Source organism: Scyliorhinus canicula, chromosome 16 (assembly GCF_902713615.1).
Source record: "Scyliorhinus canicula chromosome 16, sScyCan1.1, whole genome shotgun sequence".
In the NCBI taxonomy this organism is placed as follows: Eukaryota; Metazoa; Chordata; class Chondrichthyes; order Carcharhiniformes; family Scyliorhinidae; genus Scyliorhinus; species Scyliorhinus canicula.
The window spans coordinates 88,720,131-88,864,309 of record NC_052161.1 but is presented as its reverse complement, the minus strand read 5'-3'; the positions used below and the strand labels follow the sequence as shown (position 1 = coordinate 88,864,309).

The 144,179-nt window shown below is 49.9% G+C and overlaps 1 protein-coding gene across 2 annotated transcripts; it reads left to right on the top strand.

Moving 5' to 3' along the window:
• The first annotated feature begins 33,948 nt into the window (after window positions 1–33,948).
• Window positions 33,949–131,943, top strand: LOC119979520 (rap1 GTPase-activating protein 1-like). 2 transcript variants are annotated; one of them, XM_038821854.1, is made up of 19 exons: window positions 33,949–34,174; window positions 40,481–40,547; window positions 43,718–43,753; window positions 44,454–44,501; window positions 49,783–49,821; window positions 50,290–50,475; window positions 73,712–73,815; window positions 76,473–76,551; window positions 76,965–77,018; window positions 77,746–77,829; window positions 78,544–78,644; window positions 79,363–79,492; window positions 79,658–79,813; window positions 80,338–80,409; window positions 82,891–82,977; window positions 83,832–83,966; window positions 128,681–128,800; window positions 130,640–130,727; window positions 131,841–131,943. In XM_038821854.1, the coding sequence occupies exons 1-18, from the start codon at window positions 34,068–34,070 to the stop codon at window positions 130,712–130,714; spliced, it is 1,680 nt and encodes a 559-aa protein (XP_038677782.1). In that variant the 5' UTR covers window positions 33,949–34,067; the 3' UTR covers window positions 130,715–130,727; window positions 131,841–131,943. The 2 variants fall into 2 exon arrangements, with proteins under 2 accessions (XP_038677782.1, XP_038677783.1); XM_038821855.1 differs by having other exon boundaries at window positions 34,040–34,426.
• Window positions 131,944–144,179: the final 12,236 nt, after the last annotated feature.

Genomic DNA, 144,179 nt, shown 5'->3' with positions numbered 1-144,179 from the left:
TCTTCATGGTGTTATGGGAATGGCGTTTTCAGAACCCCAAAACGTATCATGGAGTTCAACCAGCTTCTCCCTTTAATGGATTGTTGCTTTTGAAGCCGACGGCTTGTTCCCCAGGTGTGGTAGTACAATTATGGACACATGGGTTTTTAAACACAAAACAATGTTTATTCCATGAACTCAAATTAACCTTTTAAAATAAACATTGGATCTCTCAACAACCCTTACTTCAAAGATAACCCCGAAAATAATACAACACTAAATAATCCCTCAAAATGTTCCATCAAACATCCAAAAGGCATAAAACCTTTAAACAGAGACACATCAGGTTAAAGACATTACTTTTATGAGTTTAAATCATCGAAATGATTCAGAGAGAGTCTTTTCTGGCAGAGATCACCGCAGATCCAGCTTACTGCAAAAACACAGACACACCCAAGCTCTTTTTCTCCATGCAGCTCTCAGCAAACCAGCCAGGTACGTTTCAGCTACTCTCCCAAACTGAAACTAAACACTGCAAAATGGCTGAGATAAAAACCCAGCTCCACCCACACTCTGACATCATTTCAATCATATGAGCTGCTTAATTTCTTAAAGTTCCATTGCTTAAATATCCATTTATTAAAGGTACTCTCACATGACACCTCCCCCCAAGAAAAAAAAATCAAACTTCAAGATGGTTTCATTTTTCATTTTTGCACCACCACTAAGAAATGTACACAGTAAATATACTTTTTTGTTTCACAAAAAAAAGCAACACACATAAACAGGCATGATAATAAAGTCCATCTTTCCCGTTCTTCTTCCTCCAACCAAAATCCTTCTCGATTGACAGTCTCTTTGAACAAGAAAGTCAATGCACGATCCATCCATTCCTCTACGCCTCGACAATTCTCTTTACAGTTAGATACTTAATCAGTTCAATCTGATCACAGAGTCCCTTGCAATACAGGAGCATCGGTTATCACAGCTTTCAGGCAGTCACATGCCTGTTGAAAGTCCACTGTCCATTGAAATTTTTGACGTTTCTTTATCAAGTCCATCAGTGGAGTAATCACGCCACAAAACGTTTGCACAAAGGTTCAATCAAATCCACTCATGCTAAGAAATCGCATTATTTCCCTTCATCTTGAGGGTATTGGAAACTCCTCAAGGAAAGTGATTCAAGCTTCTCCAAATTCACTTTTGGCTAGGTTCATCATCAAACCCGCCTCCTGAAGTCGATCGAAGAACTCCATACGATGTTTTAAATGTTCTTTCCATGTCTGGAACTTGAAATAAAAGCAGATTGTCCCATTTGCTCAATGCAATCCTTCAAATGTGGGATAGGGTAAGAGTCCGTTCTTGTAACTGCATTCACCTTTCGATAGACGACACATAACCGTTGGGTACCGTCTGGTTTTGTACCATCACTATGGGTAAGCTCCTTTGTCTGCAACCCACTTCAATTATGCCATTTTTCAGCATACTCTCAATCTCTCTGTTAACCTGTGCCAATTTTAAAGCATTAAGTCTCTATCGATGTTGTTTGATGGGAACAGCATTTCCCACATCTACATCATGTATAGCCATTTTAGTACTTCCCAATTTATCTCTACAAACTTGCCCATGTGATATCAATAACTCTTTCAGGTCAGTTTGTTTTTCCTCTGGAAGGTAATTTAACAATTAATCCCAATTTTTAAGAACATCCTAATTTTCCAATGTAATTTGAGCGATGTCAAATTCACAGTCATCTGGATTTGGTTTGTCACTTTGAGTTAGAATCATTAAAACTTCCTTTTTCTCTCCTTCCCTTTCAAAGTACCTTTTAAGCATATTCACATGACACACTCGGTGAGTCTTCCTTCTATCTGGTGTTTTTACCACACAATTCACCTCACTTAATTTCCTTTCAATCTGATATGGTCCACAAAACCTAGCTTAAAAGACTCACCTCCAACTGATAACAACACTGAAACTTTATCCCCACTGACGAAACTACAAACTTTGGATTTCTTGTCCGATACCCGTTTCATCACATTTTGTGTAACTTTCAAATGTTGTCAGGCCAATTCACCTGCTCTATTTAATCGTTCCCTAAAATTTGACACGTAATCCAATAGTGTAATTTCCGATTTCTCACCCACCAATTTTTCCTTAATCAATTTAAGTGTTCCTCTTACCTCATGACCAAAAATTAGTTCAAAAGGACTAAATTTTTTAGACTCACTAGGTGCATCCCTAATTGCAAACAATACAAATGGGATTCCTTTACCCCAATCCTCTGGATAATCTTGACAATATGCCCTCAACATTGTCTTTAATGTCTGATGCCACCTTTCTAACGGTCCCTGCGATTCTGGATGATACGCAGTTGATTTAAATTGTTCTATTCCGAAGCAATCCATAACTTCTTTGAATAGCTTTGAAGTAAAATTTGATCCTTGATCCAATTGAATTTCTGTGGGTAGTCCATATCTAGTAAAGAATTTAAGTAACTCCTCCACAATTCTTTTAGCTGTAATATTACGTACTGGAATGGCCTCTGGAAACCTAGTAGACACATCCATTATAGTCAAAAGATATTGATTCCCACTTTTTGTTTTAGGAAGCGGTCCTACACAATCAATTAGGACCCTCGTAAAAGGTTCCTCAAATGCTAGAATCGGTATTAAGGGTTTTATCACTGCTTGAGGTTTCCCTATCACTTGACATGTGTGACATAATTGACAAAATTTAACTACATCTTTATGTAGTCCAGGCCATTAAAAATGTTTCTGTATTTTAGCTTGAGTTTTCCTTATTCCCAAATGACCTCCCACTGGTACCTCATGTGCAACTCTCAACACCTCCTTTCTGTACCCTACCGGCAATACTACTTAGAACATAGAACATAGAACAGTACAGCACAGAACAGGCCCTTCGGCCCTCGATGTTGTGCCGAACAATGATCACCCCACGTAACCCGTATACCCGTAACCCAACAATCCCCCCATTAACCTTACACTACGGGCAATTTATCATGGCCAATCCACCTAACCTGCACATCTTTGGACTGTGGGAGGAAACCGGAGCACCCGGAGGAAACCCACGCACACACGGGGAGGACGTGCAGACTCCACACAGACAGTGACCCAGCCGGGAATCGAACCTGGGACCCTGGAGCTGTGAAGCATTGATGCTAACCACCATGCTACCGTGAGGCCCCTAGATGAACTTCTGCCCACTTTTCATCTGCCTGCATATGTACAGGTCTCCATTTTCTCATCAAGACATCACTTTTACTGTAATAACACTCTGGTATATTCTCAGATTCCTGTTCCGGATATGCTTTCCGATATATCCATTTTATTTCTACATCTTTCTGTTGTAACTCCGCAAATTTTCCGGAACTAAAAATATCCGCCTCATCCTCCACCTGTTCTTGTTCCTTTTCAACCATCTGATCAAAAATCGTTTCTGATAATTGCACTTCTACTTCATCTTCACTCTTTGATTTCTCCTCTTGTATTAACCTGTGACTTTGCGACCGGGTTACTACACAATCCGGAAACATCCCAGGATATTCGTCCTTCAACACTTCAGTTATCTGATTTTCCACTGGCTTATCAACCACAGTAGGCATCACTCCCACCTGCAATCGCTATATCATTACCCAAGATAAACTGTATTCCTGGACAAGATAGTTTATCTATTACTCCTACTACCGCTTCTCCACTCTTCACTGGACTTTCCTACCTTACCTTATATAATGGAACGCTACTCCTCTCACCCTGAATTCCACATATCACCACCTTGTCTGGCAACATCCTTCCCAAACTACATAATTCCTCATCTCTTTCCATTAAAGATTGACTAGTCCCTGTATCTCTTAAAATTGTGACTTCTTTACCTGCTCCTCCTGATACACATGAGTAAACTTTACCCACACGAGTAAATTCTTGAAAGACATCTGGCACCTTCTGAACAATTACTTCTTGAACAGGCTGTACAATAGTTTGCACCTCCTTCGCTTCCCTTGGGCTTTCCTTCACCACTCCAACAAATCCCACTGTCTTATCCTGTTTTACCATATCAGCCTTCCCAGTGCTTTTCTTCAACCACCAACACTGTGACTTTACATGGCCTAGTTTATTACAGTGAAAACATTTGAAACTTTTCATCTCTTTTCCATCCTCCTGGATTTCTTTTTTAATCTGAGGTACACTCTCTTTATTGTCCCCCATCAGATCACCTTTACCTTTACCACTTGAGTATTTCTCATGTCCCCAGTTTCTATCCCTCACCGGCTGAAACTGATTTCGGAAACCAATCTTTGATTTATGAACTAATTCATAATCATCTGCCATTGCTGCTGCTAATCTCGCAGTTTTAACCCTCTGCTCTTCCACATGAGTTCTCACTACATTGGGAATTGAGTTTTTGAACTCCTCCAGAAGTATAATTTCTCTGAGAGCTTCATACGTTTGGTCTATTTTCAAAGCCCTTATCCACCTATCAAAATTACTCTGTTTGAGCCTTTCAAACTCCATGTATGTTTGACCAAATTCTTTCCTTAAATTGCTAAACCTTTGTGAGCTTCACGCACTAGCTCATATGCACTTAAGATGGATTTCTTCTCCTCCTCATATGTTCCAGATACCTCCTCCGGTAGTGACGCAAACACTTCACAAGTTCTAGCTATCAGCTTTGTTTGAATCAGTAACATCCACATATCCTGTGGCCATTTCATTTGTTTAGCTACCTTCTCAAATGAAATGAAAAAGGCTTCCACTTCCTTCTCATCAAACTTTGGCAATGCTTGGACATATTTAAATAGATTTCCACCAAGCTTTCGACTATGACGCTCTTTCTCACTATCCTCATCACTATCATCGAACTATACGTTTCCCTTTATGTCTGCCAATTTTAATTGACATTCATGTTTCATGGCCATTTTCTGAAGTTCAAACTCCCTCTCTTTATCTTTTTCCCTGATCTGTATCTCCCTTTCTTTTTCTTTTTGTTCTGCTAGGGCTATTCTTTCTTTTCTCCTTTCTTCTCTCTCCTTTTCTTTTTCCTCTCTCTCGCTTTCGCTTTCTTTTTCCTCTCTATCTCTCTCTCTCCCTTTCTTTTTCCTCTCTCTCTCTCGTATTTAAGCCGCTTTAATTCTTTCTCATGTTCCATTTGTTTAATTTGCAACTGAATTTTTGTCATTTCCAATGAGTCAGACTCTATCTCAGGCCACTTTAAATGCTTAACCACCGCCATAATTACCTCACCGTTTCGCATTTTGTCAGGTAATGAGAACTGCAATGTTTTTGCCAAATCTAACAGTCTACGTTTCGTCTCTGTCCATAAGGTACTGCGTGTGACATTCTACACCCCCAAAAACTTCTGAGCCTCTGAAAGAGCCATTGTCCACAACACACTTAAACTCAAATACCACACCGGAAAAGCAACAATCCTTCACTGTCTTTAAGTTCACAAAAGCCAATCCAATAGATAAACTTTTAACCCCTTCGAACCCCCAGTTGTTATGGGAATGCCATTTTCAGAACCCCAAAACGTATCATGGAGTTCAACCAGCCTCTCCCTTTAATGGATTGTTGCTTTTGAAGCCGACGGCTTGTTCCCCAGGTGTGGTAGTACAATTATGGACACGTGGTTTTTTAAACCCAAAACAATGTTTATTCCATGAACTCAAATTAACCTTTTAAAATAAACATTGGATCTCTTAAAACCCCTTACTTCAAAGATAACCCTGAAAATAATACAACACTAAATCATCCCTCAAAATGTTCCTTCAAGCCTCCAAAAGACTTAACACCTTTAAACAGAAACACATCAGGTTAAAGATATTCCTTTTATTTGTTTAAATCACCCAAATGATTCAGACATATTCTTTTCTGGCAGAGATCACTGCAGATCCAGCTCACTGCAAACACAGACACACCCAAGCTCCTTTTCTCCATGCAGCTCTCAGCAAACCAGCCAGGCACTTTTCAGCTACTCTCCCAAACTGAAACTAAACACTGCAAAATGGCTGAGCTAAAAACCCAGCTCCACCCACATTCTGACATCAGTAAGAAGTCTTACAACACCAGGTTAAAGTCCAACATGTTTGTTTCAAACACTAGCTTTCGGAACTCTGCTCTATCCTAAGGTGAATGAAGAGATATGTTCCAGAAACATATATATAGACAAATTCAAAGATGCCAGACAATGCTTAGAATGCGAGCATTTGCAGGTAATCAAGTCTTTACTCTGACATCACTTCAGTAATATGAGCTGCTGAATTTCTTAAAGGTACATTGCTTAAACCTCCATTTCTGTGGAGATTTTTGTTTCCCTGTCCGGGTTAAAAAATGCTGGTATCCGAGCAGTGGTGAGCTTTGCTTTGAGCTCGAGCCACTCTGCTTAATGTATGGGTAGCCACTGGAATGCAGTGGACTTCTTCACCAGATGCCTGAGAGCTGTGGTGTGTGAGGCCATGTTGGGAATGAATTTTCCAAAAAAGGTCACCATTCAGAGGAAGTGTAGTACCGCCTCCTTGTCTTCCGGGGTCTTCATGGAGTTAATGGTCTTGACCTTGTCCGAATCTGGTCGCACACGCTGCTGGGATATCTGGTCACCCAAGAACTTAACGTTTGACATGCCAAAGAAGCTCTTGGCCTTGTTCAGCTTGAGGTCGTTTGCATGGACACGTCGAAAGTCTTGTTTGAGACGAGATATGTGTTCCTCGGAGGTCGTGGACCATACAATTACATCATCTACGTAGACACGCACACCCTCAATGCCCTCCATTATCTGCTCCATGATCCTGTGGAAGATTTCAGAGGCTGAGACAATGCCGAACGGCATGCGGTTATAACAGTACCTGCCAAATGGTGTGTTGAACGTGCAGAGATTCCTGCTGGACTCATCCAGTTGTATCTGCCAGAAACCACGCAATGCATCTAGCTTCGTGAAGAATTTGGCGTGTGCCATCTCACTGGCCAGTTCCTCCCACTTCGGGATCGGGTAGTGATCCCGCATTATGTTCTGGTAAAGATCTTTGGGATCTATGCATATCCACAACTCTCCTGAGGGCTTCTTCACACAGAACATCGAGCTGACCCAGTCAGTCGGTTCTGTCACTTTGGAGATGATGCCCTGGTCTTGGAGCTCCTGTAGCTGTGCCTTTAAACATTCCTTCAGAGGGGCCGGCACCCGGCGTGGTGCATGGATCACAGGCGTGGCATCAGGCCTGAGTAGGATCTTGTAGCAGTATGGCAGAGTGCCCATTCCATCAAACACATCCGGATATTGAGCAAGGATGTCATCAATGTCAGCCTGAAGATCCACATTGGAAGAAGACATGGCATGGACTCGCTGTACGAGATTGAATAGCTTTCATACATGAGCAGGGATGCCTTATCAGGCTTGACGATTTTGAATCGCAGTGTGACATTGATGGTCTTGTTGGAGACGAGTAGATGACAAGATCCTAGTGCAGTTAAGGCATTGCCATTATAATCGAGGAGCTGGCAGGCTGGCGGAAGAATTTTGGGTTGCTTTTTAACGCAGTCAAAATCAGCTTGAGAGATGAGATTGGCAAAAGCACCAGTGTCCAGCTTGAACTGGATGCTGCACTGATTTACTTGTATGACAGTACACCATTCGTCCGTGGAATCCACATTGAGGATAGATAGGAGTCTTGCTGAATTTGAGGAGGCATACTCACAGGTAGTTATGATGCCCACACGATAGGGAGACTCCAGGCAGCCGTCCTCTGGATCCGTAGTGCGACCAGGATCAGAATCCTGTCAACCTTGCTGTACACATCGAACACACTTGCGTTGGAATTCGGATCGCTGGCCTTTGACTGGTGGTGCGGACCCCCACAAGGCTGCGTAATGTCCAGGTTTCCCACAATTTAAGCATCGCTTGCCTTTTGCAGGGCATTGCCGCTTTAAGTGGGCGGGGCCACAGTTCGGGCACATCATGACGTTGACGTTGTTACACTCCGTGCGTCGTCGCACATGCGCAGTGCGGTCACACAATATACGCACAAGTATATGATGGTGCACAGACAGGCATTGATTGACACACAGGATAACCAATAAACACACAGAAGACAGCAGCCAATCACCAGACAGGACACGACCACTATAAAGCCAGAAGGCACTAGTTTTCCCGCTCTCTTGGGATCCAGCCTCTGAGACAGTCAGAGCCCGTGAGCAACAACAAGAGCATACACCATGTGGTAGTAAGATAGTCTGGTCAGGTTAGCCTCAGGTCTCCAGTCAACTCAGCAGAGTGTCAACCCCCAGTTAAAGTATGTATGATAGTTAAGAGTTCAATAAAATAGAGTTGCATTTCTTCACATGTTGGAAGCCTGTCTCTCTCACTGCTGCAGTAAACGCAGTCCTCTCAGACCCAGCTTAAACAACACATCACGGTCAGCCAGCGGCCTGCGCAGTTTTGTTTTCGGCCGCTTCATTCTCCCGTTCGTGTTGCGCATGCGTGGGACCCTGGAAAAAGCACGCGAAATGGCAGCTTCCATCGAGACTGAGGCGCTGCATCCGGGCGATGGCCTGTACAATCTCTGCCTCGTGGGAGGCAAGTTTTTTGTATTCTGCCGATTTGAAACGGGAGTACTGATTTCTCACATGCTCATGCACTATACACGTCTCGATTGCAACTGGCAGGGTCATGTGCTTAATTCTGAGGAGTTGCACCCACAAGGAATCAGAGTGCACCCCAAACACAATTTGATCCCTGATCATGGAATCAGTGGTTGCACCATAATTGCAGGACTGCGCTAATATACGGAGGTGAGTTCGAAAGGATTGGAAAGGTCCATCCTCGCCCTGAAGGTTTTGCTGGAAGATATAGCGCTCAAAGCTCTTGTTTGTTTCGACGTCACAGTGACTGTCAAACTTCTCGAAAACAGTCTTGAATTTGGTCTTGTCTTGGCCGTCGGTAAAATTAAGCGAGTTGAAAAACTGGATGGCTTGGTCCCCCGCAGTTGATAGGAGCAGTGCAATTTTTCTGGCATCGGACGCATCCTCAAGGTCTGAGGCCTCAATGTAGAGAAGGAACCTTTGCTTGAAAACCCGGCAGTTGGCACCGAGATTGCCAGAGATCCGTAGCTGTGGAGGGGCCTGGATCTTCTCCATGCCGCTGGAAGGCACTTGCTGGTCGTCATGGAATCACTCGAAGTAAACCACAGAGAGATAGTAGACTACTGGTTCCATGTTATGTTAATCACCCTGGGGTAACACGGACTGCAACTGGATGCAGTTGTACTTGAAAGTAGATTCGAAACTTTGATGTTAGTTCAATACGCTTTATTGAACTTGTGAAGCAGTGCACACAGTTCACTGTGGGTTTGACACTCTACTAATCTAAGCGTGCTTGCTGTAACTAACTGGACCAGACTAGCTCTGAGCCACGTGTAGAAGATGCTAACTGAGAAATACACCCTGACTGTCACTACAGTTGTCACCAGTGGAAAGAGGCAGAGTTTTGATGCCTTGTGTGTTTTATAGTGGGAGACTACCTTCTAGTGTTCTGCCTGGTGATTGGTTATGTTCTGTCCTGTGTGTTGATTGGCTGTACTGGGTGTCTGTCACTGCCTGTCAGTATCTCATTATGTGCATGAGTGCATATCATGACACCCTCATTCCGCATTACTGCCTCTCCATCGCTCTCAATCTCTCTTGCTATTTGAGACTCTCTCTCCTTCTGGCCCAGTCACTCTCTTTCTCTCGCTCCTTCTCCCTCACTCACTGACTCTCTCTCGCTACCTGAGACTCTCTCTCCTTCAGAGCAACTCTCTCCCACCCCCTCTCTCTCAATAACTCTGTCTCGATATCTGATACTCTCTCTCTCTTTCTGGCCCAGCCACTCTCTTTCTGTCTCTCCATCTATCTCGCTCTCACTATTTAAAAATAATAATAATCGCTTATTGTCACAAGTAGGCTTCAATTAAGTTTCTGTGAAAAGCCCCGAGTCGCCACATTCCTGTTTGGGGAGGCTGGTACGGGAATTGAACCCGCACTGCTGCCTTGTTCCGCATTAAAAGCCTGGTTTTAGCCCACTGTGCTAAACCAACCCCTATTTGAGACACTCTCTCCTTCTGGCCAAGTTTCTCTCTCCCTCTCTCTTTCTCATTAACTCTTTCTCTCTATCTGAGATTCTCTCTCTCTCTCTCTCCCTCTCCCCCTCTTACTGACTGCCTCTCCTGATTTGAGACTCTGCCTCCTTCTGGCCAAGTCTCTCTCTCCCTCTTCTTCCAGTAATTCTCTCTCACTACCTCTCTCTCACTAACTCTCTCACTGACTCTCTCTCACTATCTGAGACTCTCTCCTTCCCACCAGTTGCTGCACCTGGATCTGTTCTGGGAGGGTTTACTATACTAAATTGAAGCGATTAGGGTTGAATCCACTGGAATTTAGAAGACAAGATGTGATTTGATTTGTGGGCAGCACGGTAGCACAAGTGGATAGCACTGTGGCTTCACAGCGCCAGGGTCGCAGGTTCGATTCCCTGCTGGGTCACTGTCTGTGCGGAGTCTGCACGTTCTCCCCATGTCTGCGTGGGTTTCCTCCGGGTGCTCCGGTTTCCTCCCACAGTCCAAAGACATGCAGGTTAGGTGGATTGGTCATGATAAATTGCCCTTAGTGACCAAAGAGTTAAGGAGGGGTTATTGAGTTACGAGGATAGGGTGGAAGTGAGGATTTAAGTGAATCAGTGTAGACTCGATGGGCTGAATGGCCTCCTTCTGCACTGTCTGTTCTGTGAAACATAAGAGGCTGGATTCTCTGCAGTCCTGCGCCGAACGGGTTGAAGAATCCAATTTCACGCCAAAACCGGGCCCAGCGATTCTCCGAGACCCGAGAATCTGCGTGATCGCGGAGTACTCTGCCGTCTGGCGGCCCGTTGCCAGAGGCCAGCCCAGCGATTCTCCGCTCCTAACTGGCCGAGTTCCCTACGGCGTGGAACTAACCTGCTATTGCCGGTTGGGATGCTTGCGTGGTGGCTGCGGACTCAGTCCGCGGCTGCCCTCGTGGGGGGCTGGGGGAATCAGACACCCGGGGGGATAGGCGTCCGGGGGACAGATCAGCGCGGTCAGATCTTTGGGCACGTAGCCAATTGGAGGGCTCTAATTTCTCCGAATTCGCCATGGCGCTCGACGCGGCTGCTGGAGGCTGTCGCCATGCGCATCCGTGGACTCAAAACCCGAAGTGCGGGGGCCCAATTCCACAGCTAAAATGGCGTGAACTACCCTGGGTCCCTGCTAGCCCCCTGCAGGTCATTGAATCAGCTCCACTTTTTCCCAGGAATCTTCAGAGTAAAACGGCAGCATTTTACGCCGGCGTGGAGACATAGTCCCATTTGGAATAATCCAGCCCAAGGGCTGGATTCTGTGGTCTCCAAGCCGTGTGTTCCTCGGTAGCGCGTTATTCGTTGGTGACAGGATTCTCTACTTCCGCCGCTTGTCAATGAGACTTTCCTTTGAAGCCATCCCACACCTCTGGGAAACCCGTGGCGGGGTTGTGCTGCTGGCAGGGAAAGAGAATCCCAACAGCTGCAGAATTCCAGCCAAGATACTGAGGGGTATTGACATGTGGATGTGGGGAGGATGTTTCTTCTTGTTGGACAATCTAGAACTAGGTTTCAAGATTAATGATGGAAATGAGGAGAAATTATTTCTCTCAGAGTACCGTGAGCCTCTGGGACTCTCTTCAGAATCTGGGATAGATGCCATCTGGCCCCGGGAATTTGTCTACCTTAATGCTATTTAACACACCATCACTTCCTCCCTCGTAATAACGACCTGTTCTGAAGTGTTTACACATCCATCTGAGACACTACCAATCAGCATGTCCCTCTCCTTTGTGAATATCGATGCAAAATACTCATTAAGGACCTCACTTACTTCCTCTGCTTCTGCACATAATTTCCCTCCTTTGTCCTTGAGTGGGTGAACTCTTTCTCTAGCTACCCTCTTATTCTAATGTACATATAAAATGCCTTGGGATTCTCCTTAATTCTGTCTGCTAAGGATATTTTGTGACCCCCTTTTTGCCCCCCTAACTCCTTGCTTGATTTCTTTTCTACTTTCTTTGTATTCCTCAAGTGCTTTATCTGTTTTTAGTTGTCTGTACCTCACATATGCATCTTTTTTCTTTTTGACAATATTCTCAATTTCCCTGGTCATCTATGGTTCCCGAATCCCGCTTTTCCTGTCCTTCCTTTTTACCGGCACATGCCTGTCCTGGACTCCCATCAACTGCTCCTTAAAAGACTCCCACAAGCCAAATGTGGATTTACCCTCAAACACCCTCTCCCAAACAACAGCCTCCAAATCCTGCCTAATCTGGTTGTAGTTAGCCTTCCCCCAATTTAGCACCTTAACCCTAGGACAACACTCGGTCCTTTTCCCTGAGTGAAGTTGAGGTTACAATCAGATCAGCCATGGTCTTATTGAATGGCAGAGCAGGTTTGAGGGACTGAGTGGCCTACTCCTGCTCCTAATTTACATATTCTTATCAATAAAGTGGCTTCCTTCAGCTATTATGCATGAATCACAATCCTTTTAATTAACATCACAAGTAGACCTTTCAAACTCTCTAACTTTACTGTGATCGTTACGACTGAGCAAATCTTTTTTAAAAACGTATCTTCATTGATTTTCATTTGTATTTATAACAAAAAAGAAGGGTTTTGGTATGGTTGCATTCTTGAAGTTAGAGAAAATGAAATATGCATTCAGAATTGGAGGGGGGGGGGTTCTTTGTGAGATGGAAACTCTTTCTATCCCTGTTTAAAGAAATTTTTGTCGCCAAAGATAGCAGTCGAAGAGGGAAATAAGGGGTTATTTTGGGCAGGGGGAGAAAAGGGGAATTATTTTTTCAAACTGTTTGTAACTTGTTGCATGTTGATTACTGTTTGTGAATGCAATTGTATGTTTGAAATAAAATATATTAAAAAAGAAAAGATAAGAAAACACAGGAAACATATACAGAAACACGAGGCATATTAACAGTAAATCCAAATGGTTGGTTACAACAACCATACTATTAACTATGGGCGAGATTCTCCGGACTCACGACGGTTCGGAGAATAGCGGGCGTCGGAAATTTTTACGGCGACGCTGTTCCGACGCCCTCCCGCTATTCTCCGAACCCCGCAAAATGTCGGAGTCGCCATTCCCGACAAACGCCTCCTTCCCGCCCCTGACACGACCAGAATCGCCACTGATAGCCCCCCCCGCTATTCACCGGCCCGGATGGGCCGAAGTCCCGACGTCATGGCGCCCTGTTTGCACGTCGTGAAACACACCTGCTTTTTAAATTCGTCAACCAGTCGGCCTGGCTGACGACTGCTTGGAGGAGGTCAGGGCACCACTCTGCGCACCGCTCAGCGCACCGCTCAGCGCACCGCTCGAGTCTGGCCACAACGGGGAAGGCATCCCTGAGAACGGGAGGGGGTCCAGAGCGGGGGGAGTGTGGGGCGACGGGGGAGGCAGTGGGGGAGACGGAGGAGGCAGTGGGGGAGACGGGGGAGGCAGTGGGGGGAGACGGGGGAGGCAGTGGGGGAGACGGGGGAGGCAGTGGGGGAGACGGGGGAGGCAGTGGGGGAGACGGGGGAGGCAGTCGGGGGAGACGGGGGAGGCAGTGGGGGGCGACGGGGGAGGCAGTGGGGGAGACGGGGGAGGCAGTGGGGGAGACGGGGGAGGCAGTGGGGGAGACGGGGGAGGCAGTGGGGGAGACGGGGGAGGCAGTGGGGGAGACGGAGGAGGCAGTGGGGGAGACGGGGGAGGCAGTGGGGGGAGACGGGGAGGCAGTGGGGGCGACGGGGAGGCAGTGGGGGAGACGGGGGAGGCAGTGGGGGGAGACGGGGAGGCAGTGGGGGGCGACGGGGGAGGCCGTGGGGGGCGAAGGGGGAGGCAGTGGGGGAGACGGGGGAGGCAGTGGGGGAGACGGGGGAGGCAGTGGGGGGAGACGGGGGAGGCAGTGGGGGGAGACGGGGAGGCAGTGGGGGGCGACGGGGGAGGCCGTGGGGGGCGAAGGGGGAGGCAGTGGGGGAGACGGGGGAGGCAGTGGGGGGCGACGGGGGAGGCAGTGGGGGGCGACGGAGGGGGGGGGGGGTTAGGTAGAGAGTGAGCCGTCCAACCCCGTAACAAAATGTCTGCCACCATGCCATGGTGTGCCGGTCACGAGGACACGGCCGATGGTTCCCCTGTGGCTTCCGGACACAGGCCACTGACGCACCCGTGAGGAGGCCATAGTTTACTGGCCGTTGGATGCAGAAAGTGACCAGGGGTTAGGCTGCCCGCGTGTCAGCAGCGCGACCAGGCCACCGGGACACACAGGTATCCCGTGGCTGGCGGCTGCCGAGGTGTCGACTAACCTCCGTCTAACATGTCCCGTTTCTCTGCCCCCCACCACCCTTCTGTAGGTTAGCACAATGTATGGGAACAGAACTGCTATGTTCTGCGCAGTGGTTGGGGCCGCTCTACTGGATTTGGAGATGCAGCAGCATCCACACCCACAACCCGCAGTGGCTGCAGGGCCAGCTGCAGCAGCAGAGGGAAGGGCCGAGGAGTTGCCAGTCGTCGAGCAGCATGGCGGGGGGGAGGAGGAGGAGGAAGAGGAAGAGGAGAGAGTGAGGGTGCAGCTACGGCGCCAGAGGCGACGACCAAAGCCGAGGGTGTACCGTGTCCGGGTCTCTTTCCTAACAATGCCGGACATCACCTGCAGGAGAAGACTCCGGCTGAGTAGGCAGACGGTGATACATATCTGCGAACTCCTGTCGCACCTCGCCCCACGTGGAACGGGGGGAGGACACGCGATCCCGGTAGCCATCAAGGTGACGGTCGCTCTGAACTTCTATGCTACCTGCTCCTTCCAGTCTCCGAGCGGGGACGTCTCCGGGATCTCCCAGTCATCGGTGCACAGGTGCATCCGGGATGTGACCGACGCCCTCTATGCCATCGCGGACCGCTACATCACCTTTCCCGAGGACCAAGCAAGTCAAGACTCACGAGCCCGTGGATTTGCCAGTGTGGCCGGGATACCGAGGGTTCAGGGGTCAATCGACTGTGTTCACGTCCCCATGCGCCCGCCTGCTGTGGACAAGGAAGTGTTCACAAACAGGAGGGGGACATACTCCATTAATGTCCAGGTGGTATGCGACCCCCACATGAGGTTCATGAACGTCTCTGCAAGGTTCCCAGGAAGTGTGCATGACTCATACGAGCGCAGTCGTTCATCCCTGCGATGTTTGAGGGACGTCCCCCCCCGGCTGAGGGGCTGGTTGCTAGGTGACAGGGGTTATCCGCTGAGGTCTTGGCTGATGACGCCTATACGGAGGCCTCAGACCAATGCGGAAACACGATACAACGAGGCCCATGCAGCAACCAGGGGTGTGGTGGAGCGCTGCCTTGGCCTCCTGAAGATGAGATTCAGGTGCCTGGACCGTTCCGGAGGGGCCCTGCAGTACCAGGCCGACAGGGTCGCTCGCATTGTAGTGGTCTGCTGTGCGCTGCACAACATCGCGATGCAGAGGGGAGATGACCTGTTGCAGGAGGCGGAGGGAGAAGCTAGTGGCAGTGGTGCCAGCACAGAGGAGGAGGAGGAGGAGGAGGAGGAGGCTGGCGGAGTGGCGGGCGCATAACGCAGACACGACCCAGGTGCTGGTGATGTCCAGGAGGCGGCACGACGGACCCGGCAAGGATGGCGGGCACGCGACGCCCTGGTGGCAGCACGGTTCACGCATCGCATGTGACGTCCCCGATGAACACCAAACCACCACCTGCATCGCTAGTCATGCAGAGGGTCACCACACAACTGCCACCACCACAACCCCCCCCCCTCAGTGTACACTGCTCCACTTCGACATGACGCTTATCACTGGGTACAGACGGAATGGCACAACATTGATGGCTGTGTCAGCGGGTGTGATCAGTGCCATGTGGAATGATGACAGCCCGCTCTGCGAAGAGCTGTGAGCTCAGAATCGTTAGAGAGAGTCTGACCCATGGCAATAGCTGAACCATCCACCTTGGTGGCCGCTGAGTTCGTCACTGACACTCCATCACGTGCCCGCGTGGGCTAGCTGTGGGAGGGGGTAGGGGCAGGGACTGCACACCCGGCACCGAGGTTTCACCACCCGTCACCCCCAGCGACACTCGGTCACCATCACGATTCCTGTGGCTGTGGAACAATCACACGGTATTACAAGTAAGGTGGAACAGTGCGTTTAATATTAACAATTATTTACAGGTGCCCTAGCCCCTACAACTAAACTGTGCCCTTCACCCGTGTCAACTTACTCAGTGTCTATCTTAATTGCCTTATGGGCCCTACCACTACGTCTAAGTGATTCCCCAGATGATACAGCAGGAGTGGAGGAGGATTGCTGCGAATCGCCCCCCTCGACTCGTTTCTCCTTGGCTATGCGTTTCCTGGGGCGACCCGGCCTTGATGGGCCAGGCTGCTCTGCGGGCGTCTCGGGTGACATTGTGCCACCCTGCTCTGCCTGCTGCCCACCCGATGCACCAGGGATGGGACGGGGGGAGGCCGAGAATTCCGGGACGTCCCGTGATGGAGTTAATGGGACGGGCCCCGAAACCTCCTCCTCCCTCGGGGAGCCCGGTGGCCCCCGGGCCTCACTTTGGGACAGAGGTGCGAGCGGGGAGGTTCCCCGTCGCACCACCGACACCTGGCGCTGCCAGTCCTGGAGGCCTGCAACGGTATCCACCAGGATCCGAAGGTTTGCAGAGACGGAGTCCAGGGAGTTAGACATTCCCGCCAGGGACTGTGCGATCTCAACCTGTGTGTGCACGACGCCATCCAGCACATGTGTCAGGCGGTTGATGGTCTCCACGACCGACTGCTGCGACTGTGCTATCGACTGCTGGGACTGTGCCATGGCCCGCAGGGCGCCGGCAATGTCGTTTTGGCTCTGGCACATTGCTGCCTGTGAGAGGGCAACCCTGTCCAGGGCCGAGGATGACGCGTGCACATTAACCCCAACGTCTTGCATAACCTGACCCATTGCCTCCACCGCGGATGCCACCCGTGCGGTGTCGGACTGGGTCTCTGCCATGAGCGGCACCACTCCCTGCTCTTGGACGCGGTTCGACTCCTCTAACAGCGTCTGCAGAGCCAGGAAGGCTGCCCTCCTCCCGCCATTGTTTCCCTGGGTTTCCTGAGGCATCGGCTGTGCGGGTGGGTTGATAAACTCCAGGAACTCAGAAAACGTCTGGGAGCCAGCTGCATCCTGGGCCTGGTCTGGCCTCCGCGTGTCCGGGCCCTCTGTTGCTCCGACCTCCACCTGCTGTACCTGCTCAGTTGTGATGTGCCAACCAGACTGTGCCCCAGGAGACTCATCACTAAATAGGCCCGCCGGGGTGTGTGTCTCTGGGATGATGGATGTGGTGGGAGAAAGCAGTGCCGCAAGCCCGACGCTCTCAATGTTTAGGGCCTCGTCCATGGTGTGGGGCTGCTCAGCGACAGGAGGGTTGTCCCTGGCCATTTCTGGTGGTGGTGGTGGACTTCAAACCCTCTGTGCGTCCTGGTCCGCAGATTGGGTTGGGGCGGATAGGGCTGCCCGCTGATCGGGCACCCTCTGTTGTGAGGCCCCGGGTGAGGTGGCGGCAGATTCCTGTCTCCGTCTGGAGGCACACGGCCCTGGTCGTTCGGCATCACGTCCTCGGGAAGAGAATGAGACGGGTTATTTCGATTTGCTCGGCAGGCCGCTGGACGGTCCCAGTGGGCAGGGTTTGTGAAGGGACAGAGGATGGGGGAGGTGTCCCAGTGGGCAGGGTTTGTGAAGGGACAGAGGATGGGGGAGGTGTCCCAGTGGGCAGGGTTTGTGAAGGGACAGAGGATGGGGGAGGTGTCCCGGTGGGCAGGGTGTGTGAAGGGACAGAGGATGGGGGAGGTGTCCCAGTGGGCAGGGTTTGTGAAGGGACAGAGGATGGGGGAGGTGTCCCAGTGGGCAGGGTGTGTGAAGGGACAGAGGATGGGGGAGGTGTCCCAGTGGGCAGGGTGTGTGAAGGGACAGAGGATGGGTGAGGGGTGAGTGTTCCGCCAACCTCGCATTGCGCGATATCGCGGGTGGCAGACCCCCCAACAAGGTCCAGTGCCCTCTGTTCAAAGGTGCTGAGGGGGTGCAGGTTGGGCGAACCCCCTCCAGTCTTGTGCCGCTCACGGTGGTTATGAGCGGCCTTGGCCTGTTGGGGGAGGGAACATAGGTAGATCATTACAAAACGGTAGGTATCAGCAGTCCGTTCAGATACTGGCACAGTTTGGGGGGGGCAAGTTGTCATAAGACGATTGCATCTCTCCTCGGGGCCAGAGCGCTGGGTCTGCGACAACTTTGTGAACCACCCTCAAATAACTCTGCCCCAATCCCTCTCCCCCCCTCCCCCTCCCGTGCCCGGGGGGGGGGGTTGCTTAAGTTAAGGGGGAGGGATGGTTGTGACTAGGGGGCACCCTCATGGCACTTACCCTGGCAGACCTGGTGAGGTTGTGTAGCTTCTTCCTACATTGCTCTGCTGAGCGAGGGGTCTGCCCCACAGCACTGACGGCAGCAGCCACGTCACGCCAGGCCTGGCGTACCGCGCTGGCAGGTTGGCGATGCCCTCTCCGCGGGCGGATGATGCCCCTCCTCTGCTCCACGGCATCGAGCAGCGCCTCGACGTCAGCATCTACAAAGCGAGGAGCAGCTCTCCTCGGCTCCGACCTCCTGCCCGACAGATTCTGTGGTCGCCCGCGCCTTTTTACGGCGTCGGGCGGCGTCACATGGGCGTGTTCGTGTCGTCGTCGCTTTCCGTCGTCATCACGCACGTAATTGACGCGGCCGCGCTACTAGCCCATTTCCAGGAAGTGAATCCGTCGGGAAATGAAGCCTTCGCGACCGTCGTAAAACGGTCCCGATTTTTACGACGGTTTTGCGACTTTCCGCGGGTGCGGAGAATTTCGCCCTATATACATGCTACCCCATGGTATTAAAACATATCAGAGGTGTGTTTGAGGCAACAAAGGTGTAACCTATTAGTTACAGTGGCAGCGTTAATGTTATTTTTCCACCCTCAGTCCGCTTTGGTCAATCTGTATTTGCTTCCCCTGCACTCTGGTGTTGCCTCCCCTTCTCTCTCCCCCCCCCCCCCCCCCCCCCCCCACCTCCCTGTCACCATTCACCACCCCACCCACCCCACCCCCATCCCCCAGTTAGTTAGGTCAGAAATAGGTCCTTGAAGATTGGTGATGTATTGTGGAAGCCTTCTTCCAACCCTTGGATGGCAAATTTTATTTTCTCCATTTTGAGGATTTTGTCAGGTCAGACAGCCAATCTGCGGCCTTTTGTGACCCTGCTGATCTCCAGCCGAGCAGGGGGCTCCGGCAGGTGATCAGGGAGGCAAAGGCTATGGCGTCTGTTCCTCTTCCCCCATAAAGAGCTCTTGTTGTTCTGACACTTCAAAGACTGCCACCATTGGGCATGGCTCCAACCTCACTTCCACAACCCTGGGCAAAAAAGGTGGTGCAGTACCTGACAAATTTGAGCCAGGCCCAGAACACGTGGGTGTGGTTGGTCAGGCCTCCCTGGCACCATTCACATTTGTCCCCCACCTCTGGGAAGAACCCGCTCATGCGTGGCCTGATCAGGTGCACCCTATGCGTTTCCTGTAGCTGCGTTAGGCTCAGCCCTGGGTATGAGGAGGTGGATTTCTCCTTATTCAGTCTTTTATTAAACTCCTGTATCATCTTTTATTGCACTTCTGTGTTTTGATATACTACGGAGTGTAATATGTGTTACTCAAACCTTGGTTGCTGATGAGCTTTTCTGAATCTCGCTGAAGACTCGAACTCCTCCAGTAGTAACAGAAGGTTTATTGAGTAACGATAAAAATAATTGCGTGAGTTCTTTACTTTACATTGATACTAGTGATAAGGTGTAGTGAATGTATAACCTATAAATCCACATTGTATATTACTGTGTCCCTGGGGGATTCATCTGTGAGCCGTTGTGCGGCTGTGCCCACAGGGGGAGATGAGGAGCATGTACAGGGCTCCGGCCTTGGCTCTGCCCCCAGCAGGAAGTATAAAGTGCTGCGGTCTTACAAGTCCGCCCTCAGTTCAGTTTAGTCGCAGGCAGGCTCAGTTGTAAGCCGATTAAAGCCACAGTTTACTTCACTCGTGTCTTTGAATGAATTGATGGTCGCATCAATTTAATCGACTTAAAAACTACTATGGAATCAGTCCTCAAACCTGACCAACTGGAACTCAATCCACAGGCCGCAGAAGCAAAATAATTTTTTTTGCATTGGCTTCAGTGCTTCATGGCCTACCTGGCTGCGTCGACTACCTCCTCTGTTACAGAAGAACAGAAACTCAGTCTTCTCCACGCACAGGTGAGCCATCGTATTTCAACTCAACTTGATGTAACTGACTCTTATACTGAGGCTCTCGCTAATCTCGACCGCCTGTATGTGTGGCCCGTGAATGAAGTCTACGCGCAGCACATCTTTACAACTCGCCGCCAGTGCCCTGCAGAGGCGCTAGAAGACTACCTGCCAACCTTAAAGCTCTTGCACGAGAATGTAACTTCCAGACCGTGACAGCCTCCCAGCACATGGAACTCGCCGTCCGAGACGTGTATGTTGCAGGGGTCCGAACCAATTATGTGCAGCAGTGTCTCCTTGAGAAAGAGGCCCAGGACCTGGAGGGCACGGTAAAAGTACTCTAATGAGGTCACTTTCCAAAGTTTAAATGCGTTCCCGGCCGATCACGCGACCCCATCGTGGGCCCCCGACCAGGGACTGCCCCAGGCCTGCGCCGCGCGGCCACACGCCCACCACGGAGGGCTATCGTGCCACTTTTGCGGCCAGCCCCAACACTCCCGGCAGCACTGCCTGGCCCGCAACGTGACCTGCAGCAGTGAAGTAAACTGTGGGCGGAAAGGGCACTTTGCGAAGGTCTGCCTGGCCAAAACTAAAAACTCCAACTCGAACGCTAACCAGAACACTCGCCCCTCCAACCCACAGGCCCGCAGACCCCGCAATGTGGCAGCCTGTCTGCCGACTCCGCCTCCGCACAACATGTGCGACTCATGGGGGCCACCATCTTGGCAATCCTCCCCCACGCGGCCGGCCATGTGCGATTCATGGGGGGGCGCCATCTTCCTCACTGCCCGCCACGTGCGATCTACAGGGGCGGCCATCTTGGATGCCATCTTCCTCGCCACCTGCCACGTGCGATCAACGGGGTCCGCCTCCTTGGACATCACCCGATATGCCACTCGACGACTATGACCTCCGTGGGCAGTCATCACAGGGCCGCTCCAGCACCGCTGACCATGCCACCGACTACCCGCAGCTCAGTGCAGTCACTTTGGACCAGTCGCGGCCAAAGCACCTCAAGAGCTCCATGATGTCCGCCCAAATCAACGGATACGAGACATCGTGCCTCTTCGACTCCAGGAGCACCGAGAGCTTCGTTCACCCAGATATGGTAAGGCGCTGCTCGCTTCCGATATTTCCGACACAGCAAACTATCTCCCTCGCCTCGGGGTCACACTCCGTCCAGATACAAGGGCACCCTATTGCGACGCTAATAGTACAGGGTGCCAACTACACCAACTTCCAACTGTATGTACTCCCAGACCTCTGCGCCCCCCCCTCCTCTAGGACTGAATTTCCAGTGCAACCTCAGGAGCCTAACACTCAGCTTCGGCGGATCCATTCCCCCTCTCACTATATGCAGTTTAGCAACACTAAAAATCGACCCCACTCCACTCTTCACTAATCTCACCGCCAACTGCAAACCAGTGGCCACTCGCAGCAGGAGGTATAGCCTGCAGGACAGGGTGTTTATTAGATCCGAAGTCCAGCGTCTCTTAGGTGAGGGAGTCATAGAGGCCAGTAATAGCCCCTGGAGAGCTCAGGTGTGGTCGTCAAGAACGGGGAAAAGTTCCGGATGGTGATTGATTACAGCCAGACCATTAATCAGTTCACGCACCTCGATGCGTACCTCCTCCCCCGGATTGCAGACATGGTAAATCTGATCGCCCAGTACCGCATATTCTCCACAGTGGATCTGAAGTCTGCGTATCAGCAGCTCCCAATCCGCCCGGAGGACCGCCACTACACTGCGTTCGAGGCAGACGGCCACCTCTTCCATTTCCTCCGGGTTCTCTTCGGCGTCACGAACGGGGTTTCGGTGTTCCAAGGAGCAATGGACCGAATGGTGGACCAGTACGGGCTGCGGGCCACGTTTCCGTACTTGGATAACGTCACCATCTGCGGCCATGACCAGCAGGACCACGATGCCAACGTCCACCGATTTCTCCAAACCGCCCAAAAACACAACCTCACCTATAATACGGAGAAATGCGTTTTCCGCACAGCCAGACTAGCCATCCTCGGCTATGTCGTGGAAAACGGGGTCCTAGGACCCAACCCTGACCGTATGCGCCCCTCTCCCTCACTGTTCCAGGGCCCTCAAGAGGTGCCTCGGATTTTTCTCATACTACGCCCAGTGGGTCCCCCAGTATGCGGACAAAGCCCGCCCACTATTTAAGGCTACACTCTTCCCACTGTCAGCCAAGGCCCACCAGGCCTTCAACTGCATCAAGGAGGACATCGTCAAAGCCGCCATGCAGGCGGTGGATGAATCCGTCCCATTTCAGGTGGAGAGCGACGCCTCAGAGGTCACTCTCGCTGCCACTCTGAACAAGGCAGGGAGGCCAGTAGCGTTCTTTTCCTGAACCCTCTCCGCTTCGGAACTTCAACACTTCTGTCGAAAAAGAAGCCCAAGCCATTGTGGAAGCCGTACGGTACTGGAGGCACTACCTAGCTGGTAGGATGTTTACCCTCATCACTGACCAGGTTGCCTTTATGTTTGATAACTCGCAGCGGAGCAAGATCAAGAATGACAAAATCTTGCGGTGGAGGATCGAACTCTCCACCTATAATTATGATATCATATACCGTCTGGGGAAGCTCAACGAGCCCCCAGATGTCCTGCCAGCGCGCAAGACGACCGACTACAGGCTATCCACAATGACCTCTGCCACCCGGGGGTCACCTGGCTCGCCCACTACATCAAGGCCCGCAATCTGCCTTTCTCCACCGAGGAGGTTAAAGCTATCACCAGGAATTGCCCAATCTGCGCGGAGTGCAAACCGCACTTCTATAGACCAGACAAGACCCACCTCGTAAAGGCATCCCAGCCCTTTGAACAACTGAGTCTTGATTCAAAGGGCCCCTCCCCTCGACCAACCATAACATCTATTTTCTCAATGTTATAGATGAATTCACCCGCTTCCCGTTTGCCATCCAATGCCCCGATATGACCTCCCATACGGTCATCAGAGCCCTGCACAGTGTCTTCACCCTGTTCGGTTTCCCCAGCTACGTCCACAGTGACAGGGGTTCGTCCTTCATGAGTGACGAGCTGCGTCAGTACCTGCTCGGCAAGGGCATCGCCTTGAGCAGGACTACCAGCTATAACCCCAGGGGGAACGGGCAGGTGGAGAGAGAGAGAACGCGATGGTCTGGAAGACCATCCTACTGACCCTACGGTCCAGGAATCTCCCGATCTCCCACTGGCAGGAGGTCCTCCCCGACACGCTCCATGCAATCAGGTCCCTCCTTGTACGGCCACAAATCAGACTCCTCACGATCGATTATTTGTCTTCCCTAGGGGCACTACCACGGGGGCCTCGCTTCCATCCTGGTTGAAGACACCAGGCCCTGTCCTCCTTCGGAAGCACGTCCAGACACATAAGACAGACCCCTGGTAGAGAGGGTCCTGCTCCTACACTCAAACCCCCACTACGTGTTTGTCGAACACCCCAATGGCCGACAGGACAGCGTTTCCCTCCGGGACCTGGCACCTGCAGGATCTACCACTGCTACTACCACTACTGCCGAGGTACCCCCCCACACTACACCCCACCCGACCTCCCACGCCCTGCACCCCTGCACATACTGGCTTCCTGCTCCCCCTTTCACCTGTCCGCAGGAACAAAGCTCTGGAAGAACCACCCCCGGAGTCCATCCTCGGATTCGCACCGAACATCTGTCCACAGCCATCCGAAGTGGCTGCATCTCTAGTGCTCCATCGGTCTCAACGCACGATTCGAGCGCCGGACCGACTGAACTTATAGACCCGTCACCCCCTCCGGATTTGATTTTTTAACAGGGAGTGAATATGGTGAATGTATAACCTATAAATTCACACTGTATATTACTGTGTCCCTGTGGGCTCCATCTGTGAGACGTTGCACGGCTCTGCCCACAGGGGGAGAAGAGGAGCATGTACAGGGCTCCGCCCTTGGCTCCACCCCCAGCAGGAAGTATAAAGTGCTGCGGTCTTACGAGTCCACCCTCACTTCAGTTTAGTCGCAGGCAGGCTCAGTTGTAAGCCGATTAAAACCACAGTTTACTTCACTCGTGTCTTTGAATGAATTGACGGTCGCATCATAAGGTCAACAAGATCTAACTACAGTAACTATGCTTAACTACATTAACCATCTGAACTAATCTTATACTGCTGCTCTGGTCACAGTCCACCCGAAAGAGAGAGAGAGAGGCACAATGCGGTTGCTTTTATACCCCTGTTGGTCCGGCCCGCTCATGATCATCTGGTGCTACTGATTACACATTACCCCCTTATGTACATGCGAGATCACTGCAAGTGCTTTGATCCAGAATCCTCCCCCTATCTCCATGCCCAGCTCTTCCTCCCATCTTTCCCGTGTCTCATCCAGCGGGGCCCTTACCTCCTCTAGCAATCGTCAGTACATGTTGGCACAGTTACCGTCCCCTATCTCGTCTTTTTACCTCTTCCACTAGACTCAGCATATTCACTTATGGATCTGTGTCCAGTCGTGTGCTAGCTGGATCCTCAGGTATCAGAATTTGGATTGAGCCAGCTTGAATGGCAGTGTCCCCAGCTTTGATTCTCCCCACTGGGGGTTCATGGGGAAGATTTCGCTCTTGCTCAGCTTAAGTGTATAACCTGAGAAAGCTCCCAACTCCCTTAGGAATTCCATTAATTCACCCATTCTGGATAGGGGATTTGAGACGTAGAGGAGTAGGCCATCCACATAGAGTGAGACTCTGTGCTCTCTGTTTTCCCTTTGGATGCCCTTCCACCCCTTCGACGACCTGAGGGCAATAGTCAGTGGTTCAATTGCCAGGGCAAATAGCAGTCGGGACAATGGACATCCTTGTCTCATACCTCTGTAGCCGGAAGTATTCAGAGCTGGTGGCATTCGTCCGTAGGCTCACCATGGAAGTGCTGTGCAGTAGTTTCACCCACGAGGGAAACCCTGGCCTCAACTGAGACCGTTCCAGCACATCCATGAAGTACCTCCGTTTGACTCTGTCGAAGGCCTTCTCTGTGTCTAGGGAGATGATCACTTTGGTGTCTCCGCATTGGGTGGGGTTGTAATATTGTTCAACATGTGTCTGATATTCACCATTAGCTGTCTGCCTTGACAAACCCGGTCTGATCTTCTGAGACTACCTCTGGCACACAATTCACCAGGGCCTTAACCAGGAGTGAGTTAGGTCTGTGTGACCTGCACTCCAATGGGATCAGCAATAGCGTGGCCTATGCCAGTGTGGGTGGCAGCACCCCTCTTGACAGCAAATCATTGCACATCTCTCCCAGGTGCGCGGCCAGTGCTGCCCCAAACGTTTGATAGAAGTCCACCGGGAATCCGTCTGGACCCGATGCTTTCCCCGACTGCATGGAGTTGATGCTCTCCATGACCTCCTAGTGGTGCTTCCGGTCCCTGTTTCCTTTCCTTTCCCGCAACTAGTATGTGCAGCCCCTCGAACCGTTTCATCTTCGTGTCCCTCTCCTGGGGCTCGGAGGTGTATAGTTCCCTGTAGAAGGCCGCAAATGCCTCTTGATCTTATTTGGCACTGTGACCAGCATACTGTTCCCGTCCCTCACCTATGCTATCTGCCTCATGGCTGCCTGCTTTCTCAGCTGGTGTGCCAGTATATGGCTGGCCTTGTCTGCATGTTCATAAAAAGTCTTCCGTATCTGGCGGAACTGGTTCACTGCTTTCCCAGTAGTGAGAAGGTCAAATTCCATTTGTAGCTTTTCCCTCTCTGCCAGCAGCTCCACGGTAGGGTCTGTGGAATACTGCCGATCCACTTCCAATATGGAGTCGATAAGCCGTTTCCTGGCCACTCTTTCCTTCCTGCCCTTGGCAGGAACTTCTGTAAGCTATTATTTCTATAAGCTATTATTTCCCCCCTTATCACTGCCTTCAGTGCCTCCCAGAATGTGGAGGGTGAGACCTCCCTATTTTGGCTGCAGGTCACATACCTGACGATGGTTTATGAAAGTTTTTCGCAAGACGCCATGATGGCAAGGAGGGCTGTGTCCAGCCTCCATGGGGGCCGCTGGGCCTGGCCCGTCCCCAACCTCAGAACCACACAGTATGTTGCTTTGTCCAAGAATAGTATTGCAAAATACTTTGCCCCAACTACCCCTGGAAGCACCGATTTACCCATTATAAAGAAGCCACTACGGGAGTAGATTTTGTGAACTTGGAAAAAGACGAACTCCATCTCCCTTGGATGGTTGAACCTCCACGGGTCTACTCCTCATCTTCTTCGTGTTCAGATTTTCAGTTCCTTTGCTATTCCAGATTTTTTTCCCTGATCTGGGGGCTGCACATGTTTGTCATTGGCTCCTACACACAATTGAAGTCTGGCCCCCATGACGAGCTGGTGGGAATCGAGCTCAGCGATCTTGTTTTTTTATCCCAATTAGGGGTGTATATACTTACAAGCACCACTGGTGTCCCTTCCAGAACACTGTTAACCATCACGTACCATTCCCCTTGGGTCCGTCACCGTGTTCGTTGCTGTGAAGGCTGTCCTTTTATTAAACAGTATGGCCACGCGCATAATCCTCATGTCAAAGCACACCTGATAAGTCTGTCCTATCCAGCTTTTCCATACACTCAGTCAGTCCTTCTCCATCAAGTTTGTCTCTTGAAGAAAAATTATGTTGACCCGAAGACTTTTTAGATGGGCGAAGCCTTCTGGATCTTTTCACCGGGCCATTGAGTCCCTTCACGTTCAAGATGATTATCCTGATAGGATGGTTTCTATTCCCCCCGCACTCCTGTAGGGTCAGCCATTCTTACCTTGTAGATGTGCTCCTGCACTCCATGCTTCCCTTTGTCTGTGGACCTCCAAGATGGTCACCACTACTTTCCTTTTTCCAGAGGTCTCCATGTGCACCCTGTTGAAACCAGCATTATACCTTTCCCCTCCCCTCCCCCATCTAATCGTCGACCTCTCCCCCGAGTTTATCTGCCCTTGGAATCCCTTGTTCCCTTTCACCGAACCCCTATTGCCCCCCTTATCTGTCCATCTGATCACCCTCGCCCTTGCCCTCTGCTCCACCTGGATTGCTGTTTTGGCCACCCCCTACCTTTCTGCCAGCCGTTCCCTCCCTTTCGAGAGATGTGCCATGCCATCCCCACTACCCCCCCTCCACTCCACACCACACCTTTTTACTCCTATTCACTAGCCTGCTCAACAGTGTGGTGCGTGAATGCCCCCTGGAGCAGTTCTTTTTGTACCCAGTCCGCTTGGTGTGGTAAACCACTGTTTTGCACCTATATTAGGTGATGTATGGTAGCACCTGTACTACAGGTACGTTGGTAATCCCGTTTAGCCATCCTCGGCTATGTGGTCCAGAACGGGGTACTGGGGCCCGATCCAGACCGCATGCACCCCCTCATGGAGCTCCCCTCCCCCACTGCCCAAGGCCCTCAAACGCTGCCTGGGGTTCTTTTGATACACCGCCCAGTGGGCCCCAAACTATGCGGACAAGGCCCGCCCATTCATACAGTCCACCCATTTTCCCCTGACAGCCGAGGCACAACAGGCCTTCGCCCGTATCTGAGCCAATATCACCAAGGCCGGGATGCATGCACTGCCCTTTCAAGTAGAGTGCGACGCATCAGACGTCACCCTAGCCGCCACCCTCAATCAGGCAGTCAGACCCGTGGCATTCTTTTCCCGCAACCTTCATGCCTCAGAAATTCGGCACTCATCAATCGAAAAAGAGGTCTAAGCTATCGTTGAAGCTGTGCGGCATTGGAGGCATTACCTGGCCGGCAGGAGATTCACTCTCCTCACTGACCAACGGTCGATAGCCTTCATGTTCAATAACACACAGCGGGGCAAGATCAAGAATGATAAGATCCTGAGGTGGAGGATTGAGCTCTCCACCTACAATTACAAAATTTTGTATCGCCCCGACAAGCTCAACAAGCACTCAGATGCCCTATCCTGAGGTACATGTGCCAACGCACGAGTAGACCGACTCCGGGCCCTTTGTCATCCGAGAGTCACACAGTTCTACCGTTTCTAAAGGCCCGCAATCTGCCCTACTCTGTCGAGGAAGTACGGACAATCACCAGGGACTGCCAGGTCTGTGCGGAGTGTAAGCCACACTTCTACCGGCCGGACCGTGCGCGCCTGGTGAAGGCCTCCCGCCCCTTTGAACGCCTCAGCGTGGACTTCAAAGGGCTCCTCCCCTCCACCGACCGAAACACTTATATTCTCAGTGTGGTCGATGAGTACTCCAGATTCCCCTTCGCCATCCCATGCCCCGACATGACGTCTGCCACCGTCATCAAAACCCTCAACACAATCTTCGCTCTGGTCGGTTTCCCTGCTTACATCCACAGTGACAGGGGATCCTCATTCATGAGTGATGAGCTATGTCAGTTCTTGCTCAGCAGGGGTATCGCCTCCAGCAGGATGACAAGCTATAACCCCTGGGGAAACGGACAGGTAGAGAGGGAGAAAAAGACTTTATGGAGGGCCGTCCAACTGGCCCTACGATCCAGGAACCTCCTGGCCTCCTGCTGGCAGGAGGTCCTCCCTTATGTACTACACTCCATTCGGTCACTACTGTGCACCACCACTAACAATACACCCTATGAATGTCTTTTTGCCTTCCCCAGGAAGTCCACATCCGGGGTGTTGCTCCCGACTTGGCTCGCAGCTCCAGGACCCGTCCTGCTCCGTTGGCACGTCTGACTCCACAAGGCGGACCCGTTGGTGGAGAGGGTGCAATTGCTCCATGCAAACCCCCAGTATGCCTACGTGGCGTACCCCAACGGCCGCCAGGATACTGTCTCCCTCAGAGACCACGCACCAGCAGGTTCTACACACACACACCCCTCCCGCCCGGTGCCACCCTCCCCTTCCCCGGCACTCCCAGCAGCAACCCCCCTCAGGACCATCCGTCCTCCCCTTGCCCACGCCCGAGAATGAAGAGGATTTTGACACACTCCCGGAGTCACCAAAGATCAGACCAGCATCGGCATCGCCGCCACCACTGCGTTGCTCCCAACGGCACATCAAGGCCATGGACCGGTTAAACCTCTAACTGGTCCACTGGACTTCAAAAGACATTTTTCCAATATTGTAAATGTATAACTCATTTGTTGTATGTAGTTCTCCACCCCCACCCCCACCGGACTCAATTTTAACAGGGGGTGAATGTGGTAAACCATTGCTGCACTTATATTAGGTGATGTATGGTAGGACCTGTACTACAGGTACGTCGGTAGTCCCTGCCTGCTGGCTCCGCCCAGTAGGTAGAGTATAAATGTGTGTGTCTCCCATGCGGCAGCCATTTCGCCAGCTGCTGTGGGAGGCCACACATCTTAGAGCAATAAAGCCTCAGTTGTATCCAACTCTCATCTTTGTGCAATTGATCGTGCATCACTTGGCCTCCCATATCACCCTCCTCGTTTCTAGGTACCTATGCCCCCCTCCCCCTGCCACCAGCAGCCCCCCCCCCCCCCCCCGCCTTCCCCCACAGCCTTTGATCATGTAGGTTTTAAGGAACAAAAAGAAAGCCAAAGTTGAGAGTTCCTGATTGTCTCTTATTGTTGCCTTCCAAGTCCATTCTTTCAGGTGAACTTGTTTGCTTCCTCCGGCATGTCAAAATAATATTCTTTGCTGTTGAACGTGACCCATAGTTTCGCCGGATACAACATGCTAAACTCAATTTACTTTTAAATAATACTACTTTGGCCCCGTTAAACTCCACCCGATGCTTAGCCAGGTCGGCTGCGATGTCTTGGTAAATGCAGATTGTGTGTCCTTCCCACCTACACAATCACGTGTTCTGTTGAGCACGCACTTTGTCTTGAAACTTGTGCAGTTTTGCGATTATCACCCATGGTGCTTCTCCTGATTTGGGCTTTTGCGAAGTGACCCGTGGGCCCGGTCTACCTCTGGTGGTTTGGCAAAGCCTTCCTCCCTGACCAGTTTCCCGAGAATCCTTGCAACGTATTCCATCAAGTTCCTGCTTTCTGCTCCCTCTGGTAGCCCGACAATTCTCAGGTTCTGTTGAAGGAACCTGTTTTCTCGATCATCAACCTCCCTCATGAGCGCTTTCTGGGTTGTTACCAATCTTTCCACCTCAGCTTCCAGCTCGCCTTGGCCAATGCCTGTTTTCTTCAGGTCTCGCACTGTCGCTTCCTGGTTCTCTCCAAGCGTTCTCGAAGGCAGCCTTCAGGACCCCCGACAACGCAGAATCGCCGAACAGAAACTTATAGCCATGTTCTGCACACATGGCTCAACCGGGACCTTGGATTCATGTTGCATTACACTCACCCCCCCACCATCTGGCCTGGGCTTGCAAAATCCTACCAACTGTCCTGGCTTGAGACAATTCATACCTCTTTAACCTGGGATTACCCCTCACTCTGGATCTGTAAAGACTTAATTACCTGCAAATGCTCGCATTCAAAGCATTGTCTTACATCTTTGACTTTGTCTATATATACATGTTTCTGGAACCTAGCTCTTCATTCACCTGAGGAAAGAGCAGTGCTCTGAAAGCTAGTGATTTGAAACAAACCTGTTGAACTTTAACCTGGTGTTGTAAGACTTCTTACTGTGCTCTTTTATTGAGTTTCTTTGTTTCTGGAACTCAATCGAGAAAAACTCCATCAGCTGCTCCATTGATGGGTGGGCCAGCATTTGTGTTGGGTACCCTGCTCGGTCCGCAGCTGGTTTGACGACATTTTGGTCGGTTGATTATTAGTTGGGGGTGAGGCTTCAGGGATTTTGCTGTGTTTTTGTATCCCTTTCAGCGGTTAAAAGGGCCTGGTGAGAATATCCTAAGAGAGAGCCACCTTTCGTGCGACCACACAGCTCATGGCCACCATTGGAAGTCGACTGAGTGAATCTAAGTGGCATTTTAATCTAGCCTGTTCTGCACACTGCCGAGGTGCAAAACTGTTTAACATTGTTGTCTTTGGTCTTTTGTACTTTGCGAAAGGAACTCACTGAACACTTGAATTTGTCCAAACCAGAATCCTTTATTGAGTCTTGTGTGGTAAAATAGCAATCTGAGGCGAAATTCTCCGACTCCCCGCAGGGTCGGAGAATCGCCCGGGACCGGCGAAAATCCCGCCCCCGCCGTGGCCGGAATTCTCCGACACCCGGGAATTGGCGGGGGCGGAAATCGTGCTGCGCCGATCGGCGTGCCCTCCGCACCGATCAGCGAGTCCCCTGTGGCGATTCTCCAGCGGTGATGGCCCGAGCCCCCTTCGGCGATTCTACGGCGCGCGATGGGCTGAAGTCCCGCCGCTGAAAGGCCTCTCCTGCCGCCGTGGTTTCAACCACCTCTGGTGGTGGCGGGATTGGCAGTGGAGCGGGCCCCCGGGATCCTGGGGGGGACACGGGCCGATCGGACCCGGGGGGTGCCCCCACGGTGGCCAGGCCCACGATCGGGGCCCACCGATCGGCGGCCGGGCCAGTGCCCTGGGGGCACTTTTTTTCTTACGCCGCTGCCACGGCCTCCACCATGGCGGAGGCGGAAGAGACCCCCCCCTACTGCGCATGCGCCGGTGGTGACGTCAGTGGCAGCTGGCGCACCGCACATGCGCGAACCGGTGAAGGCCTTTCGGCCAGCCCTGACGCCAGCCGGCGGGTGTCAAAGGCCGTTGGCGCCGGTTTTGGCGCCAGTCGGCATGGCGCCAACCACTCCAATGCGTTCTCGCACCTTTGGGGAGGCCCGACGCCAGAGTGGTTGGCGCCACTCCGCTACACCGGGACCCCCCGCCCCACCGGGTAGGGGAAAATCCCGGCCCTGATTCAAAGCACGTTATCATGGAGTCTGCTAAGTACTCCTCTGGATCTTGCACCGAGCACTGCCCATTCACATGTATGTCTTATTAACCTCTCAATCTTCTTCTGAAGATGGCTGGATGTGTCCCGCTTTATATTGGAGTCACGGGTCACATGACCTTGGTCTAAAGACTGCACGGTGTATCTGTACTGCCACCTGGTTGGAGGTCGCACACCTTCCAACAATGATAAAGCCCATAGGCATATCACCACAAACATAGAACATAGAACAGTACAGCACAGAACAGGCCCTTCGGCCCTCAATGTTGTGCCGAGCCATGATCACCCTACTCAACCCACGTATCCACCCTATACCCGTAACCCAACAATCCCCCCCTTAACCTTACTTTTATTAGGACACTACGGGCAATTTAACATGGCCAATCCACCTAACCCGCACATCTTTGGACTGTGGGAGGAAACCGGAGCACCCGGAGGAAACCCACGCACACAGGGGGTGGACGTGCAGACTCCACACAGACAGTGACCCAGCCGGGAATCGAACCTGGGACCCTGGAGCTGTGAAGCATTTATGCTAACCAACATGCTACCCTGCTGCCCCATGGCACAATTAAATGAGTCTGCGACTGATACACTCCTTGCTAAAGTTCATTGTGATGAGTACAATTCCCCCAGACTGATCATTATCATCATTTTTAGCTTTCGAATTCTCTGCATCATGCATCACTTCCAAAACCCTGGCATTCAGCTTTGGGCAGTTCATCGTATTATGATATTTTGAGTCACACCTGAATCACCTTTTAACTCTTCCCCAGCAGTCCTGGGATTAATTTCTATGTTATTGCTCCTCCAATCCTACTTTCTTCCAAATTTGCTGAAATGTCTTCAAAGTTATAAATTTTGCCTGTAACCTTTCTGTTGTATTGATATATCTGAACAAGCTGGAAATTCAGTCTTCACCATGTCCTCCATCATTTGTGAGACTTGAAAATGTCCTATTAAGTCTGCTTGGACTAAATGCAGCCCCAGGATTTTTAAAAGCCGCAGACATCTGATCCTAAAGGGTCTCTTTTGCTGAGAACTGAAATGCCAGATAAGGTCGGGCACCTTTCCATGTGTGATACCCTAGAGCTAATCCTGGTTTTGGGATCTTGCTGTGCATGCTCTGCTTGTCCCTGATTGATGTATTGAGACTCAGCGGGGACGTTGCAAGTTGCAGGCTTTGCTGCCGGAGATCAGCAGCTCCCCTGGTTATTCGGAGAAAGGTCAGTGAAAGCCAGCAGCAGCAGGGAATTAGATTAGTATGAGTGCAGAGCAGAGAGTGAGAGACAGAGGAATAAACCAAGATACAAAGTGAAAGTTAGAGAGAAAGAGAGAGAGGCAGAGGAGGACAGGGTTAGACAGAAACAGGGGGAGAAAGAAAGACAGAGATAGGGTTAGAGAGGGGGGAAGACAGAAAGAGACAGAAGGAGAGAGGCAGAAAGATGGAGAGACAGAGCAGGAAACACTTATAGTGCAAAAGATGGACAGAAAAAGGGAGAAGGAGAGATTGGAATACATGAAGAGACAGGTAGACAGAGCGAGAAGTGGTGAGTGACTCTCATTCTGTCTCTCCCTCTTATTTTGCCTTTTGCTACTTCTGATTATCTTCTCTCTGTCTCTCCCTCTCCCTGTCTGTCTGTCTCTCCAGCTGTTTCTTTCTCGGTGCCTCTCTCTTTGTCTGTCTGTCTCTCTCTTTCTGCCTCTCGCTCTCTGTCTGTCTCTGTCTTTCTGTCCATTAATGTCTCTCTTTCTCCCTCACCCTCGCTGTGTCTCTCTCTTTTTCTGTCTCTGTCGGTCACTGTCTCTTTTTCTCTATCGCTCCCTGTCTGTCACTCTCTGCCTCTCCCTCTGTTGTTCTCTCTCTCTCTCTCCAACAGTTGAGAGGCTTCTGTTAGATCTCATGTGGAGTTGTTCTTTGAGAGGAGTGCCAGCTGAACTTCGTTCCCAGCATCAGCCTTCTGTCACCAAGCAGGGACCCTACAATTCTCTCCGCAGACCTAGAGAAAGGTACATCCGGTATGAGAGGCGGGGTTGGGGCGGTTGGAATCAGGTATACAAACAAACATAGCACTAGGAAAGCGGTGGAATTGTCATCTAAGCAGCCAAAGGGGTTTCAAAGAGATCGTGAATAGCCAGTGCGCATTTTATTGAACCAGACTCATGAACAAGAACCCTTGGCCAACCTGCAGCAATCGAAGATAATATACCAGTGACAATGTTCACCAGAAAACGCAGCTCCAACGCAGCAACATCAACTGGGTGAGTCAAAAGAACACTCACCTCAAGCAAATTGGAAAGCAGCAGTCAGACCACATGCAATCAAAGTAATGTACAGGTTGTGGGACTCGGGGAAGGTGGAAAGGGTGGGGGGCACAGTGTGGGTAATATATCCAGGGTAACTGATAACTGGGAGAGAGGCACATCGAGGAGTTCAGGGGGGTTATATCATATACAGGGTGTCAGATAACTGGAGGGGAGCACTCAAGGGGTTCAGGGGTTTATATAAAGGGTAACAGATAGCAAGGAGAGACACATGAGGGGTTCAGGGGAGTTATATTAAATACAGGGTAACAGGTAGCTGGGAGAAAGACATCGAGGGGTTTGGGGGATTATATTATATACAGAGTAACAGATAGCTGGGAGAGGCACATCAAGGGTTCAGCGGGTTATATTATATACAGGTAACAGATAGCATGGAGAGCCACATTGAGGGGTGTTGTAAACAGGGTAACAGATAGATGGGAGGGATGCATCAATGGGCCAGGGGGGTTATATTACATACAAGGTAACAGGTAGTTGGGAGAGGCATATGAAGGGTTTGGGGGATTATATTATACATAGGGTAACAGATTTCTGAGATGGAGGCACATCAAGGGGTTCAGGGGCTTTACATTATATACCAGGTAACAAATAGCTGGGAGAGGAACATCGAGGGGTTTAGTGAGGTTGTATTAAACACAGTGTTAGAGATATCTGGGAGAAACACATCAAGTGGTTCAGGGGGGTTATATTGTTTGCAAGGTAACAGACAGCTGGGAGAGAGACACATCAAGGGGTTCAAGGGGGTATACATTATATCCAGTGTAACAGAAACCTGGGAGAGACACGTTTAGTGGTTCAGGGCTTTAATATTATTTACAGTACAACAGATAGCTGGGAGGGAGAGATCAAGGGAAGGAGGGGGTTATACTATACACAGGAACATAGCTGGGAGAGTCACTTAAAGGGGGTTAGTGGGTTATATTGTACACAGGGTGACAGATAGCTGGGAGAGAGACAATAAGGGGTTCAGGGGCTATATTATATACAGGAGAGAGACATTGTATGGGAGAGAGACATTGATGGGTTCAAGGGGGTTGTATTATTCACAGATTAACACATAACTGGGAGAGACACATTGAGGAGTTCATGGGGTGTTATATTAGATACAGGGTATCAGCGAGCTGGAAGAGAGACATCAAGGGTTCAGGGATTATACTATATACAGGGTAACAGGTAGCTCGGAGAGGCACATCAGGGGCTCAGGGGATTGTATTATATACAGGGTAATAGATAACTGGGAGAGAGAGATATCAAGGATTCAGGGGGTTATATTATATACAGACTGACAGATAGCTGAGGGAGATACTTCAAGGGGTTCAGGGCTGTATTATTATATGCAGGGGCAACAGATAGCTGAGAGAGACACATCGAGGGTTAAGGTGGGTTATACAATATACAGGGTAACAGATAGCTGGGACAGAGACATTGAGAGGTTTAGGGGGAATTATATAATTTACAGTATAACAGATACCTGGGAGGGAGACATCGAGAGGATGAGGGGTTTATATTATGGACAGAGTAAAATAGCTGGGAGTGTCACATAAAGTAGGTTCAAGAGTTTATTTGTATACAGGGTAACAGATAGCTGAGAAGGATAACTCAGGGGTGCAGGGGTTATATCATACACTGGGTAACATATAGCTGGGAGAGAGACCTTGAGGGGTTCAAGGGTGGTTAGATTATTTACAGTTTAACAGATAGCTGGGAGAGGGACATCAAGGAGTTCAGGGGGGTTGTATATATACAGGGTAACAGATGGCTGGGAGAGGGACATCAAGGGGTTCAGGGGGTTTGCATTCTATACAGGGTAACAGATAGCTGGGAGAGGGACATCAAGGAGTTCAGGGGGGGTTGTATATACAGGGTAACAGATGGCTGGGAGAGGGACATCAAGGAGTTCAGGGGGGTTGTATATATACAGGGTAACAGATGGCTGGGAGAGGGACATCAAGGGGTTCAGGGGGGTTGTATTATATACAGGGTAACAGCTGGGAGAGAGACATCAAGGGGTTCAGGGGGTTTGCATTCTATACAGGGTAACAGATGGCTGGGAGAGGGACATCAAGGGGTTTACATTCTATACAGGGTAACAGATAGCTGGGAGAAGGACATCAAGGGGTTCAGGGGGTTTGCATTCTATACAGGGTAACAGATAGCTGGGAGAGGGACATCAAGAAGTTCAGGGGGTTTGCATTCTATACAGGGTAACAGATAGCTGGGAGAGGGACATCAAGGGGTTCAGGGGGTTGTATTATATACAGGGTAACAGATGGCTGCGAGAGAGACATCAAGGGGTTCAGGGGGGGTTGTGTTATATACAGGATAACAGATTGGTGCGAGAGACATCAAGGGGTTCGGGGGGGGTTGTGTTCTATACAGGGTAACAGATGGCTGGGAGAGGGACATCAAGGGGTTCGGGGGTTGTTTTATATACAGGGTAACAGATGGCTGCGAGAGAGACATCAAGGGGTTCAGGGGGGGTTGTATTCTATACAGGGTAACAGATAGCTGGGAGAGGGACATCAAGGGGTTCAGGGGGTTGTATTATATGCAGGATAACAGATAGCTGGGAGAGGGACATCAAGGGGTTCAGGGGGTTTGTATTATATACAGGGTAACAGATGGCTGGGAGAGATGCATCGAGGAGTTCAGGGGTATTATATTATATGCAGGAAAAAAGATAGGTCTGGGAGATACATTGAGGGGAGTAAGTGTAATTATATCATTTGAGTTGATTTATTGTCACATGTCCTGAAGTGCAGCGAATAGTATTTTTCTGCAACCACAGTACAAACATAGTAGACAAAAAAAATCGACAGAGTACATTGACAATTGGTACATTGACAAACAGTGATTGGTTACTGAGTAAGTCAGAAAGCTGATAAGAGATAAAAGAAAAGGGTCTGGGTAAGAGAGCTCGCAGAGAGTCGCCATGCTCCGGCGCCATCTTGAATTACAGAGAGCTGAGTGAGGGAAATTTCATAGAAGTTCATAGAATTTACAGTGCAGAAAGAGGCCATTCAGCCCATCGAGTCTGCAGCAGCGCTTACAAAGATAACCCTACTGAAGCCCACATATCTACCCTATCCCCATAACCCAGCAACCCCCACTTAACCTTTTAGGACACTAAGTGCAATTTAGCATGGCCAATCCACCTAACCCACACACCTTTGGACTGCGGGAGGAAACTGGAGCACCCGGAGGAAACCCACGCAGACACGGGAGAACGTGCAGATTCCACACAGACAGTGACCCAGCGGGAATCAAACCTGGGACCCTGGAGCTGTGAAGCAATTGTGCTAACCACTATGCTACTGTGCTGCCCTATGTTAATGAGTGGCGCCACCATGGAATATGCAAGAAAGAGAAATATCAAGGGGTTTGGCTAGGTTATATTATATCGAGGGTAACAGATAGCTGGGAGAGAGGCACATCGAGGTGTGCAGGGGTTATATTATATACAGCGTAACAGATGGCTGGGAGAGAGACATCAAGGGGTTCAGGGGGTTTATATTATATATAGAGTAACAAATATCTGAGATGGAGACAAATCAAGGGGTTCAGAGACATTATATTATATACAAGGTAACAGATAGCTGAGAGAGAGACACATCAAGGGGTTCAGGGGGTATATATTATGTAGTGTAACAGAAAGCTGGGAGAGACACATTGAGTGGTTCAGGGGGATTATATAATTTACAGTACAACAGATAGCTGGGAGGGAGACATCGAGGGAAGGAGGGGTTATATTACACACAGTAACATAGCTGGGAGAGTAATTTAAAGGGGGTGAGAGGGTTATATTGTACACAGGGTAACAGATAGCTGGGAGAGAGACATTAAGTATTCAGGGGATTATATTATATACAGGGTGACAGATAGCTGGAAGAGAGACATATAAAGGATACAGGGGGGTTATATTACATACATAGTAACAGGGAGCTAGGAGAGACATTCAGAGGTTCGGGGGGGTGTATTAAATACAGGGTAACAGATAGCTGGGACGGACACATTGAGGGGTTTGGGGGTTACATTATACACAGGGTAACAGATAGCTGGGAGAGAGACATTGAGGGGTTCAGGGGCAATATTATATTCAGGGTAACAGATAGCTAGGAGAGAGACATATCAAGTATTATGGGGGGGTTATATTATATACAGAGTGATAGATTGCTGGAAGAGATACATATCAAGGATTCAGGTGGGATTATATTACATACATAGTAACAGAGAGCTGGAAGAGAGACATCAAGGGGTTCAGAGGTTTAATATACAGGGGAACAGATAGCTGAGAGAGACACACCAGGGGTTCAGTGGGCTATATTATGTAGAGGTTATATTGTATACAGAGTAACATATTTCTGCGAGGCACGTCAGGGGTTCAGGGGCTTATATGCAGGAGTAATAGATAGCTGGGAGGGACACATTGAGGGTTAAGATGGGTTATACCAGGGGTGGGCAAACTTTTCCGTGCAAGGGCCACATTCAGAAATTCACAATTTTAAAGGGCTGCATAGTATATTAAGTAAAATAATTAATATTTAAAATAGCAAAAATAAAAGGTCTTTAAAGAAAAAAAAGCACATTTATTTGAAAAACAAAGTAACTCAGTAAGTAACAGAACAATGTCAATGAGAATGATGCATCTGACTGCAGTCATTTACCAGTTTGTTGAAATCAGGTGTCAAGTTGCTTGTGCTGATCCTTAACACTGACAGAAGCACAGCCTGGCCGAGTCAACGATAAAAACGTGCGTAGTGGGGTGGATGAGTGGGGCTGCCTTATTGGTCGGTTTAGTTGGGTGTGCGACCAATAGGAGTCCAGGTTACAAACAATAATAAGGCTTATTGTTTGTAACCTGGACTCCTATTGGTCGCACAACCAACTAAACCGACCAATGAGACAGCCCCACTCATCCACCCCACTACGCGCGTTTTTATGCGGCCCGCCAATGAGGTGCCCGGAATCATAACCGGCATTTTTGAAAAGCTGCCGGGGAAAAGCCGCTGAAGTAAATGCGCTTATTGAATAAGCGCATTTACTTCAGCGGCTTTTCCCCAGCGGCTTTTCAAAAATGCCGGTTATGATTCCGGGCAACTCATTGGCGGGCCGCATAAAAACCTTTGTCGGGCCGCATGCGGCCCGCGGGCCGTAGTTTGCCCACCCCTGGGTTATACTATATACAGGGTAACAGAGAGCTGGGATAGAGACACATTGAAGGGTTCAGGGGGGTTATATTATATGCAGGATAAAAAATATCAGTGAGAGAGGCATCAATGTGTTCAGGCAGGTTATATTATATATAAAGTAACAGATAGCTGGAGAGAGACATCGAGGGGTTCAGGGGCGTTATATACAGGGTAACATCTAGCTGGGAAAGACACATCGAGGAGGTTGTACACAGGGTAACAGATGGCTGGGAGAGAAACATCAAAGGGTTCAGGGGGCTTTATTATATACAGGATGAGATAGCTGGGAGAGAGACATATCAAGGATTCAGGGGGGTTACATTACATACATGGTAACAGAGAGCTAAGAGAGACATTGAGGGGTTCAGTGGGTTATATTCTATACAGGGTAACATAGCTGGGAGAGATACACTGAGAGGTTCAGCGGGGTGATGTTATACACAGGGTAACGGAGCTGGGAGGGACACAGAGGTTCAGCGGGGTGATGTTATACACAGGGTAACAGATAGCTGGGAGAGACACACTGAGAGGTTCAGCGGGGTGATGTTATATACAGGGTAACAGGGAGCTGGAATAGAGACACACTGAGGGGGTTCAGGTTTTTTAAAATTAAATACAGGGTAACAGATAACTGGGACTGACACATCAAGGGGTTCAGGGGGTGTTATATATATGTAGGGCAACAGATAACTAGGGAAAGAGACATATCGAGGTCTTGTAATAAAACCTGCAGAGTAATGTCTATTTCACTACCTGTTTAACACAAGATGCAACATTAAATGTTTGATTCTTACTAATACAGATACTTACAATCAGTGGAGACTGGAACTAAATTTGCATCAACACAGAGTCCGTCCTGTACACAGAAGGTGAGATATCTTAACAGTACGCGCTCACGAACATAATGAACAAACCAACACTCTTTAACTCACTGAATCACCTCACATCCCTCACTGTGACACTCTTATATATCCCATAACACTCAGTGACACATTGATATATCTTACACTCCTCACTGTCACACTGTGATAAATCCACAAACCTCACTGTAACATTCTGATATATCCGACACTACTCACTGTAACACTCTGATATGACCCACACCCTTCACTCTACCACTCTGATATATCCCACACCCCTCACTGTACACACTGATACATCCCATACCTCTCACTGTGATAATCTAATATATCCCACCCCTCAGAGTAACACTCTGATATATCTCACACCTCTCAATGTAACACTTTGAGATATCCCACACATCTCACTGTAACACCCTGATAGTCTGCACACCCCTCACTGTAAGACTGATATATCCTACACCCCTCATTGAAACACTGATTTACCCCACACCCCTCACTGTAACACTGACATATTCCACATCCCTCACTGTGATACTCTGATATATCCCACACATCTTTCTGTAACACTCCAATATACCGCACACCCCTCACTGATATATCCCAGACCCAACAGTCTGATATATTCTACACCACTCACTATAATCTGCTCTATCCAACACCCTTCACTGTAATGCTCTGTTGTATCCCAACTGCTCACTGCAACACTCTGTTATATCCCACACGCCTCACTTGAGCAATCTGATATATTCCACACCCCTCACTGTGATACTATGATATAGAAACATACAAAATAGAAATAGGGGTAGGCCAGGGCAGCACGGTCGCATTGTGGAGGGCAGCACGGTCACATTGTGGAGGGCAGCACGATAGTATTGTGGTTAGCACAATTGCTTCACAGCAATTGTGGGTCCCAGGTTCGATTCCCAGTTTGGGTCACTGTCTGTGCGGACTCTGCACTTTCTCCCCATGTCTGCGTGGGTTTCCTCGGGTGCTCCGGTTTCCTCCCACAAGTCCCAAAAGACGTACTGATTGGCAATTTAGACATTCTGAATTCTCCCTCGGCGTACCCGAACAGGCGGTAAAATGAGGTAACACAGGGATTTTCACAGTAACTTCATTGCAGTGTTAATTTAAACCTACTTGTGACAATAATAAAGATTATTATTATTATGGGCCAGGGTATAGAACACTCCAAAGTATATCATGGAGTTCACCTGACCTACAACTGTTTATCTACTTTGGTTATGATGAGCACAAGGGCCCGCCTTTCAGGTGTTACTCAACAGAGGCCTTAAGCACTTTTATCAAAAACAAGCTTTATTCTACGAATTTAGTTAACATTTTTTATAAACACACACGTTAAGCATTTTTATCAACTACAAACATACATACCCACACAGCTACAGTACTCTATGTATAACCCTTGATTAAATTTCCCCCTTTAACTGATCCAATTAAATAACAGGATCCCATAAACCAGTACCCCCTTTTCAAAGGTGTGGCCCAGCACACAGCACTCAAGACCTGGTATGGATGCTCTTATTGCCTTTCCAAAATAGCAGGTTTGAATTCCTTCCGGAAAACAATTATTTCTTTTCAAGTTATCAAGAAGTCTGGAAACATCTTTTAAAATGAAGATAGAGAGACAGGACAAAATACTCCTCTTTCTGAGTACAGCAGCCAAATGTGAAAATCCCGTGTCTGTGTGGGTTTCCTCCGGGTACTCCGGTTTCCTCCCACAGTCCAAAGATGTGCAGGTTAGCTAGATTGGTCATGCTAAATTGCTCTTAGTGTCCAAAAAAGGTTAGGTAGGGTTACTGGGTTACAAGGATAGGGTGGAGGCAGGGGCTTAAGTAGGGTGCCCTTTCCAAGTGTCGGCGTAGACTTGATGGCCGACTGGTCTGCTGCACTGTAAATTCTATGATTCTATGAAAACAAAAGCAAACTTAAAACCAATTTCCAGAGCCACAGCCCAGTTCCACCCACACAATGACATTACTGAAGCCAAGTGATAAGACAAAAACCTTTCTTAAAGGGACTCTCCCATGACATTATTATCCCACACTCCTCACTGTAACACTCTGATACATCACACACCCCTCACTATAACACTCTGATATACTCCACACCCCTCACTGTAACACTCTGATATATCCCACACCCCTCACTGTAACACTCTGCTATTTCCCACATTCCTCACTGCAACACTCTGATATATCCTGTTGTGTTCTGTGAACGTGCCTTTGTAATGATTCATGCAGCACTGTTGGTGACTTAACTAGAATGAAGATTTATTGATTAACACGTGGAAAGGTAACAAACAAAATACCAGACTAAGTTACTATTTGAGTTTTGTGAACTCTCCTGGAATTATCCTATGTGCGACTGTCCTGTGGTATGCCTTACTACCAACTGGCGAAAGCTGGAAGTTACATGACCAATATCTGGCGTCACCAGCTGGTTGGAGATCGCATTGCTAACTATATACAATATTATTCACCGGCATATCACCACATATCCCAGATATATCAACAGCCTGATATAGAGCACAACCCTCACTGTAATACTGTGTTATATCCCACACCCCTCACTGTACTACTCTGATATTCCTCAAACCGCTCGCTGTAACATTCTGATATACCCAACATGCCTCAATGTAACACTCAGATATAGAACATAGAACAGTACAGCACAGAACAGGCCCTTCGGCCCTCAATGTTGTGCCGAACAATGATCACCCTACTCAAACCCACGTATCCACCCTATACCCGTAACCCAACAACCCCCCCCCCCCCCCCCCCCCCCCCCCCACACACACTAACATTTACTTTTTAGGACACTACGGGCAATTTAGCATAGCCAATCCACCTAACCCGCACATCTTTGGACTGTGGGAGGAAACCGGAGCACCCGGAGGAAACCCACGCACACACGGGGAGGACGTGCAGACTCCGCACAGACAGTGACCCAGCCGGGAATCGAACCTGGGACCCTGGAGCTGTGAAGCATTTATGCTAATTTCCAGAGCCACAGCCCAGTTCCACCCACACAATGACATTACTGAAGCCATGTGATAAGACAAAAACCTTTCTTAAAGGGACTCTCCCATGACATTATTATCCCACACCTCTCACTGTAACACGCTGACTGATATATCTTCATTTTTCTTTTCACAGACTGAAGACTTGTTTGAATTCATTGAGAAGATGCAGGTAATCCACCCGCATGCTCCCATTTGCTCTGTCAGATCCTTAGCTAGGGGGTCACTGGACAGGGAGCAGGAGCAGGATCCTGGGCTGAATCTCCCCTCTCTCTAACACAGTGGTCACTTGACTGGAATCAGGAGCAAGAACCTGTGCTGATTCAGCTCTTTCCCAATCCCAGGGATCAGTGTCCAGGGGTCAGGAGCAGGAATCCGGGCTGATTCAACCAACCTCCCTCCCCCTAACCCGGGGGTGACTGGACAGGGATCAGCAGCAAGAACCCAGAGTAAATTAACCCCAGTCCACAACCCAGGAATCAGTCTATGCAGATCTGGAGCATGAATCCAGGCTACTTCACCCCTCCCTAACCCAGGGGTTTCTAGACAGGGATCAGGAGCAGGGAGGCTGTCTGTTTTGTGTCACAATTGAGAAGGGTGATGCTGAAGGGATGAACGGCTGAAAAATCCCCTCTAGATTTGTTAATGGGGTTTGACAATGAGAGCCAGGGATATATTAGATCAGTGAGAGCTTGAGGAAGAGAATCATTGAGTTGTGTGTGTTCGGGAAGGGAGTGGATAAATGTGTGGTTGATAAGGTTTGTCAGGTAGGTGGAGTTGGCAGGTTTAGAATGTAGCAATGGCACACACAGCGCTAACCTCCTGCTCGGAAACCGTTGATGATAGTCTTGGCTTTTTGATCTATTTCTCAGGGCACTCGATTGGAGGAGCAAAGATGTTCACTGCCGCAACTTCAGAAGGTACAATTGAAATTCCTTCTCCTTTTCATGACCCCAGTCTCCCATTCGCCAATTTCCTATTGTCTCCTCCCATCCTCAACCCATCTTTCTCTACCTCTACTCTGACCCCAGTCAATCGCTAAAAATCCTCCCCAAAATTACATTTATACAAAGAAACATAGAAAACAGAAAAAATAGGAGCAGGAGGAGGCCATTGGGCCCTTCAAGCCCATTCAGTAATTCATTATGATCATGGCTGATCATCCAACTCAATAGCCTAATCCCGCTTTCCCTCAATAGAAACATACAAAAAATACAGATGAATGTCTGAATTAGGAGCAGGAGTAGGTCATTCGGCCCATCAAGCCTGCACTTCCAATCAATTAGATCATAGCTGATCTGGGTGTTGCCTCAACTCCACTTTCCGTCTGTCCCCAATAATCCTTCACTCCCTTGTTGTCCAAAACTCTGTCTAGCTCAGTATTAAATTACCCAGCCTCCATTGCTCTCTGGGGGAGAGAGTTCCACAGACTAATATCCCAATGAGTATAGCCTCAAATATCCATCAATTCTGTGCAAGAAAATTCCATCGACTCATGACCCTCTGAGAAAAAAAATCTCCTCATCTCTGGCTCACAGGGAGGCCCCCTACTTTTAAACTGTGTCCCATCATTCTAGATTTCATATTCCCATCCCCACGATGGGGAAACGTCTGTCTTGTTATGCTCTAAGTGTAGCATAAGTGGCTTCCTTGTGGTGCACTGGCGCTGGCGCTTCTCTTACCGTTTTCTGCTGGTTGGAGTGTGTTTTCCTCACAGTATTTACCGAATTTGTCCAGGACTGCATGGAAGTTGCTCCTGTTTTGCCTTTTAGAGAACTTGAACGTTTTAAAGATTTCTTCTGCTCTGGCACCGGCGATGGTGAGCAGAAGCTCTGTCTTTTCAGCATCGGCCACGTCTTGTAGGTTGGCTGCTACCAGGAAGATCTCAAACCTTTGCTGGAATGCCCGGCAGTTTTCGCGGAGATGGCCGTGGCACTGGAGCCGCTGCGGAACCGGGATCTCGATCATCTTGCCTGGGTATTGTTGCTGGTTGTCACTGTATGCTGAGGTATGGCTATATGGATTGAAACAGTTCACTCTGGGACCATGTCTTGTTATGCTCTAAGCGTAGCATAAGCGGCTTCCTTGTGGTGCACTTGACAAAGGAAGGTTCAGATGTGGAGATAACTTCAACACGTTCATTAAACTATTTATACTTCTCCTACTTGGGTTCGCCACTACTGTTAATCCTTCTATAGCTACTCAGACTGACTAACCAGTCTGCTACAATCCACGTGGTGGGAGTGATATTGAATCAACCCTGTGTCTCTACTCACTGACTGTCTCCACTGGAAAGAGGAAGATCATGTGTGTTGTGTCCTTTATATATGGGTTGGTGCAATGCCCTCCTGTGGTCGTGTCACCTCTGTGTGTATAGTGAATGCCCATTGGTTGTGTCCTATCTAACTGTTCTATTGGTTGAGTGTCTGTGTGTCATGTCTCTGGTGCTCCCTCTAGTGTCTAGCTAGTCTACATGTATTTACATTAACCCCTTGTGTATTTACAGTGATGCACATCACCACAACGTCCTCTCAGCATTCACCCTGTCAGCTCTCCTCAGGAACCTTACATATTTTTTGTGAGGGCCACGAAGAATCCAGCACGAGTTTTCAGGATACAAAGAAATAACATTTATTTACAATAACATACAGATACAACAGCAGCAGCAACTTCCCTTGCTGCTCACTCCTCTCTGTCCCTGGTTCCAAACTGGCCAGCTCTATTCATGCAGGGAGTCTGCTAATGATTTCTCCGACCCCTCATTTGGGAAGCTCATACTCCCACAGGATTGTGGGATTGTCATTAGTCCCCAGCCAATGGTAAGCAGGCAGGTTATAACGTTTTGGATACTTGTGGGGGGGAGGACTTACCAGGGGTAAGCCATGGGGTACGGGCCTCTGGCACGGAGTCTGTCCCTGTTGCTCAGAAGGGGAGGGGGGAAAGGGGGAAAGGAGTAGAACATTAGTAATTGTGGACTCAATAGTCAGGGGCACAGATAGGAGATTTTGTGGGAGCGAGAGAGACTCACGTTTGGTATGTTGCCTCCCAGGTGCAAGGGTACGTGATGTCTCGGATCGTGTTTTCCGGGTCCTTAAGGGGGAGGGGGAGCAGCCCCAAGTCAAGGTTCACATTGGCAATAACGACATAGGTAGGAAAGGGGACAAGGATGTCAGGCAGGCCTTTAGGGAGCTAGGATGGAAGCTCAGAGCGAGAACAAACAGAGCTGTTATCTCTGGGTTGTTGCCCGTGCCACGTGATAGTGAGACGAGGAATAGGGAGAGAGAGCAATTAAACACGTGGCTACAGGGATGGTGCAGGCAGGAGGGATTCAGATTTCTGGATAACTGGGGCTCTTTCTGGGGAAGGTGGGACCTCTATAGATAGGATGGTCTACATCTGAACCTGAGGGGCACCAATATCCTGGGGGGGAGATTTGTTAGTGCTCTTTGGGGTGGTTTAAACTAATTCAGCAGGGGCATGGGAACCTGGATTGTAGTTTTGGGGTACGGGAGATTGAGAGTATAGAGGTCAGGAGCACAGATTTGACTTCGCAGGAGGGTGCCAGTGTTCAGGTAGGTGGTTTGAAGTGTGTCTACTTCAATGCCAGGAGTATACGAAATAAGGTAGGGGAACTGGCAGCATGGGTTGGTACCTGGGACTTCGATGTTGTGGTCATTTCAGAGACATGGATAGAGCAGGGACAGGAATGGTTGTTGCAGGTTCCGGGGTTTAGGTGTTTTAGTAAGCTCAGAGAAGGGGGCAAAAGAGGGGGAGGTGTGGCGCTGCTAGTCAAGGACAGTATTACGGTGGCGGAAAGGATGCTAGATGGGGACTCTTCTTCCGAGGTAGTATGGGCTGAGGTTAGAAACAGGAAAGGAGAGGTCACCCTGTTGGGAGTTTTCTATAGGCCACCTAATAGTTCTAGGGATGTAGAGGAAAGGATGGCGAAGATGATTCTGGAAAAGAGCGAAAGTAACAGGGGAGTTGTTATGGGAGACTTTAACTTTCCAATTATTGACTGGAAAATATATAGTTCGAGTACATTAGATGGGTTGTTCTTTGTACAATGTGTGCAGGAGGGTTTCCTGACACAATATGTTGACAGGCCAACAAGAGGCGAGGCCACATTGGATTTGGTTTTGGGTAATGAACCAGGCCAGGTGTTAGATCTGGAGGTAGGTGAGCACTTTGGAGACAGTGACCACAATTCGGTGACCTTTACGTTAGTGATGGAAAGGGATAAGTATACCCCGCAGGGCAAGAGTTATAGCTGGGGGAAGGGCAATTATGATGCCATTAGACATGACTTAGGATGTGTAGGTTGGAGAAGTAGGCTGCAAGGGTTGGGCACACTGGATATGTGGAGCTTGTTCAAGGAACAGCTATTGCGTGTTCTTGATAAGTACATACCAGTCAGGCAGGGAGGAAGGGGTCGAGCGAGGGAACCGTGGTTTACCAAAGAAGTGGAATCTCTTGTTAAGAGGAAGAAGGAGGCCTATGTGAAGATGAGGCGTGAAGTTTCAGTTGGGGCGCTTGATAGTTACAAGGAAGCGAGGAAGGATCTAAAGAGAGAGCTGAGACGAGCAAGGAGGGGACATGAGACGTCTTTGGCAGGCAGGATCAAGGAAAACCCAAAAGCTTTCTATTGGTATGTCAGGAATAAAAGAATGACTAGGGTAAGAGTAGGGCCAGTCAAGGACAGTGGTGGGAAGTTGTGTGTGGAGGCTGAGGAGATATGCGAGATACTAAATTAATACTTTTCGTCAGTATTCGCTCAGGAAAAAGATAATGTTGTGGAGGAGAATGCTGAGACCCAGGCTATTAGAATAGATGGCATTGAGGTGCGTAGGGAAGAAGTGTTGGCAATTCTGGACAAGGTGAAAATAGATAAGTCCCCGGGGCCTGATGGGATTTATCCTAGGATTCTCTGGGAAGCCAGGGAAGAGATTGCTGAGCCTTTGGCTTTGATTTTTATGTCATCATTGGCTACAGGAATAGTGCCAGAGGACTGGAGGATAGCAAATGTGGTCCCTTTGTTCAAGAAGGGGAGTAGAGATAACCCCGGTAACTATAGGCCGGTGAGCCTCACGTCTGTTGTGGGTAAAGTCTTGGAGAGGATTATAAGAGATACGATTTGTAATCATCTAGATAGGAATAATATGATTAGGGATAGTCAACATGGTTTTGTGAAGGGTAGGTCATGCCTCACAAACCTTAGCGAGTTCTTTGAGAAGGTGACTGAACAGGTAGATGAGGGTAGAGCAGTTGATGTAGTGTATATGGATTTCAGTAAAGCGTTTGATAAGGTTCCCCATGGTCGGCTATTGCAGAAAATACGGAGGCTGGGGATTGAGGGTGATTTAGAGATGTGGATCAGAAATTGGCTAGTTGAAAGAAGACAGAGGCTGGTGGTTGATGGCAAATGTTCAGAATGGAGTTCAGTTACGAGTGGCGTACCATAAGGATCTGTTCTGGGGCCGTTGCTGTTTGTCATTTTTATAAATGACCTAGAGGAGGGCACAGAAGGTTGGGTGAGTAAATTTGCAGACAACACTAAAGTCGGTGGAGTTGTAGACAGTGTGGAAGGATTTTGCAGGTTACAGAGGGACACAGATAAGCTGCAGACCTGGGCTGAGAGGTGGCAAATGGAGTTTAATGTAGAGAAGTGTGAGGTGATTCACTTTGGAAAGAATAACAGGAATGCGGAATATTTGGCTAATGGTAAAATTCTTGGTAGTGTGGATGAGCAGAGGGATCTCGGTGTCCATGTACATAGATCCCTGAAAGTTGCCACCCAGGTTGATAGGGTTGTGAAGAAGGCCTATGGTGTGTTGGCCTTTATTGGTAGAGGGATTGAGTTCCGGAGCCATGAGGTCATGTTGCAGCTGTACAAAACTCTGGTACGGCCGCATTTGGAGTATTGCGTACAGTTCTGGTCGCCTCATTATAGGAAGGACGTGGATGCTTTGGAACATGTGCAGAGGAGATCCACCCTATACCCAACAACCCCCCCCCCCCCCCCCCCCAACCTTACTTTTTAGGACACTACGGGCAATTTAGCATGGCCAGTCCACCTAACCCACACATCTTTGGACTGCGTGTGTCAGAAGAGCAGGGAGAGTGTGTTAGAGAGTTTATGTGAGGAGGGGAGTGTGTGTCGGAGGGTGTGCTAAATCACTGTTAATCTTTTTTAACTTTCAGCGGGAGTTTGAGAACTTCGCACGTCCCAGTATTCAGGAGGTATGTGAATTCTCTTTCTTGAAATGAAATGAAATGAAAATTGCTTATTGTCACGAGTAGGCTTCAATTAAGTTACTGTGAAAAGCCCCTAGTCGCCACATTCCGGCGCCTGTCCGGGGAGGCTGGTACGGGAATCGAACTGTGCTGCTGGCCTGTTTGGTCTGCTTTAAAAGCCAGCGATTTAGCCCAGTGAGCTAAACCAGCCCTTGCTATTTTACTCTCTGTTTCTTGCTCTATTCTTCGCTCCCTCTGTCCCTTTCTCTCTGTCTCTTTTCCCTGCATCTCTGTCTGCCACTCTCTGGTTCTCACTCTCTCGTTTCCAAGCTCTCACTCTCTGTGCTTCTCCCCCCTCTCTGTGCCTTTCTCTCTCTCTCGCTCTCTTTCTCTGTTCCTCTGTCTCACTCCCTCTGTTTTTTGTTGATTGATTACACACTCTCGCTGACCATATCTCTGTCTCCTGTTCTGGAGGTTTTCGAATGGGGGCCTCCTTACCCTCTCATTGTCCTTCCTCTGACTGGGGGATATTGGATTGAAGGGACATGTGGTGCTGAACCCGTTAGTGTGGAGGAAGATCCCGATTCCCTGACTGACTCCAGGCTGCTGGTCGAAGGTGAACGGACTGCGACACTCTACCGGAGACACTTTCTGGGGAAGGTAAGATATTGCTTTGTGGTAACTTGAGACAGTTGTGTTGTTTAAAAGAAGGAACTGCTTTACATAAATAAATAATGAAGTTTAACAATAAGAGTAACTCAGCAGTGCTGTAGTAACAGTAATGAAAATGAAAACATCGTAAAAACAGGTCACCCACTTGCAGACTGAAAAGCCTGCCAAAACCCGCACATGCTAAGAACCTTCAACAGATGCCAGTAAAACAATTACATCAGAGAAAGGCTTAAAAGAACACTCTGTACTCAAAATAACACTGTAACAGCCCTGGTCAGCTGGAATACAGCGGCACATGGAAGGGTGGGTTTCATTGTGCCTGAGGACCATCACACCTGTGATAACCTTCATGGAGGTCACTGCATCAGGACTGTCAGATTCCCTGTGATCTCCACTGAACATGAGCTCCCCAGGTAATGAAGGATCGGGGCTTCCTCTGAACAGGTGGTTAGATCACTGGTATAAAATCCCAACCTGGGTGTAGATTGAGAAGGGAGACCCTTTGGCAAGTGGAGATCTCGTATATCGTAAATAAAGCCTAACCTATGGTTCCTACCTGCTTGGTCAATGGGTGCTGGTTTAGAAGATTCCACAAAGCCTCAGACCCCTTCCTCGCTCACCGACCAAAACAAGGGGCTAGATTTTCCCAAAATGGGGCTAAGTGTTGACGCCGTCATGAAAACCATCGGGATTCACGATGGCGTCATCGAGTCCACAGGTGGAGCGATTCAACCGCTCCCAAGGGGCTAGCACGGGCGCATCGCGAAACGCCCGACGAGCCAGCCACCAATTTGCTGGTTCCTTAATTGACGCAATGCCGTGGCCGCACTTAATAATTTACCCCTCACACACACACAGCGTCACAGGCAAGATGGCCGCCAGGAGATCAGCGGCGCGATTACGGGACGGCAAACGCGAGAGCCTCCTGGACGCCGTGGTGGAGAAGAGACTGGTGTATCCCGGGCCGGGACAGAGGTCAGCAGGCGCCATTGTTCGCCGTGCCTGGGCAGAGGTGGCAACCATCGTCAGCGCTGTCAGTGAGGTGGCCCGGACTGCAGACCAGTGCAGAAAAATGCTGCAGAACCTCCTCAGGGCAGCCAGGGTGCGTACCCAACACTGTTCCCCAGGCACTAACCCCCCCTACCCCCCACATACATGTGACCGCCCCTCTCTCCTCCAGGGGGACGGTCCCACCCCTACCCTGACCCACATGGCTGCACCCACCCATGCCAGCCGCAATGGCCGGGTGACCTGTGCACTAATACCATCAGAGACCCAACCCCTGGGCTGCATGCACCGGGCTGTCTAACACTGTTGCTGTTTGTATTTACCTCCCCCCCACTCCCAAGGAGACACCCCCTCCCCCCCCGAGAAGTCTGCGCATAACCACCGGGAGCGGGAGAAGACCAGAGGAGGACCGGAAGACCGGTGTCCCCTCACCATGATCGAGCAGAGGACACTAGACATTGTCGGCGGGCCGGAGGAGAGGGAGGTCGCCGATGCGGAGGTCGGAGGCCCGCCACCAATTGAGACCCCCTGCCTAGTTGCGGGTTCCAATGACACATGTGTGCCTACCCCAACCCCCGTCATCCTCCACCACAACCCCCCTCACCCCACACACCAACCCCCCCACACCCCAACCCCCCCCTCACCCCACACACAACAGCCCTCAGCAACTCACGCCTCACCCCCATCTGGCTGTCTTGTGTCCTACCGGACCATCTGGGGCCCTCCACCTCCGGCCAGTGCCAGGGCCAGTGCGCCCCAGAAACTCAAGCACCGACAGGGAGAGCAGCCAGAACACCAGCCCTCTGTCCGAGACAAACCAGGTGGAGTTAGGAGCAGCCGAGTGGCCGGACGGTCGGGGGGCAGCCCGGCCCCAGCAACCAACTGCCGCCCAGATGTGTCCCGGACTCCTGGAAGATCCAGTCCCACCCATAGTGCAGGTGCAGGCAGAGACCCAGGGACTAGAGGAGAAGATGATGGCCGGCTTCCAGCACCTGCAGGGGCAAGTGGAGGAGTCCATCCTGTAGCGGGATGCCCTTTTTCTAACTCCACCCAACGGGCTTATATTGGGCTTGACACCCCTTTGCCCAAGCCCCACCACTGCCCGGGTGATCCTCTCTCTCTTACCGGTGGATTCACAACCACCTCGCACCTATTCCACTTGAGCAGCGCCCCCGGGAGAGAGAAGAAAGGAAAGTCTCTGCCCACCTTTATCTGGCAGTCTTTCCTGAGTGGGCGGTTTCGAGGTGCCCAGGTTACTCCTCGGTCTTAGACACTGGAATTATGGTAAGGGAGATTTACTATTGTGACTTGGTCAGAGATCGTTGGTGAGGAATTGAAAACTCAAAACGGACACCAATTGAAAGCCAAATATAGGTATTTATTAAACGTTCAAGGTCAATATCACCAAATGCTCGAAAACACCACAAAATGCCTTATGCTTTACAAAACTATGACTATGGAAGGAATACTAAACGGGCACCACGTAAAAGCTTACTTTATACAATTTTAGCACTGTCTTAAAACTATGATAGATGCGTGCAACCCCCTTTCCCCCAAAAGCCTCATCCACTATAGTAATCTTGGGAACTTGGCAAACTTCCAGAGGATACTCACAATCCAAGTTCAAACTTAAACTGCTCAGTGGGTCTCAGGCTGCGTGCTGGAACAAATGAAAGGCAGGCACCAGGAGCATGATGATGATGAGCAGGAGCGAGGAGACAGCCGGTCTGACCATCCTTTTTATACACCAATTTTGAGTTTCCTGCCACCTCCGCTCCTTTCCCAACCAACAGTTTCGTAGTTTGCAAAGGCTGCAGCCTTATCTGCTACTGTGATCTTCAGCCCCCATTGAAGCATACGTGGGCTTAACATCGTTATCTTCGGTATTAGGTACTTGATTGCACCCTATTGTCCCTCCGGAGGTTGCTGAATGCTATCCCATTAAGGAAATGGGTTCTATCTTCCCTCTGGGCCAGGGCCATCAGCGTCTGTATTGAAACTAACCCAGGTGCATTGTTCTTCTGTTCCCTCTGGGCCAGGGCCATCAGCGTCTGTATTGAAACTAACCCAGGTGCATTGTTCTTCTGTTCCCTCTGGGCCAGGGCCATCAGCGCCTGTATTGAAACTAACCCAGGTGCATTGTTCTTCTGCCGGTCTAGTCTGGTGATGTCACAAACTCCTTTATCTTGCAGATAAACTAATCACCGGCCTGTCTGGGTTTCTGCTGCTTGTGGATTTCGAGAGTTGCCTCTCTAAACACACACACAGGGCTGAGGCTGCTGGGAAGTTTAGTCAAGGTCCTGCAGCCCCAAGCATGGCTGTTTTTTTACTGCTTTAAAGTTCAAAGTCCTTTTCCCAGCTCATAAAAGGCTCGAATCTTGCCCAGAAAACCTACAATCCGCGGGCAGGAGCAGGGTCATGCATTCCACCCAGGCCGAAACTTCACGCGTGGCATCCGCGGTGGAGGGAATGGGGGTGACAGTGTCGGACATGGGTCAGAGAATGCAAGGCTGGGGGCATTCCGTGCAGGTGGGGGCTGTTGCCCATGACAGGGCTGCCCACACACAGGCAACCATGTGCCAGAGCCAGCTGCAGATTGCAGCGGTGCTCCTCAGTGTGGCCCAGTCACAGCAGGTCATTGCGAAAAGCATCGGCCCCATTGCCCAGGTGCTGGCCGGCGTTGCACAGACCTAGAGGGAGGTGGTGCAGTCACAGACCGATGTCGCCCATTCCCTGTGCTCCATGGCCACTAACGTACAGACCCTTGTCGATACCAGAGTGGGCATCCAAGCCTGGCAGCGCCAGGTGTCGGGGGGCCTCGGGGGTTGTCTCCGCTTGCACCCCCATCCCATGGAAAAGCCCGGGGGGTATTAGGCACCCGAAGGAGGAGGAGGTGCTGGGGCCCATGCTGGTGACTTGTGCAGGGGAGGTCCCGGAACACCGCAACACCTCAGACTCCCCCTCCTGTCCCTGGTGCATCTGGTGGCCAGCGGGCAGAACATGGCGGCACCACACCACCTGGGACATTTCCCCCCCCCCCGACCGTCCCCATCACACCATCCCCAGCTATTTGACAGGACCGTGTGATGGACTGGCCAGCCCGCATGCAGGGATCACCCAGGTGGAAGGTGCTACTATGGCATGAGTCAGACATTGTCTAACGATGTGGAGCACGGAACACATCGCAGAGTGGGTTGTCATCATCCTCCATCCTATGGACCAGACCCTTTGTCACTGCCAACCCAGTGCCCCCAGCTTGTAGCACCGCAGGTATATATAATGGAGGGGGGCGTGTATGCAGTTGGTTCGGTAGTGCGGAGGTGAGGGTGGTTGGTGGTGTGGGAGGTGAGGGTGGTCGGTGGTGAAGGAGTGTAGCATTGAGGTATTTTGGTGTCAGTGCCCCTGCCGAGCAACACCCCCCCCCCCCCTTGGTGAGACGTGTGTCGGCTAAAGTGTCCCGTGCTCACTGGGGGGGGGGGGGGGGGGGGGGATCCCTTGAACATGCCAGGGATTACAGATTGTGCCAGTATGGAGGAGTCATGGACATTCCCTTGATATCGAGCGCAGACGTGCAGGATCCTCATCTGGTGGTCACAGACCACATGAATGTTAATGGAGTGGTACCCCTTAAGGTGAAATCCACCTGTGGCCATCGGGCGATGTGCATGAACTCGGGGCATCCCAACAACGAACCCCAATGCCCGGCATCCTGGTGGGCCCGGTCCACAGGGAACTGGATGCACCTGTGCGCCGGTGCCTTTGAGATGCCGGACAGGTCCACACTCGGCGACTGGAACGACCCTGTCGCAAAAAGGTTAAGGGCGACCGACACCTTAATGGCCACTGGTAGCGGGTATCCTCCCCCACTCCCACACGATGCCAGGTGTGCCATCATGTGGCATATGTGTCCGGTAGTCTCCCTGCTCATCCGCAGCCTCCGCCTTCGTGCCCGGTCCGGAAGTTCCTCAAAGGACATATGGCGCCAATACACACGGGGCCTCATCCGGTGCCTCCTTGATACCACGAGCACCTCCTCCTCCTCCTCGTCTTGTTCCTCCTCCTCGTCCTCCCGTTCCTCCTCCTCCTCATCCGTTCCTCCTCCTCCTCCACGTCCCGTTCCTCCTCCCCGTCCCGTTCCTCCTCCTACTCCTCAGCCTGTCAGGCGGGCAGCCCTCCAGCATGAGCGGCTGCCGCCTGCCCCTCTGCAGCCCACTCCTCTGCTGCAGCCTCGGCCTCCTCTCTGCACCGCCTCCGCTGACGCTGCCACAGGGCTGCATGCAGGGCAGCAGCCCCCGCCACGGCAGCAACATCGCTGGTTGGTGACCAAACATGATAATCTGCAGGGAGTGAGGGAAGTAAATGTTATCATGGCGCATACACCCGCGCACAACCAGGTACCATGGGCTACATGGTTGCCCCGGTTGGCACCGCGCGCCCCAGCCATGCATGCCCCCCACCCCCGCCCCGTTGGAGCTCCCGCTCCCGGCGCCCGTCCCTGCCGCCAGGGCCATTGCTTCATGCCCTGCCCTCACTGGGGGCTGCCGTCGGTGTGGCCCTGGGTGTTCCCCATGGGTGGATATCGCCGGTTGAGTGGAGTAGCCGGGGGGCGTGGGGGGGCGCACCCATCCATATGTCCGTTAACCATTCGTTCACCCAGCGCATAATGGGGCTCGGTGCGGGGGCACCGCCCTGTCATGTCGGTGTGTCTCGTTACCTGTGTGGTAGGTAACTCGTGCCATTCAATCCTTGATTGATGGTGAGGTCTTCTGAATCTTGATGAAGAAGAATCGAACTCGTCCAGTAACAACAAAGGTTTATTGAGTAACTATAACAATAAGTGCATGAGTTCTTTACTTTAACTTTGATACTAGTGATAAGATTAACAAAATCTAACTGCAATAACTATACGTAACTAGCCATCTGAACTAGTCTGATGTTGTCCTGGTCGCAGTGCACCCGAGAGAGAGCGAGACTGAGGGGGATACAATGTGGTTGCTTTTTATACCCCTGTTGGTCCGGCCCTCTCGTGATCATGTGGTGCTGCTGATTAACTCCTTGTGTACATGCACATACAGAGATCATTACAGGGGGCTCCCCGACAGCTCGGCTTGACCCCTTCCCCTCCCCTCTCCGCAGAAAGCACGGTCGGTGTCCGTTACGGGAGGCCATGGACCCCCACACCAACTCCTGCCTCTTTTCGCAGCCCCCTCAGCCAACACGCCGGTATCACGATTTTTATTAGGTGGTTAGAACACCGCATTGGGAAATCGGCCCATCCAGCCTGCTGAATCGCTGAGGCTCCGGAGAATCGATAGTCAAGGTAGATAATGAGATGCATACGCCCCACGGTAGGCGCCGCAATTTCATCGGGTTCGGGGGTCCGGAGAACCCAGAATCGGCGCGAACCTTGCGTCAAACCTAATTTCGGCATCGGAGCCGATTCTCCAGCGGATTGCATTTTGCGATTTCAGCGCAATGTCTCTGAGAATCCAGCCCAAGGTTTCACTGTGCCTCAAGACCATTGATTCCCCCTCTCCCAAATATAACAGGGTATCAATCACTGTGCCTCAGGACCAGGTAGCTCATTGTGCCTTCCTCGCTGTTTCACTTTCTCATTCTCTCTGGGCCACTTTTTCTCTCTCGCTCTTTCACTGTCACTGTCGCTCTCCCTTTCTGTCTCTCTGTCTCTTTCTCAACCTCCCTCTCTTTCACCATATTTCCCTCTCTCACCCTTGTCTGCCCATTAGTCTTTCTCTCAGTCTCTCTCTATCTCTACCTCTCTCCCCAATAACCCTTTCTCTCTGATGAGACCATCAATTCACAAGACATGTGGTTGGAAGTGAACAGTGGTTTTAATAGTCTTACAACTGAGCCTGCCTGCGACGAGATGAACTGGCAGCAGGCTCACAACTGCAGAGCTTTATACTTCCGGTTAGTGGGAGGAGCCTTGGGCGGAGCCAAGGGTGGAGCCCAGTACAAACTCCTCATCTCCCCCTATGGGTAGAGCCACGCAACGGCTCGTATACAGAGCCCACAAGGACACAATACATATAGAATTATAGAACAGTACAGCACAGAACAGGCCCTTCGGCCCTCGATGTTGTGCCGAGCAATGATCACCCTACTTAAACCCACGTAACCCGTATACCCGTAACCCAACAATCCCCCCATTAACCTTACACTACGGGCAATTTTAGCATGGCCAATCCACCTAACCCACACATCTTTGGACTGTGGGTGGAAACCAGAGCACCTGGAGGAAACCCACGCACACACGGGGAGGACGTGCAGACTCCACACAGACAGTGACCCAGCCGGGAATCGAACCTGGGACCCTGGAGCTGTGAAGCATTGATGCTAACCACCATGCTACCGTGAGGCCCCTAATACAACATATATAATACAACACAATGTGAATTACTAGGTTTATAATTCACCACATTCACCCGCTGTAAAAACATCAAGTCCGGCAGGGGTGATGGATCTACAAATTGAGCCGGTCCGGCAGTCGAGTCGTCCTTTGGGATCGGCGAAGCACCGGTGTTGCAGCCTCTTCTGGTGGCTGGGTGGTGACGGTCGGTGAGGGTACGATAGTGGACTCCGGGGGTGATTCGGTCCGAGCTTCGTACCCGACTGGTTCGACGGGCGACGGGGAGCGCCGGAAACCTATAGGCGCGGGGGCGCGGAGCATGGGCAGTGAACCTGTAGGTGCGGGGGCGCAGGGGGCAGAGGGTTGGGTGGGGTGTAGTGTGAGGGGTACCTCGGCGGTAGTGGTGGTGGAGTTGGATCCTACAGGCGCCAGGTCCCGGAGGGAAACAGTGTCCTGATGGCCATCAGGGTATTTGGTTAAAGCGTTTTGGGGGTTCGAGTGGAGTAGGAGCACTCTTTCTACGAGTAGGTCAGCTTTGTGTGCCCGGACGAGCTTCCGGAGGAGAACCGGGCCCGGTGTCTTCAACCATTCTGGGAGCGAAACCCCCATGGTAGTGCCCCTGGAAAAAACAAATAGCCGTTCGTGAGGGGTCTGGTTGATGGCTGTGCATAGGAGGGACCTAATAGCATGGAGCACGTTGGGGAGGACCTCCTGCTAATGAGAGGTCAGGGGATTCCTGGACGGGAGGGTCAGTAGGACGGTCTTCCAGACCGTCGCGTTCTCCCTCTCCACCTGCCCGTTCCCCCTGGGGTTGTGCTGGTAGTCCTGCTCGAGGCGATGCCCTTGTCGAGCAGGTACTGACGCAGCTCGTCGCTCATGAAGGACGAACCCCTGTCGCTGTGTACGTAGCTGGGGAACCCGAACAGGGTGAAGATACTGTGCAGAGCTCTGATGACGGTGTGGGAGGTCATATTGGGGCACGGGATAGCAAAGGGGAAGCGGGAGAACTCGTCGATGACGTTCAGGAAGTACACATTCCGATTGGTCGAGGGGAGTGGCCCTTTGAAATCGATGCTCAGGCATTCAAAGGGCCGGGATGCCTTTACCAGGTGGACTTTGTCTGGTCTATAGAAGTGCGGTTTGCACTCCGTGCAGACCGGGCAATTCCTGGTGATGGCTTTTACCTCCTCGGTGGAGAAAGGCAGATTTCAGGCTTTGATGTAGTGGGCGAGCCGGGTGACCCCCGGGTGGCAGAGGTCGTTGTGGATAGCTTTCAGGCAGTCGCTCTGCGCACTGGCATCTGGGGGCTCATTGAGCTTCCTCGGTCGATACATAATACCGTACTTGTAGGTGGAGAGTTCGATCCTCCACCGCAGGATTTTATCATTTTTAATTTTGCCCCTTTGTGAGTTGTCAAACATGAAGGCAACCGATCTTTGGTCGGTGATGAGGGTGAACCTCCTACCTGCGAGGTAGTGCCTCCAGTGTCGCATAGCTTCCACGATGGCTTGTGCTTCCTTTTCGACTGAGGAGTGTCAAAATTCCAAAGCGGAGAGGGTTCGGGAGAAAAAGGCGACTGGTCTCCCTGCCTGATTCAATGTGGCTGCGAGAGCTACCTCTGAGGCGTCGCTCTCCACCTGGAAGGGGACGGATTCATCCACCGCCCGCATGGCCGCTTTGGAGATGTCCTCCTTGATGCAGGTGAAGGCCTGGCGAGCCTCAGCTGACAGAGGAAAGAGTGTGGCCTTAAATCGTGGGCGGGCTTTGTCCGCATACTGAGGGACCCACTGGGCGTAATACAAGAAGAATCCCAGGCACCATTTGAGGGCCCTGGGACAATGAGGGAGAGGGAGTTGCAAGAGTTGCATACGGTCCGGGTCGGGACCCAGGACTCTGTTTTCCACGACATAGCCGAGGATGGCTAGTCTGGTCGTGCGGAAAACGCATTTCTCCGTGTTATACGTGAGGTTAAGTTTCTGGGCAGTTTGGAGAAATCGATGGAGGTTAGCATCGTGGTCCTGCTGATCTTGGCCGTAGATGGTGATGTTATCCAAGTACGGAAACGTGGCCCGCAGCCCGTACTGGTCCACCATTCGGTCCATTGCTCTTTGGAACACCAAGACCCCATTCGTGACGCCAAAGAGAACCCGGAGGAAATGGAAGAGCCGGCCATCTGCCTCGAATGCCGTGTAATGGCGGTCCTCCGGACGAATTGGGAGCTGGTGGTATGCAGACTTCAGATCCACCGTGGAGAAAATGCGGTACTGGGCGATCTGATTCACCATGTCTGCAATCCTGGGATGGGGGCATGCATCGAGGAGCGTGAACCGATTAATGGTTTGGCTATACTCCACTCCATTCAAAATTTTTCCCCGGTCTTGACAACCACCCACTGAGCTCTCCAGGGGCTGTTACTGGCCTCTATGACCCCCTCACGTAGGAGCCTACGGACCTCGGTACTGATAAACACCCTGTCCTGCAGGCTATACCGCCTGCTGCGAGTGGCTATGGGTTTGCAGTTCGGAGTGAGGTTAGCAAAGAGTGGAGAGGGGTCGATTTTTAGTGTCGCTAGACTGCAGATAGTGAGTGGAGGTAGGGGCCCGCCGAAGCTGAGTGTGAGGCTTTTGAGGTTGCACTGGAAGTCGAGTCCCAGTAAGAGTGAGGCGCAGAATTCGGGGAGGACATACAGTTGGAAGTTCAAGTAGCTGGCGCCCTGAATCGTTAGGGTCGCGACTGTGCGCCCTTGGAGGTGAACAGAGTGTGAGCCCAAAGTGAGGGAGATAGTTTGCCGTGCAGGGAAAACAGGGAGCGAACAGCGTCTTACCAGATCAGGGTGTACGAAGCTCTCGGTGCTCCCAGAGTCGAATAGGCACGGTGTACTGTACCCGTTGATTTTAACGGTCATCATAGAGTTGCGGAGGTGTTTCGGACGCGACTGGTCCAATGTGACCGCGCTGAGTTGCAGGTAGTCGGCGGCTTGATCAGCTGTGCTGGAGTGGACCCGTGATGACTGTCCGCTGAGGTCGTAGTCTTCAAGGTGAGTTTCAGAGGTTGAAGAGGATAGATCCCAAAATGGCCGCCCCCGTGGATCGCACGTGGCGGGCGACGAGGAAGATGGCGTCCAAGATGGCGGCCCCCATGAGTCGCACGTGGCCGGCCGCGTGGAGGAGGATTGCCAAGATGGTGGCCCCCATGAATCGCACGTGTCAGGTGGGGGCGGAGTCGGCATACAGACTGCAGCATTTCGGGGCCAACGGGCCTGCGAGTTTGGGAAGCGAGTGCTCTGGGCTGCGGGAGAGTTTGGAGTAGGAGTTTTCTTCGCCAGGCAGACCCGGGCATAGTGTCTGCAGATGCTGCAGGTCGCATTGCGGGCCGGGCAGTGCTGCCGTGGGGCTGCCCACAAAAATGGCACGCTGGAGCTACGTAGTGGGTGGGTGGCCGCGCGGCGCAGGCCTGGGGCAGTCGCTGGTCAGGGGCCCATGATGTGGTCGCTTGGTCAGCGGGGAATGAGGTGAGGCTGCGGAACAAGACCTCCATGGTTGTAGCTAACTCTACAGTGTCCTCCATGTTCTGGGCCCCTTTCTCAAGCAGCCGCTGGCGCACATAGCTGGACCTGAGCCCAGCCACGTATACATCTCGGACAGCGAGCTCCATATGTTGGGCGGCTGATACAGCTTGACAATTGCAGTCCCGAGCTAAAGCTTTTAAATCGCGCAGAAATTCGTCCAGGGACTCCGCGGGGCGCTGGCGGCGGGTCGTAAAAATGTGGCGCGCATAGACCTCGTTGATGGGCCTCACGTACATTCGATTGAGCATGGCCAGGGCCTCCGTATACGAGGTAGTACTGTTAAGTTGAGTAGAGATACGGTGGCTCACCCTTGCGTGCAGTAGGCTGAGTTTCTGCTCCTCCGTAGTTTCTGAAGTGCTTGATTCAGCCAGGTAGGCCTTGAAACATCTGAGCCAGTGTAGAAAGATTTATTTTGCCTCTGCAGCCTACGGGTCGAGTTCTAGTCGGTCAGGTTTGAGGGCTGAGTCCATAGTAGTTTTCTTCAAGTTCCCCAAGACTATTAAATTGATGAGACCATCAATTCACAAGACACGTGGTTGGAAGTGAACAGTGGTTTTAATAGTCTTACAACTGAGCCTGCCCGCGACAAGATGCGAGATGAACTGGCAGCAGGTTCACGACTGCAGAGCTTTATACTTCCGGTTAGTGGGAGGAGCCAAGGGCGGAGCCAAGGGTGGAGCCCAGTACAAACTCCTCATCTCTCCCTATGGGTAGAGCCGCGCAACGACTCGTATACAGAGCCCACAAGGACACAATACATATAATACAACACAGTGTGAATTACTAGGTTTATCATTCACCACATTCCCACATTCTCTCTATTGTTTTCTCTCTCCCCCTCTCTCTCTCTCTGTCTCTGTTTCTCCCACGCCCTCCCCTTCTCTCCCACTCCCTTTGTCAGTCTCTCTTGCTGCCTCTGCCTGTCTCTCTCTCTTTCTCTCTCACACACTGTCTCTCTATTTCTCTCTCTCCCTCGCTGTCTCTCGTTCCCCCCTCCCCCCCCCCCCATATCCCATTCTTTCTCTTTCTCTCCCTTTATCTCCCTCTCATTCTCTCTCACTCTCTCTCTTTCACTGTATCTCACTGTGTCTCTATCTCTCTTTCCCACTGTCTCTCTCACACTCTCTGTCCCTCTCCCTTGCTCAGTCATTCTCTCTCTCTGGGTGCGATCGAACGGCCTCATCGCGCCTGGCTCGATGATGTGACTAAGCCATTACAACATGCGAGAGGGCTCTCGTGAGATTTGCGACGCTCAGAACTCCTTGCAAGATCTCACGATCTAAATTTAAATGAACCATTAGGCTTATTTAAATATGTTATTGTCCACTTCTCCTGAGGCCCGGGAATGAACGCCTGTGCCTGGGAGACCTCACTATGGTCCCTTTTAGCACTGATTCACAAGCATTGAGGGTCTCCCAGGCCAAGGGAGAGCTCTGGGTGATCAGGGACAGGGCAGGATGGCACCCTTGGCCTCCTTCTGGCATCCAGGCACTACCCACTGGCACTTCTAAAATGCTCAGGTGGCACTGGCAGGATGCTAGGGTGGCACTGCCAAGGTTCACGAGTGCCAGGGTGGCACTGCCAGGGGCTGGTGCCTGAGGGGGGTAAGCCCATGAAAAGGATAACGAGGGGGGTATGAAAGGTGGGAGTGAAGGGGCCTGCAAACGTTTGTGGGTATGAAGGGTGGGAGTCCTGAATGGGGGGACCCGAAATAGCAAGTGGGGAGGCCTGAAAAAGGGAGGGCCCTCAGCGATCCCATAGCTGGGTGTCCTCATTTGGGAGGGCTGTGGGTATGTGATGATATGCATAAGCTATAATGTATATATGCAACTTCCGACCAGCAGGTGACAGTATAAATCTACCAGGTGACTCTGTACTTCAGGGAGTTGGGTTTAAGTCGCGTTGGTGGATAGATTATTTTGCAATAGCTAGTGTTAGTAGTTAGTAATATATTTATTCCAGTTATCTTTACCATGCATTTGTTTTATAATAAATGATTTTAATTAGTCAAGAACAAATGTTCTGTAGTGCATCGTTCCTATTGACCAGTGCACAAGAACATGACAGCAACTAGGGGGTTTCCACAGGAACTTCATTGCAGTGTTAATGTCAACCTACTTGTGACACTAATAAAGATTATTATTAATATTATTATGGTATCAGAGTGTTAGAGTGAGGAATGTGGGATATATCAGATTGTCTTTAATAGAAAGGCTGATAACAAAAACTTCAACAAAGTTCTAAAGCAGTTTAATCGGCATTGCTCTCCTAAAACAAATGAGACGTTCAAGCGCTACATATTTTGCACAAGCACCCAGAAAGCAGGTGAATCATTTGATAGTTTACTAACCATCTTGCGGTTGAAAATGCAGTCGTTTAATTTTAGTACGATTCAGTCGTTTATGATCCGCGATCAGATCATCTTCGGGATTTCTAACGACAAGGTACGCGAGAGGCTCCTACGAGAAAATGAGCTTCAGCTTGATGATGCTCTCAAAATATGTCATGCTAGCGAGCTTGCAGCAAAGCAGATTAGTACTTTGAATCTCAGACATTGTGGCGATACAGGAGGCAGCCGCGCCATTAGTGTAGTGGCGCACTCGAGTAAAAAAACGTGATCCCAGTGTAGGCGGCCATTTTGAGCGGCTGACCTGATCCTCCATTTCATGCCAGCGATGCGCAAATGACATTTGCCATGACAATGTCCAGCGTTTGGAAAGATGTGATCCAAATGTAACATCAAAAATCATTTTGCAACACAATAACACAATTTTTCCAGGAAAAAACGGAACAAACATAAGACATCAACACAGTTGATTAAATATGCCTCGAAGATACGTTCTTCATCGACATGATTTCTAATGAAAACACGGACTGTCAAATCATGCAAAATGACAACGCTTTCATGACAATTTGCAATAGTGAATTAAATGCAAATACTCCAAAAGACAAATAGACATTTCTATCAATGATTAATGACACATTAGTTAACTTCAAACTCGCCACAAGCGCAAGGGCCAACCTTATCAGTTTGTCAGATTTAAAAGGGCTGAGAATTAAACTGCAAGTATTAAATAAAGCAGTACTGCTGAAAGACTATAACGGAAATAAAATTACTACGCTAGAAGCATGTGACCTCAATGTAAATGTGAAAAACAGAATTCACACAGTAAAAGTTCCCATTGTAGAGGCAGAACGCAAATAGAAGCGTGTGAGGAACTCCAGCTAGTTAAGTGGGTTTACAGTGCAGACAGCACTGCAACCAGACAACATGCGTCAGTAGATTCCATACTGAAGGAATTTCCTGATAATATTTCAAGGCTTTGGCACTCTACCTTACCCATATTAAATCCAATTAAAGGAGAACACAAGACCAGTAAAACACACACCGAGATGTGTACCAGCTCCATTGAAAGACAAATTGCAGGCTGAGCTAGAAAGGATGACAGTTTTAGGTTTAATTAAACGCATAGAACATCCTATAGATTGGGTAAACACTGTGGATTGTGTCAAAAGAAAGGATGAATTGACCAAAGACACAGGGCAGGTTTCTCTGTTTCTGAGACTAAGGGTTGGATTCTCCGATTTAGAGACTAAGTGCCGACGCCGGTGTGGAAACCGTGATGTTTTACGACAGACAAACGGCACAACAGCTGCAGCGATTCAGCCACTTGAAATGAGCTGGCACCATCGGCACATGGAACGCAATCAATTCCATGGAAAATGGTGCCAGATTCGCCGGTTCCATGATTGGCGCACATGAGGCTCACACGCTGCAGCCGCCCTTAAAGGGTCCTTCTCCCCATACACACCATTCCAGCCAACAAGATGGCTGGAAGGAGAGCAGCACCACGGTTCAGGGACGCTGAGCTGGGCACCCTCCTGGATGCCATGGAAGAGAGAAGGATGACCCTGTACCCCGGCCCGGGAGGAAGGCTGCCAGGCATCGCCGATCACCGTGCCTGGGCACAGGTGACAGAGGTGGTCAACGCCGTGGGCAACGTCGTCTGGTCTGGCATGCAGTGCCGGAAGGAACTCCACAACCTCCTCAGGCTGAATTGGCTGCTCCGTGTCCCTGGCACTAAACCCCCCCCCCAACACACACACACACACACACACACACCCGTAACCCGTCCCATCCCCCCAGGGGACGGCGAACCTCCACCCTGCCTCACATGCCAGTACCCATGCCAGCCGCCACAGCCTGGTGCCCTGGCCACTGAGGCCACCATCTGCCCAACCCCTGGGCTGCATGCATCGGACCATCTAACAGTGTCGTTGTATGTGTTTCCGCACACCCCTACCCAGGAGAAGGCTCAACTAACAGAAGGGGGTGAAGATCGGAGAGGGAACCACCAGAAATGCGGCCCCTCACCATGCCATGCAGAGGGCGCTAGACATGGTTGGCGGCCCAGAGCAAAGGGAGGTCACCGGGCTGGAGTTCGGCAGCGGGTGAGGAATTGAGACCCTGCTTAGTTGCGGATCCCCATGCCACATGTGTGGACACCCTCCCCTCCCCACACTGCCTCACCGTCCTCAGCCCATACCCCCTTCACCCCTCTCCCACCATACCCCCTCACCCCCCACACTCCCTCACCCTCCTCAACCCCACCCTCCCTCCACGCACCCCCAGCCGGTGTCTAATCATACATGACGTCTAGTGTCTTACAGGACCTGCCGTAGATGGGGCCGGTCCATCCGGAGTGCCCCGCTCCCAGACAGCCGAGAACTGACAGGGAGAGCAGCCCGAACATCAGCCTTCCACCCGAGACTCAGGACACCCCGGAGCTCGGGTCGGAGGATGACACTGACTTTCCATGACAGCTGTCTCCTACACCCTCCAGCATCCCAGAGACTATCACCTTGGTTGGGCACATTAGTGAAGAGGCTACTGAGACAGTATCTGGTGCGCACCACACATTGCATCCGGTACAGCAGGTGGAGGTAGGAGCAGCCGAGTGGCTGGATGGTCAGAGGTCGGCCCCAGGAACCAACTGCCATTCAGCCGGGTCCCGGGCTCCTGGAACTTCCAGTCCCAGCCACAGTGCAGATGCAGTCAGAGACCCAGGGACCACAGGAGGGGATGACGGCCAGAATCCAGCACCTGCAGGGTCAGGTGGAGGATTCCATCGGCGTGCAGGAGCAGGGGGTGGTGCCAGTCATGCATGCCACCCAGGTCAACACTGCATGGGTGACATCCGCTGTGGAGGCATTGGGGCGACGGTTTCGGCAATGGATCAGCATGTCCATGGCCAGTGCAGGTGGGGGCCGTGGCACAGGACAGGGCTGCCCACTTACAGGCAGCCATGTGCCAGAGCCATCTGGTCATTGCAGCGGCGCTACTCTGCATGGCCCAGTTACAGTAGGCCACGGCAGTCAGTGGCATTATCCAGGCGCAGACACATAGGGAGATGGCCCAGTCACTGACTGATGTGGCACAGTCGCAGCGTGATGTGGGGCAGTCACAAATGCCGACTGTCCATGGCCGCGAGTGTGCTGACCCTTATCGAGACCAGAGCGTGCCTTCAGGACTGGCAGCGCCAGGTGGTGGGGGGGCCTCACGAGATGGCTCCGCTTGCACCCCTGTCCAATGGGGTCGCCCGGGGACCATCGGGCACCCAGAGAGAGGAGGGGGTGCTGGGGACCGTGCCGGTGGCTCCTGCAGGGTAGGTGCCGGAACACCGCAGCACCTCTGACTCTCCCCCTTCCTGTCCCTGGTGCATCTGGTGGGCAGCGGGTAGACCAGGAGGCAAGATGCCAACCGGTACACCCGAGCAGCGGCCGGTCCCATCCAGGCCGCGTCGTCCCAGGAGACGCACGTCAACGGGGAACCTTGTCGTAGGGAAGGAGTCACACTCGCCCACCTCCATCCCTGCTGTACTGTCTGGGGAACCACCTAGGCGTAGTGATCGGGCCCGTAAGGCCAGAAAGTTAGACACCAGTTAAGTTTCCACAGGTGCAGGGCACAGTTCAGTTATAGGGGCCAGGGCACAGACTGTGTATATATTTCCGCACAATAAACACCTGTTAACACTATTAAAACGCGCCTCGGTGCTCTGTCTGATGGGTGTGGAGGTGGGCTAGTCCGGACTGGCCGGGAAGGGGCACCTTTACAGGCTCTGTGGGAGGACCATTCTCCCCACCCTTGACCGTTCACAGCACCCCCACCCCGGGATTCGACGGGACAGTGCAATGGACTGGCCAGCTCGCATGCAGGGATCACCCAGGTGTCAGAATTTGTCATACGATGTGGCGCACCAGAACTCATCACAGAGCGGGTTGTCATCATCCTCCATCCCATGGACCAGACCCACTGTCAATGCCAACCCAGCTCGTAGCGCTACAGGTATGTATAACGGAGGACTGTGCAAGCTGGCGGTGCGGGAGGTGAGGGGGTGTGGGTCTGGGATGTGGTGTCCGTTATCCTGGCTAGAAGTTCTCCCCCCCCACACACTCCCTCCTTCCAAGTCGGTGAATCTGGAAACGATCAGAGCGTCCCATGCGCGTTGGCTCTGGTGATAACTTTGTGCGGCCTTCCCTGCCTGCCCGGGGCCCATGTCCTGCTCACTGTCACCCTCCCCTGGATCCTCCCCATCAGACGAATCTGCTCTTCCTCGTCATCCTCCTCCTCCTCCAGCACATCGCCCCTCTGCTATGTGATGCTGTGGAGGATGCAGCAGGCCACAACGATGCTGGCGACCCCCTCAGAATCGTAATGGAGGGCCCCTCCAGAGCGGTCCAGGCACCTGAACCGCACCGCTCGATCACAATCTTGGTTGCTAAATGGGCATCATTGTAGCGGGTCTCCACATCGGTCTGTGGCCTCCGGATAGGTGTCATCAGCCACGGCCGCAGCAGGTAACCCCTGTCGCCCAGGAGCCAACCCATCAGCCGGGGAGCGGGTGCCCCTCAAACATGCCAGGAATCACCGAGTGTGCCAGGATGAAGGAGCATTGCACACTGCCTGAAGTATCAGGTCAGAGATGCACAATGCGCAGCTGATGGTCACAGACCAGCTGGATCTTCATTGAGTGGTACCCCTGTTATGGGCCAGGGTTTAGAAAATGATAAACTGCGAAACCCACACAAACATGGGGAGAATGTGCAATCTCCACACGGAAAGTGACCCAGAGCCGGGATCGAAGCTGGGACCTCAGCGCCGTGAGGCAGCAGAGCTAACCGCCGTGCTGCCTCCGACAAAGTAGATTTGATGACAAATCTGCAAGGAGGTTTGACAACAAATCTACAAGGAGGTTTGAAGGTAAATCTGCGAGAAGACTCTAACCATTGCAACCAGATGTCACAGTCAGACTGGAAGGTTCCAAAGGGAATGCATGGTCAAAGTATGCAAAGGTACTGCGACAGGCATGTTCTAATTCGTGTCTAATCATCTCTGATGATGGCATAGTCTGAAGGAAAAACAGAAGAGCTCTGCTGAAAGTTCAGTAACCTTTTGCAATGAAACCATAAGAAGAAGTTGTGAGCAATCCTGAGACAGTTGAAGATACAGTTCATACAGAGCCACAACAACAAGAAAAAGAAACACCGATACAAGAAGAATAACAAGCAGCATCGACAATCATAGAGGAAGATGAAGTAACTTCATTGGGGCTGGTTCAGCACAGTGGGCTAAACAGCTGACTTGTAATGCAGTACAAGGTTAGCAGCGCAGGTTCAATTCCCGTACCAGCCTCCCCGAACAGGCGCCGGAATGTGGCGACTAGGGGCTTTTCACAGTAACTTCATTGAAGCCTACTCATGACAATAAGTGATTATTATTATTATTAAATTCAACCACCACTCAGGGTGATTCGAGACAAGAGGTGGCAATATTTGGAGTGTCGGAAGATCCGGGAGCCTGGGAGGGGGGGTGAGAGAGGCCGGCGTTTGCCTCCCTGGTGGCCCAGAGGCGGATTCTGTTGGGATGGCGAGACTTGGAGCCTCCAAAGTCAGGTGTTTGGGTCAGTGACATGGCAGGGTACCTTAGGTTAGAGAAAATTAGGTTTGCCATAAGGGGTTCACTACAGGGGTTCTGTCGGAGGTGACAGCCGTTCATCGACTTTTTCAAGGAAAATTGATTGTCAGCTGGGGGGGTGGGGGAAGATGGTGTGGGGGAGAGAAAGAGAGACAGAGAGGGAGAGAAGGTAGCAAGGGAGAGAGGGATCAGAGAGAGGCAGACTGAGAGAGACAGAGAGGGAGAGACAGAGGCAGGGGAGGCATGGAAGTGACGAATAAGGGTAGGAAATGTAATGTATGGGTATTTAGAGTCTATGTTTTTTTTGGGGGGGGGTTGGGTGTTTTACTGTGGGTTTTTTGTGTGTGTTGGATCTCTTTGTTTAAAATGTTAAAATTATAAATGCCTCAATAAAATATTTTCTCAAAAAAAGATCAACAAGGCAAAGACATAAACTTAAGTGACTGAATTTGTGATAGACTGTAAATAGTTAAATGTTCAAATGAATGTAAATAAATATATTTCCAAAAGAAAGGGGATGTGATGATATGCGTAAGCTATAATGTAAATAATGTTATACACGACCTCTGGCCAGCAGGTGGCAGTGTAAATCTACCAGGTGACTCTGTATCTCGGGGAGTTGAAAATAAGTAATGTTGGTGGATAGACATAGAACATAGAACATTACAGCACAGAACAGGCCCTTCGGCCCTCAATGTTGTGCCGAGCCATGATCACCCTACTCAAACCCACGTATCCACCCTATACCCGTAACCCAACAACCCCCCCCCCTTAACCTTACTTTTATTAGGACACTACGGGCAATTTAGCATGGCCAATCCACCTAACCCGCACATCTTTGGACTGTGGGAGGAAACCGGAGCACCCGGAGGAAACCCACGCACACAGGGGGAGGACGTGCAGACTCCACACAGACAGTGACCCAGCCGGGAATCGAACCTGGGACCCTGGAGCTGTGAAGCATTTATGCTAACCACCATGCTACCCTGCTGCCCCAAACTTTGCAGCAGCTCCAGAGTAATTAGTTTGTAATATATTTATTCCAGTAATGTTAACCATGCATTTGTTTTATAATAAATGATTTTAACTAGTCAAGAACTAGATATTCTGTCGTGCATCATTCCTACTGGTCAGTGCACAAGAACATGACAGGGTAATGCCCATGTGTGCATGGGGTGACATTGCCTGTGTGTACTGGATGGTGAACCATCAAGCTCAGTGAGAGATCAGGGTACCCTTTCAAAATGGCGGCCCGATCTCTGGGGCGGGATTCTCCCCTACCCGGCGTGACGGGGGTCCCGGTGTAGGGGAGTGGCGCCAACCACTCAGGGGTCGGGTCTCCCCAAAGGCGCTCCACCTTTGGGAGCTAGCCCCGCGCCGGAGCAGTTGGCACCAGAAGACTGGCGCCCCGGCAGCGGGGCTGGCTGAAAGGCTTTCGCCGGTCGGCGCATGCGCCAGCAGTGGCGTCAGCGGCCAGCTGCCACTGATGTCACCACGCATGCGCGATGTGGGTTTCTCTTCCGCTTCCGCCATGGCGGAGGCCGTGGCGGCTGCGGAAGGAGAAAGAGTGCACCCAGGGCACTGGCCCGGAGTCTGAGCGGGGGGCCCCGATCGCGGGCCAGGCCACCGTGGGGGCACCCTCCGGGGTTCGATCGCCCCCCCAGGACCCCGGGGGCCATTCGCGCCGCTGATCCCGCCGTTACAGAGGTGGTTTAAACCTCGGCGGCGGGTGAGGCCTCCCAGCGGCGGGACTTCGGCCCATCCGGGCCGGAGAATCACCGCAGGGGCCTCGCCGATCGGAGTGGCGAGATTCCCACCACCGCCACTTCCCGGGTGGTGGAGAATCTCTGCCACGGCGGGGGCGGGATTTTCGGCGGCCCCAGGCGATTCTCTGACCCTGCTGGGGGTCGGAGAATTTCGCCCCTGAGGAGCGGGTCTCAACCTATCCACCAACACGACTTATTCCCAACTCCCCGAAATACAGAGTCACCTGGTAGATTTACACTGCCACCTGCTAGTCAGAGGTCATGTATAACATTATTTACATTATAGCTTACGCATATCATCACATCCCCTTTCTTTTGGAAATGTATTTATTTACATTCATGACTTTGTTTCACAATAAGATTTGAACATTTAACTATTTACAGCGGGTCTCACCGGCGAGTTCAGCTCCCCATTGCTGAAACGGGCGCGATCCAATGCCCATGCTTCACCTGAAAAGCAGTTCTCTGTGGCACAGTGTAACCGATAAAAGCTAGTCTCACTCTAATATGCAGATTCCTGATGTACCTGAGGCTTTGGAATTCATCCCCTTTGCCTCGGAGAGTTCGGGCAAGCGCAGCTCACTACTGGTCTCCACAATTGGAGATGCAGTGGTATTTGTCAAGGTTCATCCCGAGTAGCTCTGTGACACAGGACTCTGTGCTCTACGGATTGTTTCCAGGGACACACACCGAAACAAACATCAACTGCTGCAGGAAGGTCATCAACTCGGTGAAAGACGCTCTTTGGTCTGCCCGAAACTTGCTGATCTTCCAGTGCAAAGAGTTGTCTCGACCAAGTGTTACAGACTGGCACATTCCAAGGTCCAGGACTACGTGCTGAGGGATGCACTCAAGATGGGGCAGCTGCCGCCAAGGCGCAATGGAGAAAGACCACTTACCAGCAAATACCGGCCAGAGCTCCCACGGTGGCCTCCCACCGAGGGGTGGGTAACAGTGTAAAACCCCTCGGTCTGGGTCATTAACACTCCAATGTATAAAAGAAACATTGTAATGTATAAAAGAAACAACGATGTAAATATTTAAGAAAGAATTGTAACGTAAAGAGAGATATGTATGTAATGTCATCCCAATTGAATGGAAGAAAGTCAAGAGAATGTTTAACTTTGATGGAAATGTACAGTCAAGACAATTCAAAGTGTTCTGTAATGTTTATTATAGATTTTATGAATAAAGCATATTTTTTGAAAAAAAACTGGGGCGGAATTCTCTGACCCCCGCAGGGTCGGAGAATTGCCCGGGGTCGACGTAAACCCGCCCCCGCCGTGGCCGGAATTCTCCGCCACCCAGGAATCGGCGGGAGCGGGAATCGTGCCGCGCCGATCGGCGTGCCCCCCGCGGCGATTCTCCGGCCCGCGATGGGCCGAAGTCCCGCCGCTGAGAGGCCAATCCCGCCGACGTGGTTTCAACCTCCTCTGGTGGCGGCGGGATTGGCAGCGCGAGGGGGCCCCCGAGGTCCTGCGGGGTGGAGCGAGCCGATCGGATGCCGGGGGGTGCTCCCACAGTGGCCTGGTCCGCGATCGGGGCCCACCGATCGGCGGGCGGGCGAGTGCCATGGGGGCACTCTTTGTCTTCCACCGCCGCCACGGTCTCCACCATGGCGGAGGCGGAAGAGACCCCCGCTGACGCACCGGCGCATGCGCAAACCGGCAAAAGCCTTTCGGCCAGCCCCGACGCCGGCCGGCGGGCGTCACAGGCCGTTGGCGCCGGTTTTGGCGCCAGTCAGCGTGGCGCCAAACCACTCCGGCGCGGCCCTAGCCCCTAAAGGTGCGGACAATTCCGCACCTTTGGAGAGGCCCGATGCCGGAGTGGTTGGCGCCACTCCGCTACGCCGGGACTCCCCGCCCCGCCGGGTAGGGAAGAATCCCGGCCCTGGTCTCCACAGATGGGAACCAGGCAGAATGGCATTCGGGAGGGTCCCGCAAAGGATTGGAGACCCCCAGCTGCAAGGCCTTTGGGTAATGTGGTTCCCTGGCACTGGTGGTGCCACCTGGGCAGCCTGGCACTGCCAGCCTGGGTGATAGCCTAGCACTGCCAAGGTGCCCAGGTGGTATTTTTTGTGCACGTGGGATCGGGCCTGGGGTGTCCTGTTGGGGGGAAGCGGGGACCCTCCCAAAGTGCATTCGGGCTGGGAGGGGGTGTTGGGGAATGCTTCGGGGGCCTCACTACATGCTCCCCAGTGTAGAAAATGAGACTATTTGCGGCCTCAGCTAGCAGGGGTGTGCTAATAGTGGGAAAAGTGATTCGCAATGGCTTGAAAATTCTGGCCAAAGTGTGGGTAAATGTCGGTGTGGATCTCATCCAAACTGCTGGCGAGAAACAATCCACCAAACTCGCCCAAAATTAGGCTTTTGGTTAAATCACACCTCTGTCTCTCTCTCTCAGCCTCTGTCTCTCCCTCTCTGTCTCTCTCCCTCTGCCTCTCTCTCTGCCTCTCTCTCCCTTGCTACCTTCTCTCCCTCTCTGACTCTCTTTCTCTCTTATCCCTCTGTCTCTCAGTCTTCCCTGTTTTATTCCAGGAACACTATAATTTTTATGCCATTGATGTGTCACTGGGAAAGTTGCTCCTGTCGGTCAAATGTGAGCTGTTGGAAGGTCAGGAAATATTCAGACTTCTCCTGAGGTAAGAGAGTCTGGTCCAGAGTAACCCAAAAAAACACTGAACACTAAAAACACTGAACTCTGAAAACACTGAGCTTAAAAAACACTGTACTTTAAAAACATAGAATGTCAAAAACACCAAACCCCCATAAGCACTGAATCTCCAAAACACAGAGCTCCCAAAATACTGAACCCCGAAAAACACAGAATGCCAAAAACACTGAACCCCCATAGACACTGAACCCAAAAACACTGAACCCCCATAGACACTGAACCCACAAACACTGAACACCCAAAACACTGAACACCCAAAACACTGAACCCCAAAAACACAACCCCCAAAAACACAACCCCCAAACAACAACCCCGAAAACTCTGGACACCAAAATCTCTGAACCTCAAAAGTGCATCCTGAAAAAACAAACCCCCAAAACACTGAACCCCCAAAACACTGAACCCCCTAAAACACTGAAAGTGCCAAAATCACAACACCAAAAGACACAACCCAAAAAACAGTGAACTTGCAAAATACTGAACCCAAAAACACTGAACCCGAAAAAACAACTACAAAACCACGGCGGCCCCAAAACCCAGAACGTCAAAAAACACTGGACCCCCAAAAAACAACAAAACCTGAAAAAAATTGAACCACAAAAACACCAAACTCCCAAAAACAGTGAACCCTGAAAAACACTGAATCCCCAAAACACTGAATGCCACAAACACTAAATCCCCAAAACACAGTCCCATAAAACACTGAACCCCAAAAGCACTGACTTCAAATACAAAGCCTCAAAAATACTGAACCTCAAAAACACTGAACCCCAAAGGTGCCGAACCTCAAAACACAGAATTTCAAAAACACTGAACCCCAAAACACTGAGCCCCTAACACACTGGACCTTGAAAAATACTGAACTCCATAAACACTGGACACTGAAAAACACTGAACCTCCATAGGTGCTGAAACCCAAAACACTGAATCTCAAAAACAAGGGACCTCAAAGACACCGAACTTCAAAAATACAATCCTAAATCACAGAGCTCCAAAACATTGAAGCTCAAAAACCCAGACCCAAAAACACTAAATCCCCAAAACATCAAACCCCCAAAACACTGAACACCCACAGACAATGAACATAAAAAATAACTCCCTCAGTACTGACCCAGTGCAGCACTCCCTCAGCATTGACCCTTGGAAAGTGCAGTGCTCCCTCAGTACTGACCCTCCAACAATGCGGCACTTGATCAGGACTGACCCTCTGACAGTGTGGCACACCCTCAGTACTGACACTCCAACAGTACAACACTCTCTCAGTACTGACCCTCTGACAGTGCAGCACTCCCCCTGTACTGACCCTCCGACAATGCAGCACTCCCACAATACTGACCCGCTGACAGTGTAGCATTCCCTCAGCACTGATTCTCCCCCAGTGCAGCACTACCTCGGCCCTGACACTCCGATATTGCAGCACTCCCTCGGTACTGACCCTCTGACAGTGTAGCAATCACGTGCCCTGACTCTCTGACTGCATCACACTCTCAGGACTGCCCCAGAGGGTCAGTACTAAGAGAGTGCTGCATTGTCGGACGGTCAGTTTTGAGGGAGTGCTACACTGTAACAGGGTCAATACTAAGGCAATGTGCACTCCCTCAATACTAATCCTCTTACAGCATGGCATTCCCTGAATATTGAAGCTCTGATTGTGCAGCATTCCCTCAGTACTGACCCTCCAACAATGCAGCACCCCCTCAGTACTGACCCTCCGACAGTATCGCATTCGCTCAGTCCTGACCCTACGAAAGTGCCACACACCCTCGGTACTGAACCTCCTACAGTGTAGCACTCTCTCTGTATTAACCCTCAGTACTGACCCTATTCCAGTGTAGCACTGCCTCAGTACTGACGCTCTGACGGTGAACACTCCCTCAGTTCTGAGCCTCTGACAGTGTGACACTCCCTTAGGACTGAACATCTGACAATGTGCACTCCCTCAGTACTGACACTCTGACAGTGCAGAACTCTCTTAGTATTGACCCTATTACAGTGTAGCACTCCCTCAAAACTGACCCTCTGACAGTGCCGCACTCCCTTATTACTGAACCTTCGACAATTTACACTTCCTCAGTACTGACCCTTTGACAGTGCTGCGCTCCCTCAGCACTGAACCTCAGAAATTGCATTGCCCCCTTAGTACTGACCCTTTGACAGTGCTGCGCTTCTTCAGTACAGAGCCTCCGACAGTACAGTACACCCTCAGTACTGACCCTTTGACAGTGCGGCACTTCCTTGGTACTGACCCTCTGACAGTGCAACACTGCCTCAGTACTGGCCCTTTGACTGTGCTGCGCGCCCTCAGTACTGACCCTTTGATAGCGCAGCTCTCCCTTGGTACTGACCCTCTGACAGTGCAGCACTCCCTCAGTACTGGCCCGTTGACTGTGCTGCGCGCCCTCAGTACTGACCCTTTGATAGTGCGGCACTCCCTTGGTACTGACCCTCTGACAGTGCATCATTGCCTCAGTCCTGACCCTCTGATAGTGCAGCACTCCCTCAGTGCTGACCCTCTGACAATGCCATACCCCTCTTATTCTGATGCGCAACATAGGTAAGTTAATATTTAGTGCTGCTTGAAGCAACAAACAGAATTTAAAATACCTTTGCCTCTTATTCCTCAAGGACAAAATTGCAGACACACGTTGACACAATTCCAGTCTCGTCCCTGACCGAAATTCCAAATGCTGTTCAGATGGCAAAGGTATGTCACATTTGCAGGTTATTCATTATACAGTATGGTTATGCTGCTGTGGTAATGTTGAGGGAGCTTGATGCTGGCACTGGTATAAAGTGGGGTGTTTACAGTGTCAAGGTAATGTTGAGGGAGTTCTGTATTGTATCTATCTGGGAGTGCTCGATGCTGACACTGAATATAATGTGGGGCGTTTGCACTATCCATCTGTATTGCTACTGTCTCTGGGAGTGCTCAATGCTGACACTGTATAAAGTTGTGGACGGTGGGGGGGGGGGGGGTTTACACTGTCAGGGTAATGTCGAGGGAGCTCTGTATTGTAACTGTCTCTGGGAGTGCTTGATGCTGACACTGGGTATAAAGTGAGGGTGCGTGATTGGAGAAATTAAACTTCGCCTCATATAATGTGTATTGTCTTCCAGTTGGTGAATGAAGATGTTACTGTTGAACGATTCTACCCTGTGCTATATCCTAAGGTAAGAGAGAGAAAGACAGAGAGAGTGATTCATAAATATAGGGCAGCACGGTAGCACAAGTGGATAGCACTGTGGCTTCACAGCGCCAGGATCCCAAGTTTGTTTCCACGCTGGGTCACTGTCTGTGCGGAATCTGCACGTTCTCCCCGTGTGTGCGTGGGTTTCCTCCGGTGGTCCGGTTTCCTCCCACGGTCCAAAGACGTGCAGGTTAGGTAGATTGGCCAGGCTAAATTGCCCTTGTGTCCAAAAAGGTTAGGAGGCGTTATTGGGTTACGGGAATAGGGTGGAAGCGAGGGCTCAAGTGGGTCGCTGCAGACTCGATGGGCCGAATGGCCTCCTTCTGCACTGTATGTTCTATGTTCTAAAGAGTAAAAAAGTAATGTGCAGATCAAAGATTAATAATAATAATCTTTATTATTGTCACAAGTAGGCTTACATTAACACTGCAGTAAAGTTACTGTGTAAATTGGAAACCGAGGGAAAGTCAGAAAAGGAGAGAAAGAAAGAAAAATGAGACGGAATTGAGTGAGGGTCACAGAATGAATGAAGGAGAGAAGACAGTAAACGAGATTGAGTCAGAGAGAGAAAGCCAGATACATGCAGAAAGAGGAATATTAAAGAGAAGCAGCAAGTGAGAATGTGAGATTAACAGTGGAAAAGACAAAGAGATTGTTCCACAATGACTGGCTGGCTTCACTATGATGGGACTACTGTTTCTTCCTGCCAGGCCTCTGAGCTGATTGTTGCCTTCGATGAACATGTCATCACCAACACATTCAAATTTGGATTAATCTACCAGAGACACGGGCAGGTTAGTGTGAGCACCACAAAATCATCACCCTGCATGTTGTGAAAATTTCGCCTTCATTTCATGAATATCACACCCACTGCCTCGCCATCCATCTCAACATTGATCCCAAACTGCAATTGGATAGTGCCAGGGGGATTTACTCAGCATCTAACCCCGTGCTGTACCTGTCCTGGGAGTATTTGATGGGGACAGTGTAGAGGGAACTTTACTCTGTATCTAACCCCGTGCTGTCGCTGTCCTGGGAGTGTTTGATGGGGGCAGTGTAAAAGTAGCTTTATTCTGTATCTAACCCCGTGCTGTTCATGTCCTGGGAGTGCTTGATTGGGACAGTGTAGGCAGAGCTTTATTCTGTATCTAACCCTGTGCTGTACCTGTCCTGGGGTAGTTTGATGGGGACAGTGTAGAGGGAGCTTTACTCTGTATCGAACCCCGTGCTGTTCCTGTCCTGGGAGTGCTTGATGGGGACAGTGTAGATGGAGCTTTACCTTGTATCGAACCCCGTGCTGTCCCTGTCCTGGGAGTGTTTGATGGGGACAGTGTAGAGGGAGCTTTACTCTGTATCTAACCCCGAGCTGTACCTGTCTTGGGGGTGTTTGACGGGGACAGTGTAGAGGGAGCTTTATTGATTAGATAACCTCCAATCTGTTTTTAAAGCTTTATCTCAAACCGGTTTTTGTCTCTTTTTTACTCTAACTGCTGATGTTGCCTGCACAGATGACAGAGTCGGAGCTGTTTAGTAACAACGAGGAAAGCTTCGAGTTCCAAGAATTCCTGGAAATATGCGGTGAAAAGATTCAACTTCAGGACTTCAAGGGGTCAGATGATGGGGACGAGCGGAATTTCAACCAAGGGTCACTTGATTCAGCCTCTCCCTAACCCAGGGGTCACTGGACAGGGATCAGGAGCAGGAACCCGGGCTGCTTCACCCCCTCCCTAACTCAGGGGTCACTGGACAGGTTTCAGGAGCAGGAACCTGGGCTGATTCACCCCCTCCCTAACCCAGGGGTCACTGGAAAGGGATCAGGAGCAGGAACCCGGGCTGATTCACCCCCTCCCAAACCCAGGGGTCACTGGACAGGGATCAGGAGCAGGAACCCGGGCTGATTCACCCCCTCTCTAACCCAGGGGTCACTGGGCGGGTTTCAGGAGCAGGAACCCAGGCTGATTCACCCCCTCCCTAAACCAGGGTCACTGGACGGGGATCAGGAGCAGGAACCCGAGCTAATACACCCCCTCCCTAACCCAGGGGTCACTGAACAGAGATCAGGAGCAGGAACCCGGACTGATTCACCCCCTACCTAACCCAGGGGTCACTGGACATAGATCAGAAGCAGAAACCTGGGCTGATTCATCCCCTCCCTTTCTCCCAACCACAGGGGTCACTGGAGAGGGATCAGGAGCAGGAACCCGGGCTGACTCTCCCCCTTCCTAACCCAGGAGTGTAAGCAGTGAGGACATAGTGATGATACAAGAATGGGGAGTGGGGGGGGTCAATGGGCACTTCTCCAGCACTGGCTTTTCATTTTGTTTCAGATTCCGTGGTGGTCTGGACACTAACTGTGGCCAGACAGGTTCAGAGTCCATCTACACAAGGTACCAAGGGAAGGAGATCATGTTCCATGTCTCTACCAAACTTCCGTTTACAGAGGGAGATGCACAGCAGGTTAGTGAGACAAGAACTAGGTCCAAATCTAAACCTAAACAACCTTGTTACTGGTTTATACAATCACCACTGTAGGCCAATGCTCTTTGGCTTTCTTGCAAACGTTTGTTGTTTTCTTTTCCCAGATTGTACATGTTTCAATTTGCAATTTTGACTTTGTTGCAGCTCCAACGCAAGCGACACATTGGAAATGACATAGTGGCCGTGATATTTCAGGATCAGAACACACCATTCTGCCCAGACATGGTTGCATCAAACTTCCTTCATGCGTACATCATCGTGCAGGCTGAGCAAACACAATTCGGGGAACAGTTTTACAAAGTGAGGAAATATTTAGGAAATGTTCATGGTCTCAACATCCCCTCTCTACCTCTCAGGGAGATACCTGTACCCTAGCAGATGTCTCCCAGTCCCCCCTCCCCCCTCTCTCTCCGGGAGATATCTGTTCACCGACTCGTGTTTCTCAGTTCCGCTCCCTCTCAGGGAGATTTCTGTACATTGACCGATGTCTCTCATTCACCTTTTTCTCTGAGGGTTATATCTGTACACTGACTGGTGTCTCCCAATCTTCTCTCCTTCAGGGGGATATCTGTACACACAGACTGGTGTCTCTCAATGCCCTCTCTCTCAGGGAGATATCGGTACACTGACTGATGTGTCCCAGTCTCCTCTCCTTCAGGGAGATATCTGTACACCGACTGGTGTCTCTCAGTCCCCTCTCTCTCTTAGGGAGATATCTGTACACTGACTGGTGTCTCTCAGAATCTCTCTGAGGGAGATATCTGCACATTGATTGTTATGTGTTCCATGTCGCAGGTTGTTAAAATCTTTTTCACTGCCTGCAGGTTTCTGTTACTGCTCGAGACGATGTTCCATTTTTTGGACCGCGACTACCAGCACCAGCGTTCTTTACAAAGGTAAGTCAATTCTCTTATGCACCATCCCTGGAACCATTCTTGTAAATCTTCTTGCAGTCTCTCTGAAGTGTGGTGCCAAAAACCGGATACTATACTTCAGCTGAGACATTCACTCATGCCCTACCAATAGGAGTCACTTCACATTTCTGTACATTGCCCACCCATACTACAAAAATGTTTGTAGTTTTGAAGGTCTGCACTATCAAAGAAGAACAAAGAACAAACAAAAGTACAGCACAGGAACAGGCCCTTCAGCCCTCCAAGCCTGCGCGACCATGCTGCCGGTCTAAACTAAAATCTTCTACACTTCCGGGGTCCGTACCCCTCTATTCCCATCCTATTCATGTATTTGTCAAGACGCCCCTCAAACGTCACTATCACCCCTGCTTCCACCACCTCCTCCGGCAGACAGTTCCAGGCACCCACTAGCCTCTGTGTAAACAACTTGCCTCGTACATCTCCTCTAAACCTTGCCCCTCACACCTTAAACTGGTGCCCCCTAGTAATTGACCCCTCGACCCTGGGGAAAAGCCTCTGACTATTCACTCTGTCTATGCCCCTCATAATTTTGTAAACCTCTATCAGGTCGCTCCTCAACCTCTTTCGTTCCAGTGAGAACAAACCAAGTTTATTCAACCGCTCCTCATAGCTAATGCCCTCCATACCAGGCAATATCCTGGTAAATCTCTACTGCACCCTCTCCAAAGCCTCCACATCCTTCTGGTAGTGTGGCGACCAGAATTGAACACTATACTCCAAATGTGGCCCAACTAAGGTTCTATACAGCTGCAACATGACATGCCAATTTTTATACTCCAGCCAATGAAGGCAAGCATGCCGTATGCCTTCTTGACTACCTTCTCCACCTGTGTTGCCACTTTCAGTGACCTGTGGACCTGTACACCTAGATCTCTCTGACTGTCAATACTCTTGAGGGTTCTACCATTCACTGTATATTCCCTACGTGTATTAGACCTTCCAAAATGCATTACCTCGCATTTGTCCGGATTAAACTCCATCTGCCATCTCTCTGCCCAAGTCTCCAAACTATCTAAATCCTGCTGTATCCTCTGACAGTCCTCATCGCTATCCGCAATTCCACCAACCTTTGTGTCGTCCGCAAATTTACTAATCAGACCAGTTACATTCTCCTCCAAATCATTTATATATACTACGAACAGCAAAGGTCCCAGCACTGATCCATTGTCAATGGTCCCCAGCCAACAGTTCGTAATGCTGCCAAGTTTCATCTCTTACGATCAAAGACCATACCCTAAGAGTGGCTGGGATACTGGACTGAAATCCCAATATTTTAGTTTATTTTGTAAGACTGCAGAAAGAATGATTCGCTCAAGGGGTGATTGCATGAAGAAATAGGGCTTGGTTATTTTTAGAAGATAATATTATTATGGATACATTATTAACTTTTTAACTTCACACCCAAAACAAAAAACAGCTTACACTACTCCTTATACAGGACTGCTCAATTTTCCATTAAACAAGTAAAGGAACATATAGCTCTCAATCTATCTTGCTGTGGGAGAATTGTGAACTCAGCGTCAGGCAGATCAGAATTTAACTTCACTCTCCAATTTCTCCAAAACCATTGCCTCTGTAAAACATTTCAAAATGCTTCTCTGCCTTCCTTGGCTCCAGCAAACCGCAAAGCATGGTAACTCTCCAGGGTCTTTCCCAGTCAAACCACAGTCCATCAGTCCAGACTGAAAAACACATTCCTTTGTCAATTTCACCTTCTGGCTGCTAAAAGCACCGAGGCCCAGCAAAACAGAATTATTTTTTAAAAACATGACCACTGCAGTCAAACACATTCTGACTCTCGTATTTTAACCCTTAAATTACCCAGTACATAGAATCCAATATTCCTAATGTTTTCCAACCGTCAAAAATGTAATCTGCAGATTTTGAAATTGTCCCCTGCGCACCAAGATCTAGATCATTAATACCCATCAGAAGAGGCAAGTGTTCCAACACTGATCCCAGGAGAACTCCACTACAAATCTTTGTCCAGCCCGAAAAAAATCCATTGGCCGCTACTCTGTTTTTTGTCCATGTATCCATGGACTGTGCTGCCCTTTTATTCCATGACCTGTCCTGGGAGTGTTTGCTGAAATGTGTACTGTGTCAAATGCCTTTTGGTAGTCCATGTCCACCACATCAGCAGCATTACCCTCATTAAACCTGGTGCTGTACCTATCCTGGGAGTGTTTGATGGGGACAGTATAGCAGGTGCTTTGCTCTGAATCTAACTCCGTGCTGTACCTGGCCTGGGAGTGTTTGATAGGAAGACTGAAGAGGGAAATTTACTCTGTATCTCCCCCCGTGGTGTACCTGTCATGGCAATGTTTGACAGGGACAGTGTAGAGGAAGATTTACTCTGTATCTAACCCTGTGCTCTACCTGTCTTGGGAGTGTTTCATTGGGACAGTGTAGAGGTAACTTTATTCTGCATCTCTTTCACAGGGCCCAGCCTTTCGCGAATTTCTGCTCTCCAAACTCATCAACGCAGAGTACAGCAGTTACCGATCAGAGAAATTTTCTGCATTGGAGGTACAATATTGGGAAGCTGCCACTTCTTAAATCTCCTCTCCCTCTATTCTTCAATTAACAGGGAGTCTCCTGTTCTTCCCATTCCTCTCCCTGAATCCCAACATTGATGTGAAGTAGAAATATATAATGCTAGAAATGCTTAGCAGGTCAGAGAAGCATCATAGAATCCCTACAGTGCAGAAGGAGGCTATTCGGCCCATCGAGTCTGCACAAACCCTCTGAAAGAGCACTCCCCCAAGCCCAACCCTATCCCAATAACCACTTAACCTAACCTACAAATCTTTGGACACTAAGGGGCAATTTAGCGTGGCCAATCCACCTGACCTGTACATCTTTGGACTGTGGGAGGAAACCTACGCAGACACAGGGAGAATATGCAACTCCGCACAGACAGTCAATTGAACTGGGTCCCTGGCACCATGAGCCAGCAGTGCTAACCACTGTGCCACCCTGCCGCTGAGAATGAGAGACAGAAAGAGACCATCCAGTCCATGGAAACTGGGAAAGGTAGGGGATGGAAAGGACCTTGAGCACAGTTTGTCTGGGACAAGGAGAGAAGGAATATCCAAGACTGGAAGATTGAATGAGAGAAGAGTTTGTCTTTCATGGACAAAGGTGTTAAAAGTCTTGGTAAAGCAGGAGACCAGAATCCGAAACAATTTTTCTCTGAATTTCACTGAACTATCCCATCTCTAACTTTTCCCAGTTTTGGCAGAAAGTCATCGGCCTGAAACCTTAACTATATTGTTCTCTGTCTATGGATGCTGCCGGTATTTGTCTGTTTCGATTTCAGATTTCCGGCAGCCGCACTATTTTGCTTTCCTCGGAGTTAATGTATTTCCCTAACCCTCTAGGCCAGGACCAGAGGAGCACTCTTGAGCATTCTGTATGAGGAGCTACATTGGAAGAGCCAGACCATGTTGGGTATCAGAAGTAATGATGTGGAGAAGGTTGAAGATGGAGACCGAGGATTCTTGGAGCACTTTAAGGTGGGTGCACAGGACAGACTATACTATCTGCTTTACCTTCAACGGCAAGATCACCCCCTCCACTCTCCCCATCATGGCATCAAGCTTAGGCTTCTTTTTCCCTCTTTGCTGGATCCCAAATCTACTATCTGATCTTTGCTCCATCACGTGGTCCCATCGACGAGCCCAATATGCTGGCCTCCATCACACTCCATAGAATCCCGACAGTGCAGAAGGAGGCCATTCGGCTCATCCAGGCTGCATCAACCCTCTGAAAAAGCACGCTACCTTGACCAACTCCCCCGCCCTGTCCCTGTAACTCCTCCGAAGCTGCACATCCTTGGACTGTGGGAAGAAACCAACACAGACAAGGGAGAACATACAACCCCCACACAGACAGTCACCCACGGTTGGAAGTGAACCCGGGTCCCTAACGCTGTGAGTTAGCAGTGATAACCACTCTGCCCCAGTGCCAAGTGTGGGAGCACAGATTGCAATGAGGATTTTGATTTACAAAGGCGTTTGGTAATATGCCACATGATCAGTGACAAGACAAGAGCTTAGGGTGTTGAAGGTAATATATTAGCATGAGGACTGGCTAAAGAAAAGGAATCAAGGTAGTTGAGATAAATGGGTCCTTTTCAGGTTGTAACCGCAGGCATCAATCTATATCAATGACTTGGATGAAGGGACCTCAGGTATTGATGTGGATTCTCCCTTCAACGGTGCTCCAGTTGGGAATTTGCCCAAGCATGCCTTGACACCTTAGACCCCAAGGCAGGTCAAGGGGGGTCAGAGCATAACTGAGGTGCCCCCAAAATCCATCTGAAGGCCTCCCACCCCCACATCCCCACATCAAAATTCCTGCCCCTCCCCCGCTGACAGCAGAGACATCCTCTCTCTACCATGGGAATAACGGCTCATCCTCCCGACAATGCACATGAGGGCGTCCCTCCCCCCACTGATGCCCCCCCAGCCCCGCTATCATACCCCCTCATCAGACCCCCATCAGAATCCCCAATAGAGACCCCCATCAGATCCCTATCAGAGATCCCTCTATCAGAGACCCCCATTGGAGACCCCCATCAGACACTCCCAACAGAAACCCCCAAAGACTCCCCCATCAGAAACCCCTACCTAAAAACTGAAGAGGAGTCCATGCAGTATAGTGAAAGATCACTGCATTTTCATTTGCTCTTCCCTTACATCTGCTATCTCAGAAGCAAGTGTTTAAAGCAACAGCTGTTACAAGTGTCAGAGGTTTCCTCCAAGCGCAGTACACTTCAATGGGCTTCAAATTCCTCAACAGCCTTTGAAATGCAGATCTTCCATTAAATTCTACAATACATTGCATTAGCCATTGATTGACAGTTTTATTTATCTAGGCACAGCTGCTTAGGGAGTTTGTTTATATTTCATTCCCTTCACACTTGAATACATTTACATTCTCCTGCTTTGATGCTGACCACAATGTTTATTAACACTCTTGCTATGATTGACAGTTCCTCACCACATCAAAAGCAGCTAAGTGCTTTCTGCTGTGAAAACAGAAGAAGTGGGGGAGGTTGACCCATTGTTTCTGTGGGGTAGGGGGATGTGCCCTTACTTGTCAGCAGAGGGGGCGGCGGGGGGGGGGGGGGGGGGGGGGGGGGTTGCGTTGTGGGGTGAGGGGGTACAGCTGCCGGACCTTGGTATCAGGCCACCCACTAAAATGTCGACCCAATACTGGGATTCTGACAAAATCCAGCGATCTTTCCACCATGTATAAATTGGCTGGAGGACTTAGCCTCCAGAATGGAGACTCCATCGGTGCCACATGGAGCACAATCGATTCCAATGAGAAATGGTGCGGAATTTACTGGTTTCGCGATTGACACTCAGGAGGCTGACAACCTGCAGCCGCATATACACACTTCACTCCCCACACACACTCATCCCAGCCAACAAGATGGCAGCAAGGCGCACGGCCCCACGTTTCGTGGGCGCAGAGCTAGAGATCTTCCAGGAAGCCGTGGAGGAGAGGTGGATGACCCTGTAGCCCGGCTCAGAAAGCAGGCTGCCAGCCACTGGCATTCATCATGCCTGGGCACAGGTGGCTGAGGCTGTGAGAACTGTCCCAGAGATCCATGTGGCCCCTGTCCTGAAGTTCCTCACATTAACTGCGTCACCCATCGTGCAGGTGAGCGCCTGTGGGAGGTGGTGAGAGTCTATCCCTAAGCAGTCCTGCCGTTGATGGACCCATGCCCTGACGTCAGCGAGGACGAGACTGAGATGCATCTGGAGTCGGCGCCCCATGAGTAACATGCCGGTGCAATGCAGGTTGCGGAGTGGGGCGTTGTACTGAAAAGAAACCTCGGAAACCGCGTTTCCACGACCCTGAGGTCATCTTTCTCATAGCTCTCTTGAACATTTGTACCACTCGTTCGGCTAGCCCATTGGAGGCTGGCTGGTAAGGAGCCGTCCGCACGTGCTAGATGCCATTTGCGGCCATGAACGAAGCAAACTCCTGGCTCATGACCGCCGCCCGTTTTTCGGACACCAGGACCTCGGATAGTCCATGCGTGCTGAAATAGCCCTCAGTCTATCCATTGTTGCTCGAATAGTCGCCGTGGGGACCCGGTGTACTTCCAGCCACTTTGAGTCCGCGTCCACTAATATAAGGAATGTGCCCCCCTGAAACGGGCTGGCACAGGACCAAGGCTTCCTGGGCCACTCCCAAGGGTGTATCGGGTGCCTTCTGGTGCTCCTGGCATGGGGTGCAGTATTGGACCACCCATTCAATCTCGGCATCCAATCCGGGCCACCAAATGTAGCTGCGCATCAGCAGTTTCATCTTGGCCACCCTGATCTGGCCGTAATGAAGGTCTTTCAGCAGGGGCGCCTGTCCCCGTTCAGGTACGTCCACCCCTGTCCCCCACAGGAGGACACCGTCTTCGACGCTCATCTCGGGTAGCTTGGTGTAGGCCCTCATTCCATCTTCGTCACCAGTGTCGTAGATGGAGGCAAAGACTCCTGGAGAGGCCAGCCTGACAGGGTACAGCTTACTTTATACCACACTAATCACAATAATCACTCCACTCCCCGCAGAGTCTCCTTCCCAGAACTGCTTCCAGGTCGGGGCTTATATTCTGTAGGGAGCTCCACCAATTAGGAGGAAGGTCCGCCCCCTAATCGCCTGAGTACCTCATTCGCAGGTGTGTAAGAGGGGAAGCGGAAGCTGTACATCCCTGTTCCTGTTGGTGGTCATAACACGCCGTCCTGCGGCCCCTAACCATGGCAGAGCACAGGGCCCTGGATGTGGTCTGCTGCCCGAAGAAAAGGGAGATTGATGGGGTGTAGTTAGGCCACAGGAGAGGAATTGAGACCCCACTTAGTTATGGTTACTCAATGAAGTTACTGTGGAAAGGCCCTAGTCACCACATTCCAGCGCCTGTTAGAGAGGCAGGTAAGGGAATTCAACTCGCACTGCTGGTCTTGTTCTGCATTACAAGCCAGCTGTTTCGCCCACTGTGCAAAACTAACCCCTTCCCCAGCACTACCCCACAACACTCCCCCCCCCCCACCCCTACACCATCCACATCCTCACCCCACACCACCCTCATCCCCACCCTCACCCCCACACTCCCACACCATCCTCACTCCCACCCTCATCCCCACACCATCCTCACCCCCAAACTCAACCCCACATCACCCTCACCCCCACATTCATCCCCACATTCAACCCCATACCACCCTCACCCCTATCCTCTTGCTACATCACCCCACCCACACGCTCACACACACCCCCCCCCCTTACCATCCCCTGCCCACACACTCACCTCCATCCCCCCACCCCCGTGAGCCGAGCAGCGATGAGGAGAGCAGCTCAGTACTAGCCCTCCACCCGAGACTCAGGACATTCTAAAGCTCGGGTCGCTGAGGGTAACGCTGACTTTCCTTCACAACTGTCTCCAGCACCTTCCACCATCCAAGACACTCACCTCGGCCGGGCGCTTTCGTGAAGAGGCTCTTGCGACACTATCTGGTGTTCACCAGGCAGCTGATCCAGTGCAGCAGGTGGAGGTAGGAACTCCCGAGGGGGCGATGGTTAGAGGGCAAGCCGACACCACGGACTAGCTGCCGTCTAGATGGGTTTCGGGATTCTGAAATGGACAGCCACATCGATTGTGAAGGCGCAGCCGCAGTGCCAGGGACTGACAATACGAGGGGTTGTCAGCGAGCATCCAGCACCTACAGGTGCAGTTCGAGGAGTCCCCCGCATGCAGCAGCAGGAGGTAGTGCCAACCATGCTTGCCACCCAGGTTAGCACCTCACGGGTGGTGTCTGCGGTGAAGGCATTGGGAGCAATGGTTTGGTTACGGATCAGCATGTCAAAGGCCTGGGGCATTCTGTGCAGGTATTGGCCATGGCCCAGAATAGGATTGCCGCCTCACAGGCAACCATGTACCAGAGTCACCTGGAAATCATCTGGGCACTCCTGAGCATAGCCCAGTCACAGCTGGGAACATCGGCACTGGCCGATGTGGCACAGACGCAGAGGGAGGTGGCCCAGTACCAGAGGGTAGTGGCGCAGTCACTGGTTGATGTGACACAAACCCAGAAGATGTGTGTGAGCGGTGGACGGGTCTGGGCTGGCCAGAGTGCGGGGAGGAATGGGCAGATGTTCTAGGTGGCCCGGGCTCCCCACCCTCTTCCCCCCCCCGCCTCCGCCGTCCCCAACACCATCACCACAGGGATCCAATGGGACCTTTTGATGGAATGGCCAGCTCGCATGCAGGGACCACTCAGACAGATGGTGGAAAGTGCTAACGTGGGCAGGAGTCATACCTCGTCAAACGATGAGGAGTACCAGAGGTTATTGCGGAGCGGGTTGTCATCAGCCTCCATCCCATGGACCAGACCTGCTGTTACTACCAACCCAGGACCCACATCCTATAGTGTGGCTGGTGTGTTTCACAGAGTGAGTTACAAGCAGGGGGAGTGTCCGAGGTGGGAATGCAGTGTCCATGCCCTGGCCAGTCCCGCCCCCCCCCCCCCCCCCCCCCCCCCCCCGGCCCTAGTCGGTGAACCTGGAGGAGATCAGAGCGTCCCGTGCGAGTTGGCTCTGGCGCATGCGTTGTGCGGCCTCCCACACCTGCCTGGGCCCCATGTCCTGCCCATCCTCACCCTCTCCCGCATCCTCCTTATCGGCCAAGTCCTGGCGTTCCTCCTCCTCCTTCAGCAAGTCGCCCCTTTACTGCACAATGTTGTGGAGGATGCAGCAGGCTGGCACAATGCAGGCAACCCTCTCAGCATCATACTGGAGGGCCCTTTCAGAGTGGTCCAGGCATCTTCAGGAAGCTGAAGCACCACTCGATCACGCCCCTGGTCACTGCATGGGCGTTATTGTGGCAGGTCTCGAGCATCGGTCTGTGGCGTCTGGATAGGTGTCATCAACCGCAACTGTTGTGGAGAACCCCTGTCACCCAGGAGCCTATCCCCCAGCCTGGGGGTGGACTTCCGGACATGTCGGGAATAGTCGAGTGTGCCAGGATGAAGGCGTCATGCACATTGCCCGGATATCAGGCGCAGCGTGTGTGATGCGCAGCTGATGGTCACATATCATTGAGTGGAACCCTTTCGGTTTGTGGAGAGCGGCCTGTCATCTGCAGCTGCTCATAGGAGACATGCATCCCCTCGATTACCCCCTGGACCCGGGGCAAGTCGGCGATGGCAGCGAACCCAGCTGCCCGGCCATTCTGGTGGGCTCAGTCCACATTGAAGTGGATGTATTGAGCTGCCTGGGTGTGGATGCACCTGTGCACTGAGGTCTGTGAGATCACGGACAGGTCCCCACTCAGCACCTGGAAGGACCCCGTCGTACAAAGGTTCAGGGCGACCGTCACCTTGATAGCCACCGGGTCCTCCCTCATACCCCAGCGGTGCATGGTATGCCATGATGTGGCAGATCTGTCGCACTCTTCGGACTCTTCGACGGCATGCCTGGTCTGCAGGTCCTAGAATGACAGGTGCTACCGGTACACACGAGGCCTCATACACTGCCTCCTTGGCAACCCCTCCTCCTTGGCCTGTTGAGCGGCTCACTCTCCATCCTGGGTGGCTGCCTCCTTTTCCTCTGCTGCATGCTCCGCTACTGCACACTCCTCCCTGAGCAGCTCCAATCGTACAGCCACGGGGCATCCCCAGGGGGTGAAAGGCCCACATGTTAGCAGGGTGCGTACCCCCGTGTCCCTACCAGACCCTCCGGTAGCCCCGGTTGGCACTTCAGGGTCCGCTTCTTCACGTCCCCCTCTCCTCCCCCCACCATCTCCATACGTACCCCTGGCCCCGCTGTTGGCTGGAATCATGGGGACCTCTGGCTCCCGTCCCTGCTGCCAGGGGTACCATCGGCTGGCGCTTCCCTTATTAGGGGTGCGCTCAATGGCCCCAGACTGGCGCCCCTGTGAGGGCTACAGTGGGCATTGCCTTGGGGGGGCTGCCTGATGCCCCACTGGTGGGTGGTTGCCGGGTTGGGTGGTTGACGGCAGAGGGTGGGTGCGGAGGTGGTAGGGTATGGGCACCTCTACTGCCAGTATCACTCTGCAGAACCAGGGGCCAAGGTAGGTGGTCAGTGGGGTGCTCAATAAGATGATGCCTTGCGGGCCGCAGCAATGGCGGTCCGTGACTGGACACCGCCCCAGTCCCGTGGGGGTCACCCCGGCCACAAGGCCCGTTTCCCCGTTCCCTCCAGCCCTGGCAAAGTTCCCACCCACCCCAGCTTGCCCAGCAACTGTCCGGCCTGCCATTCCATGGTTGCGCCTCTCCGTGTCCTACCTCCTCTCTCTCCCTCATTAGCCACGATTTATGAAAGCACAAGGGAACCCCGCCGTCGGGAATTTGGCCCATCGGAGGTGGATGATCGCGGAGACCCCGGAGAATACCGGGTCGGGCCCACTAATGACACATAAACGGTGTTTACTGTTCCTGCATTCCGGAATGCATAGCCGCCGCTGTCAAGGTGACAGAGAATTGCGATTTGGCGTCAAATCGACGCCCACCGCAATTTGTCGTCGGAACCTATTCTCGGCCCAATCACGTTTCGTGCTTTCGGCATCAGCCAATGGACACTCCAGCTCAATGTCTTTAGCTCTTGGCTTCCCAATAACTACAGTCACAATGTTTGTAAATATCAACCCTTTAAATGCCCCACCCTCTACACAAGCAGAAGGCAGACAGAGGGGAAAAGAGGGTTGTGATATAATGATAAAAGTGAAAAGGATAAGAGTGTTTGTTCCAGATGGTTATTATCTAACACACCGTCCTTCAATATAGGATTTCAGTTTGAAGTTTCTGCCTGATGTCTGTAATGATCTTTGCAGTATACTCATTCAGGTCTCTGCAGTTTCAGAAATACAATAGCTCTGCAGCTTTTCTGGAGTAAAACAAGAGAGAAAGAGAGAGAGCAGCTTCATTCCTCTGATTATCCAGAAGCCTGATAGTCCTTCCTTAGTTCTCTGAAAAACAATCATCTCACTTGGGCAGGATCCAATCATTACTTGTTACCAGGTAAAATATGGCCTTTTGGCCAATTCATTGGCCACCAGCCAACCAATCGAACCGTGTCTCATCGATCTCTTGGGTGTCAAAAAGTCTGAGTTCTGCTGTCCGAAGGGTATCACAGTGTTCTCTTTTGTTGCTTTTGAATTCCCCATTTCCCCTGCTTGACTTAGAAGGTATATGTCCTTTAAACAACCATGGATCAAAATGATAACAGCAAAATTAAATTCACCTGAGGAAGGAGCAGTGCTCCGAAAGCTAGTGTTTGAAACAAACCTGTTGGACTTTAACCTGGTGTTGTAAGACTTCTTACTGAGCAAAAATAAAGAAAAGGGAAAAAAGGGAATCAACAAGAAGGACCCTTGCAAAAGGGATAAAGACAGGTTAAGTGAGTGGACATAAATCTATCAGATGGAGCATCTTGTGGGTCAAGTGTGCATCATGTGAGATAAGGTGGTGGTGTTCACTTTGGCAGGAAGAATAAAAAAGAGCAGTAATCTATTTAAATGGAGAGAGATTGCAGAATTCTTTGTGGTACAGATGGACCTGGGTGTCCTGTACATTAATCATAAGACATTAGTACGTAGGCACAGCAAATGGTTTGGAAGGCAACTGGAATATTAGCCTTTATTGCAAGGGGAGTGGAATAGGGAAGTCTTGCTACAACTGTACAGTCCGCAGCTCAAGTACTGTGTCGAGATTTGGTCTCCTTGAAGTAGTTCAGAGAAGATTCACTGGACTTGTCTCTGGGATGAAAGGGGTTTGTCTAATGAGGAAAAGTTGAGCTAGTCACGTCTGTACCCATTGGAGTTTCGAAGATCAAGAGGGGATTTTATTGAATCGTATAAAATCCTGAGGGGTGGGCTAGACAGCGTAGATGCTGAGAGGGAGAGAACAGATTCAAAATAAGGAGGTCTCTCCCATTGAAGGCGGAGACAAGGAGGAATTTGCTTCTTGGAGGGTAGTGACACTGTGGAATCCTGTTCTCAGCAGAACAGTGGAGGCTGAGGATCACTGAATGTATTCGAGGCCGAGCTAGATGGATTTGTGACAGCAAGGGGGTGGAGGGGATATGGGGGGACAGACATGAAAGTGGAGTTGATGCCACAATCAGATCAGCCATTATCGTATCGAATGGCGGAGCAGGCTCGAGGGGCTGAATGGCCTACTCCTTTCCTTGTTCTTATGTCCCTCAGCACTGGTACATTACACCTTTGTTTTTTGCACCTTTAATCTGTTTTTAATACACACATACAAACATAGAATGAGGAGCAGGAGGAGGCCAAACAGGCCCATTAGCTTTTTCAGTCAACTGTCTAAATAACTCTATAAGAGGCTTGATGTTGAATTGTTGTTGATTTATTTGACTCTGAAAGCCAATCAGCCCTACAAGTCCATTTTGTCTGTAGAGCATTCCCACTCACTGGGCAAATAAAGTTTCCTTCTCACATTCTCCCTTGCATCTCTTACCCAGAACCTTTAATCAGTGCTCCTTAGTCCCTGTGGTCAGTACCTGATAGGTTCTGTTAATGAAGATTAAATACTTGAGGTATTAAGGTGAAGACATGTTCAGGTATTGATTAGTTAATTTTGCTCAGATGTGTGCATAAGGGAGAGTCAGCCAGAACTGGTGTTAGTGTGGCGAGCAATAATAATAATAATCTTTATTGTCACAAGTAGGCTTACATTAACACTGCAATGAAGTTACTATGAAAAGCCTCTAATCGTCACATTCTGGTGCCTGTTCGGGTACACAGAGGTAGAATTCAGAATGTCCAATTCACCTACCAGCCACCTTTCGGAACTTGTGGAGGAAACCTAAGCACCCGGAGGAAACCCACGCAGACACGGGGAAAACGTGCAGACTCCGCACAGAAAGTGACCCAAGCCGAGAATCAAATCTGGGACTCTGGCGCTGTGAAGCAACAGTGCTAACCACTGTGCTACTATGCCGCCCCCCAGCCTCCACAAAGAGTTCACAAGTAGGCTTATGAGTTTGCTTTGACACTTGTATCGTCAGCTAATGGAAACAGTTGTTTCTTTGTCTACCCCATCTAAATTGTTGTTTACAGCACAGAAGGAGGCTATTCGGCCCATCCTGTCTGCACCAGCTCCCAAACGAGCTACCAAGCTCGCCTCATTCCCAACCCTATCTCCATAGCACTGTAAATTAATCCCTTTCAAATATGTTGAGTTCCGGAGCCATGAGGTCATGTTGCAGTTGTACAAAACTCTAGTACGGCCGCATTTGGAGTATTGCGTACAGTTCTGGTCGCCTCATTATAGGAAGGACGTGGAAGCTTTGGAACGGGTGCAGAGGAGATTTACCAGGATGTTGCCTGGTATGGAGGGAAAATCTTATGAGGAAAGGCTGATGGACTTGAGGTTGTTTTCGTTAGAGAGAAGAAGGTTAAGAGGTGACTTAATAGAGGCATACAAAATGATCAGAGGGTTAGATAGGGTGGACAGCGAGAGCCTTCTCCCGCGGATGGAGGTGGCTAGCACGAGGGGACATAGCCTTAAATTGAGGGGTAATAGATATAGGACAGAGATCAGAGGTGGGTTTTTTACGCAAAGAGTGGTGAGGCCGTGGAATGCCCTACCTGCAACAGTAGTGAACTCGCCAACATTGAGGGCATTTAAAAATTTGTTGGATAAGCATATGGATGATAAGGGCATAGTGTAGGTTAGATGGCCTTTAGTTTTTTTTCCATGTCGGTGCAACATCGAGGGCCGAAGGGCCTGTACTGCGCTGTATCGTTCCATGTTCTATGTATCCAACTCTCTTTTGAAACCTCCTAAGGAATCCACCTTCACCACTCTCCCAGGCAGCGCATTCCAAACCCCAGCAACTTTCTGAGTAACGCAGTTTCTCCTCATCTCACTCCTAGCTCTCTTGCTGACCATCTTGAAATTATGATCCCTAGGCACTGATTTATCAACTAGTAGGAACAGAATATCCTTCTTTACTATGTCAAAATTGTTCAGAACTTTGAAGACCTCAATAAGGTCACCTCTTAATCTTCTCTGCTCCAAGGAGAATACACCCAATTTCTTGAATCTATCTGTGTATCTGAAATTTCTCATTCCTGATATCATTCTGGTAAATCTCCTCTGCACTCTCTCAAGGGCTTTAACATCCTTCCTTAAATAGGTTGCCCAGAACTGCACACAATACTCTAAATGTGGTCTGACCAAAGAGTTTTAGAGGTGTAGCATCACTTCCTTGTTTTTATACTCTATGCCTCCATTTATAAACCCAGGGATCCGATAAGCCTTCATTTAAAAAAAAATGTATTTTGTTACAAACATGTATCAAAACAGGTTACAGCAAATAAACTCCCCAGGAAACATACTTCCCGACAACAGTCTGTCCAGATTTTGCTCTTTTTCAACCCCCCCCCCCCCCCCCGATGATGAACAGCTCCTCAAACATGGTCACAAACATCTCCCACCTTTTCTCAAACCCCCCCCTGCTGAGCCCCTTAACTCAGACTTTATCTTCTCTAACCGCCGGAAGTTGTACAGGTCACCTGACCAAGCTGCTACCCCTGGTGGCGGTGCCGACACCCACTCTAGCAAAATTTGCCGCCATGCAATCAGAAAGGCGAAGGCCACGACATCAGCCTTCCTCCTCTCCATGAGCTCCGACTTCTCTGAAACCCCAAATATCGCCACCAATGGGTCCAGGTCCACCTCGTCCTTCACTATCCTGGCTAAGACCGCAAACACACCCGCCCAGAATCTTCCCAAATTTTCGCGTGATTCGCTGCTTCCCGCCCTCACCTCTCACACTCATCTGCTGCCCTCTGAAAGAACCCACTCACTCCCCCTCTACCCTCTCATTTAGCTCCACCAGACGAGCGAACACTTCCTCCAAATACAAATCCCTCACCTTGACAAGTCCCACTTCCATCCACCTCCTGTATACACTATGCGTCCTGGGCTCTAGTTGCGATTTTGGGGTCACCGGCGGGGGGGGGTGACATGTTCGCAGTCCAGTCGGGACCCAGGGTTCCACGAGGTTAGGGTCTTCCTTTCGGCATCTTCGGGTCCCTGGAGCTGTGAAGCAACTCCTGCTTGAGATGGAATTGTTTGGTTCTTTTCCACCCGGACTGAGGGGTGTTTGATGGCAAAAGTTACATTAATACTGAGGGAATATAATACTCCTTTGCTGGGACCAGTTTAAGGCTTTCCGGAGATGAAGTGTAACGAACAAGAGGAGCAGCTTGAACAAGAGATTAATCGAGATGTGACACAGGAAAAGATGGTGGAGAGTGGTCTACGGAGCAGTTGGAAAACTTTCTCAACACATTCCAACAACAAAGGAAGGAGGCCTCAGAGGACGTGACAAAGGTGGTGGAGCCGCTTAGGGCGACTATTGAGCATGTGAAGCAGAGGGGAGTCGATGGGGGAGCACGAGGATCGACTACCTCACTGGAGGCAGAGATGGAGATGGTGATTGTGGTGAATGTGATTCACACCGGATTATAACCTGTATATACACATGTCTATATTGTAAGTGCAGTTGCACTATCTGACCTCCAGGGAGAGTAGCTCTGGGAATGCTTGAGAGTTGTACGGGGCTTCTCCCTTGGCTCCGCCCAGGACTCCTCCCCCGGGAGCTGCTGTATAAAGATCAGTGCCACAGGGTCAGCCAGCCAGTTCACCGAAAGTTCAACGGCTAACAGGCTGGCTCTGTTGTAAGTATATTAAAACCGTTAATCTAATCCTACAAGCACGTGTCCGTAGAATTGTTGGTTCCAACAGTGATGAGCAGCCAAAAAAGGCTGAAGGAAAAGTTGGAGGATCTTGAGGCAAAATCTCTGGACCATGGGAACACATAGAGTCATAGATGTTTACAGCATTAAAACAGGCCCTTTGGCCCAGTTTCTATCACTAAGTTTGTCCTACTTGCCCGCATTTAGCCCATATCCCTCCACACTCACCCTGCCCATGTAACTGTCCACTGCCTCTGGCAGCTCGTTCCAGATACTCACCACCCTCTGTGTGAAGAAATTTCCGATCTGGTCTGGACACCTGAGGGTATTGAAGGTGGTGGTGAGGATGCATTGTTTTCTTGACAAAGAGAAGATTGAGGTGGGCGAGGCAGACAAAGATGTGCACCTGGGAGGAGAACTCGTTGCATATTTATCAGGACCTGGGAGCAGAACTGGCCAAGTGGAGGGACGGTTACAATCAGATCAAGGCTGCCCTTTATAAGAAGGGGGTCAAGTTTGGGGTTCTACACCCCGCTCGTCTGTGGGTCATACACCAGAACCAAAAGTTCTATTTTGATTCACCGGGGGAGGCAAAGGACTTTATGAGGGACCATCGACTGGGAGGAGTGAGGACATTGAACTTTGGAGTTGTGCTATGTCTAGAGTGTGGGCTCACAGGGTGGGTGGAATGGCGAAGGTTACAATGAAGGGAGTCAAAAGGATGAGTGTGCATTTTTTTTTCTTGTATCGCTATTGTTTGAGGGAGATGGAGGTTGAATGGCAGATTGGGGGGTGAGGGGTAGCCAGAGGCTCTGTGTGGGAGCCACCAAGTGAGCTGGTAGGGCTAGTTAATGGGAGACTGTCAGGAAGATGGTATGGGGGAGGGGGGAGTGGGTTGGTCTTTAGTTGATTATGAGAATGGATGCTGGTGTAGTGCAGTTGATTAGAGGGGGTTGGCGGCGGACATCTTGGGGTGGGCCCGGAAGGCCCGGAGGAGCGCTAGATGCAGACTGGGGGGACTGACTAAAGAAGAGTTATGGCTGACCGTACCACCACCCTCCCCCCCCCCCCCCCCCCCCCCCCCCCCCCACCCACCCCCACCCCCCCCCCCCCGACTCGGTTGATCACATGGAACATGCAGGGGTTGAATGGGCCAGTTAAACAGTCACGTATTTTCACACACTTGAGGAGCTTGAAGGCGAACTTTGTGTTTCTTCAGGAGACACACCTGAAGTTGGGATATCATAGAATCATAGAATCTAAAGTACAGAAGGAAACCATTCAGCCCATCGAGTCTGCACCAGCCCTTGAAAAGAGCACCCTATCTAAGCCCATGAATCCACCCTATCCCCACACCTCCACCCTAACCCCATACCATCTAGCCTTTCTTTTGGACACTAAGGGCAATTTAGCATAGCCAATCCACCTAACCTGCACATCTTTGGACTGTGGAGGAAACCGGAGCACCCGGAGGAAACCCATACAAACACGGGGAGACTCTGCACAGACAGTGACCCAAGCCAGGAATCGAACCTAGAACCCTGGAGCTGTGAAACAACTGTGCTGACCACTGTGCTACCATGGGTACAGGTCAGATGAGGCTGAGGAAGGGATGGGTGGGGCAAGTGTTCCACCCGGGGTTGAACATGAAGATAAGGAGGGTGGCGGTGCTGGTCAATTAGAAAGTGGCCTTTGTGGTTGGCAGTATTATAGCTGACCGAGGGTAGATACGTGATGATTAATGGGAAGCTGGAGAGGACGCCTGTGGTTGTGGCGAACATTTATGCCCCAAATTGGGACGATGTGCATTTTTTGAGGTGGGTATTAGGGAAGATTCCGGACCTGGACATGCACAGGCTAATATGTGTTGATTCTTGAAAATAAATAAATTTAGAGTACCCAGTTCTTTTTTTCCAATTAAGAGGCAATTTAACCTGGCCAATCCACCTACCCTGCACATCTTTGGATTGTGAGGGTGAGACACACACAGACACAGGGAGAATGTGCAAACTCCACACGGACAGTGACCCAGAGCCGGGATCGAATTTGGGTCCTCGGCACCGTGAGGCAGCAGTGCTAACCACTGTTCCACCGTGCCACCCATGGTGGCGATTTTAACATGATTCTGGATCCGAGGCTGGACTGATCATATCCCAGGTGTTTGAAGGTTTCAGCTATGGCGAATGAGTTGAGGGGGTTCATGAACCGTATGGAGAAAAAATCCATGGCGTTTGGGAGGCTGGATGCGAAGGAGTTCTCGTACGTTTCTCATGTGCACTGAGTGTACTCCCGGATTGACGTTTTTGTAATGGATAAGGTGCTGTTGGCATTGTAGCAAATTCAAAGTATTTGGTGATCATGGTCTCTGACCACGCACCACACTGGGTGGATTTGTGTATGGCACAGGGGGAGGCTCAGCGACCGCAGTGGAGGTTAGATGTGGGATTGCTGGCAGATAAGGGGGTTTGTGAGAGGATGAGGATAGCCATCCGAATCTCTGTAGAACTGAACAACACAAAGGAGGTCATGGCCTCCAGGCTGTGGGAGACACTTAGTAAGAGGGAAATTCATCTCGATTCAGGTGTACGGAGAGGTTGAACGAGAGCAGAGAGCGAGGCTAGTGGTGGAGACTTCCAGTGGATCAGAGGTACTCAGGCACTATTAAAGAAGAGACAGAGGCTCCAGATGGAGGTTAGTTGGTATCCACAGGAAAGACGGTAGGACAATTGCGGAGGGTCAAAGGAGCAGTGTGTGGTCATGAGGAAAAAACTAGCAGGATGTTGGCGAACCAACTGAGGAAGCAAGTAGCGAAAGGGAGATTGGAAGGGTGAAGGATGAGAGAGGCAATGTGGTGTCGGACCCGGAGGGGGTGAATGAGGTATTTGAACCCTTTTACAGACGTCTGTATGAGTCGGAGCCTCGGGGAGGAGGGTATGAAGCGGATGGGCTGGTGATTCCGAGGGTAGAGGAGAAGAGGGTGCATGGATTAGGGGTCCCAATTGGGCTGAGGGAGGTGATGGATTGTGCAGGTTCGATGCAGTTGGAGCAGGCCCCGGGGCCAGATGGGTTTCCAGCTCGACCATCCATTTGGAAGTTGTACTCTGACAGTATCACCTTGTTCGAGCAGTGATAGACTTTTTTTTGCTGTTCTATTATAGCACTTTTGTTGTTTCCTCCTGTTTTGTTTGATTTTTTTGATTGCATCTGCATTTTCAGGATTTGTTGTTGTAAGACTCGGTAACATGGTACGTTACCGAGTCTTCCTGCTCATCAGCAACTGTGCTGATGAGTATCCTGTCGCAAGTTGTGTCGCTCTGTAGCTTAACAAAGCTAAGTTTGAGGCTCAAGCTTTCTGTAGTAACTTCTCGACATTATACACTCTCTTCTCAGCCATTCCATTTTACTGTGGATAATGCAGGCTACAGGGCGGCACGGTAGCACAGTGGGAGCACTGCTTCACAGCTCCAGGATCCAAGGTTCGGTTCCCGGCTTGGGTCACTTTCTATGTGGAGTCTGCACGTTCTCCCCGTGTCTGCATGGGTTTCCTCCGGGTGCTCCGGTTTCCTCCCACAATCCAAAGATGTACAGGTTAGGTGGATTGGCCATGCTAAATTGCCTTTCGTGTCCAAAAAAGGGTTAGGTGGGGTTACTGGGTTACGGGGATAGGGTGGAAGTGTGGGCTTAAGTAGGGTGCTTTTACCAAGTGTGAGTGAAGATTCGATGGGCCAAATAGTCTTCTTCTGCACTGTAAATTCTATGATGATTCTATGACATTACATGATGGAAGTCATATTGTCTTGAAAACTCAGACCATTCGATGCTATCAAAACACGGTTCTTTGTCACCCATTATGGTGAATGTGATGCCATGCCTAGCGAATATTTCTTTTGTAACCTTGATGACTGCTTCCGAACTTGAGTTGGGTAGCCTGATTACCTCAGGATAATTTTAAAAATAGTCAATGACTAACAAGTATTCTCTTCCTTGAAAGAAAATCAGATCAATGCCTACTTTCAACCATGGAGTTCTGACGACTTTGTGCATAGTCAATACTTCCTTTGGTTCTTTTGACATGTTTCTCATTGTTCAACTAGGTTCCTGATGTTGTTGTTGATTCCCGGTCAGTACACAGACTCACGAGTATCTTTTTACACTTCCCCATCCTCAGATGGCCTTCATGTGCCTTACTGAGGATCATTTGTAAAGAAGTCGGTATTACAATACGATTTGCCTGAGCAGCAACCCATTGACACTGCTTAATTCTGTTCATATGTTTCAGTAGTTTGAACAAGGTCCTTTGGGCCAACCATCCTGCATGTATTTTAACACTTGTTGGATAGTTTTGTCCTTACTTGTTTCCTCTTTGATTAATTTCTGCATAATCGCCTCAATCTGGCCATTGCAATTGGATGAAATCCTGTCCGAGCTGTAAATGCGTTTCACGAGCTGCAGAATCTCACATGGCTGAACATCAACAACCTCAAATTTAATTGAAATTTTTTCTTCTTTAACTTTGGCATTTAAATAGCAAATACCCATTGTAGTTATCAAGTTGCCATTATAATCTCTCAGTTGACAATCTTTCTCGTTAATCACTGGTTTCACTGGTTTCATCCTTAATCTGGCTATATCTGCTTGATTGATAAGGTTGGCTCTTGCTCCGGTATCTAATTTTACATCTGGGGCGGGAATCTCCCAGCCCTGGGCAGGGTCGGAGAATCCCCGCGAATGGGCTACGCCACCCCGATGCCGGCACAGAGAATCGGCGGCGTGGTTTTTGCGGCGCTGGTCATGAGCCACTCTCCGTGGCCGACCCGCCGATTCTCCGGCCCAGATGAGCCAAGCGACCGTAAGAAAAGAGCCGAGTCCCGCCGGCGGCATTCTAACCTGAGCCAGCGGGACCTCGAGGTTGCAGGGTTGGGTGGCGGCTTGTGGGGGGGGGGGCGGAGGGGTCCGACCCCTGGGGTGGGCCGCCGATGTGGCCTGGCCCGCGATTGGGGCCCAACAATCGGCGGGTCGGCCTCTGTGGCTGGGGGCCTCCTTTCCTATACACTGGCCCCTGTAGTCCTGCGCCATGTTGCATCGGGGCCGGCGCGTTAAAGGAGGCGACTGTGTGTGGGGCGTTGGCGTCGGCACCACTGCGCATGTCCTTATTGGTGCCGGAGCAACTGCGCATTTGCGGATCCCGCAGTGCACAGTTCGCACCAGGATCGGCAGCTGGAGCGGCGCAAACCACTCCAGTGCCATGCTGTCCCCCTGGAGGGGCCAGAATTAGTCCTGGGAGCCTGTTCACGCCGTCGTAAAACGCAACGGTGTTTACGATGGCATCGACATTCTGCTGCGGGGTTGGAGAATCTTACCCCTGATCACGCAATAGTGAGTCCAGGAGAATCGAAAAATTACCTGTCTGTGCTTTTAGTCTCAGATCCGTTGTGAAGCAGTCTAGCATTCCACCTTCTCTATTTGAACACATACCGTTCAAACGTTTTGTTTTGGTGCAATTTGCAGTGCTTGACAAACTTCCAATTACGTTTTCGTACTTTTTTTTATCGGCCTCATATTCAAACTGGAACTTCCAATTTTGCACTGGTCGCTGGCCGCTTCTCGGTCTAGGGCAGAGATATATAATTCAAACTGTTGCTTGAAATTGCGCCAATTAACATCTACTTTACTCGAAGTACGAAATTGCCTTGGAGTTTGCAGACCTTCCACCTTGCTTCAACTGGGATTTGCTTCGACGTTGTCGTTGAAATCAGACTCTGGTGAGAAATGTTTTGAAGTTTTTTTTTACCGACATTTCTTGTAAACTTCTTTTTTCTTTCTGTTATCTTTAGCATGCACAACTGGCACCTTATGGTGTCCATTCCTGACAGCAAATGATGTTCTTTGCTTTCTTAATGAGGATGGCTTCTGTCATGTGGGAGTACCTTTGAGAAATGGATGTTTAAGCAATGTACCTTTAAGAAAAGAGACAGCTCATATTACTGAAGTGATGTCAGAGGGTGGGAGGAGCTGAGCTCACTTCTACTTTTAGTTTCAGTTTAAGAGAGAGCAGCTGAAAAGTGCCTGGCTGTTTTGCTGTGAGCTGTTTGAAAGGAGAAAACCGCGTTATGAGAAAAAGAGCATGGGTGTGTCTGTGTTTGCAGTAAGCTGGATCTGCTGTGATCTCTGCCATGAAAGACTATCTCTGAATCATTTGGGTGATTTAAACGCATAATAGTAATGTCTTTAACCTGATGTGTTTCTGTTGTTAAAGGTGAAGTGTTTTGGAGGTTTGAAGGAACGTTTTGAGGGATCATTTAGTGTTGTATTATTTTCGGGGTTATCTTTGAAGTAAGGGGTGTTAAGTGATCCAATGTTTATTTAAAAGGTTAAGTTGAATTCATGAAATTAACATTGTTTTGTGTTTAAAAACCCACGTGTCCATAATTGTAATACCACACCTGGAGAACAAGCCGGGTGCTTCAAAAGCAAAGAATACATTAAAGGGTTGGTTCAACTCTATGATACATTTTGGGGTTCTGAAAACACCTCTCCCGTAACTATTGGGGGCTCAAGGGGGATAAAAGTCTATCTATTGGATTGGCTTTTGTGAATTTAAAGGCAGTGAAGGATTGTTGCTTTTCCAGTGTGGTATTTGAGTTTCAGTGTGTTGTGGACAATGACTCTTTCGGAGGCTCAGACGTTTTTGGTGGTGCAAAATTTCACACGCAGTACCTTACGATCAGAGACGAAAAGCAGACTGTTAGATTTGGAAAAAACATTGCAGTTAACATTACCTGACAAAATGCAAAAAGATGAGGTAATTATGGCGGTGGTTAAGCATTTAAAGTTGCCTGAGATAGAATCTGACTCATTGGAAATGACAAAAATTCAGTTGCAAATTAAACAAATGGAACATGAGAAAGAATTAAAGCGGCTTGAATATGAAAGAGAGAGAGAGGAAAAAGAAAAGGAGATAGAAGAAAGGAGAAAAAGAAGAATAGCCCTAACAGAACAAAAAGAAAAAGAAAGTGAGATACAGATCAGGGAAAAAGATAAAGAGAGGGAGTTTGGACTTTAGAAAATGGCCATGAAACATGACAGTCAATTAAAATTGGCAGACGTAAAGGGAAACGTACAGTTGGATGAGAGTGATGAGGATAGTGAGAAAGAGCATCATAGTCGAAGGCTTTGTGGGAATCTATTTAAATATGTCCAAGCATTGCCAAGGTTTGACGAGAAGGAAGTGGAAGCCTTTTTCATTTCATTTGAGAAGGTAGCTAACCAAATGAAATGGCCACAGGACATGTGGGTATTACTGATTCAAAAAAAGCTGGTAGGTAGAGCTAGTGAAGTGTTTGCCTCACTGCTGGAGGAGGTATCTGGAACGTATGAGGAGGTGAAGAAATCCATCTTAAGTGCATATAAGCTAGTGCCTGAAGCTTACAGACAAAGGTTTAGAAATTTAAGGAAAGAATTTGGTCAAACAGACATGGTGTTTGAAAGGCTCAAACAGAGTAATTTTGAGAGGTGGATAAGGGCCTTGAAAATAGACCAAACATATGAAGCTCTCAGAGAAATTATACTTTTGGAGGAGTTTAAAAATTCAATTCCTGATGTGGTGAAAACTCATGTGGAAGAACAGAGGGTTAAAACTGTGAGATTAGCAGCAGAAATGGCAGATGATTATGAATTAGTTCATAAATCAAAGATTGGTTTCTGACATCAGTTTCAGCCAGTGAGGGAGAGAAACTGGGGACATAAGAAATACTCAAGTGGTAAAGGTAAAGGTGATCTGATGGGAGACAATAAAAAGAGCGTACCTTAGATTAAAAAAGAAATCCAGGAGGGTGGAAAAGAGATGAAAAGTTTCAATTGTTTTCACTGTAATAAACTAGGCCATGTAAAGTCACAGTGTTGGTGGTTGAAGAAAAGCACTGGGAAGGCTGATGTGGTAAAACAGGATAAGACAGTGGGATTTGTTAGAGTGGTAAAGGAAAGCCCAAGGGAAGCGAAGGAGATGCAAACGATTGTACAGCCTGTTCAAGAAGTAATTGTTAAGAAGGTGCCAGATATCTTTAAAGAATTTACTTGTGTTGGTAAAGATTACTCATGTGTATCAGGAGGAGCAGGTAAAGAAGTGACAATTTTAAGAGATACAGGGGCAAGTCAATCTTTAATGGTAAGAGATGAGGAATTATGTAGTTTGGGAAGAATGTTGCCAGAAAAGGTGGTGATATGTGGAATTCAGGGTGAGAGGAGTAGTGTTCCATTATTTAAGGTAAGGTTGGAAAGTCCAGTGAAGAGTGGTGAAATGGTAGTAGGAGTAATAGATAAACTATCTTGTCCAGGAATACAGTTTATCTTGGGTGATGATATAGCTGGATCGCAGGTGGGAGTGATGCCTACTGTGGTTGATAAGCCAATGAAAATCAGACAACTGAAGTGTTGAAGGACGAATATCGTGGAATTTTTCTGGATTGTGTAGTAACAAGGTCGCAAAGTCACAGGTTAAGACAACAGGAGAAGTCAGAGAGTGAAGATAAAGGTGAAGTGCAATTATCAGAAATTACTTTTGATCAGATGATTGAAAAAGAACAGGTGGAGATTGAGGCGAATATTTTTAGTTCAGGAAAATTGGCAGAATTACAACAAAAATATGTAGAAATAAAACAGATGTATCAGAAAGCATACATGGAAGAGGAATCTGAGTGCATACCAGAGTCGTTATTACCGTAAAAGTGATGTCTTGATGAGAAAGTGGAGACCTGTACATATGCAGGCGGATGAAAAGTGGGCAGAAGTTCATCAAGTAGTATTAACGGTAGGGTATAGAAAGGAGGTGTTGCGAGTTGCACATGAGGTACCAGTGGGAGGTCATTTGGGAATAAGGAAAACTCAAGCTAAAATACAGAAACATTTCTATTGGCCTGGACTACATAAAGATGTAGTTAAATTTTGTCAATCATGTCACACATGTCAAGTGATAGGGAAACCTCAAGCAGTGATAAAACCAGTGCCCTTAATACTCATTCCAGCATTTGAGGAACCTTTTACAAGGGTCCTAATCGATTGTGTAGGACCGCTTCCTAAAACAAAAAGTGGCAATCAATATCTTTTGACTATAATGGATTTGTCCACTAGGTTTCCAGAGGCCATTCCAGTACGTAATATTACAGCTAAAAGGATTGTCGAGGAGTTACTTTAATTCTTTACTAGATATGGACTACCCACAGAAATTCAATCGGATCAAGGATCGAATTTTACTTCAAAGTTATTCAAAGAAGTTATGGACAGCTAGGAATAAAACAATTTAAATCAACTCCTTACCATCCTGAATCGCAGGGAGCATTAGAAAGGTGGCATCAGACATTAAAGACAATGTTGAGGGCGTATTGTCAAGATTATCCAGAGGATTGGGATAAAGGAATTTCATTCGTATTGTTTGCAATTAGGGATGCACCTAATGAGTCTACAAAATTTAGTCCTTTTGAACTAATTTTTGGTCATGAGGTAAGAGGAACACTTAAATTGATTAAGGAAAAATTGGTGGGTGAGAAATCGGAAATTACACTATTGGATTACATGTCAAATTTTAGGGAACGATTAAATAGAGCAGGTGAATTGGCTAGACAACATTTGAAAGTTGCACAAAATGTGATGAAACGGGTAGCGGCCAAGAAATCCAAAGTTCGCAGTTTTGCCAGTGGGGATAAAGTTTTAGTGTTGTTACCAGTGGTAGGTGAACCTTTAAAAGCTAGGTTTTGTGGACCGTATCAGATTGAAAATAAATTAAGTGAGGTGAATTATGTGGTAAAAACACCAGATAGAAGGAAGACTCACCGAGTGTGTCATGTGAATATGCTTAAAAGGTACTTTGAAAGAGAAGGAGAGAAAAAGGAGGTTTTAATGATTCTAACTCAAAGTCACAAACCAAATCCAGATGACTGTGAATTTGACATACCTCAAATTAAATTGGAAAATGAGGATGTTCTTAAAAATTGGGATGAATTATTGTTACCTTCCAGAGGAAAAACATACTGACCTGAAAGAGTTATTGATATCACATGGGCAGGTTTGTAGAGATAAATTGGGAAGTACTAAAATGGCTATACATGATGTAGATGTGGGAAAGGCTGTTCCTATCAAACAACATCCATATAGACTTAATCCTTTAAAATTGGCAAAGGTTAACAGAGAGATTGAGAGTGTGCTGAAGAATGGCATAATTGAAGTGGGTCGCAGCCAATGGAGCTCACCCATAGTGATGGTACCTAAACCAGATGGTACCCAACGGTTGTGTGTGGACAATCGAAAGGTGAATGCAGTTACAAGAAGGGACACTTACCCTATCCCCCGTTTGAAAGATTGCATTGAGAAAGTGGGACAATCTGCTTTTATTTCCAACTTCCAGACGTGGAAAGAACATTTAAAACATCGTATGGAGTTTTTCAATCGACTTCAGGAGGCGGGTTTGGTGATGAACCTAGCCGACAGTGAATTTGGAGAAGCCCGAATCACTTTCCTTGCGGAGTTTCCGATACCCTCAAGACGAAGGGAAATAATGCGATTTCTTAGCATGAGTGAATTTGATCGAACCTTTGAAATGAAAATGAAAATCGCTTATTGTCACGAGTAGGCTTCAATGAAGTTACTGTGAAAAGCCCCTAGTCGCCACATTCCGGCGCCTGTCCGGGGAGGCTGGTACGGGAATCGAACCGTGCTGCTGGCCTGCTTGGTCTGCTTTATAAGCCAGCGATTTAGCCTTGTGAGCTAAACCAGCCCCTGTGCAAATGTTTTGTGGCGTGATTACTCCACTGATGGACTTGCTAAAGAAACGTCAAAAATTTCAATGGACAGCGGACTTTCAACAGGCATGTCACTGCCTGAAAGCTGTGATATCCGATGCTCCTGTATTGGAGAATTGCAAGGGACTCTGTGATCAGATTGGAACTGAAGTACCTAACTTTAAAGAGAATTGCCGAGGCGTAGAGGAATGGATGGATCGTGCATTGACTTTCTTGTTCAAAGAGACTGTCAATCGAGATGGATTTCGGTTGCAGAAAGAAGAACGGGAAAGATGGACTTTATTATTATGCCTCTTTGCGTGTGTTGTTTTTTTTTGTGAAACGAAAACGTATATTTACTGTGTACATTTCTTAGTGCGTGGTGCAAAAGTGAAAAATGAAACCATCTTGAGTTGATGGGTTTTTTTTGCTTTGGGGGAGGTGTCATGTGAGAGTACCTTTAAGAAATGGGTGTTTAAGCAATGTACCTTTAAGAAATGGAGCAGCTCATATTACTGAAATGATGTCAGAGGGTGGGGGGAGCTGATCTCACTTCTGCTTTTAGTTTCAGTTTGAGAGAGAGCAGCTGAAAAGTGCCTGGCTGAATTGCTGTGAGCTGTTTGAAAGGAGAAAGCCGTGTTTTAAGAAAAAGAGCTTGGGTGTGTCTGTGTTTGCAGTGAGCTGGATCTGCTGTGATCTCTGCCATGAAAGAATATCTCTGAATCATTTGGGTGATTTAAACTCATAATAGTAATGTCTTTAACCTGATGTGTTTCTGTTGTTAAAGGTGAAGTGTTTTGGAGGTTTGAAGGAACGTTTTGAGGGATCATTTAGTGTTGTATTATTTTCGGGGTTATCTTTGAAGTAAGGGGTGTTAAGTGATCCAATGTTTATTTAAAAGGTTAAGTTGAATTCATGGAACAAACATTGTTTTGTGTTTAAAAACCCACGTGTCCATAATTGTAATGCCACACCTGGAGAACAAGCTGGGTGCTTCAAAAGCAACAATACATTAAAGAGAGAGGTTGGCTCAACTCCATGATACATTTTGGGGTTCTGAAAACAACTCTCCCATAACACTTCGCGGTGTAGTGTCTCACAAAGAAGATCAAGCTATGTTTTGAACAAAGCTAATGTATTTACACTATAAAATAACTAGATTCGTCTTGCTTGTTAAGATATAAAAGATTACACATTAACTAAAACTACGATACTAACTACAGAGCTCCTGATAACACGACTATTCATTATCTCGCCTAACAACCTTCTCCCCAAATCAAAAGTATCACGTTATTCTCGTGTATGCGCTTGATCGCCATCTTGTGGTTGGATATGGTTACAGTAAATTGTAAACCCTTCATTATTCTTACAGTACACATATTGTCACCTTCCATCCCCTCCCCCCTCCCCTCCCCCCTCCATTGTCACAGGAGTCCATTTCTCTAATTTTAAAGGATAAGGACCCGGAGCAGCGTGGGGCGCACCGCCCGATTTCGCTGTTAAAATGTGGATGCGAAGTTGCTCACCAAGGTGTTCGGCATCGCAGATAGAGGACTGTGTGCCGGGGGTGATAAGGGAGGACCAGACGGGGTTTTTGAAGAGTCGGCATCTGTCAACAAATGTACACTGGTTGCTCAATGTTATTATGATGCCCTCAGAGGGACAGGAGGTAGAAGTGGTGGTGGTATTGGACATGGAGCAGGCCTTCGATCGGGGTGAATGGCATATTTGTTGGAGGTGCTGGGCTCGTGCAGGTTTGGGAAGGGCTTCATGGATTGGGTTCGGCTGCTGTACAGAGCACTGACGGCTAGTGTCCGGACAAACCGGACTTGTTCGGAATACTTTGGTTTTAATCGGGGGACGAGGCAGGGGTGCCTGCACTCCCCGCTGCTTTTTGCACTTGCGATAGAGCCTTTGGCAATGGTGCTCAGGGCATCGAGGGGTGGGAGAGGGATTGAGCAGCGAATTGTCGAGCACAGGGTTTTGTTGTATGCAGATGATCTTCTGTGATATACCTCAGACCCAGTGGGGAGTTTCGATAGGATTATAGAGATACTGAGGGAATATTGCCATTTCTCTGGGTTTAAATTGAATATGGGGAAAAAGCGAGGTGTTCCTGATTAATGCCAGAGGGCAGGAGAGGAGGTTAGGGGAGTTGCCTTCCGGGTGGTGGGTGTGAGCTTTAAGTATCTCAGGATACAGGTGGCACAGAGCTGCTCCCAGCTGCAAAAATTGAATTTGGCGCGACTGGTGGGGTGTGTTGCCTTTGTCATTGACAGGTTGCTTGTAGATGGTTGAAATAACGGTGCTGCCCAAGTTCTTGTTTAAGTTTCAGAAATTTCCCAACCTTTATTCCCAAGTTCTTTTTTAGGAAGGTGAATGGGATAATTCTGAGGCTTGTGGGTGGGAAAAACCCCGAGGGTGAGGAGAGTGTAGTAATCTGTATATCTGAGTGTATGTAAAGGGTTAACATACATAAGCAAGTGCTAGATAACCACTAGATGGCAGCACCAGATATAGGTACAACAGGTAAACTCAGAGAGTTCCCGCCTCTTTGTGTTAGGAGTGACTAGTGAACAGAGTTAGAGAAAGATAACTTAGTGTGCAGGTGCAGTTAATCATCATTATATATATTTAACCTTATTAATCTAATCTACAGTTATAGTTACTGAATAATGAACAAACTCATAGTTCATTTATTATTATTGTTACTCAATAAACAGTATTTGCTTTATTTGAAGACTTCGAATGTTACTGAACATCACGCATATGACTATTCTGGCAGAAAGCAAATGAGTAACAAGATATTACAAAACGGAATATAACATGGTACCAGTCTTGGCTTCAAAGAAACCAACTAGGTAGATTAGAAAATTCAAGTAAAAGAATAAATTCGTACCTACATTCGGACAGCATGCAATAGAAATTTTTTTTTTACCTACTCTGAAGACAAAAGCAAATTTGACATTATAGTAAACAAATTTGATGACCACTGCAAAATTCAGACGAATGAAATTTTTGAACGATTCAGATTCAATAAACGTTTGCAGAAAAATGGGGAATCATTTACCAGCTTTGTCACTGATTTAAAATTACTAGCACAAACTTGTAACTATGCAGCGTTGCATGATTCGCTGATCCGTGATCAAATTGTGTATGGCGTGAGGGATAAGAGTTTCAGAGAGAAATTGTTAAGACAGCAAGATCTTACATTAAAAATCGCTATAAAAAAATGTTTCGCTCATGAACAAAGTAAAACCAGTACATCGAATATTATCACCTTGAAAAAGGCGCGAAAGTCCACCACGAGGTTCAGAGTGTTAAAATGGTGTCGCAAGTAATGGAGAAGCACGTTTCAGACGACAGCTAACATGCACACGCGCACTCGAACCCTACACATGCGCACTTTGCCAGAAAATGCGAGACGGAAAAGAAAAGGTCTGCGTATGCGTGAACGTGTCTCATGCATCAGAGAGACGACGTCATAACGTGTTACCAATGTGGAACCGCCCACTTAAAAAGGAAATGTTGAGATCAAGACAAACAATGTTTAACGTGTGGAAAACTCAATCACTATGCATCACAATGCAGATCTTCAGCACAATTTCAAACTCCAAAACAAAAACACAGGAACAGAAACGTTCAAAGTGTGGATTCAGCAGAGAAGAAAAACAAAGAGAATTATTCATCATAAGAAGACAACTTCTCACTTGAAAATACATTTTTCGTGGGAATCATTGAAAGAAGCGAGGAACCTAAAGCTACAACAAGCAATCCTCAACCAATCAACACAATCAACTCCAATAATGAATGCAATTCTGTCGTGCAAGTTAACAATTATCCCACAATGTTCAAGCTTGACACAGGAGCTTCAGCCAATCTACTGACAAGTGTGGATCGCAATAAGATTCCAGGAGAACATGAGATGCTTTCAGCTGCATGTAGACTGCAGAACTACAATGGTAATCAGATCGTTTCAATGGGAATGTGCCATCTGAAAGTCACCAACAAAAGAATTAAGAAGATTTGAAATTGTTACAAATTAAAAATCTTCACTGTTACGCGCACAAGCTTTCAAAGACTTGCAGCTTGTTCAAAGAATATACACGACTACTCAAGATACATCATATATGGAGGAAGAAATCCAGCAATTCCTACAACAGTACCCTGATATATTTGAAGCTATGGGCACATTACCGTTCCAGTATAAAATTTTACTCAGGAAGGATGCCAAACCACTAATTCATCCAACCATGAGAATTCCTGCTTCTTGGTGAGAAAGGTTAAACCTAGAACTTGACCGACTTCAATCACAAGGTATCATACCTCGAGTCACACAACTGACTGACTGGTTCAGCTCATTGGTTTGCGTTAAAAAAACATCTGGAGATCTTCGAATCTACATAGATCCGAAAGATTTAAATAAAAATATTCGTAGGGAACACTATCCCATCCCAAAGCGTGAAGAAATCACAAGTGAAATGGCGAATGCGAGCAACTTCACAAAGCTCGACGCTTCACAGGGATTTTGGCAGATGCAGTTTGACGACTCGAGCAGATTACTTTGCACTTTCAATACTCCATTTGGACGCTTCTGCTTCAACCGTATGGCATTTGGAATAATATCCGCATCCAAAATTTTCCATAGGATCACGGAACAAATGGCAGAGGGAATTGAAGGTGTGAGGGTGTATGTTGATGACATCATCATTTGGTCCACAGACAAGAAAGAACACACCCATCGCTTAAGAAAAGTTTTTGAAAAAATCAATAAATTCGAATTAAAATTGAATCAGACAAAGGGCACATTTGCACAATCCTCATTGAAATCCCTGGGAGATACCATATCCTCTCAAGGTGTCAAACCTGATGATACAAAAATAGCAGCAATTCAAAATATGAAAACGCCAGAAGATAAGAAAGCTGTTCTGAGGTTTCTGGGTTTTGTCAATTTTTTGAGCACATTTATATCGAACCTGCATCAAGAGCCTCTGCATTAAGAAATCTGATCAGAAAATCCACCATTTTTGAATGAACACAAAGTCATCAAAACGAACAGATCTAAAACAGCAACTTATGACTGCACCGATACTCGCTTTCTTCGACCCGAAAAGAGCAACTAAGGGGCGAAATTCTCCGACCCCCAGCAGGGTCGGAGAATCGCCTGGGGCCGCCGAAAATCCCGCCCCCGCCATGGCAGACATTCTCCGCCACCCGGGAATTGGCGGGGGCGGGAATCACGCCACTCCGATCGGCGAGACCACTGTGGCGATTCTCCGGCCCGGTTGGGCCGAAGTCCTGCCGCTGGGAGGCCTCTCCCGCCGTCGAGGTTTGAACCACATCTGGTGGCGGCGGGATCAGTGCCGCGACCAGGCCCCCGGGGTCCTGGGGGGGGTGCGAGGCAATCGGACCCCGGGGGGTGCCCCCACGGTGGCCTGGCCCGCGATCGGGGCCCCCCGCTCAGACTCCGGGCCAGTGCCCTGGGTGCACTCTTTCTCCTCCGCCGCCGCCACGGCCTCCGCCATGGTGGAAGCGGAAGAGAAACCCACATCGCGCATGCGCCGGTGGTGACGTCAGCGGCAGCTGGCCGCTGATGTCACCGCCGGCCCATGCGCCGACAGGCAAAAGCCTTTCGGCCAGCCCCGTTGCCAGGCGGCGGGCCTGAAAAGCCGCTGGCGCCGGTTTTTTCCGCCAGTCTTCTGGTGCCAACCGCTCCGGCGCGGGGCTAGCCCCCAAAGGTGCGGAGAATTCCCCACCTTTGGGGAGGCCCGACCCCGGAGTGGTTGGCGCCACTCCCCTACGCCGGGACCCCCCGTCACGCCTGTAGGGGAGAATCCCGCCCAAGATATCCACTGATGTAAATCAGGATGGAATAGGCACAATTCTCTTATATCAGGATGATCACTCTGATTGGGTTCCTGTAGCATATGCTTCAAGGGCTATGACTACAACAGAGTGCAGACATGCACAGATAGAAAAGGAATGTCCCGGATTACTAACAGGAATACTTAAATTCCATGATTATGTGTACGAATTTCCAACCATCACTGTGGAGACGGATCACAGCGCATTAGAACATAGAACATTACAGCCCCCGATGTTGCGCCGACCTGTGAAACCATCTGAAGCCTATCTGACCTACACTATTCCATTTTCATCCGTATGTCTATCCAGTGACCACTTAAATGCCCTTAAAGTTGGCGAGTCTACTACTGTTGCAGGCAGGGCGTTCCACACCCCTACTACTCTCTGAGTAAAGAAACTGCCTCTGACATCTGTCCTATATCTACCACCCCTCAATTTAAAGCTATGTCCCCTCGTGTTGGTCATCACCATCCGAGGAAAGAGACTCTCACTGTCCACCCTATCTAACCCTGTGACTATCTTATATGTCTCTATTAAGTCACCTCTCAGCCTTCTCCTCTCCAACAAAAACAACCTCAAGTCCCTGAGCCTTTCCTCGTAAGACCTTCCCTCCATACCAGGCAACATCCTAGTAAATCTCCTCTGAACCCTTTCCAAAGCTTCCACATCCTTCCTATAATGTGGTGACCAGAACTGCACCCAGTACTCCAGGAGCGGCCGCACCAGAGTTATGTACAGCTGCAGCATGACCTTGTGGCTCCGAAACTCAATCCCCCTACTGATAAAGGCTAGCACACCATATGCCTTCTTAACAGCCCTATTAACCTGGGTGGCAACTTTCAGGGATTTATGTATCTGGATGCCGAGGTCTCTCTGTTCATCTACACTACCAAGAGTCTTGCCATTAGCCCAGTACTCTGCATTCCTGTTACTCCTTCCAAAGTGAACCACCTCACACTTTTCCGCATTAAACTCCATCTGTCACCTCTCAGCCCAGCTCTGCAGCTTATCTATGTCCCTCTGTATCCTATAACATCCTTCAGCACTATCCACAACTCCACCGACCTTCATGTCATCTGCAAATTTACTAACCCATCCTTCTACAGCCTCTTCCAGGTCATTTATAAAAATGACAAACAGCAGTGGCCCCAAAACAGATCCTTGCGGTACACCACCAGTAACTGAACTCCAGGATGAACATTTGCCATCAACCACCACCCTCTGTCTTCTTTCAGCTAGCCAATTACTGATCCAAACCGCTAAATCACCTTCAATCCCATACTTCCTTATTTTCTGCAATATCCTACCGTGGGGAACCTTATCAAACGCCTTACTGAAATCCATATACACCACATCAACTGCTTTACCCTCATCCACCTGTTTGGTCACCTTCTCAAAAAACTCAATAAGGTTTGTGAGGCATGACCTACCCTTCACAAAACCGTGTTGACTATCGCTAATCAACTTGTTCTTTTCAAGATGATTATAAACCCTATCTCTTATAACCTTTTCCAACATTTTACCCACAACCGAAGTAAGGCTCACAGGTCTATAATTACCAGGGTTGTCTCTACTCCCCTTCTTGAACAAGGGGACAACATTTGCTATCCTCCAGTCTTCCGGCACTATTCCTGTCGACAAAGACGACATAAAGATCAAGGACAAAGGCTCTGCAATCTCCTCCCTGGCTTCCCAGAGAATCCTAGGATAAATCCCATCTGGCCCAGGGGACTTATCTATTTTTACACTTTCCAAAATTGCTAACACCTCCTTCTTGTGAACCTCAATTCCATCTAGCCTGGTCGACTGAACCTGAGTATTCTCCTCGACAACATTGTCTTTCTCCAGTGTAAACACTGACGCAAAATATCTATTTAACGCTTCCCCTATCTCCTCTGATTCCATACACAACTTTCCACTACTATCCTTGATTGGCCCTAATCTTACTCTAGTCATTCTTTTGTTCCTGATATACCTATAGAAAGCCTTAGGGTTTTCCTTGATCCTATCCGCCAACGACTTTTCGTGTCCTCTCCTCACTGTTCTTAACTCTCCCTTTAGGTCCTTCCTGGCTAACTTGTAACTCTCAAGTGCACAAACTGAGCCTTCATGTCTCATCCTAACATAAGCCTTCTTCTTCCTCTTGACAAGTGCTTCAACTTCCTTAGTAAACCACGGTTCCCTTGCTCGACAACTTCCTCCCTGCCTGACAGGTACATACTTATCAAGGACACGCAGTAGCTGTTCCTTGAAAAAGCTCCACATTTCGATTGTACCCATCCCCTGCAGTTTCCTTCCCCATCCTATACATCCTAAATCTTGCCAAATAGCATCATAATTGACTTTCCCCCAGCTATAATTCTTGCCTTGCGGTATATACCTATCCCTGCCCAATGCTAAAGTAAACATAACCGAATTGTGAACACTATCACCAAAGTGCTCACCTACATCTAAATCTAACACCTGGCCGGGTTCATTATCCAGTACCAAATCCAATGTGGCCTCGCCCCTTGTTGGCCTGTCTATATACTGTGTCAGAAAACCCTCCTGCACACACTGCACAAAAACTGACCCATCTATAGTACTCAAACTATAGTATTTCCAGTCAATATTTGGAAAGTTAAAGTCCCCCATAACAACTACCCTGTTACTCTCGCTCCTGTTGAGAATCATCTTTGCAATCCTTTCCTCTACATCTCTGGAACTATTCGGAGGTCTATAGACAACTCCCAACAGGGTGACCTCTCCTCTCCTGTTCCTAACCTCGGCCCATACTACCTCAGTTGACGAGTCCTCAAACGTCCTTTCTACCGCCGTAATACTTTCCTTGATTAACAATGCCACACCCCCCCCCCCCCCCCCCCTCTTTTACCATCTTCTCTGTTCTTACAGAAACATCTAAATCCTGGAACCTGCAACAACCATTCCTGTCCCTGCTCTACCCATGTCTCCGAAATTGCCACAACATCGAGATCCCAGGTACCAACCCATGCTGCAATCTCACCCACCTTATTCCGGATGCTCCTGGCATTGAAGTAGACACACTTCAAACCAGCGTCTTGCTTGCCGGTGCCCTCTTTCGAACTTTTAACCCTATCCCTGACCTCACTACTCTCAACATCCTGTACACTGGGACTACAATTTAGGTTCCCATTCCCCTTCTGAATTAGTTTAAACCCCCCCGAAGAGCACTAGCAAACCTTCCCCCCCCAGGATATTGGTACCCCTCTGGTTCAGGTGAAGACCATCCTGTTTGTTGAGGTCCCACCTACCCCAGAATGAGCCCCAATTATCCAGGAAACCAAAACCCTCCCTCCTGCACCATCCCTGTAGCCACATGTTCAACTCCTCTCTCTCCTTATTTCTCATTTTGCTAGCACGTGGCACGGGTAACAACCCAGAGATAACAGCTCTGTTTGTTCTAGCTCTCAGCTTCCACCCTAGCTCCCTGAATTTCTGTCTCAAATCCCCATCTCTCTTCCTACCTATGTCGTTGGTACCTATGTGGACCACGACTTGGGACTGCTCCCCTCCCCCTTAAGGATCCCAAAAACACGATCAGAGACATCACGAACCCTGGCACCTGGGAGGCAACACACCAACCGTGAGTCTCTTTTGATCCCACAGAACCTCCTGTCTGTTCCTCTAGCTATGGAGTCCCCAATGACAAGTGCTCTGTTCCTCTTCTCCCTTCCCTTCCCTTCTGAGCAACAAGGACAGACTCTGTGTCAGAGACCTGTGCCCCATTGCTTACCCCTGGTAAGTCGTCCCCCGCAACAGTATCCAAAACGGTATACTTGTTATAGAGGGGAACGACCACAGGGGATCCCTGCACTGCCTGCCGGTTCCCTCTCCCTCCCCTGACGGTAACCCATCTACCTTCTTCTTTTACCTGAGGTGTGACTACCTCCCTATAACTCCTCTCAATAACCCCCTCCGCCTCCCGAATGATCCGAAGTTCATCCAGCTCCAGGTCCAGGTCCCTAACGCGGTTCTCGAGGAGCTGGAGTTGGATGCACTTCCCGCAGATGTAGTCAGCAGGGACACTCGAGGTGACCCTTTCCTCCCACATTCTGCAGGAGGAACATTCAACTGCCCTAGCCTCCATTCCTACTGAACTAACTTCCCAACTACTGAAAACTAAAAACTAAAAAAAAAAAACGTGTTAGTTTAGCAATCCGACGGACAGAACTCTTTTTTTTTGGTTAGAGGAGGAGGATGGGTGGGAGACACTACGTAGGTAGTGTTTCAGGTAAAGCTGTCACTCGAGAACAGCCCCTTCACAAACCACCTTCAACTGACGCTGACCGCACTGCACGTATGCAAATCTCCCCAGAACAGCCAATCAGAAGCTCTGCTCTGCTGCCCTCTGCTGGATGCTTGCCTTCACTCGAACTCCTCGGGTCACTTGCACAGGTACACCTTCAACTTACGCTGACCGCACTGCACATATGCAAATCTCCGCAGAACAGCCAATCAGAAGCTCTGCTCTGCTGCCCTCTGCTGGATGCTTGCCTTCACTCGAACTCCTCGGGTCACTTGCACAGGTACACCTTCAACTTACGCTGACCGCACTGCACATATGCAAATCTCTGCAGAACAGCCAATCAGAAGCTCTGCTCTGCTCTGATGCCCTCTGCATTGGTCCATATCATTGAGAAGAATTTAAATGACATGACTCCTCGACTCCAGCGTATCATGATGAAACTACAAAGGTATGACTTTGACTTGATATACACACCTGGGAAAGAACTCATCATTGCAGACACATTATCACGTTCCATTGCCACAGAGAGCACACCAATGGAATTCATCAGAGACATCGAGGCTCAGGCTCAACTATGCAAAGAGAACCTTCCGATATCTGATGAAAAACTGAAGTTAATACAGCAAGAACTAAAGAAAGAAGCAACTTTGCTGAGGGTAATGCACCATCTACAACACAGGTGGCTGAAAGGGCGATGTCCTCAATATCGCAATATTTAAACAGATTCATGGTCCGTTGTTAAGAAAAGATCAAATTGTTATCCCGCAAAGTCTTTGTTCAGAAATCCTACAAAAAATTCACGACGAACACCTCAGTATCGAGAAATGTAAAAGGAGAGCACAACAGGCAGTATTCTGGCCTGGGATCAATAAGGATATTACTGACATGGTAATAACATGTCAAACCTGTCAAATACACCAACCTGCACAATGCAAGGAAACACTTCAACGACATGAACTTATCACATCACCACGGAAAAAAGTAGGGATCGACCTCTTCCGTGCAACTGGTCGTGACTATGTTCTCATCATGGATTACTATTTAAACTATCCGGAGGTTATGAAACTTCCTGATCTTACATCGTCAGCACGGGCAGCACGGTAGCATGGTGGTTAGCATAAATGCTTCACAGCTCCAGGGTCCCAGGTTCGATTCCCGGCTGGGTCACTGTCTGTGCGGAGTCTGCACGTCCTCCCCGTGTGTGTGTGGGTTTCCTCCGGGTGCTCCGGTTTCCTCCCACAGTCCAAAGATGTGCGGGTTAGGTGGATTGGCCATGCTAAATTGCCCGTAGTGTCCTGAAAAGTAAGGTTTGGGTGGGGGGGGGTTGTTGGGTTACGGGTATAGGGTGGATACGTGGGTTTGAGTAGGGTGATCATGGCTCGGCACAACATCGAGGGCTGAAGGGCCTGTTCTGTGCTGTACTGTTCTATGTTCTATGTTCCATCAATCATCAAGGCATGCACGGAAACATTCTCGCGACATGGAATTCCGGAAACAGTAATGTCGGATAATGGTCCATGTTTTGGTATTGGGAATGGTCTGAATTTTCATACAACTACAATTTTCGACATGTGACTACCAACAATCCAATGGAAAGGTAGAAAAAGATGTTCACATCATGAAACAACTTATCAGTAAAGCGAATGATTCACAATCTAACATACATTTAGCTTTATTATCATACAGAGCAACTCCATTAGTTTCAGGACTTTCACCAGCTCAAATGCTATTCAATAGAGATCTTAGAACCACATTACCAGCGATCAGATTTCAAAATCCTGATCATTTAGAATTAGAATTAGAACAGTACAGCACAGAACAGGCCCTTCGGCCCTCAATGTTGTGCCGAGCAATGATCACCCTACTCAAGCCCAGGTATCCACCCTATACCAGTAACCCAACAACCCCCATTAACATTATTTTTTTTTAGGACACTAAGGGCAATTTAACCTGGCCAATCCACCTAACCCGCACATCTTTGGACTGTGGGAGGAAACCGGAGCACCAGGAGGAAACCCACGAACACACGGGGAGGACGTGCAGACTCCGCACAGACAGTGACCCAGCCGGGAATCGAACCTGGGACCCTGGAGCTGTGAAGCATTGATGCTAACCACCATGCTACCGTGCTCCCCATCATATACCAGTTCTCAAGAAAATCACTGAACAACATTCAAAACAAAGATCAACACACAATTAACTTAGACCCACTGACAAAAGACGACATCCACCGACCTGTGAAGACAAACCGCAGCCCGACAGCGGCCCGGAACGCTCGACCGCGCAGACCCACCTACTGACGCAGGAACCGCAAGCAAGGCCACAAATCCTCCATCCATACACCGACCAGAGTGAATCACCTCATTGGACACAACTATTCCCTTAACACTGCATACTCTCACCATCTCCCAGGCTCGAAAAAAAGCAGTCACTCCAGGAAGCGTGGACAACGTGCAGGCCTGCAGGTGAGAGTGAAACAACGTGGCCCCAAAGCCCCTCTGCCTAGCTTACTCCTCGTTAATGTCCAATCTCTAGAATATAAGCTAGAAGAATTTAAAGCCAGACTCACTTTTCAAAGAGAACTAAGGGACTGCTGCGTGCTCTGTTTCACGGAGACATGGCTCACTCCTGCTTCACCGGACTGTGCCATACAACCAAAGGGCTTCTCAATCCACTGAATGGACCGTACGGCGGCCTCCGGCAAGGCAAGGATGGTGAGGTCTGCCTCCTAATCAATACCTCTTGGTGCCTAGATGCCTAGATGTAGCAACACTGGCGAGTTTCTGCTCCCCGGACCGAGAATACCTGACGCGAACATGCAGCCCCTTCTATCTCCTGCGGGAGTTCAGCTCTGTTATCCTGAGGGCAGTTTACATCCCACTTCATACGAACGTGAAAATCGCACTGGACTAAATATTTACCACCACAAATAGCCTTGAAACGAAACATCCCGAGGCCTTGTTCATTGCAGCTGGGGACTTCAATCAGGCCAAGCTCAAGAGCATACTACCAAGTTACCACCAAAATGTCACCTATTCCACCAGAGGCCCAAACATCCTGGACCACTGCTACACAAATATCAAACATGCCTACCGCTCTATCGCCCGCCCACACTTTGACAAATCTGACCACAAGGCTCTGCTCCTGCTCCCGGTTTATAAGCAAAAACTGAAGCGGGAGAATCCGTCAAAGAAAGTCGTGCATTGTTGGTCTGAGGAATCGGATGATCACCTACGAGACTGCTTAGAGTTAGTGGACTGGTCAGTATTTAAAAACACTGTGGCCAGCCTGAACGAGTACGCTACTACAGTAACTGACTTCATTAGAAGGTGTGGAAGACTGTGTGCCAAAGAAGCAAATTTGCGTGTTTCCCAACCAGAAACCCTGGATGAACAGGGATATTCACTGCTTGCTGAAGTCTAGGCCTGAGTCGTTCAAGTCAGGCGACCCTAACCTCTACAAGAAAGCCAGATATGATCGAAAGAAATCCCTCAAGGATGCCAAAAGACAGTACTGGACCAAGCTCGAGTCCCAGGCTAGCCACACACCCGCCGTCTATGGCAAGGTCTGCAAGACACACCGGCTACAAGATGAAGGCATGTAAAATCGTCGGCTCCAATGCACCCCTCCCTGATGAGCTCAACGCATTCTATGCCCACTTTGAGCAAGAGGTCAGCGAGAGCGATCCCTCCACCCCAGAAGCGTATCTGAGAAACTTGTATCTGAGATCACCACTGCAGATGTCAGCCTTCTCGAAGGTCAACGCATAGAAAGCCACTGGCCCGGATGGGGTACCCGGACGAGCACTCAGGTCTTGCACGGATCAGCTGGCGGGGGTATTCACAGACATCATCAACCTCTGTTTACAACAATCTGAGGTCCCTATTTGCTTCAAGTAGAGGACCATCATTCCTGTACCAAAAAAAAGTCAAGCCTTAATGACTGTCGTCCAGTGGCTCTGACGTCCATCATCATGAAGTGCTTCGAAAGGTTAATCATGGCACGAATCAACTCCAGCCTCCCGGATTGCCTTGATCCACTACAGTTCGCCTACCGCTGCAACAGGTCCACAGCAGACGCCATCTCCATGGCCCTGCACTGTACCCTGGAACACCTAGATAACAAAGACACCTATGTCAGACTTCTAGTTATCGACGACAGCTCAGCCTTCAACACCATCATTCCCACAAAACTCATCTCCAAACTCCGTGGCCTTAGCCTCGGCCCCTCCCTCTGCTACTGGATCCTGAACTTTCTAATCCACAGGCCACAATCAGTAAATATCAGCAACAATACATCCTCCACGATCATCCTCAACACTGGTGCCCCACAAGGCTGTATCCTCAGCCACTTACTATACACCGATGACTGTGTGGTCAAATTCCCCTCCAACTCGATTTTCAAATTTGCTGATGACACCATTGTAATGGGTCGGATTTCAAACAATGACGAGATAGGAATGAGATGGAGAATCTGGTGAACTGGTGCGACGACAATAATCTTTCCCTCAATGTCAACAAAATGAAGGAGATTGTCATCGACTTCAGGAACCGTCGTGGAGAACATGCCCCTGTCTACATCAATGGGAACGAAGTAGAAAGGGTCAAGAGCTTTAAGTTTTTAGTTGTACAGATCACCAACAGCCTGTCCTGGTCCCCCCATGCCGGCATTATAGTTAAGAAAGCCCACGAACTATTCTACTTTCTCAGAAGACTAAGGAAATGTGGTGGGTCAGCTACGACCCTCACCAACTTCTACAGATAGAACATAGAACATAGAATGATACAGCGCAGTACAGGCCCTTCGGCCCACGATGTTGCACCGACATGGGAAGTCAAAAACTAAAGGCCATCTAACCTACACTATGCCATTATCATCCATATGCTTATCCAATAAACTTTTAAATGCCCTCAATGTTGGCGAGTTCACTACTGTTGCAGGTAGGGCATTCCACGGCCTCACCACTCTTTGCGTAAAAAACCTACCTCTGATGTCTGTCCTATATCTATTACCCCTCAATTTAAGGCTATGTCCCCTCGTGCTAGCCACCTCCATCCGCGGGAGAAGGCTCTCACTGTCCACCCTATCTAACCCTCTGATCATTTTGTATGCCTCTATTAAGTCACCTCTTAACCTTCTTCTCTCTAACGAAAACAACCTCAAGTCCATCAGCCTTTCCTCATAAGATTTTCCAACCATACCAGGCAACATCCTGGTAAATCTCCTCTGCACCCGTTCCAAAGCTTCCACGTCCTTCCTATAATGAGGCGACCAGAACTGTACGCAATACTCCAAATGCGGCCGTACCAGAGTTTTGTACAGCTGCAACATGACCTCATGGCTCCGGAACTCAATCCCTCTACCAATAAAGGCCAACACACCATAGGCCTTCTTCACAACCCTATCAACCTGGGTGGCAACTTTCAGGGATCTATATACATGGACACCGAGATCCCTCTGCTCATCCACACTGCTAAGAATTTTACCATTTGCCAAATATTCCGCATTCCTGTTATTCTTTCCAAAGTGAATCACCTCACACTTCTCTACATTAAACTCCATTTGCCACCTGTCAGCCCAGCTCTGCAGCTTATCTATGTCCCTCTGTAACCTGCAACATCCTTCCACACTGTCTACAACTCCACCGACTTTTTTCATAGAACGATACAGCGCAGTACAGGCCCTTCGGCCCTCAATGTTGCACCGACATGGAAAAAAAACTAAAGACCATCTAACCTACACTATGCCCTTATCATCCATATGCTTATCCAATAAATTTTTAAATGCCCTCAATGTTGGCGAGTTCACTACTGTTGTAGGTAGGGCATTCCACGGCCTCACCACTCTTTGCGTAAAAAACCCACCTCTGACCTCTGTCCTATATCTATTACCCCTCAATTTAAGGCTATGTCCCCTCATGCTAGCCACCTCCATCCGCGGGAGAAGGCTCTCGCTGTCCACCCTATCTAACCCTCTGATCATTTTGTATGCCTCTATTAAGTCACCTCTTAACCTTCTTCTCTCTAACGAAAACAACCTCAAGTCCATCAGCCTTTCCTCATAAGATTTTCCCTCCATACCAGGCAACATCCTGGTAAATCTCCTCTGCACCCGTTCCAAAGCTTCCACGTCCTTCCTATAATGAGGCGACCAGAACTGTACGCAATACTCCAAATGCGGCCGTACTAGAGTTTTGTACAACTGCAACATGACCTCATGGCTCCGGAACTCAATCCCTCTACCAATAAAGGCCAACACACCATAGGCCTTCTTCACAGCCCTATCAACCTGGGTGGCAACTTTCAGGGATCTATGTACATGGACACCGAGATCCCTCTGCTCATCCACACTACCAAGAATTTTACCATTAGCCAAATATTCCGCATTCCTGTTATTCTTTCCAAAGTGAATCACTTCACACTTCTCCACATTAAACTCCATTTGCCACCTCTCAGCCCAGCTCTGCAGCTTATCTATGTCCCTCTGTAACCTGCAACATCCTTCCGCACTGTCTACAACTCCACCGACTTTAGTGTCATCTGCAAATTTACTCACCCATCCTTCTGTGCCCTCCTCTAGGTCATTTATAAAAATGACAAACAGCAACGGCCCCAGAACAGATCCTTGTGGTACGCCACTCGTAACTGAACTCCATTCTGAACATTTCCCATCAACTACCACTCTCTGACTTCTTTCAACTAGCCAATTTCTGATCCACATCTCTAAATCACCCTCAATCCCCAGCCTCCGTATTTTCTGAAATAGCCGACCGTGGGGAACCTTATCAAACGCTTTACTGAAATCCATATACACCACATCAACTGCTCTACCCTCGTCTACCTGTTCAGTCACCTTCTCAAAGAACTCGATAAGGTTTGTGAGGCATGACCTACCCTTCACAAAACCATGCTGACTATCCCTAATCATATTATTCCTATCTAGATGATTATAAATCATATCTTTTATAATCCTCTCCAAGACCTTACCCACCACAGACGTTAGGCTCACCGGCCTATAGTTACCGGGGTTATCTCTACTCCCCTTCTTGAACAAAGGGACCACATTTGCTATCCTCCAGTACTCTGGCACTATTCCTGTAGCCAATGATGACCTAAAAATCAAAGCCAAAGGCTCAGCAATCTCTTCCCTGGCTTCCCAGAGAATCCTAGGATAAATCCCATCCGGCCCCGGGGACTTATCTATTTTCACCATGTCCAGAATTGCCAACACTTCTTCCCTACGCACCTCAATGCCATCTATTCTAATAGCCTGGGTCTGAGCATTCTCCTCCACAATATTATCTTTTTCTTGAGTGAATACTGACGAAAAGTATTCATTTAGTATCTCGCTTATCTCCTCAGCCTCCACACACAACTTCCCACCACTGTCCTTGACTGGTCCTACTCTTACCCTAGTCATTCTTTTATTCCTGACATACCTATAGAAAGCTTTTGGGTTTTCCTTGATCCTACCTGCCAAAGACTTCTCATGTCCCCTCCTTGCTCGTCTCAGCTCTCTCTTTAGATCCTTCCTCGCTTCCTTGTAACTGTCAAGCGCCCCAACTGAAACTTCATGCCTCATCTTCACATAGGCCTCCTTCTTCCTCTTAACAAGAGATTCCACTTCTTTGGTAAACCACGGTTCCCTCGCTCGACCCCTTCCTCCCTGCCTGACTGGTACGTGCTTATCAAGAACATGCAATAGCTGTTCCTTGAACAAGCTCCACATATCCAGTGTGCCCAACCCTTGCAGCCTACTTCTCCAACCAACACATCCTAAGTCATGTCTAATGGCATCATAATTGCCCTTCCCCCAGCTATAACTCTTGCCCTGCGGGGTATACTTATCCCTTTCCATCACTAACGTAAAGGTCACCGAATTGTGGTCACTGTTTCCAAAATGCTCACCTACCTCCAGATCGAACACCTGGCCTGGTTCATTACCCAAAACCAAATCCAATGTGGCCTCGCCTCTTGTTGGCCTGTCAACATATTGTGTCAGGAAACCCTCCTGCACACATTGTACAAAGAACGACCCATCTAATGTACTCGAACTATATCTTTTCCAGTCAATATTTGGAAAGTTAAAGTCTCCCATAACAACTACCCTGTTACTTTCGCTCTTTTCCAGAATCATCTTCGCCATCCTTTCCTCTACATCCCTAGAACTATTAGGTGGCCTATAGAAAACTCCCAACAGGGTGACCTCTCCTTTCCTGTTTCTAACCTCAGCCCATACTACCTCAGAAGAAGAGTCCCCATCTAGCATCCTTTCCGCCACCGTAATACTGTCCTTGACTAGCAGCGCCACACCTCCCTCTCTTTTGCCCCCTTCTCTGAGCTTACTAAAACACCTAAACCCCGGAACCTGCAACAACCATTCCTGTCCCTGCTCTATCCATGTCTCTGAAATGGCCACAACGTCGAAGTCCCAGGTACCAACCCATGCTGCCAGTTCCCCTACCTTATTTCGTATACTCCTGGCATTGAAGTAGACACACTTTAAACCACCTACCTACTTTAAACCACACCTTGCTATAACTGTAACATTATGTTCTGCAGTCTCTCCTTCTGTGTAAGGTATGCATTGTTTGTACAGCATGCAAGAAACAATACTTTTCACTGTATACTAATACATGTGACAATAATAAATCAAATCAAATCAAATCATTGTCAGATTAAAGAATCCAGAGTGACGATGGTCTGCTCCAGCTACTCTCATTTGGCAAGCAGCACCACGGTTCTACATCGGTAAATCTTCTGATGGAGCAATTTTTCAATGCAACAGACGAGGGGCGGGATACTCCCCTACCCGGTGGGGCGGGGGTCCCGGCGGGACGGAGTGGCGCGAACCACTCCAAGGTCGGGCCACCGCTAAGGTGCGAAATCCTCCGCACCGTTAGGGGCGAGGCCCGCACCTTTTGGGGCTAGGTCCGCCCCGGAGTGGTTGCCGCCCCGCTGGCTGGTGTGGAAGGCCTTTGGCGACATGCCAGCCGGGGCTGAAGGGACTCCGCCGGCCGGTTGGAGTCCGCGCATGCGCAGGAGCGTCAGCGGCTGCTGACGTCATCCCCGTGCATGCGCAGGTGTGGGGTGGGTTCACCTACGCATCGGCCATGGCAGAGGCTGACGGCCGCGTGTAGGAAAATAGTGCCCCCACGGCACAGGCCCGCCCGCGGATCGGAGGGCCCCAATCGCAAACCAGGCCACCGTGGGGGCACCACCCAGGGCCAGATCGCCCCGCGCTCCCCCCAGGAGCCCGCCCGCGCTGCCAGGTCCCACCGGTAAGGGACCTGGTTAAATTCACGCCAGCGGGACCGGAATAAAACCAGCGGGACTTCGACCCATTGCGGTGCCGGACTATTCGACGGCCGGCGGGGGCGGGATTCATGCCACCCCCCGGCGGTTCTCCGACCCGGCGGGGAGGCGCAGAATCCCGCCCGAGATTTCCTGAAAATTAAACTTCAATCACAGATTTTTCCAACCTTAAGTTTCAATGAATCGTTTTTTCAACAGCATCTACTTCATAACAAGAAAACAGATGACTTGCACAAAAATATCAAGATTTAAGACTCACCACTTCAACAGTTGAGAAGATCAACAAGAAGGAGACAGAAACCTAACAGACTTAACTTGTAAAGAATGGATTTATAAATATAACTTCACTGTGTATAGTTATCATTACCGTTATGTTTGTACAGATATAGATATCATTCTTTAGGCTTAATTTGTTATACAACTTTACTTATAGTATTGAAAATATGTACAAAAAAAGGGGGTGTAGTGATCTGCAAATCTGCGTGTTTGTAAAGGGTTAACATACATAAGCAAGAGCTAGATAACTACTAGATGGCAGCACCAGATATAGGTATAAAAGGTAACCTCAGAGAGAGTTCCAGCCTCTTCATGTTAAGAGTGACTAGTGAACAGAATTAGAGAGAGATAGCTTAGTGTGCAGGTGCAGTTAATCATCATATATATTTAATCTTATTAATCTGATCTACTGTTCTAGTTATTGAAGAGTGAACAAACTCATAGAAAATTTATTATCGTTACTCAATAAACAGTATTTGCTTTATTTGAAGACTTCGGGTGTTACTGAACATCAAGCATACGACCATTCTGGCAGAAAGCAAATGAGTAACAAGATATTGCAAAACGTAATGTACCAGAGGGTGTTTTTGGAAAGGGGCTGGTGGGGGGGGGGGGGGGGGGGGAGGTTCTGACACTGCCGATCTGCTGAATTACTACTGGGCTGCGAACATTGCAATGGTCAGGAAATGGCAGTGGAGGAGGGATGGGTTTAGGGGCGGATGGAGGCAGGATCGTGTCAGAAGACTAGTTTGAGGGCACTGTTGTTGGCGCAACTCCTGTTCTTGCCTGTCCGGTATTCCGTGAGCGCGGTGGTCTCAGCATTGTGAGTCTGGAACCAGTGCAAGCAACATTTCGGGTTGGAAGGCATGTCTCTGTGAGCTCCAATACGCGATAATCATAGATTTGTGCCGGCGATGCTGGATGCGTGGTTCTGGGGCTGGGGGCAGTGGGGCTAGGGTACTTGTTTGTAGCGGATAGGTTTGTGGGCCTGGAAGAGCTTGAAGAAGCGTTTCAGTTGCCTAAGGGGAATAGGTTCAGGTACCAGCAGGTGAGGGACATTGTGAGGAGAGAGGTGCCGTCCTTCCTAGGACTGCCACCTCTGCTGCTACAAGATAAGCTGTTGACTGAAGATGACATTGTGGACGGGAGAGTGGCAGATATCTATGGAGAGATGATGGAGAGGGAGGGTGCTCCAGTGGAGGGCGTTAGGCACAAATGAGAGGAGGAGTTGGGGTGGGGGAGTTGAGGAAGGAAGCCCTGCGGAGAATGAACGCATCCTCGTCATGTGCGAGGTTAAGCCTCATCCAATTTAAGGTGGTGCATAGGACAAACAGGATGGTGGCAAGGATGAGCCGGTTCTTTGCAGGGGTGGAGGATAGGTGCAGGTTTTTCCTTTGTTTTGGGCTGGGCGGGGCGGGGGGGGGGGGGGCAGATAAGGGGGAAAAAACTAAGGGGGCGGGGTGAGTTGCAAGCTTGTTGGCAGTTGCCACGATTTGCATCTATGTTTTCGTATCTGTTTTTAAAAAATATTTCTATGTAAATATGTGAAATGCCTTCAATAAAAATATTTTTAAAAGTGCCTCAGCTTTTGTTAACCAGCCTTTCATGTGACATTTTGTCAAGCGCTTTCTTAATATTCATGCAGATAACATCCACCGTATTCCCTTCTGTTACCTCGTCAATTTGATTCGATTCATCAATTGCCTTTTACAAACCAGTGCTGGTTCTCTGTAATTCACCCCAACCTCTCCGAGTGCTTGCTGATATGCTTTTCCCTGCACTACACATCTGGTTCACTCTCTGCCATCCTCTTCAGTTCTGCAACGTTCCTTAGTAACCTTCTACTAAGTTGCGGAGAAATGCCAGTTGTTTGTTTTTTATTTATATTTGGTGCTGAAGCGTTTGTTATTGTTACATTTGTTGTTCAAGGCCTGCCAATTCCAAGAAGTGATGCTCCTTTAACGTTTCCTTTTTCCCTGTCTGGCAGCGAGCGATCCGAGGCCGCAGCCAGTCCTTTGACACCATGGGAGCACCGGTCAGGCGGAGTGCCCCAGGTGTAAACATAGGAAGCCAATCTGCAACGGACAGCCACAACTCAGGAAGCCATGTAAGGAAGCATCACTCACAGCTGCAAGCGATCCTGTATCAGGAGATGTGTGGTTTTGTTTGGAGTGGGAGGGGGCAGGAAGGAAGGGAGGGAGACTCTCAGCCACAAATCGCCTTGGGCATCTCAGATGGTGGGTAGAGTCCTTGGTCTGTGATTGTGTACATGGGCACAGGGATGAGATTTAAGCACTAACCTCATGCCCCTATGGGACACATCACCTGCATATTTAGCTGAAATCCCTACAGTGCAGAAGGAAGCCATTCGATCTATTGAGTCTGCCACGACCACCCAAAAGTGCACCCGACCTAGGCCCACCCTATCTCGGTAACTCTGCGCACTGATCGTGACCAATCCATCTCACGTGCACATTTTTGGACTGTGGAAGGAAACCGGAGCACACGGAGGAAACCCATGCAGACACGGGGAGAACGTGCAGACTCCACACAGACATTAATTCAAGGGGGGAAACTAATCCAGGTCACTGGGGCTGTGAAGTGCTAACCACTATGCCATTGTCCTGTCCCGTGTTCTCGAGTCCCAGAGCAGAATGCACGAGGACACGAAGCAACCAGTTTCAAAGGGCTGAACTTTAGGAGACAGGGCAGAGAAATAACCTAATTTAAATAAAAGCTTCTCACTCTGCCCCCAGCTCAGTCTACTCTATGTACTGCAGGAAACTGGTGTGTCCAAAGCACAGAAAATACCCTGGTCAGATGCTCGACATATCAGAGGCAGGGAATACCAGAATCCAGAGCGTAAAATTACTCAGCTCCCATCAGCACCAGACAGTCCATTAGATACTAGTGTGGGACACTGAAAGAAAATACACACGACTCAGTAAAGCCAGTCCAAATGAATCTCTTATTCTGCACCTCTCCTTGTGCAAGGACACAGGTGGGGATTAAACCTCTCACCCACCTCCTCCCAGTTACACACACCAGGCAGCCCCTTCCCCTATCGGAGGGGGATTAACCCTCTCACCCACCTCCTCCCAGTTACACACACCAGGCAGCCCCTTCCCCTATCGGAGGGGGATTAACCCTCTCACCCACCTCCTCCCAGTTACACACACCAGGCAGCCCGTTTCCCTATTGGAAGGAGGGGGGATTAACCCTCTCACCCACCTCCTCCCAGTTACACACACCAGGCAGCCTCTTCCCCTATCGGAGGGAGGGGGGGGGGATTAACCTCTCACCCCCTCCTCCCAGTTACACACACCAGGCAGCCCCTTCCCCTATCGGAGAGGGATTAACCCTCTCACCCCCTCCTCCCAGTTACACACACCAGGTAGTCCCTTCCCCTATCGGAGAGGGATTAACACTCTCACCCACCTCCTCCCAGTTAAACACACCAGGCAGCCCGTTATCCTATCGGAGTGAGATTAAGTCTCTCACCCACCTCCCCCCAGTTACACAAACTAGGCAGCCCATTCCCCTATCGGAGGAGGGGAATTAACCCTCTCAACCACCTCCTCCCAGGTACACACACCAGGCAGCCCCTTCCCCTATCGGAGGAGGGGAATTAACCCTTTCACCCACTTCCTCCCAGTTACATGCGCCAGGCAGCCCGATCCCCTATCGGAGGCGGGGGATTAACCCTCTCACCCTCCTCCCAGTTACACATACCAGGCAGTCCGATCCCCTATCGGAGGGGGATTAACCATCTCACCCACCTGCTCCCAGTTACACTAGGCAGTCCGTTATCCTGTCAGTGGGAGAATGGGGCCTGGTTCACGGTGTGAGTGAGAGTGGCTCAGTGTTAGGTTGTTTGGTGAGTGTTTGAAGACTCAGTACTTGCTCCATTATACCCCTCTGAATCCCGTCCCTCTTTTTACCTCAGGATCCTGCCTTGCTGGATGCTGCAAAACAGCACTGTGTGTTGAGAGACTGTGATCTGAGGAAGGCGGACGACTGACCAGGCAGAACAGGTATAAAACACAACCAACATCTGTCCAAAAAGCAAAATACTGCTGTCACTTGTGGTGTTCTTTGTGTTGCTTATTTAAGATGGTTGGCGTAGTGTTCCACAAAGACCACAGTATAGTTTTTACTTAAAGCTATGATTTTATTTACACTACAAACTGGGTTTCGACACTTAGTCCTTTAGAACACAGAATTGATCAATAACATCTAACTATACACATCTACTGCTAATCTCACTACTGGTATAAACTATAATCTAACCTTCTCACAGTAACTGCTCTTATGACCTTCACTAGCTGTCTCCTGCATACAGTCCTCCCCTAGGGTCTAGCATCACTGCTTTACATAGTTGTATTTGCAGCCCCCTTTGTGGTGATTCATGATACTAAATTAACCCTTGTAATACTGATAGTTATGATTACACCACATTACTGAAATAAAAACAGAAAATGCTGACCCTCTGAAGAATGGTAATCTCTCGACAGATGCTGCCTGACCTGCTCTGTATTTCCAGCATTTTCTGTTTTTATTCAAGAACAGTTGTATTCGGAGGGTCAGCGAGTCACACGGTTTGTGTGGGATTAAGGTCCAGCCACTCCCAAGTAGTCACAAAACCTTAGGTTGATTGAGCCACTCTCTATTCTGTGGTAGATGGAGTTTAGTCCAGCTGGGATCAAATCGCCTCAAACTTCCTGGATTTTCTGGGTCCATCCCATAATTTGGCCTTTCATCCCTGGATTGTTTCTGTGCATGCGTCAAGCCCTGGGTTCTGAGATTACCAGCAGGTCTTCCACCACCCACCCCAATGTGCTCCTGTCAGGTCACCACAGGCCAGAAATGAAAGCCTCAGACGTCCCTGGGTGTGTGGTAGGGGAGGGTGTGGAAGGGGACATTTTGTTTCATTCAGTCACTTATCTTTCCTTCCCTTCTCCTTTTTCTCTCCTCTCCTTTCTCTTTCTCTCTCTCTTTCTCACTGTCTTTTTCTTTTAATCTCTCTGTCTTTTTTTCTATCCCTCCGAGTCTCTCTATCTCTCTCTCTATGTCTCTCTCCTGTTTTTCTGTTTCTGTCTCTGTCTCTTTCTTTCCATTTCTCTCCCTCTCTTCTGTTTCTCCAACAGGACTCCATCCTGAAGTGGCTTCACTCTCCCTGAATCCTGTGTGGCTTTGTAAGGATTTCCCAACACAGCAAACTGGATCTGAATAAATGTTGGATGAAGTGGCCAATGATGAGAGCTTGAATTGTTTAATTCAGGGAGTCTGGATCTATCTTGGAGAGATTGCCTCCGTCATTTTATAGGCTGTTAAGACCCAGCATTTATTGCCCAACCCTAATTGCTCCTTGAGAAAGTAGTGGGTGAGCCTCTATCTTGAACTCGCTGCAGACCGTGTGGCACAGGTACAACCATAGTTCTGTTTAGGGAGGGAGCTCCAGGATTCTGACCCTGCGACAGTGAAGGGGTGGCCGATATATTTCCAAATCGGGATGGTGAGTGACTCAGAGGGGAATTTGCAGGTGATGGTGTTCCCCATATGTCTGCTACCCCTTGTCCTTCTAGATGGTAAAGGTCAGCGATTTGGGAGGCGCTGTCGAAGGAGCCTTGGCGAGTTATAGAACATAGAACAGTACAGCACAGAACAGGCCCTTCGGCCCTCGATGTTGTGCCGAGCAATGATCACCCTACTCAAACCCACGTATCCACCCTATACCCGTAACCCAACAACCCCCCCCTTAACCTTAACCTTACTTTTTAGGACACTACGGGCAATTTAGCATAGCCAATCCACCTAACCCGCACATCTTTGGACTGTGGGAGGAAACCGGAGCACCCGGAGGAAACCCACGCACACACGGGGAGGACGTGCAGACTCCGCACAGACAGTGACCCAGCCGGGAATCGAACCTGGGACCCTGGAGCTGTGAAGGATTTATGCTAACCACCATGCTACCGTGCTGCCCCGTACAGTTGCTGCAGTACATCTTGTAGACAGTACACACGGCTGCCACTGAGTATCGGTGGTGGAGGGAGAGAATGTTTCTGGTTAGCGTGTCGAGACGAGCGGGGCTGCTTTGTCCTGGATGGCATCGAGCCTCTTGAGTGTTGTTTGGAGCAGCACTCATCCAGGTGGTATGAATCCCATTGATGTTCAATGCAAGGGCATAAGAAATCTCAGAAGGGAAACTTAACTATTTATTTTAGCGATTTGGAAAAAATGTGAGAAAAGGGATGAAATCCAGTGAAATTATTTAAACAAAACACTTATTGAGTTTTAAAACGCACAAGAAAGGCATCAGTAAAGAATAACATTTACAATAAACTACAGTGATGGTTACCCGGGAAGTATACTTAAATTACCCCCAACCCCGCACCCTCGCTCCCCCATCTCAATCTATCTACTTTCCTGAATTCAGAGAAAACACCATCCCCAAAACAACATCACATAGATTTTAACAGAATGAGCCAAATCCAGCCAACGACTACCACACAGGATCTGTAGCTTGCTTTTAGGAAGCTTTTCTTTCAATTTATTGCAGAACATTTGGGGTCTAACACCGACAACTTCTGCTTTTGACACAAAAGCGTCACTCTCTGTAAGAGAAAAACATAACTCTGTTTGCAAACTTGGTGTGTTTATAATCTCAGCCACTGGAGTGCAAGACTCCACGTTGCTTCCCAAAGTGTCAGTTTCACTTTTTCTACTCATCTAATCTACATCTCACAAGTCCTCAATGCAGTTACAATTCTTTTCATTCCATTTAAACTTTGTAACACAATCAAGTGGAGAGTATCCCATCACATTCCTGCCTTGTCGATGGCGGACAGGCTTTGGGCGGAGTCAGGAGGTGAGTTACTCTCCACAGGACTCTGACCTGCTCTTGTAGCCACAGTATTTATATGGCTGGTCCCAGTTCAGTTTATGGTCAATGGTAATTCGCAGGATGTTAATAGTGGGGGATTCAGCGATGGTAATGCCATTGAATGTCAAGCGACAATGATTAGATTGTCCCCTGTTGGAGATGGTCATTGCCGGCACTTATGTGGCACAAATGTTACTTGCTGGGCCACCATTTTGACCGGGTGGTCTGATAGAGAGGTCCCCCACCAGAGACACCCCCCCCCACCCCACCATAAGTGAAACCCGACCTGGAAGCCCCCCATAAGCGAGACTTCTGCCTGGAAGTGAGAGAGCAGTCCAGGCAGAGGCAGTGGAAAAAAAAATTGCTGCTTTAAAACTCACCTGTGCAATACACTTGCTGGCTCAGGCAGAGGAAGTAGCACCTATCAATCTATCAATTTTGGAAAGAGAAACTGGTCAGCTGGGTTTAAACTCCCTCAGGTCTTTGATATGTAAGCCTTTTATTGACATCTATGTGAAAATGCTTTAACTAGACTGTGATTGATAGCTTCTACACACAGCCACCTGCCTGCACTGTTTGATTCATCACACTTCACCCTTCCGTGGAATCAGCTGTGGAACTAACCGCAATGTTGCTGAACATCTATTTATGATTGACGGCTCCTGGACCACATCAACGAAAGTTGGCTGCTTTCTGCAGAGGAAAAGAGGGCAGGAGAGCACTTAACTGTCATTGATGTGGTCCAGGAGTTGAGGGCTCTTTTTCTAGTCAGCGGTCTCTCTTATGGGGGTGTTTCCAGGCAGGGATTCCTGTAATGGGGGTCTTTGGTGGGCGTCTCTCCCATGTGGAGGTCAATAGTGGGGGTCTCTCTCATGGGGGGTCTCTGGTGCGTGCCTCTGTAACTGGGGGATCTTTGTTGGGGCGGGTGATAGGGGGTCTGATGGGGGTGGGATGGGCAGGATTTGTATTGTGGGGAGGAGGGTGTCACTACAATGAATTTTGGGGGAAGCTCCCTTAACGAGTTACCCCTTTGACCCACTGTGAGGTCAAGCGCATCAGAGCCACGTTTGTAAATACCTTCACCAATTTTTGCCTTTGTGAATCCCGGCCCAGAATACTGGAGAATCACACGGGCTTGGAGAATATGGCCTGTTAATAGGACACAAATGGTGGATCGGAGCACCGGAACAGGCGCTGATCCCGTTTATTACCCAATGCTGGAATCTCTGTCACCTTGGGAACTCTGCTACCGGCGGCAGGTGCCAGAGAATCCAGGCCAAAAACTGAAAACTCTTAAAATTCACGACTGAAGCTCCTAGCACCTCCATTAACTAATATTAATAATCTCCTATTGTCACAAGTATGAAGTTACTGTGAAAAGCCCCTAACTACGTCATCTTACTGAAGCTACACACAATGGGCAGGCTTCTCCGTCTGCCAACACCAAAGTTGGAAAACACGACTGAGCTAGAATCGGTTCCGATGCCGAAATTGCAATTCTCCGTCACCTCAACAGCGGCGCCAATACAGTCTGAAACGCACGTTCATTAAAGAATGTTTGCATATCATTAGTGGGTCCGACCCGGTGTTCTCCGTGGTCTCCGCGATTCTCCGCCTCTGATGGGCTGAGTTCCCGATGGCACAGTTCACTTGTGCTTTTAAAAATTGTGAAACTGGCATAGTGGCTGATGAGAGAGAGAGGAGGTAGGATACAGAGAGGCAAGGCTGCGGGCTGCCAGGCCGAAGATTGGTCGGGCAGGCTAAAGTGGGGGCGGCACTGCCAGGGCAGGGGGTGGGAGGGCATGACAGGGGGACGGACCATGTGGCCGGGGTGATCCAGGGGACTAGGGCGGTGCCCAGGCACGGATCGCCATTGCCACACCCTGCAAAGCAGCCATCTTGCTGCGCACCCCACTGACCACCCACATTGGCCCCTGGTTCTGCAGAGTGACACCGGCAATATGAGTGCCCCCATCCCTCACCCCACCCTCCGCCATACCACCCTCCCTACCTGGCTGCCACCCACCGGCGGGGTATCACGTGGCCCACTCAAGGGCAACGACCGTTATAGCCACTGTGGGGACGACAGGCAGGGGCTGCGAGTGAACTACTGTCAAGGGCAGTGCCAGCCGACGGTACCCCTGGCAGCAGGGACGGATGCCAGGGCCAGATGCCCCCATAGTGCCTGGCAATGATGGGGCTTGGGGTGCAGAGATTGTGGGTCGGGGAACAAGCGGGGGCAAAGCCTGCAGTGCCAACCATGTAGCCGGAGGACCTGGTTGGGCATGGGGGTACGCACCCTGTTAACATGTCGACGTTTCACCCCCTGCAGACAATGGATATTAGAATTCAATTAGCAATGGTGGCCTTGCTCCTAGTGGCCGCAGCCCTGGGGGATGCCCTGTTGCTGTATGAGCTGCCGCTGCTCGAGGAGGAAGCTGCAGCAGCAGAGCATGCAGCAGCGGACCCTGCAGCAGCGGACCCTGCCCCAGAGGAATAAGAGGCAGCCGCTCAGGATGCAGAGCCAGCTGCCCAACAGGCCGAGTAGGAGGAGGTGCAAAGGAGACGCCACATGAGGCCTCCTGTGTACCGGCAGCGGCTGTCATCCGAGGACCTTCTGGACTGGGCATGCCGTTTAAGTCTCCGCCTGAGCAGGGAGACAGTGCGACAGATCTGCCAGATGATGGCATGCCTGGCACTGCGGGTCTATGGGAGGATACTCGCTCCTGGTGGCCATCAAGGTGATGGTTGCCAGGACCTCGATGGCGGCCATGGAGAGAGTGATTGCACATTTGGTAGCTCCCGCTCATGGCGGTCTTTTTTGCGTTACTGCCAACCCAGAGTCTGTACCCCATAGTGCAGCAGGTTTGTATCATGGAAGGGATTGTCGGCTGGGGGGGGTGGATGCGTGCCCCTGGCCAGTATCTCCCCACCTCCTCAGTCAGTGAACCTGGAGGCGATCTGTGCTTTGCATGCACATTGGCCCTGGCGTACATGTGTGGCCTCCCACACCTGCCTGTGCCCCATGTCCTGCCCCCCCCCCCCCCCCCCCCCATCCTCCCCCGAAACCTCCTACCGTTTAACTTCCTTTTCCAGCACATCACCCATCTCAGATTTGTCAGGAATTGCCCAGTGTGCCGGGATGAAGACTGCCCGGAGGCAGAAATACATGATATGCAGCTGACGGTCACACATCAGCTGCATGTTCATCGAGTGAGACCCCTTTTGGTTTATGTAAATATGTAATTAGTAATAATCTTTATTTGTGTCACAAGTAGGCTTACATTAACATTTCAATTAAGTCACTGTGAAAATTCCCTAGTCGCCACACTCCGCCGTCTGTTCGGGCACACTGAGGGAGGACTCGGAATGTCCAATTCACTTAACAGCACTTCTTTCAGGACTTGTGGGAGGAAACCGGAGCACCCGGAGAAAACCCACATGTGGTAGGCACCACTGATGTGTATATTAGGTGCTTTGTGGTAAGGCCCTGTACTACAGGTGCGGGGGTAGTATGCCTGCTGGCTCTGCCCAGTAGGCGGAGTATAAATATGTGTGCTCCCCATACAACAGCCATTTCGCCAGCTGCTGCAGGAGGCCACACATCTTAGTGTAATAAAGCCTCGATTGCATCCAACTCTCGTCTTTGTGTAATTGATCGTGCATCAATTTATTACACTAAAGTTTTCAGAAGATGGACCTCCAGCTGGATCCGCAATCAGGCAACGCCAAAAAGGACTTTGAACATTGGCTAGCCTGTTTCGAAGCTTACGTCAGGTCTGCACCAGACCTAATTCCGGAAGCTCGGAAGATTCAGATCCCCTACACGCGGCTGAGCGCCAAAGTCTTTCCACTTATCCAGGACGTGCCGACCTATGAAGACGCCATGCCACTATTGAAGGTAAACTATGCCCAGCGGACTAACACGCTGTACGCCAGACACATCCTCTCCACTCGTAGTCAACTTCTTGGTGAGTCAGTGGAAGATTTCTGGCGTGCTCTAATTCCCCTAGTCAGAGACTGTGAACACTCGAACTTGTTCATGAGAGACGCTTTTGTTACGGGGATAGGGACAGATTACATCCGCCAGCACCTCTTAGAAGTGGCCACGCTCGACTTCGCGGGAGCCAAAAAGCTAGCGCTCTCGCTGACGGTCGCTTCGCCAGGCCAACAACCCCGGCGCGCAGCCCACCCCTCCTACGCATCGTGGACTCCGCAGACGGCCGCCCCATCAGGGACCCCACTCAGCCAACCCCACGCCTGTGCCATGCGGCAACCAACCAACCCCGGGGGCCCCACATGTTACTTCTGTGGGCAGCCAAAACACCCCCGACAGTGCTGCCCGGCCTGGAGCGCCCTTTGCAACACCTGAGGCAAGAAGGGACACTTCGCTGCGGTGTGCCAGGCCCGCTCAGTCGCTGCTATTGCTCCGACCCCCCCCCACGTACGGACAATGGGCGCCGCCATCTTCCCCTCCCAGGATCACGTGCGGCCCGTGGGCGCCGCCATCTTGTTCTCCCCAGGACCATCAGGCGCCGCCATCTTGTTTCCCCCACGACACGTGTGGCCCGTGGACGCTGTCATCGTACCAGGATCCATGCCCCCGGGCACCCCATCGTCTGCCACCATCGCCGACCTGCCGCACCTCGCCTCGGTCACGATTGACCAGTCTCGCCCACGCAACCCAGCAACGGCCTCTACCAACGTGAAAATCGATGGGCACGAGATCTCCTGCCTGCTGGACTCCGGGAGCACCGAGAGCTTCATCCATCCCGATACGGTAAGGCGCTGCTCCCTCGTGGTACACTCTGCCAACCAGAGAATCTCCCTGGCCTCTGGGTCCCACTCTGTGGCGATCCGGGGGGTACTGCATAGCCACTCTCACTGTCCAGGGCGTGTAGTTCAACGGCGTCTGCCTCGACGTCCTCCCCAACCTCTGCGCTGCCTTGCTCCTCGACCTGGACTTCCAGTGCAACCTCCAGAGCCTAACATTGAAATTCGGCAGGCCCCTACCACCCCTTACTGTGTGTGGCCTCGCGACCTTAAAGGTCGACCCACCTTCCCTATTTTCAAACTTAACCCCAGATTGCAAACCCATCGCCACCAGGAGCAGACAGTACAACACCCAGGACAGGACCTTCATCAGGTCCGAAGTCCAGCGACTGCTTCGGGAAGGCATCATCGAGGCCAGCAACAGCCCCTGGAGAGCCCAAGTGGTAGTTCTGAAAACCGGGGAGAAACACAGAATGGTCTTGGACTACAGTCAGACCATCAATAGGTACACGCAGCTCGACGCGTACCCCCTCCCACGCATATCTGATATGGTCAATCAGATTGCACAGTACCGGGTCTTCTCAACTATGGACCTAAAATGTTCCCTTCCAGTCGGGGAACACTTCAGCAGTCAAGGGCATTCAGCCTCTGCTCTCCGGGTAAGCGTTCTCCAAGGCGGTCTTCAGGACACGCGACAAAGCAGAATTGCCGAGCAAAAACTTATAGCTAAGTTCGCACGCATGAGTGCGGCCTCAACCAGGATCTTGCATTCATGTCGCATTACATCCACCCCCCACCATCTGGCCTAGACTTGCAAAATCCTACCAACTGTTCTGGCTTGAGACAATTCACACCTCTTTAACCTGTGATTATCCCTCTCTCTGGATCTGTAATGATTTGATTATCTGCAAATGCTCGTATTCCAAGCATTGTCCGGCATCTCTGACTTTGTCTATATAAATGTTTCTGGAACATACCTCTCCATTCACCTGAGGAAGGAGCTGTGCTCCGAAAGCTTGTGTTTGAAACAAACCTGTTGGACTTTAACCTGGTGTTGTAAGACTTCTTACTGTGCTCACCCCAGTCCAACGCCGGCATCTCCACATCATAACTTAGAACAAGGAGAAGTGCGTGTTCAGCACGGACCGCTTAGCCATCCTCGGCTATGTGGTCCAGAACCGAGTTCTGGGGCACGGTCCCGACCGTATGCGCCCCCTCATGGAACTCCCCCTTCCCCACTGCCCCAAGGCCCTCAAACGTTGCCTGGGGTTCTTTTCTTACTACGCCTAGTGGGTCCCAAATTATGAGGACAAGGCCCGCCCACTCATTCATCCACTCTTTTTCCCCTAACGGCCGAGGCTCACCAGGCCTTCAACCGTATTAAGGCCGACATCGCCAAGGCCGCGATGCACGCAGTCGACGAGACGTTACCATTTTTAGTCGAGAGCGACGCATCAGACGTCGCTCTAGCCGCCACCCTCAACCAGGCAGGCAGGCCCGTGGCATTCTTTTCCCGCACCCTCCATGCATCCGAAATTCGGCAGTCCTCCGTTGAAAAAGAGGCCCAAGCCATCGTTGAAGCTGTGCGGCATTGGAGGCATTAGCTGGCCGGCAGGAGATTCACTCTCCTCACTGACCAACGGTCGGTAGCCTTCATGTTTAATAACACACAGTGGGGCAAGATCAAAAATGATAAAATCTTGAGGTGGAGGATCAAGCTCTCCACCTACAACTACGAGATTTTGTATCGCCCCGGTAAGCTCAACGAGCCCCCAATGCCCTATCCCGAGGTACATGTGCCAGCGCACAGGTGGACCGACTCCGGACTCTGCACGACAACCTTTGTCACCCAGGAGTCACATGTTTGTACCACTTCATCAAGGCCCACAATCTGTCCTACTCCATCGAGGAAATCAGGGCAATCACCAGAGACTGCCCGGTCTGCGCGGAGTGCAAACCGTACTTCTACCATCCAGACCGTGCGCACCTGGTGAAGGCCACCTGCCCCTTCGAACGCCCCAGCGTGGACTTCAAAGTTGCCCCTCCCCTCCACCGACCGTACATCCTCATTGTGGTCGATGAATATTCCAGATTCCCCTTCGCCATACCATGCCCCGACATGATGTCTGCCACCATCATCAAAGCCCTCAACATTATTTTCACTCTGTTCGGCTTCCCCGCCTACGTCCACAGTGACCAGGGATCCTCATTCATGAGCGATGAGCTGCGTCATTTCCTGCTCAACAAGGGTATCGCCTCGAGCAGGACGACCAGCTATAACCCCCGGGGAAACGGACAGGTGGAGAGGGAGAATGGGACGGTCTGGAGGGCCGTCCAGCTGACCCTACGGTCCAGAAATCTCCCGGCCTCCTGCTGGCAGGAGGTTCTCCCCGATGCACTGCACTCCATTTGGTCGCTCCTATGCACTGCGACTAATGACACACCCCATGAACGTCTCTTTGCCTTCCCCAGGAAGTCCACCTCCGGGGTGTCGCTCCCGACTTGGGTCGCAGCTCCAGGACCCGTACTTCTCCAGAAGCACGAAGAACTCCACAAGGCAGACCCGTTGGTTGAGAGGGTACAGCTACTCCACGTCAACCCACAGTATGCCTGCGTAGCATACCCCGATGGCCGCCAAGATACTGTCTCCCTCAGGGACCTGGCACCAGCTGGTTCCACGCACGCACACCCCTCTGGCCCGCGCCACCCTCCCCTCCCCCGGCCCACCCAGCCGCAACCCCAGGACAATCGGTTCTCCCCCTGCCCACGCCCGAGGATGACAAGGATTTTGGCATGCTCCCGGAGTCACCGAACACCAGACCGACATCGGAATCGCCGTCATCACTGCGGCGCTCCCAATGGCAGATCAAGGCTCCGGACCGACTGAACCTGTAACTTGATCGGGACTCTTAAAACATCCTTCTGTATAATTCTCCTCCACCCCCGCTGGACTCAATTTTTTTTCTGTACTTTAAAACAGCTACTTGTATATAGTTCTCCACCACCCCTGCCGGACTCAATTTTAACAGGGGGTGAATGTGGTAGTCACCACTGACGTATATATTAGGTGCTTTGTGGCAAGGCCCTGTACTACAGGTACAGGGGTAGTTCCCTGCCTGCTGGCTCCGCCCAGTAGGCAGAGTATAAATATGTGTGCTCCCCATCCAGCAGCCATTTCGCCAGCTGCTGTAGGAGGCCACACAGCTTAGTGTAATAAAGCCTCGATTGCATTCAACTCTCGCCTTTGTGTAATTGATCGTGCATCACCACGCAGACACAGTGAGAACATGCAGACTCTGCACAGACAGCGACCCAAGCCGGGAATCGAACCTGGGACCCTGGCACTGTGAAGCAACGGCGCTAACCACTGTGCTACCGAGCCGCCCATCAGAGTGGCCAGTCATCTGCAGGTGCTCGTAGGAGGCCATGTATCCCGTTGATCAACCCCTGGTCCCAGACATGTCTTGAGCCAACTGGGTGTGTAGGGCCTCCGTAACGGCATGGATGCACCTGTGCAACGAGGTCTGTGAGATCCTGTATAAAATCAAGGCAACCGTCACCTTTTTTTTTAGAAAATATTTTATTGAGGCATTTATAATTTCAACACTTTTCAACAATAACATCCAACAGAACCCACAATGAAAATAACCATCATCGCCCCCAAACACAAACCCCAACCAACATGGATTATAACGGCACACCGCCAGCCCTTCCCGGCCCTCCCGCCATTGGATTTCCTACCCTTATTCATCACTTACACGCCTCCCCCTTTCCTCTCACCCGCTCCCCCACCATCCCCCTTCCCCCACCCTGCTGACAGTCTAATTTCTCGCTGCCACCTCCAGGCGAACCCCTGTAACCAACCTCTCAAGGCAAATTTAATTTTCTCGAGTCTAAAAAACCCCACCATGTCGCCAATCCAAACCCCTGACTCCGGGGACTCTGCGTTCCTCCATCCCAGTAAAATCCGTCACCGGGCCACCAGGGAGGCAAATGGCAAATCACCCCCTGGGCTCCCGGGTCTTCCGACATGCCAAAGATCGCCACCTCTGGACACGGTGTCACCCTCCCTTGCAGGACCTCTAACCTGACATCCGCGAATCCCTGCCAAAAGCCCCTCAGCTTCGGACACGCCCAGAACATGTGAACATGATTCGCAGGTCTTCCCCAACATTACCCATACCTGTCCTCCACCTCCTCGAAGAACCTGCTCATCCGGGTCACAGTCATATGAGCCCTGTGGACCACCTTGAATTGGATCGGGCTGAGCCCAGCACACGGCGAGGGTGCGTTAACTCTCCACAGGGCCTCCTCCCATATCCCAGCCTCCAGCTCCCACCTCAACTCTTCTTCCCACTTTCTCTTCACCTCCCCTATTAGGGCTCCCTCCCATTCCATCAGCTCCTTATAGATCTCTGAGACCTTCCCTTCCCCAACTCCTGTTCTCAACATCATCTTATCCTGTAACCTCCTTTGCAGAGGGCGTGGAAAGCTTGAGACTTGCCTCCAGACAAAATTCCTCACTTACAGGTACCGGAGCTTGTTCCCACCTGGCAACTCAAACTCCTCCTCCAAACCTGGAAAACCCTCACCAAGAAAGAGATCTCCAAATCCCTCGATCCCTGCCCACTACCATTTCCAAAACCCCTCTACCAGCACCCCCCAGAGCGAACCGATGGTTATCACATATTGGTGCCTACACTGACACTCCCTTCTAACCCCATGTGCAGCTGCCACTGTCCCCCCACCTTCAGGGTTGCAACTACTATCGGGCTTGTGGAGTACAGAGCCTGCGAGAACGGCGGTCCCAGCACCTCTGAAAACCTCTTATAAAATTCTACTGGGTATCCATCCAGTCCTGGGGCCTTACCCCATTCCATCTCCTCTAGCCCCTCTATTACCTGCCCAAGCCCAATTGGGGCCCCCAGACCCTCTACCAGCTCCCCGTCCACCTTCAGGAACTCCAGCCCTCCCGAAAATCACCTCATCCCCTCTTCTCCGGCTGAGGGTTCCGATTTATACAGCTTGCTGTAGAAATCTTGAAACACTCGATTCACCCCCGCCAGTTCCAAGACCACCTTCCTCCCGTATCTCTCACTTTCCCAATCGCCAGCATCCTGATCGCTTTTTTCCCTCACTCAGAGACCGCCCCTCACCCTCCTCAGCTGTCCCACCGCCTTGCCCGTGGATAGGAAACCAAATTCCAATTGTAACCTCTGCCGTTTCTTCAAAAGCCCTTCCTCTGGGGTCTCTGTGTGCCTCCTCTCCACCTGTAGGATTTCTCCCACCAGCCTCTCTATCTCCACCCGCTCCGGTGTCTCCTTGTGTGCCTGAATAGAAATAAATTCCCTCCCTGATTGAAGTGTTGGGCACTGTGGACTTGTGAAGCAGACATAGGCCACCAACACTGAAGAAGGTTCAACACTATTTTATTAACTCTTATAAAATAATAGACATACTATAACTGTGGGCTTACATAATGCTACTTTAACTAGAGACCTGTGCCTGTCCGAACCAGTTGAATCTCTCAGCACGTGGTGTGAGGCTGTACCAAACTTGATGAGGTCTTGTGCTTCTGAGAGGCAGCATCCAGAATGAGCGGGAAAAGTGATGCCCTCTGCCATTATAGTGCGTGTGTTCTAACTGGTGATTGGCTGCAGTGTTTGTGCATGTTGATTGGTCCTAGTGTATTCCATCAGTATGTGTCTGCACCATGATATACTGGTGTGTATTATGACACTGATAACTGCCTTCAGTGCCTCCCAGATGGTACCAGCCGCCGATCAGCCAGAGCCCTTTTTGGGCCAGCCTTCGGTCCGTGTCTCGC

Coding starts and splice junctions, on each gene's coding strand:
- LOC119979520 (XM_038821854.1), top strand. CDS start 34,068: ATGTGGAGTTGTTCTTTGAGAGGAGTGCCAGCTGAACTTCGTTCCCAG. Junction 34,175..40,480: donor CTCCGCAGACCTAGAGAAAG/GTACATCCGGTA, acceptor TTACTAATACAG/ATACTTACAATCAGTGGAGA. Junction 79,493..79,657: donor CAGAGGGAGATGCACAGCAG/GTTAGTGAGACA, acceptor ACTTTGTTGCAG/CTCCAACGCAAGCGACACAT.